This window comes from Cyrtonyx montezumae, unplaced genomic scaffold (genome assembly GCF_038088225.1).
Source record: "Cyrtonyx montezumae isolate F1298 unplaced genomic scaffold, pur_monq_1.0 scaffold_0, whole genome shotgun sequence".
NCBI lineage: Eukaryota > Metazoa > Chordata > Aves > Galliformes > Odontophoridae > Cyrtonyx > Cyrtonyx montezumae.
The window spans coordinates 47,768,102-47,912,280 of record NW_027071824.1 but is presented as its reverse complement, the minus strand read 5'-3'; the positions used below and the strand labels follow the sequence as shown (position 1 = coordinate 47,912,280).

The window sequence follows — 144,179 nt, the reverse complement described above, 5'->3', positions numbered from 1 at the left end:
GTTTTATTTGTCTCAGCAAGAACACAAAACATGGAATCTCTGTCAGACTGATGTATTTTCAGCTGTGCACCCACATGGATGAGATGTCCCTTAGCACCCAGAGCAATTATTTAAAAGAAACGTAGTCTACCATTTCCGTATCTGTTTATCTGGACCTGATGCAGCCTATGTGAGCTCAAAATCCATTAATTTCAAACTTGTCTTACTCAGAAACTGAAGAGGAAGGGTTACACTTTTGGTTTGCTCTTCACAGACAATCTGTTAAGGTCATTGTTTTCACTGACAATGTAATGTGTTTTTTTTTTTATTATTATTAATTTCTTGAGGACTGTAAAGATTGCACTCTGTAGAGAAGGAACTCTAGACCCTGCTGTACATTATTCCCATTGAAAAAAATCTTTAACTTGACCCTGTTTGCTTGCAATTTACATAATCCAGTTTAATCCATAGCATGCCACAGGTTTCTTTTGAGAATAAATTCATTTGAAAGACAGTTTTATTAGTTATAGATCGTTTGTAAAAACCCAGTTAAAATACAGATACCAAATTAATCTTACAAGTCTGGGAGGCCAACCTTGCTCTTCTTTCAAGTAAACATAGAGTAGCTGATTCACTACAAGGAACTCCTTTCTAACAGGAGGAAAATGTACAACTCAAATTTTAAAAGTTTTTCAAAGAAGAAATATGTTTTGAACAGTATACTTTAATTCACGAGTAATTTTATTTTATTTTTAAGATGAGACTCTTCAAAGGCTTTTAAGGTAGTATTGCACTGATTTAGTAAATGTAACATCAGGCGCTGACATAAAATCTGTTTCATGATGCATATATATCCACTTTAGTTAATGATAAAATACTTTCTGTAACATATTCAGATGCTGAAAGTCCTTCACACAGCAGGACACCCCATGAGAATCTAATATATATATGAACAATTATTTCTGGGAAATGCAAAATCTAACATGTAATTTGAATTTCATGTGAAAAATTTAGCCTCACATTAAATCACCTCTCAACCCACTTCTTTTGTCAGAATTTAGATCACTGAAGGGACATGACATATCAGGAACAGTTACAGGTATAGATAGTCTAAACACCAAGGCTTATTTCAAAATGCAGTTCACATTTCTAAGTACAAGGATTCTGTAATTCATATTATACGGCCTCTGTGGTAGCAGGATTTGAGATACCAGTGTCAGTCACTGATACTTCCCTTTAATGAAATTCCAGTTGCAGGCCAAACCTCCTCCTACTGAAGTAACTAAGAATTTTTCATTTAGTGGGACGAGAAGTTACTTTCTCAAGAAAATGACTTCAGAATACATTCAGAAACTGTTTATGCATGAAGAGTTCACTCGTGACCTTTAAAGGGGTTTTCTTAGACAATGACTGCTCTCAGGGTACATGAATCATGCCCAGATTGTTCTGACTAAATGATACAATTGAAAACTATTATGTTTCTCTTTTTATCTTTAGTCCCAGCTTCTCAGCCACCATCTTTCAATCACAAGTTCTTGAGCTTCTGCTGGGTAAGGTATTTTGAGTACTATCAAGTGATCACACCATGTATTTAAAGCACATATCACTGGAATGTTGGCATTAATGGCCTGCCTCCCCCATCCACTAACATTTAGCTAGTCTCTTTTCTGATTTTTAAAGGTACACTTTACATTTCAGACTCGTTAACATACGCTTTCAATGTCGTGAAAATTATTCATTAAAATGACAAAAACGTTTATTAGTAACCAGCACAAAGTAACTGCATAAATTGCTATGCATATGCATGATCCTGCAATGACAAATGAAGCAATTAACTTAAAATGCAAACCTGCAGCAGGATGAGGCACTTCCTCACTGCCAGCACCTCAGCATATGGCACACTAGTACTGCTCACTGTGTTACCTTTGCATAAATACGAGACTGATTTTGAAATACTGACTTCCCTGGTATAAATACAAATGAATATAGAAACACGTACCCAGGCCAACTCATTTGGACCTGCCTGTTGATGTTTCCAGGCAGAAGTTACTCATTAAGAAATACGTTGTTTAGACATCTACCAACAACTCCTATTAATAACACTTTGCTGTAGGTTCTTTATGTAACTGGTGTGAAAGGATTCAGGCTAGAACTGCATAAACTTCCCACTGTTTCAGAGCCAATGTGTATTTTTATTTTTATCATCTCTAAACCACTGATTAAGTGAATAAACAGAATTACAATAATTGACTGTTTAAGTTAAAATGTCATTCCCAAGCTTTTATTTACGGAGAAGTCCCTGTAGGAAGTAAAATCAATTCCTAAGCAATGGGCCATGAAAAGAAAACAGAGTGCAGAATATGAAAACACTAAGAAATGTATACGTACAACAGCTAGACACCAAATATTCTGAAATCAGACAAAATAAATACAGGAAAATTAACAACTCCTGGTAATATTAAATGGGCACTTATTCTTCATTTTTGTTAGTCACATTGCTACAGTATATTCACCTTGGCCAAGGAAAAATGTGAAACCAAAGTGCAAATTCCTAAAGAGACACTTTTCACATTTGTCATTGGAGTTAATAGCCAGAGGACAAAAAGCCCGTCCTTATTAGCTGTAAAAGCATACTTACTGCTTAATGAATTTAATGCATTCAAAGATAATAAAAATTTACTAGCAGTGTAACAAGCAAAACAGCGGCATTTGGGAAGTCTTGTTCTACACTGACCAAAATTTGGTGTGGAAAGAGCTGTAGAACAACTTTCCTGAGGTAATTCAGCATGGCAGTGATAAAAACAGTGACAGCAATCAAATCTGACAGTCCCTTTCCTTGTCTGTTTCCTAGAGAACGTAAACAGAAAGACTTATTACCAGAGACATTCACAGGTAGCACAATTATTACTACTTCAGAAACTAGTGAATGAATGTTTACAAATTCCTCTTTAAATGATCTCTTTTTATTAACATACTCCTTATTCAATATTAGAATTTTGCACAACAACTGGTAGCTTAAACTTCATAGAATGGACAGAGCTCATCAAGTCTATCAGCTGTTTAAAATGTGCTAACTCCGTGCTATAGAAAACAGTTAAATCTGCACGACACAAAATAGAGCAGACGAACATCTCCAGAGGCTACAGTATCAGTTGCTCTGTTCTGCTCTCGTGGTCTGTCCACGTGCACTCTACAGCATGGCAGGGCTCTGCAGTAAGTGCTTGCTGTCCTGGGGATTTCAGAGTAGGACACTGCTGCTCTCAGTTACAGATGAGCACGTTGACCTTGCTGCAATTATAGGCAGACTGTAAGTCAGAATTTAGTTTCTGCAGTAAAATGGAGTTAATTGTGGAGTACCAGAGTGACTTTACCTAAGCACTATGAGCAGATGCCTGGCTAAAATCAAATACGTTCTAAAGAGAATAACAGAGAGGAAGAGAGTGAGGAAGGAAGAAAAATGAAGGAAGGAAGACGACACACATCAATGAAAATTGGTCAGTGTAACCCGTAGAAAACACAGGAGTAAGACAAGACAACATCCAAAAGAGAAACCAGAGGCCAAATGCTCAGTACATAGAAAGGCTCAAAATACCAAAGCAGAGCTCCTGTGTCAGGGCCTTGCTGCTGCCAGACCCACAGATTATGGGCCCACTACCCCATGGCAGAGCACGTGGCAGCAGCTGCTGCGCCGGACCCAGCAGAGGCTCTCACACTGCCATGTTCTGTACTTCTGCAGATCAAAGGCTGCATTTCATTTCCACTTAAATACTGAGCGAGGGGTTTCACTGGAATCCTTACAACTACTTACAGGCATGAGGATAGCAGGATTCATTGTGAACAGCCTGGAAGGACCAAAACAACATTTGTTTTGTTTCATTTAAAAAGCTGTTAGTTTTTTCAGCTCCAAGGAAATTAAAGAGATGGCAAGAAATTAGATTGTACAGATTGCCCAAACTGGTGTTAATTACATTTGAATCACTGAAAATTAAATTAGGCTTGAAATATACATTATTTATTTTTTGTCTGTGTTGTTCAAAGATGGCGTATATTGAATTATAATTACAAGAATATGTAATTATATCCTTATTAGAAACTATAAGGAGGATATTCCAGCTGATAAACACAGAACTCATTAAATTTAGAGCACAACATATTTAATTAAAACAGTAAAATAGAAAATGGTGTAAATACCATCCTTCATCTTAACTTGTTTTTCTTACTGCTTTTCATTTTTAAACACCCTGAAGGGGTTGTTTAAATGTTTCCAAACACAGCAAAGACTTATTTTCCTGCTATCTAATGAGCTGAAAAACTTGTCTTTGGTGATGACCATCAGGAGTCATTCTTAGATCTCCAGGTACTGATGACTGGGACCTAGGAAGCTCCAGGTAGTAGAAACTGTAGGGATTCTGTTCTGCTCTGTAGCACTTCAATGGCCACAGATCTTTCAGGAATACACAGATTCTTGGAATTCAGAAAATTGATTTCATTTTAATTAACGTAATACCTTTCCCTTTAATGGCATTACATTTATTGCATTTTGAGGGAGCCAAGCAGCAGCCTGGACCTGCTTACACAGAAGTCAGTGTCAGTATAAATACTAGGTAGAGGATGGCTCAGACCTAAATATTTCTTAAACTTTTCCTTATAGTAGAGTCCAAAGCTCAGAACAAAGGACACATTCAGAAGATTCATTTCTCAGTGTGACACGTTCTTCCTCAGAGACTGCTCCCAAGGGCAGTACTCTCTGACATTGCTTTTCATCCAGGCTAAACAAGAAGTCAGTCCCACTCTGTCCTACCATACACAAACACACTGCACAACATGCCTTTCTTGAACCTCCCCTGTCATTTCATTGAGTTACAATAAAAACATCAATCATCCTACTTGGAATTTAAACCTCAAAATCTTAGGAAGAGATTTTGATTAACTATGGATGTTTACTAGAGTTTTATTCACAATTCCAGGGCTGCATGAGGTATTGAAATGAGTCTGATCTTTTGACTTGAGAGCTTGGCCTTTCTGTCAGTTGCTTTGCATCTTCTGTTTAATAGCACTGGTTTAATAGGAATAGTTAGGTCCATCCTGCATCAAAAAGAATGGATTTTCCCTTAAAAGCATCGGACTGATTGGCCAGTTACATCTCTTGGCTGGCCAGCTACACAGGCAGATGTCCTACAGCTGTCCCACAGCCATCCCTGAGCCCTTTGAGGGTTCATCCTGAAACACGAGTGAGGAGGAGCAGGAAAAAAGCACCTGAACAAGTGGGTGAATGCTGAAGGATGGGAAGAGTTAGGAAAAAGATGGGCGTTATTATAGGAGAAGATGGTGACCTTATTGCTCTGCTCCCTCCTGAGAGTAAGGCAGCCCTGGGCTACATGGAGGAAGAGCAGCTATTAAGATGGGAAGAAGAGAGGCTACCTGGAGGGCAGCACAGGCTCCTGTAACCCAACTGATATGGTGCTGTGAGCAGTGTTCAGCAAATAGGGATGAGATGTGATAAAGGACTTAGGATAACTAAGAAACACTGCTTGGGATTTCCTTTCTTCCTTAATAGCAACATCTTCATTTCTTAACTATGCTGATACTTCTAGGGCTGCAAGCAACACTAATTAAAGGTTCACAGGAATGTTTTGAATGGTAACAGAAAAAAACCTGATCATGATGGAGTTGAGAGCATTTGTTAATTTCAATTAAACATATCCAACTCAAACTTCCTGCTGCTGAAAATGCATAGAAAAATTAAAGCATCCATATAATTAGCAACGACATACTTTCAAAAAACAACCACTTGTATCAAGCTACACAAAAAAGCCAGAGGAAACACTGTTTCCTCTGTCTTCCTCAGGAAAGCAATCTCTTTTATGAACTGTAACCAAACTTCTAACCTACAGACATAATAATAAAAATTTAGTTACCTGTCCTCTTCCATTCAGTCCACACAACATAGCTGTCATTGCTCTACAAGGACTGATTTATACCTCAACCTAAATAGTTCAGGAAAACTGCATGCAAAAAAGATCGCTCAGAGAACCTGAAGATTGGCCACCTTGGTGAGCCTTGCATCAGCTGGCAGTCATCAAGAAGGGTGGTGCTGAAGACCACACCTGAATCTCAGGTTAAAGTAATAGTAAATAGTTGGTGGTTCTCCATAGCAAGTCTGGGATGCTTTTTCCAATTAAGTGCTAGTTTGTTATCCCCACCATTCCTTCCTGTACTCCTGGACAGAGTCTCCATGAGTTTCCTTCTCTGTCCAGCAAGACTACAGATGACAAAAAGGAGCTATCTAGATCTCTCTAGACTACTTTCTATACTCCAGTATATCAATAATGACACAAAAACTGTGATTCAAAGTACTTTGGAACTGCTGACAAATCAGAGAAGCGTTTGATCAGGAAGGGACCATAAAAGGTCAACTAGCATAATTCCTCTGCAATGAGCTTGGACACCTACAGTAAGATCAGGCTGCTCAGAGCCCCATCCAGTCTGGCCTTGAATGTCTCCAGAGATGGGTCTTCTACCACCACTCTGGGCAGTCTGAATCTCTCCTCTTTTAGTTTGAAACCATTTCCCCTTGTCCTACTCCAAAAGATGCTACTAAAGGATCTGAACCTTTCCTTTTTATAGCCCCAGATCTAGGTGGATATTCTGCATACTCCTATAGTGGTCCAGACAATATGTAAACGAAGGGAAAATTCAAATTGTTGACCACCTTCAATGCCTGATAAACAAACAAACAAACAAATAAAGGTACAATAAACAGAATTTTGTGGAACAGGGCTTGATCCACAATGGAGAAAAAACGTCCATCCTTCTCTGGACCACCAAAATGTCAGAGGTGTTAAATACGAGGTACTAAAACACAAATGTACTCTGACACTCTGCAATTGTTGCAAAGCCAAGAAGAGGCTGGATGAATATCCTGAACAAATCTCTTGGATTTCTACGTATTTTCTGGGCTAACAAATAGGAATTTAATTATTTATCTAATGACTTTGAAGATGCAAGGGCTTTTGAATGTCTCAGTGAAAGGCACATGTGAATTCTTGGAAAAGATGAATGGGTAACACTGGTACATAAGGGAGCTAATAATGAAATAAATCTAGCATTAAACCATATATGAATAAAAATAATACATTCCCACAAACATTTCCCAGACATTAACTGGGAAAAAACATTATTCTTTTCTTTTTTTTTTTAAGTCTCTAACTGCTGCCCTTGACCTTCACTGAAGATGAATGAAAGACGAGAGAAGAAACTTCCACTAAACAGACAGAAGAGTGATTTGCAACTCTTTTGCTGTCAGCCACCTAACACTGTTTGGCAAACAGCTACCAGTCTGTGTAAGAAATCTGTTCACTTAGAGTGGAAAGATGGCTACAGATGGAAGTGGTTGGATGGGGGGAGCCCAGCCAGGAGGTGTCAGAGTGGCTTCCTCAGGAGTTCCAAGACCTGAAAGAAAACGATGCACCAAAGTCTTGTTTTCCATAAAAGCATGACAGGATTTTCAGCCATCTGCACCCCACGGTTCTCTTGAGAGATTGCAACCTTTGACACACCAGCTTTCACTAAAAGAGGAGGAGTGGCTAATTTGATTCCTAAGGCTCTAGTACTAATCTTTCCACAGAGCTGATGGTAAGTGTGACCTGTCATCTTTGCTTCCCCTGCTGCTTTGTATGCTGAGAAAAACTGGAGCACGGAATTGGATGCTGCTGCTCACACTTCACTGGAGTTATCTCCGAAAGGCTCTGATCAACCAGAAATAATAAGAGGAGAGATTTCTAAATCTCAGGCCAAATGAGTCCTACAAGGGTAGTGTTTATCCTATAGGAAAACAGACAAATCCAGCACATGGTACTTTGGAAGGAGTCATGCATATTTAAATGGGAACTGAATTTGATGTTAGCTAAAAAGTTCCATCACAAGAGTTGTGTATTGAAATCTACAGAAATCAAAAGTTAGCTGTTTGATGTTTTTTTGTTTGTTTGTTTGTTTTCCTACGTGGGGATAAGCAGACTTTGCAAATAAGGCTGTACAAATAGGCTCTGTTCCTCACATAAAAGGATGCAAGTAATGTCAACTCCAGTGCAACTTAAAATCTTTAATGATTCTACCACATATTGATAACTTTATTTCAAAATTCCATTTTTTCTTCAGTTCAGTGGGACAGGGCAAGAAATGCTACAGTGAAAGCATCTCTGAGCCCATATTATTCTCTAAGTAATACAAAACTTTAACCATGTCTTACTTACTGCTCTTTCGTTTTCTTCTCCAGCTCACCATTCAAGTATAGATCAGAGTTAGCTATCGTCCTAAACATAATTTTTGAAGTCTTGGAGAGGAGGAAGTATACTGTAACAATACAAGATCTACTGGTAAAATGCAGGAAACTGAGTTCAGTGTTTTAATAATCCGCACATGTTTATTAGGGAACTCCCAGACGGGTCTCACTGGAACAAGCATTTTGCAACAAAACTTCCCAGCACTTGGATTGGATTTCTTAGAGTGTACAAACTCAGAAAGATTTTTTGTTGTTGTTGTTTTTTTCAGATAAATAATCACTGCTAATAACTGCCATATCTGAAAACCACTCTGTGCAGATTGTTACTGTGCTGGCATTCCTGAAGCAAACAGAAAAATATGAGCAAAAGAGGAAGAAAGAAGAATAGAACCAAGCTACCAGAGGAACTATACGGCAGTGATGCAATTTAGTGCTATTCTTCAGATCCATTACTGGGGGTTGTGGTAAAAGCACTGACTAATTGCCTTGGAGCATAGTTAGATGAGCACGTATTTAAAATGTCACCAATGTCTGCTCTCTGTCTCTGCTGAGGTTCCCACTGTGGCTATGTCTTGAGTTGTAACAGTTGACAGTAACCGTGAGGCAATATCAGAGGACAACTGTAGAGGTTTCTCAAACAAGCCTCCAAAAACAATTTGAGAAGTCATGAGGTTCAACAAAGCCAAGTGCACTTGGGTTGTAGCAACCTTCACTATCAGAATGGAACAAAAGTTTAGAGCAGAGTCCTGCTGAAAAGGACTTGGGGGTACTGGTAGATGGCAATGGCAAGCTGGACACGAGCCAGCTATGCGCATTCACAGCCCAGAAAGCCAACCATATCCTGAGCTGAATCTGAAGAAGAGTGGGCAGCAGGATGAGGGAGGTGGTCCTGCCCCTCTACTCTGCACTGGTGAGCCCTCACCTGGAGTACTGCATCCAGACGTGGAGTTCTCAGTACAGGAGAGAAACATGGACCTACTGGAGTGCATCCAGAGGAGGACCACAAAGAAGCTCTGGGCAACCTGTTCCAGTGCCTCACCACCCTCACTGTTAAAAAACTTATTCCTTACATTCAACATAAACCTTGAGTTTAAAACCATTTCCCCTTGTCCTATCACGACAGACTCTACTAAAGAGTCCATCTCCTTTACTGTAGCTCCCCTTTAGGTATTGAAAGGCTGCTATCAGGTCATCTCAGAGCCTTCTCTTCTCCAGGCTGAACAGCCCCAGCTCTCTCAGCCTGTCCTCACAGGGGAAGTGTTCCATCCCTCAAATCATTTTTGTGGCCCTCCTCAGGTCCATTTATCTCCTGTACTGAGAACTCCACATCTGAAGTCCTCTGTTTACTTAATCAGAACCTAAAAGTCCTGTTACCCTTTACAGAGAGTATCAGGAATCAGAGTAACACTAGATATCCTCATCAGCCAACTTTGATGACATATCCCAACTCATACGCATTTAAACTTAGCTACACACCCGGGGCATTCAGTTACTAATAAGAGCTTGATTGCTTCTAATATTTGTCTCTTAAGCCCACCAGCCTCAGCTACAACTTAGCTATTTCCCCAGTTGAACAATGCTAATGACTTTGAAAAGCAGTTAAGTGGAAGACAAATTCCAATTAGTAGGTAAAAACCTTGATCTAAAATGTGGTAAGGCATATCTTTTTAAAGTTTGAACTACTTATACAACTGGCAGCTGTATCTGTTCAGAGTACGGGGAAGGTGACCCCCCACACAACCAATACCAGCATTCCACAGCACGCGTTGTTTACCGATACCCTGAGAGATAATTCCAAGACCAGCTGAGAAGCACTTTATGAGAAGTTGGTGCAGGTCAGCAAGAGTATTAATTAAATCTGATAGGAGGTTCCAGCAGCAGAAATTCCACTTGACAGGCACAAATCATTGCCACTTTCCCAGCAAACTGCTGAAATGCCCTCTGCCACTACAGGTGGACCTTAAATCATCTAACATGCTAACAATTCTAGGATACAATCTTGGACTCTCCATACTTAAAAAATATCCCAACCAACAGTTCATTCTCTATGTTTCCAAGGCTGAGAGAACTCCCAGGCAAAATTTCTTTATAGATCAGCATTAGTTTAGCTTTTTGTTGTTGGTCACTGGATTTTTCAGTCTTGTTTTTCTTATGCTGGCCACAGAGTTGATTGCTGATTAGATTTAAGATATTGGTTCCCATTTTCTGGCTTAAAGTCATATTCCAACCAAAGACAGAAATCAGTGTTTGTGTCAGGGGAGGGTGAAGCAGTCATAATGTTTGCAAAGAGAGGACCAAAATGAATCAAGGGGCATACCAAAAATTCCACCTGTGAAGGAGGTAACACCATGAAGGACTCCTTGGAGGAAACCTTCAGTGTACTGAAGAGGCCGAAGTCACAGTGCAGGAGTTGTTTCTCCTCCTTTTTCTCCACTCAAATAAATGAGTTGCCAGGAGTGCAGGAGCCAGGCAGTATCTGTATGAACAGTTCTGTTGCCCTGGCTCAAGGAATGATCGGAAAAGTGACAGGAGCTCTAAAAAGAGCATATTCTTAGAAATCACGTCATCTGAACAGATGCAGTGCTGTTAAAGTTCATTGGATAAACTAGGCTTTATTTTCTACAGCATCTCTTTAAATACAGTAACAAGAAGTCAGCAGGTTCATGAGTACGTACCCATTGGAATGTTTTGCTGACCATTAATAACTGCACAGCTCGAGGTTCCAGCTATGTGGGCCAAAACAAACATAAAGCAGTTTTTTGTTTCAGTCTTGCACATAACCTCTGGGAATTACGTTGAAACTTCCTGTTTTCCTTGCTATCTACCATGCTTTTCACAGCCTACAAATGCAAGCTAGGAAAGAGCTTCGAGGGAATTACAATTGGAAGGAAACCAAGAAACAAGAAATCAACTTCAGAGTAACGCAAATGTGAAATATGTGCAGGCAAAGAGTCCTGTGAGAAGAAAATTGTTCATCCCAGATCCCATTCCAAGGTGAATGTACCAAGCAGTGAGGTCCTCTTGCTGAACCTCAGCACAAAGCTCCGCTCCAGCAGCTCATGGATCTTCACAATGTCCACCACTCTCTGGGGCTGTGTGCGTGGAGAGGAATAGAAATGTTGTCTCTGCTCTGGGATTTCAAACAGAGCTGCGAACAGACTGTCATTCTGCAGAAGTGTGGTACTTCTCCATGTACAAATACTGTGACTGGGGATTGGCTGCTGTTACTTTGCTTCCTCTCTCTTCCTGCATGTTCCCTGTTATCTTCTCTGCCCCCACATCAGCACAGGGTTATCTTTTCTGCCCCCACATCAGCACAGGGGCAGGAGTGCTCCCAGTGATGGGAATGCCCATTAATGATTTTGAAAAGATTAGATTTCCACACTGTCAAAAAATTATGATGTTGAACAAAACCCTTGGTCTATTTCACAGTGATCCAGGGTGGATAGTAGGGGACGGCAAAGTCCTGAATGATTAAATGTTTCTTCATGTACAAAGATCCAACCTGACTGCTCTCCAGAGGCTGCTGCTTTGCTGTGTGACAGGTCCTGATGTCTGCAAAATAACTTAAATCCCACTGACAGCCTGCTGAATATATCCGTTCAATCAGCATAAAAGTTGAACCACTCTTTGCTTTATTTCCTCATTAACCAGGAGGAAATGCAATTTTTCACCAGCAGTGAAAACATAATCACATGCTCATGGGCAGTTTAAGAGGGATTTGGTCTAAAACATAATAATTGCCATCTTTCCCTACAGTACGTAAACCTCACGAGTATCTATAAATCTGCTCCACTTTTTGGGACCCCAATTCAGCACAAATCTAGGGCACTCATTTACGACCCATTTTCTATTATTAGGAATAAACCATTTTTGCACTGCTAACAGATACCAGAGACTGATGCTGTGATAACAGGAAAGACAACATATTGACGTTCATTGCAATAAAAACAGGTGCACAGAAAGCTTTTTTTTTCCAGGTTCTGGGAAGCAGATGGTCATTATACCATTACAAATAAATGCCAGAAAATGTTAGGTAGATTTTTTTTCCAACACATCATGTTTTTTTTTTATCCATGTGTCAAGGCTCCTTTTAATCGTGAATGCAATTATATATTTTGCTGAAATTTCTAATGCAAGGGATTTCTAAAAAGCATTGATTAACAAGGCCAGCACTGAGCCTGTGTTAATAAACACTTCCAAAACATATTATTGTAGAAAACATGCCTATGGTTTTATGATGAATTGTAGCTAATTATTAATTCCTACCATTACCAAGTGCAGAGGGCCAGAAGTTCTGAATCCTACATTGCCTGCCCCCCTCTAAATCATTCTCACATTACTATGCATGAGCAAATAAACAAAAAGCAGTAAAGTGCTATTTCACTTCTACTGCTGTCTGGCTTTTCATTGTCTATGTGAGTCAGGCCCGCGCCTCCAGAACAATGAGGTAAGCACCAAGTGATGGCATTTAATACTGAACAAGCTGATGTGCTTGGAGTGCTGCTGTTCAGTGTTGGACTTTATCCACCCACCCACACATCATGGCGGAGCACGAGTGCAAGACAATTAGAGCACCTCCTTTTAAATGAATGTGCATCTCTCTCAAGGGCCCTCCCTGGAAGGTCTGCCAGCACAAGATGTGTTTCATGTGTTGCTGCTGGTGACAAGGGCTCCCAGCTATTCAAATCTCACAGTGTTAGTCATTCTTATACCCTGCTGCTGTGACCATCCCTAGCTCCTTATTCCACCAATTCCACATTAGAGCTGTGCATTCTTCCCTCTTTTTACATCCACATGTGGTCAAGAATGGGTTAATGGGCAGGATTTTTTGTTCCCGTGTTGCCACATTTTCTCCTCCTGTTTTTTCCAGCTCCCTGCAGCACTTACTCATTCTGTAATAGCCTTGTTCAGCATGGTGATACCAAAACCTGGTCCTCTGTCATCTATACACATCACACTATTTTTAGGTATATTTGTCCTGACCATTTGATGTCTCTTCATTTCCCCCAGAACCTTTATACTCAGCAGTTAAAGGATTAAAAGAAGGCGCACAGAAATTTTGGTCTTCATTTTCATCTGTGTCTCCCAGCACTTCTGTTAACAGCTGCTCCTCCCTTTGATGCTCCAGCTCCTGCTGGAAGCAGTGCTTCTGTGGGGCATCCAGTTGGCCGCTCATCCCCAGGAAGCAGGGTGCGTGCCAAGGAGCACGGCTGAGCAAGGCTGAAAAGCTCTGTCTCAAACCTCTCTTCTCACTGCAACAATGGCCATGTGACAGACAGCACTGAATGTATGAGCACTGCAGGAGGTGGAGGCCAGAAGAGAGCAGGAAATCTCTGTCACACAGAACCCCTTGGACATCTCTCTTCCAGAGAGTAAACCACCAGCCGACAATCTTGGAGACTTACGCCCTGCTCATGTATTTTCAAAATGTATTTTTTTTTTCAGCCTAGCTATGGAGAGGCCAGAGATCACAAAGCCAAAATTTGGCTGATGTGACTGTGCTCATCTCTGGGGCTGCTCAGTTGGGAAAGACAGGTGAGTAGATAATGGTGTTGTACTAGCATAAATGATTTAACAGATTACTCTAACTTTTGGTAAAGCTGCAGTAGGGAAGACAAACCAACCAAATATGGACAGAACAAAAGGTGAGTCTACATTGTTTTCTGCAGACTTGCTGATTCTGCCTGGAGAATATCTTTGCCAGCTTGACTAAATTAAAATACAGCACTACCAAGGAACTCAGAGCCCCAAGGAAGCTTATGTCCTTGGCTCACACGGAGTTACTTTTCTTTGCAGAGGCTCATATGCTGCCATGTTTTGGATTTGTGCTGAAAACAGTGGTGATAACACACTGATGTTTTAGTTGCTGCTGAGCAGTGCTTACACTATGCCAAGGACTATTCAGCTTCTCATGCTGCCCTGCCAGCAAGGAGCTGGGGGTGCATGCACAAGGAGCTGGTAAGGGGCACAGCCAGGATGCTGCTTATAATCGGGAAGACAAATGTCTGTGGTTTGTTGTGCTATAAGGTGTAAAAAGATTCACAAACCAAATTTAAAAACAAAAAACAAAACCAAAAACCCAACAAACAAACAAACAAAAACCCCTGAATTTTCACCTTTCTGTGTTTCTCCGGATCAGAAATAAATATGAGTAAATCTCACTTTTCTTATTCCTCTGTTTTTTTTCTGCTGACATAGGAATTACATTCTGGATCCAACACGCTCATCAAATCTTAAGGGAGCTTCATTACAAAGAAAACCACCACAGAGTCCCATTGATATGCACACTTTGGGAACTTCATCTATGTAACTTCGAGCTTCTTTGACTTAGTGCTTAAAACCAGAGAGAACAGTACTAGAACAGCGATGTGTCAGATTGCATTTATTCAGGATCGGCTTGGTTTTAAACCTGCTTTTTTCATTTCTGTTTGAAAGAGCTGCACAATTCAATTAGGATTTGACCATACCACCACTGATGCCACAGGCATAGCTTGCATTCCCTCAGGAAGTGCAACCACTCTTCTGCTGAGAAGCCTGCTGTACATTAGCGCATTGTTTTGTGGGTTGCAGAAAGCCTTTAAATCACACAGGTTCAAAGTAAGTTTGTGTGTGTGAGGAAAAAGAAAAAAAGAAACGTTACTCCCCCCAAACCATAAAAGTCTTCATCTGAAGTACACAGCATAACTCATCACTCACCCACTCAGAGCTTCCTCAGCCATCCCCTGCACTTGGCCTCCTCCTCCTCTCTCTCCTGCCATGTAATGTTTAACCTGCTCCCCGCAGCCCGCATCCCACCTCCCTCCAGCTGACGGCCAGTACTCTGCACAGGCTGCTGTGCAGGGATACAGCGGCCACCATTGTGGGAAGGAGACGTGGGGGCGGTCATTTTGTGGCTGCTGGCACGATGTGGCGGCCATCTTGGCTCATGGGAAACGGGCAAGCAGGTCACTCTTCTGCTGTCCTCAGCGGTCAAAACAACCAGAGGACCTTCTCTACTGGGAAAGGATGCTTTGTTTCTCCCTCAGAACTCATGTCCAGAGGGCAAGCTCATTGGATAAAGCCTTACTAGAGTATTTCAGACAGAGTGTGCTGGAGAGTAATAACATTGGTAGTCACACAGCTACAAATCAAGAGAAGGCATCAGGTGTGATGCGGAACAAGAGAAGAAGAAAAAATACCTAACACAGAGAACAAATTTACCTTCTTAACATTCCTCTATGACTGCCACTATGCTACTCCTGTAGAAACAGGAGAGAGAGAAATGGTTCAGAAAAAGACGTGATTTAACAGAGCTTTAGTTCTGAGGGATGTTACTCAAGATCCATGAAATTAGCCTCACTGAGGAGTACGCAAAGAGGAAAACTGTGGTTTAAAGGCATGAGGAATTTCAGAGCAATCAGATTAATCTCCCAGCTCTACTTGGCACGAGGTCAGGAGAGGAGCTGGGAGGTGAGCAGGTCACAGGCGGATGGCACAGGATGGAGGTTTTGCTTTTCCATCCTTTGTGAGATGTCACAATACTTTGTGACAACACTTCAGCACATTTAAAATGCACAAATAAATATGAACCAGTTTAGTAACTTTTTTTTTTTCAGTATGACAGTGTTTCAGTGTTTTAAAATTTGTATACAGTAAATCTCTCCAAAAATAAGAAATGGCCTAAAGCATTGTTTTTGCAACTAAACTAGTGGCTGGCTTTTCAGACATCCAGAGTGCCCAGCCAGCATCACTGGCTCCAAAAGACGCTCTTGGAAGCAGATCAAAAATAGGAGGGGAAAAGTGGAACAAAACAGATTGTGGAACCAGATTCTGATTTCTGATTATTTGAGCCCAACACAGCCACAACACACCCAGAAGTTGGTGATGGGAAGCTCCGAATGGCACAAATAGCTCCCAACTCTCTTCTATCCACAGAGCAACATACACAAACTAAGCAGCTGGCAACAACAAGCAAACAGTTACTGCTTTCTTGTTTCCAAAATGAACGGTGTTTTCCTCTGCATCTGGAGGCTGCTGGTTTGGGAAAGAGTACATCATGACATTAATTCTTTGGCAGAACAAGGAGTCACATCAAGGGCAATGCCACACAGTGTTTCAGATGGGCATCCATCCCACACACAACAGCAGCTGCTGCAGGACTGTGCAGCTACTCCTCTGAAGCTTGCTCCCATTACATCTCTCTGGCTCCACTAAGCCAGAGAAAGTCAAAAAGCCCCCAGAACTGGAAATTTTAGTGGTGTGACATGACAAGAAGTTAAATGCTGTGTGTTTTCTACCTGTATTATAAGAACGAGAGCAGCAAGCATGGTTTCTTACAGGCTCCTGAGGTTTTTGAGATTCAGGAAAGTTTAAACACGAAAAATGAGGCCAAAAAGGGAGAGATAGCATGGTTTTGCTTCCTATACTCCACTTGCTCAGTACTTCTGCCACTGGGTCTGTGAAAGCTGCAAAGACAAAGTTTTAAGTACTGTGAACAAGAGACGGGCAAGGATTTTATATTTTTTTCCAAAATAGATAAAATAAAGCATACTTACTAGATGTTATTTATTTGTCTATGTTTATATAACATTTATTGACTAGGTGCTATATTAAATAAGGACATTTGGAGGTTACCCTTTATACTTCAGATTGGATGAAGTAGTTTGGAATGATGAATCTGAACAGCGAGGGAAGAGCTGCTGGCAGAGAAAGATGAGGGTTTAAAACTCACAGTGTTTGCCATCCATCTGCCTCATCTCAGACTAGATGATTTGATCGTGAGAATGCATATTGGCGTTCAAATATAGATGTTTCACATAAAGGAAATATTTTTGCTTATTTACTGAGCAAAGATTGTTTTCAGTAATTTCTATTCTATGTTTTTTGTTTGTTTGTTTGTTTTTACAGCAAAGCTGAACAGAAGTATTTTAAATAAATGCTATGATAAAATGCTATGCTATCTGCTTTAAAATTAAGTTCAAATTAATTTAAATGTATAAAAATTGCTTCAGAATGTGAGGATAGATGTAAAAATATTTCTATGCATAGAAAAATTCTGCTATCGTTTTAGCGTTGAGGATTGTGAGACATGAAAGACAGGAACTCCTAACAGAAGGGAATGAAGATCACCGAAGGATTTATCCGTTCACAACCGGCGTTCTACCAGAGATGTCTGTTTCTGAGCTTTGCCGCGTGTCACTCCCACGAGCAAATGAGATTTTGGAGCTCCCTCTGCTGGACGCTTTTACTTTCCCTACATGAATCTACCGAAGAAGAGAAACCCGCAGTCTTGTCAGTAACAAAGTGCACATTACACATGTTGTTGCAAGGGATAAAAAGAGCATTTTTTTTTCCTCTGCAAATGAAGAGTGAATGCGTGTCAGCCAGTACTCCTTGATCTGGAAAATATCACAAGTGGGAGTTGAGGATTGCTTGTATTAATGGGATTGCTTTTGCTAATTGTCCTCTCTCTCTTTTTCTTTTTTTTTAAGGAGATAAGAATCCATATCTATAGAAGAGCTTTTGTTTTACCTTGTTTCCCTTTTTTATACTCTACAAAATCAAATAAATAAATTCAATAAATCAATAAATTACTGTTTAAAAGCGAAAAAGGGCATTCTCTATAATACAGCTGCAGAAACAGGCCTTAAGAGTAGTGTCAAATACTGTACTCGCAACACGTGCAGCAAAGCCAACTCAGTTGCAACGAATTTGCATCTAGTAATGTATCTGTAAGTGTAATTGGGCAGTGCCCCAAATGCCTGGTTTAGCTCTTGGTGCACTGCAAGGCTGACGTTGTGAAGAGAGCTTGGGGTACATCAGAAGGGTCACAGTGACACAGAGCTGTTTCAAACAGCTACCCAAAGATGGGATGAAACATGCTGGAGAAGGAAATCTATTTCTCTAACCATCATAAAATACCTTTTAAACATCTTCTTCAAGCACGTTTTCTGTCACTTTTTATCACCTCTGCTCCCTTACTCTTCAAGATTTTCTCTTTTAAACAGGCAAGGCTGCTGCCCTTGGCTTCTCCAGTGTATCTGCTGTCCTGCTGATAGCACAGCATGCTACAGTTACTGCCCAGCCAGGCAAGTGAGGAACATACTTGGCACAGCTTACTTGGCAAGCTTTCATACACGCGCCTTCACTAAGATGTTTAAAAAAGATGTGTTCCAGATCCAGCATTTGCAAGTTGCACATAAAGACGTCTATATACATATATTTGTATGTGTTCTATTCATCCATAATGGCTGTAAGCTCATAGTAGAAGAGGCAAAAAGTGAAAGAGCATTAGAGCACTCTTTGGGATGTTTGTGGGGGTGTTTTCATGCTTTCAGGAAGCTGAGCTACTCCAGTGAAAAGAGCTCTATAAAAATAAGAGATTGAGGTTGTGAGGTCAGCACTGAAGAAGGTGAAAAATGAGGAGGAATGGGGCCACTGAGAAGGAATAAGGGACAGAAGAGAAAAGGATGTGAGACAGCCCAGCATCACAGGCTGTGGAGAAGAAGGGCACCTCTGCAGGGACGAAGGAAGAGTGAAACCTCATCTGATAATTTTTTTTTTTTTTCTGAGAGCTTCCCCTCAGCATCAGCCTACACAGAAAGGAACATTAGAAGTCATCTTTTAAACATTTTTCTAAACAGGCAAAAGAAGCGCCTGGTGCTTTTCAGCTTCTTGTTACTTATCATCTTTCAGTTCCAAAAGTGCAAGTTCTCCTTTTTGTTAGGTTTAAATACTTACCGAAAATTTTAAGATCTATACAATCAATCTTGGTCATTAAAATTATTCACTGCTATCTTGTAAAGATTGTCCACATCAGCAGGACTAACCTGCCAGCAGCTGCAAATAAAGATTGTGGCTTAAGTCAGTACAGTACTAAACAGACCACATTCCACTTTAATTATTACATTAGACTGTTGGATTTAGAATGTTATTTTAGTGACATCAGTTCTTTCAATATGAGATCATGTCTGATAAATTGATTTGACTTTATTTAGTTTACTCTGTTCAAAAAGAATAGTAATGGGGTTGTAGCGTCCAGGACAGCTGTTAAGAAACTAGCATTTATTTCCTGGGTACTATTACTTGATGGAAGATAAACAGAATGGTAATAGCATCATTTGAGGTTAGGGGTCAACACCCACCAATTCTAGGAATTTCATCCTCTCATTCTCTCTCCCTCTTTGAGTATAAGAGGCAAGTGAAATACATGGGTATGAAATACACCATGTTACAGGAGAGATCTGATAGGGAGAGCAGAACAGATAAACTGGGTCAGAAGAAAAAAGGCTGCTCTTCCTTTTATTCAGTACCTTTTCTCCCTGGAGTTTGATGGCTCAGTGACCAACAATTGCTTCATGTCTTCAGGGTATTGTTTCCAGGCTGCTGAGCTGGTTTGTGTGGGACTGTGTTATCCTACTTTTGGCTTTATGTTATCCTGCTTTTGACTTTTTTTTCTCATTCTTTTTTTAATAATGTTGAGTGAGGAGGGAGATTTTTGACAGCTGCTTTCTCATCAGAACTGCCACGTTATGGGAAGAGTGCCTCATTGTCAAGTTTCACTGATGCTGTTAACTATGCAAATTCCTAACAGATAAATTGAGGCAAATGGAGATCACACAGTTCAGTGGTAGATTCTGTTGCTGCTATATCTCAGAGGTATGTTCCTGGTTGCCATATTAGATAAAAACAAAGTCATTTTCCTTCTTAGCACCAGTTCCCTTCCTGATTTGCAGGCACCTGGAATAAAGGAGTGCCTGCTTGGACAGCAGTTATTGACTAACAGAAATAAGCATTATACAGATGAGTGTGACACTGTGTATGACAACAGTTAATTTAGAAAGCTGATGGTGGTTGTTGATATTTCAGCAGCTTCTGTTGATTGCAAGTCTTGAGCTACTACACAGTCTGGAGCACGTTTGGAAGAACATAAAACAGAGCTTACCTTGGGCAGGTTATTAACTCACACGGAACAGAGACAGCCCTTGTCCTCTTTGTTTTGACAGTGTTTACTCTCACACCGATGCTTTAAGAAACATACAGTTCCAAGAAGCTGTGAGAATATAGAGCAAAACATCTATTTTTACTCTAGCCGTATTTTTACATCAAGTCCCCAGTGCTTATTGTTTCAGTGAGCCACACAATGCCATCTAAAAATAAGCACATACGCAGTTTTTAATACCAGAAAATAAATTGACTCACTTCAAGCAGGAAAAGCATATCATTCTGTCAAGCTTTAAAACTAAACATAGCTGCCTTGAGACACTTTTCCTTTCTAGGGCTTTTAGCACAAGCTCTCCTCACTTCTCCCCAGATCTCTCCCCAAAACACCAGCTTTGTCACCACAGCATTCTGCAGCTGGAGTCAACAGTGAAGGCATGAGCTTTCTCAGATCCCAGGACGTTTGTAAACCCACTAATGACAATTTTATGAGCCAAACGTTTCCTACTGGAGTCACTTGTATCTCAATGAGCTCACCAAACTTCAGCCTTACCAGGTTGGGAAAGCGCGTTACTGTTGAACGCCAAACTTCCATCTCCCCAAAGTAATAAATGGCAAGGCTTTGTCAGTGATTATATAAGAATAAGTTCAGGACAAATATCATTAACCAAGATCTCACTTTGTGAGGAAGTGCTTTAATCCCTATGCTGCAAAAAGAGCATACAGCTCTTCTTCTGTCTGTCTTTGGGAAGAAAGGTGAGCTGGTGCCCTGTGCGCATACTGATAACCTAAAAACCTACAATCCCCAGTGTATCTAGGCTCTGGGCCTGGTATGCTCTGCAGCAAACCTGCTCTCCTGATTTCACAGATGAGTTCCTGCCAGAATCTTGCAGTGCTGCCTTCTGGGGTGAGCATCCAGATTCCTTCCATGGAAGTAAGCCCATGGCCTAATGAGAAGGATGGTGCATGCTAAAGCCTAATCAGGGCAGAGATGAAATGCCTTTGGGGCAAGCACGCAGACCCAGGGCCTAGAAGTGCTCCCACATCCCATAATTCATCACAGTTGCAAGTACCTAACTCAGATCTGCAAATCTGTATTGTGTGCTCTTCATCGTGTTCCTGCCCACACCTTTTTTTTTTGACAATTTATCTAGGCAGTTGCACCAAACCGCAGACAGAGTAAGTGATCCAAATGCTCCCAAAATACCCTTTCTAACAGCTATCTCTATCTGCAGCTTTGGCTTGCCCTTATAATTCAGATAATGCAATAATTACTGTAAGTCTGACTGCCACTTCATTTTCTGCATGCATCTCACTAAACTGGTTTTGATTAATTTAAAGCCCAATGTCACTGCTCCTGCTCCATCCCAGAAAACAGACGCTCCAGTTCCAAAAACAGACAGCTAAATTTAGTAAACATTTAATGCTCATCTCCTGCACAATTTAAACTGACACACTGACCTAATTAACATTTTGGCATCACAAACACTGAGTCTAGGGAGTGTGGCTGTTCTGTGGCAGTAATGGGAACCAGATAGTTCTTGTACCGTTTGCCTGCTTTAGTAACCTCGAACACAGCAGTTAAGAGGCTCCAACAGTGATAGTTTGGATGAAGAGGTAAAATGGGAACAGTCTAAGAGTCCAACAGTTTGGGAACCCTTGGGTTTTCTGAGAACATAAACTAGATAAGTTGTCTCTAGTATTCATCTTTTACAATTAGAGTCCGCAAGAACGAAGCAGGGGAGCTGTGGACAGTTCATCATTAAGCAGGAGCAAAGAAATGCAAATGTGGCCATTTCTGTAAGAATCACCTTTGTTTTAAGTTGGAAGTAAACGCATAGGATGCAGGGAAGCTGGCAATGTCATTCTGAAGATCAGGGAAACCAAAGAGAATGAAATCTCCAAAAGGTCTTTTTAGTAGCTACTGCTGATCATTGGTGTTGTGGGATTGGTCAAAGCTGTTTGCTTGTACTTTTGAAACATTTGTGCAGTGCCAACACTAAGAGAGAAAGAGAATAAAATATTATGCTCCTTTTCACAGAGAGAGTCTCAACAATACTGAAGAAGCAAGAGTTTTCAGGAGCATTCAGCTCAAACCTGGTTTTCTACCAGTTAAGGTAATGTCAATCAGCTTAATGCTTACACTAAAGCATAAGCATGTTATTGAGGAAAGGTTGAGAGGTCCCATAGCTGTCCTGAGTTGCACACTGCTGACAATAATCTTGCACTTGTGCAGCTGTCTCTGATTATACATTGTGCTAGCCTCCCTGCAGCTCCTTTTGTAAAAGACAGAATTAAAGGCAGAAGCAGTCCATGACTACTTTTAGTAAAGAGATCTGGAGGGACACCAGCAGGCTCATTCCACGACCATGTTGTGGTTTGCAGCCTGGGATTTTGGCAGTGATTTCCATTAACATTTCTCTTTGCCAGGACAAATTCTTCCCCTGAGCTGAGGACATTGCAACACCAAAAGGGTCTGAGTCTGAGTCCATGCCCTCTCAGGCAGGTGCAGAGCATGATAAAATCACCCCTCAGCCTCTTCTCTGGACTAAACAACCCCCATTCCCTCAGTCACTCTTTGTAACACCTATTTTCTAGTCTTTTCACCAGCTTCACTGCTCTTCTCTGCACATGCTTGAGCAACTCAACACCCTCCTGCTAGTGAAGCTGAACACAGTAATTGAGGTGCAGCCTAATCAAATTAGAATTAATTCTAAAGCTAACAGAGCACGTGCTGACACAAGCTAAGACACCTTACTGAGATATCATGTCTCAGTTTGAAAAAGACCATTCAATATTGCATTATGGCTCTTCATTGCATCTTTCTGTTAAGTGCAATGGATGTAGGTCAACAGGGCAACAGTGCAGATGCACGATGTAATACGAACAGCTTAGCATATTATCTTCTAAGTAGAAGACTTTACACTTACACCAGGATTAGTTCTTCAGTAACCAGAAATATCACAAAGACATTTTAAATTATACGGTGAGCATGTCAGGGAAGTACTCCTACCCCAAGAAATGCTGTGATTCCTGGAGCCAGAGGAGAAGCAGTGCAGGCAGCCGCGGTGTACAGCGGCCGAGCAGGTGCCAGCAGCAGCTTCCCAAAGGCATCGCGCTCTGCGAAGCAAAGGATTCAGACTATGGAGCTCCCTCTGCCGGTTCAGCATCTACTTTCACTCCAAAGCGCTCTCCCTTCTCCCCAACCGCTGATGACCACTTAATTATTTCTTGTATCTTATTAAAAAGGAGAAGTACTAAGGCATTGTTTATGAGACCATCTAGCTGCGATAATTGATATTACACTGGAAAAAAAATCTGCCATTCTCTGAAACAGGGGAGAAAAGGCTTCTGCTGATCTAGTTTACTGGACTTGCAAATGCAGAGCGCGTGCAGAGGAACGCCCACATACCCCCGTACTGCCCCATGCTTCCATCAATCGCTCGGCTCGTGTCTCTGCTATTTATTTGAACAAGGAAATACTTTTCAGCAACACTAATCGCTAGCTATAGAGTGGAGCTGTCAATCATAAATATTCAGAAATTGTAAAGCAGACACCATGCAAATTATTTTTTACTCTTAAATAGGTGACCTTGCCAAAGTTTAGGCGTAGTTTCTCCTACCCCTGGCTAAAGAAGTAGACTAGATGACTCTCAGCATTTCCTCCAGTGCAAAGCTTTTAAAAAAACATTTTATTTACCTTGTAGCTTTTAGCTTTCTTGTTTAATACTTCTGAGTTTTCTCACTGGCACTGTTATGTGTAGGTACTGCTCAGAATGAAAGCAGGCTGCTTGCATCAGTACAGCACTTAAGATCTGAGAGAGGAGTGGCACTGACACTGTACCACTGCGATCCACAGTGCAGAGGATCTGTGCACAGATCTGGGCAGTGCAGTGCTGATCCAGACCCAGCAGCTCTGCTGAACACATCACTCAGTACTTACACCGGTGTATGAATGCCTACTGCCCTAATTCTTTGCACAACTGAGCACTCTCCCTGTTGAATTTTGGAGCACTTGGTGGGGTGCAGCCCTCCTAGCAGCTGAGGTCCATCTATGCCCTGAAAGAGTGCCTTAAAACATCACCCTAGTGCACGGACACCATTTACACCTCCACACACACAGCCAGGCCTTCTTACCTCTGCCCGGGAGAGGAATAAAGCAGCCATCCTTTTAGTACATGGTGTGTGTGAAGCTGCTTGTTTCCCTGGTCTAGATCCTTACTTCCAGATCACCAAGATGGGCTAGAACCAGAACTGCAGGTGCAGCTGCTTCAAGAGTATAATGATAGGTATAAGTTATGACTATATAATCGTATTCATTCTGTAATTGTTCACAGTTGTAATCATACACATTTTTTTTTAGAAGAATCAAACATGCTAGACATACTTTCCTGGTCTTTCCTAAAATTGTCACACTCCTTACTTGGTAAAGGACAATGTTAGTCCTTGCAACTACTAACCATCTTCTGCCTAGCAGGAAGGAAAGTATTGACAAGCCAGGGAATATCGGGTATCAGAGGCAGATGACATAATTAGCATTCATTATTAATGAAGCTATTGCCTCATTCGTGTGAAGTACTGAACACTTAATACCCCATTTACCTCATCTTCCTGTCAATGAATACATCCCCATGTGATGGTACATGTCTTCACTTGGGAGATGTGAGCATTTGGAATCCATTAATTAGAAGTTTCAGTTCTGCTTGCACTGACTTTGCCTTGCCTTTGGCTTTAGTTCACGTCACCGTATAACTCTGGTGCACATCACATCACGATATTTAACACAGTAATGTACGTGTTTGATGGCAACCATGACATTCAAACAACTCTCCTGAGATGAGCAACATGTAAACTCAGCCTCACAGGGTATCTTTTCTGCTTACTGGTTATCTAGAACTAAAAGCAGCACATAAACAGGAATAAAACTAGCAGGCAGAGGAGGAATGTGTTAGCAGGGTAGCTGATACACACAGCGCATACAATCTTTTTTGTTTGTCTTCGGCCACATGATTTGCATCGTATCTAATATTTTCATGTTGCTGGGAAGGAGTTCAAGGCTGTTTTTAAAGATGTTTACATGGTAAGTGATTCCTATTGCTGGTTGTTTTACGAGCTTAAGAACTGAGTACCAGCGCCAGAATCACTTTAAATAACATGGGTAATAATTCCCACAGGACTCCACTGGCATTGCTGGATCAGGCCGTGACAGCAGCCCTGAGCTGCAGAAAAAGGTGGGAGTGAGGGCCTGGAAGGAAAGGGGTGAGGTGAGGAGGCAGCTATGAGTGACAAGTGTCCAGGGGACAGGGAAAAGGAAGCAGCAGCAGCCACAGACTCCGTCTGGTACAGCATTACCATCTCCGGCAAAATCGGGCTGGTCACCAACCGCTGCTTTACTTTACCTCTAAGGACTGCTAAGATCCCGAATGTTAAGTACACACACACCCTGCTGCCTGCAGGAGGAATTGCAGGAATGCTGAAGGATTGAAACTGATCATTAACTATAACTTAATAGTGAAACAGTTTGAGAAGTCAAAATCGTTATAAGGAAATTGGATTGAAAAACAGATGCTTTCTCTTGTACTGCCTTCACATAAACATCTGTGGGCAGAAATGTTTGCCTTAAGGCAACACCTTTTCAATGATGCTCTCAATAGCTAGGTGACAAAGAATGGATTGCTGCATGCATAGCATGCTGAGACTCCTCTGCAAGTGATCAGTTAGTGAAAACAGAGCGAAGGTGAAATTAAAAACATCATTAAAAAGATTAAAAAAAAATGACATGGAAAGACAAAAAAAGACAGGGATCTCCTGGAAAGAGTCCAGCAGAGGGCTACAAAGATGATAAAGGGTGTGGAGCACCTCCCTTGTGAGGAGAGGTTGAGAGACCTGGGTCTGTTCAGTCTTGAGAAAAGAAGACTCAGAGGGGATCTGACCCACATCTATAAGTACCTAAGGAGTGGGAGGCAAAGGGACGAGGCCGGACTCTTCTCAGCAGTGTGTGGTGATAGGATGAGAGGAAACGGCCACAAACTGAAGCATAGGAAGGTCCGTGCAGATGTGCATGGGAACTCCTTCCCAGTGCAGTGACGGAGCAGTGGCACAGCTGCACAGAGAGGTGGTGCAGTCTCCTTCTCTGGAGACGTCCCAGACCCGCCTGGACGCCTACCTGTGCAACCTGGGCTAGGGAGCTGCTGTGCCAGGGGGCTGGACTCCATGATCTCTAAAGGTCCCTTCCAACCCCTACAGTTATGCTGTGAAAAGCCAGTTAAACACCGCATCAGAGGTCTGAAAATAAAGGCAAGGCAGACCTGTCTGAAAGCTGACTAGGATGTCCCTGAACCTCCTCTTTGCTTCTAACCAGAAAGCACAGCTGTCAAAGTGGTTTCAAGAAACAATGACCTCAGAGCCACTGGAGTTTGCACCACCCTTTCTTGATTCATTTTGGCTTGCTTTTCCAATTTCTCATGTCACACTAAGGGAGAAGCCAAACCTCTGCCAAACAGTTCTATTTTATGAAGTAATACACTCATTACTTCAAGAGACAATTCACTCTTCACTGATTTAACAAAGGATTGTCCCTCAGTAATGACTAACCGCTAAAATACTGCAAAAGATTATGGGATTCAGTATGCCTAAATTCTGCAGTATGTTTGGATTTAGATACCTAAAACATCTGAATGGTAGATAGCTCAGTCATGCTCCTTCCAGCCTGCCAAACTTTGCTGACAATTAAAACGTCTTCACTGATCTAGAATTCTCTCGGGCATTATCAGATTTGTTCTGATATGCTCAAAGGTGTTGTGACTTTTTATCTACTGAAGAGAGGTGCTAAAATCCAGAAGGTCTTAGGTGCTCACATATCCTCAACAAGAATGGGAGTGAACCAGTATTACCTTCTTGCTTTCTCTACCTCTAGAACACAGTGTGTTTCATTAGTAAGGAAGGTAGCTGTCCGCATTACAAAGCATCTCAGTTTTTCCTGCCCTAATTCGCTATGTAGTTATCCTGGCCCTCAGGCAGACCTTACAGTGCAACAGATTTGGTGTTAGCAGGCTGTAAAAATCAGAACCTTCTCCAACACAACACGAGCACGGAGAGCGTGAAGAAAATTCTAACCTTGACCATAAGCACAATTTTGTGCTGTTTTGATTCAACAGGGTTCTGGTTTCCAGAGCACAGAGAGAAGGAAGTCAACCGGCCTCCCACAGAAATATGCATGCAGTTCTTCGGAGCAACTCGTAGCATAATGTTATGGATCAAATTATGCTAGATGAGAAAACTGTCATTAATGTTAACAGCATGAGAATTCTGATTTCCAATTCAGGATTTCTGATGCTGGATTCTTGATCAAGTTTCAGTGTAGACACAGTATCCTGTAGGAAACATTTTGTTTTCAAGGGCAATACAGCCATGTGTGCAGACCACCCTCACCCTGCCCCTGTGGGAAGGAGCAGGACTGGGTGGCTCTGAGCTCTGGGAGTGAGGTGGATAAAGTCCACTCCTTTTGATTCCAGCAGAGTACTACAATCACTATGGACAATAATGTTTCTGTTATTTTCCCAAACTCTTAGCAGTTATTCCTTAATTACTGTTTTCATGATTTCACTGCATCACACTGAAATACCTGGACCCTATCACTCTCCCTCATTTCCTAAGATTTTACACTGTTTTAATTCACCTAGTTTCAAGGGAGCTACTTCCAATCTTAAACAAACCAAGAAAAACGAGGCCTTCTTTGTGCTAGCAAGCCTCTCAAAGGATTTACTGTGCCATAAGCAACCATTTCATTCTCCATTTACCCTGTAGGTAAAAACAAGAATATCCTGTGGAGAATTCAAACACAGAAGAAACATACCTGACAAGTCACTCTAGGAAATTCAAGGCTTGCCTCTGTCTGTAAATATGTAATACACAAGCAGATTCATTTCCCATCAGACAAATGAATGACACAGGATGCAGCATGCCACAGATGAACTCCGTATCAGATGTAGTAAAACACTGATCTTAATTTAAATAGTCAATTAAATGTTTTCTGAGGCACAATCAAGCTGTGCTAGGGTAGCTGTTCACCATGAAGTTAGATCTGAAGTGCTGTTTATATGCCAGTGCTTAATGCCTGCATTAAAGTTACTCTGATCACTGAGGAGTCCCACTTCACTGAAATTTGTTCTCTCTGCCATGAAGAACTGTCTGTTTATTACAGAACTGGGTTTTGATAATATGACCCAGAACACAAACACCTGAACCAATATATCTAAAATCTGAATCTAATTATCTGAAATAATAATAAACAACACCCAGAATCACAAATAAAAAGCCCTAGGTATGTATTCACCATCAGACGTGTGATAAGGAGCACAATAGCCAGACATGCAGCAAAGTTGTCATGATACCGATAACATGGGAATACCACAGCATGATGATAAATCACAATATTGCTAGCTATACTGAAAACAAACATATATGGGGAAACAAAACATAATGACATAGCTTTAGCATCATCATTTTTTCCAAGTGGCATAGTCATTCAGAAGGACAATCTGTATCACACATAGTTCCAAATGTTACATGAAATAAAGGACAGCAGTCAATTAAACATGCTCTTCTGCTAATGTAGCTGTATTCTGGATATATGAAATGTATGAGTCTTTGGGCTACATCAGATCAATCAGAACAGTCAATTGACATTACCATCCTTGGGAAGAGTTCAGAAAATGAAAAGGCACATAAGGCCTGTAGTATACGCAGTCTGCAGCTGATATAAAGTAAACAGCCCTTAAAGTATGTTCATTGGTATCAAGACCTCCAGGATGACTGCTTTTAAAAGCTTTGTAACCTATGGATACTGTTGATACAATAAACAGAAGGATGGAGACTCAGAAAATCAATGCATTAAGTAATCTGAAGGATATACGTGTTACAAACTTGGATTTTTCCTAACCTCTTCATTCCAATCAAAATCCAACGTAGCATCATCCAGCTCTGCTATTGAGAAGAGAGATTTTCGGGTGACCACACTGTCTTCACTTGCATTTCCCAATGCAAAACTCTTCCTTTTGCTAGGATTGCTCACAGGCACGTTCAGCAACAGGCTATGGCTTTCTCTGTTGTTAGTGCCACTCTTGACTGTGGGTGGAGCTTCTGATTTTGAGTCAGGATGTGATGCAAAGCAGAACCTGGAGAGGTTTTCTAATGTGCTGGAGCACACCCTGACTGCACTCGGGCCACCAAGCTTCTCCTCTCCCTCCCTTCTCTTTTCAGCGGGTGGAGGTGACACAACATCACGCGTGACATCAGAACATGTCACTGCATTTCCTCCAATCTCTTTCCCTAAGGCCTGACTCAGCTGCTTTTCATTCCCTTTATTACCGACGGATTGCTTTTCCAAACTCTTTTTTCCTAAGCGAGTCAGTGTCATCTTGTGTTTCTCAGGGGGACAGCAATCTTTTTGCAGCTGCTGTTCCTGGAGTTGTTCTCCAGGCTTAACAGTATTTTCACTTGAAAAAAGGGAGAATTCTAGATTTTTCTTCTCAGAAGAATGATCAAGTTTTGACCTCGGTCTGAAAGAAAATTTAGCTAGCTTAGCCGCTGGAGGACTTTCACCATCAGTAATATCTGGTTCATGAGAACTTACTGCCTTTGCTTCCTTCTCTGCTTGACCTTTACTTCGTTTTCTTGTGGAAATTACCACATGTTTTGCTGCTGCAGATGCACTGCTATTTTCATCTCCTACCACTGAGTCTGTATCACTTGAAAGATCCAGCAGCCCGGATGCAGGTAACACTGAGGGAAGGGCCTTTGCTTCAGAGTTCTGTGTACTTGTAAAGAATCCATGTGATTTCTCTGCGTGCAGCCTTTGTAGGCTTTTAGAAACCCGTTGTGTAACGACTGAACCCTGCATGGTGGAACCTGGTGATGCTGGCTCTTGAACGTCTGCTTCTGAAAAAGAACATTTGTGTTCCACAGTCCTTTTGCTGCTTATCTCAGAAACTCTGTCTTGCTCCAAAGGAGCACGCAGAGTAACAGTTGTTCTTGACCCTCTCATTCCGTTTTCCTTTGTAGGGATTGAAGAACTTCCCTGTTCTGAACAGGAGGACTTGGACATGGTTTTTGAAGCCACATTATCTGAAGACGTCTTGGGCACTGGAGATGTCTTCCAAAAGGTTTCCTCAGCACCAGTGTCTCTGTCTTCTAGGCTGTCAAACCATCCCAGGCTGCCATCATCACCTCTCTTATTATGTTTAATCAAGTGTTTTTTACCAGGTGTTGGGCTGTGTAAGGTTTCTGGGCGTTTATCCCCTTCACAATTGCCTTTGGGCAGAGAAGGCTGTGGACAGGAGGTAATCTGTTGATCTGACGGTTCTGACTGAGATTTTTGCTTTGACTCAAACCTATTTTTGTTCAAGCACTCTGCAGTAGTACTGAAACTTGTCTCTTCAGACTGCAGCTGGCAAGAATTTTCCTTCTGTAATCTGCAGAATGAAAAAAAAAAAGAATCAGTAGTCAGTTATTTTGCAAGTTTCCTTCCTTTATTGTCCTAGTGATGTTTAGTACGTATGCATGGTGAGAAGCTACAAATAATGTTGTTCAAGTAACTGAATAATTCAGTTTCATGCATAGCTCTCTAGAAGCTGGTGTTGCAGTCTCAGCTCATTTTGATCTCTCAGCACCTTCTGCATTAAGTGGCAGAATTTAGAGTTCTTCTATTACAAGACAGGAAACACCATATTTGAGAGAAAATGCTATACTGACATATACTTTTAAAAATAATTCTTTCAATTATTTACTAATAGATTTGCTTCAAAAGAACTCAATATTTTCATGTACAGTTACAGAAATTATCTGATTCATCAAGATGTGCTGAAAGATGGATGCCCGTTTTATCAAAATATGGTTTAGGGAAATGCAAGGGGCAGGTCTTCTAATACAGAATGGATTGTTTTAGTGAGAACGTTCATTAAGTACTCTCCAAGTTGCTTAAGAAGGTGGAAGAAGAAATCATCTTTATTTGCAATACAAGGGATTCAGTGAGATGTGGAGAAAACCCTTATGAGTATTAGGATGGAGCAATAATAATGATTACAGACTACCCAATGGCAAGGGGAAATCCCCCTCCTCAGGGGGCCTGAGAAGTAGATAAAGAAGTCCCTGCCAGAAAGGTCAACTGCAGACCCGATCGCGTCTCTGTGTCTGATCTTCCATCCAACACTATATTTCATTAATCCTCATTATATATTTATATTTTTTTATATATTTCATTAATCCTCATTATATATTTCATTAATCATCATTACCCCAGTAAATACAGTCGAAATTTACCTGAGTATAGAACTGAGATGTACGTTGGGAACCCAGATGGTAAAATTACTGCTGCATTCCATAACCCAGAGAAACGATGCTGTGATGATCTCAGAGGGCTACTTGAATACAATGCCTACTCACTACTTAAAGATCAAGTCCTTTCCCAAGGTCAGATTCTATTTTTAGGCTTTCCCTAGAAATTACCATCAGACAATCCTTTTTCCTCAGTTGGATGATTTTGTTACTCTGCAAATACCTGTCAAGCCTTTGTAGCTCCTTGTGCAGAAGGTCTTGCAGCTCTAGTCGCTCCAATATGAGCTCACACTGTGTTCGGTACTGAGCCATTGGGTTTTCTGGGAATGAGGTGTGTAAGGCATTGATGGCCCCAAGAAGAGCACCTCCCTATGGCACCAGAGGAGATTTAAAAAAAAAGGAAGTTATCTTTTATTATTTAGTATCAGATAAAAGCAGCAGAGACCACTTACTACAAAACTCTCCCTCAGACGTTTTAAAGCTTAAGGTGGTAAATATTTACTGAGGAACTCTAGTGACACAAACAATACTTTTAGGTGTGCTCACACAGGCAAGGCTGCTCGTACACACAGAACAATTTTATGCTCAAGCTTGCCATTTACTCTTCCCGAGTGTTGACTTCATTTGCTTTATACAAAAATAGTGTCCATCTAAGGCTTAAGAACATCATTACTAAAAGCGGACATTAGGATTAAAAAGTAGGCTTCCAAATACCTTGTAAAAATTCTGCTTGTGTGAGCAACTTTCATAATAGATGTTCTGACTGCTCATTTTTTTCACTAACTTTTCCTATTTATTTAAAGGGAACTTAAAGGGTATTAAGTCTTGTCAACATTACAGAAATCAAACTGCAACTGCACCTACTGTATGTATGTAGTGATGTAACTAGGAGTAATTTCACACTTCTGATCTTATGAGAAATTAAGTAGCTTTTATTTGGAACAGAGCATCTGCATGAAGAGGCTTGTTCCACACAACATATTCTATTATAGCTCTTACACAGAAAAAGCACATTAAAAAAAATTAGAATTCTAGATTTAGAATAGCATTTGGATAGTAAATAAGAAAATACTGAGCCAAATATTGACAAGGAGCAGTTGCTATTGGCTTGAGTATTGCCAACCTGAGATATAAGAATCCAGTGGGGAAAAAAAAAAAAAAGGAACATATGATTCTGTACTTCAAAGCAGATGCCCAATGAGCATAGCTACGTCTTGGTCTCCCTGACCTTTTTTCTACTTAAGAAAAACAAAGGTAAATCAGAGAGTAAAACAAACTAACAAAAAAAAAAAAAGCCCTCAGCAAACTCGGCTAGTGATGAAAACAGGACAGTACTCCTTCCCAAGTAGGCTCATATGAAATATCCAAATACTTCCCTGAGAATGGTGAACTTTGATTTTACACTGGTAAGAATATGTTGGGGTTTTTTTTTATTTTTTGTAGAAGTTGGAAAGACATTTAAGATAAAATTTGTTAAGCTCAAAGCTGAGCTGAAAGGTGGCAGCCAGTCCTTCAAGAATGACACTGGTGCAACCCCATTCTACAACTAGGCAAGAAACATAGAATGTATCTACACATAAAGAGTTTTATTTTCTAGATAAGGAAGCACTTTCTGAAAATAAACTTCTGCATGCTGCTTTGCTTTAGTTTTTAATAAATCAAATAAATCACTTCCTTAAAAAGGAATTTCAGTGACTTATTTATAACTTCCAAGTGGAAAGTAAAATTTGGTCTTAAATAGCAGATCCCAAGTTGGCTGATTCTTCACATGCCTACTTCCTCCTAAAAATCGACGAATACAGCAAATACAATGAACACACAAACTGCTCCCAGGTAGCCTTATGCAGTCATAATTTAGGCTAATTTCTCAATAGCACTCATTAGATATATGCTTGTTATGCAAACTGCAGCCCTCAAGGGACAGAGAAATATGACAACGTGATCCATTGTTAAAATAATACTACTTTTTTCTACCTCTATTGGTGTTGATGATATACAGATATACAGATGACAGCATACCATTAGTCTCCACTTTTTGATCTGTCACGAAAAAAAATTCTGAATATTTGTTTTTTTATGTCTCAAAATCACACTGATGTGAAAGCAGTGTCCTATCCAATTCCCACCTAGGTAATTACAGTTTTAATTACAATTAATGAACGCACAGTATCTTCTGCTCTTTCATTGGATACAGCATTACAGATTACTTTGACTTAGATGCAGTAGTGACACTGAAAAGCTGAGCTCCTCAAAAGAGTACAAGACGAACTGCAGCAGGCAGAGAAATAATCTTTTGCTACTTAGCAAGGTCAGACCTTGCAGTCCTTTTTAAAGACAAATTCCAGGTACAACATTGCACAGTAGATTATTTGTGGCACAATCTGCAGTTAATCTCTCAACCTTGATTGAAAGGGAGATCACAAATGCCTACTTGCCATTTGTGACTTTGTACATAAATCTGGACGTGATTTCAAAAAAAGGTCCATATCCACTTCTGCAAAACTCTTCACCATCCTTTGAGCTCACAGATGCCATATTAAATTGCTTTGATTTTGACCTATTCGTATCAGTCTATACAGGAATACAGGATGCCATTTCGGACCAGACAGTGATTGGTGTAGCAGAGTACACTATCTCTGACAGAGCCCAAACCAAATAATTCAGAAGTGTAAAACATCTCCACATGAAAAACACTGGGTAATCTGTTTATGGTAACTTTTTTTCTTACTCCAAAGCATTAAGCTTTATTTCTCTTTAAAATTTTCTATCTGAAGTAATACTATCTATTTTAAATATATTTTAAAGTAAAAATATTTTCTACATTTCCACTTAGAAAAGCTTCTACCAGATTCACAGTTCTTTTTTCTGCTCCAAATCTGCCTCCTTTCTTCACTTTCAATATCCCAATAATGCTCCAGTAAACTATAATGTAACTTCCTGCATTTTTTTCAATGCCTGTTTTTCCTTTTTTTTTTTTTTTACTTCGAAATATTACACAAATCCACGCGATAACTAGAAAACATGATTTTCAGAGTATGGCAACCAAGGTTCTGATCTTTTAAGGTTTCTTGGAGTAAAATGATTGTCCTAAAAGCTCTGTGAGTTTCAGTATCACCAACAGCATGTTTTAAAATGCAGTAATAGCAATGCAAAGTGTTGATTTTGGCAACTATTTGAAACTCAGAAGTAACTGTTTCTGTCACAGCTAGTTAATGAGCAACAAGGTAATGACACAGAAGAAGACTTCATCAGAAACTATTAAAGACAGCGATCTAACAGTAATTTCTGGTTCAAAAGGTCTTTAAAATGTAAATTATTAATTTTGTTAATAATTATTAATTTTGTTAATTATTAAGTTTGTTAATAGCATAACAAACTGCTTAGACTGCAAAGTCTATGAGGAAATGCTATCCCTTTATGATCAATCCAGACTTCCTATTATAGGATCTTCATCATCAAGATGGACTAGAAATTAACTGTCAAGGTCTCTGATGATCTATTTTCCAAGATACCATGACATCTTCTCCAAAGAGATCAAAGGAGTTAGCATATATCTACATGATAAATCCATTATCGTGGTACTATAGCAATTGCAGTGTCTGCTAGAAATCTTACCTGCATAGAAGATTCCATCACTGATACCACAGTAACAGCATCTTCCAAAGTCACAGTATCCCTAAACATCAAACGGGCATGAGCTAACAAAAATAAATGGGCACTGAAAGTGAGTATAGCAAAGTAAGTTAAAAGTTAAAAAGCAATTTCTTGTACTGCGAGGAAGATGATATTTCCTCAAACTTCTTTAGCTTTTCGAACACTTGCACATGGATCTAACTTCAACATTAATATGGCCTTTTGATTTTAGTGTCAATTTCAGTAGGAACTGGAAGACTTAGTTTTACAGAAAAAGAATGTAATATGTCTTCTGGATTACAGTAATAGGATAGTTTGAATAACAATGCTCAAAATGCTGTAGTTAATGTAAAGTACAACAGAGAAAAATATGATACAATTCATCACAGGTCAGAAAAAATGTGAAGATGTGATTTCTTCTAACTGTTCTAAAACATGCTTTTCCCTACATACCTTTATTTTTTCTTCCTTTCATAAGACAGCGAAACAAAATTGCTTTTCGTAAGTGGACATAATGCAAATGCAAATAATTTTCTACATGAAGCTATTCTAATTGGCTGTGGAAACACAGTGCTTATTGAGAATGACAAAGTTTAATTAATACCCTCCATATAATATTTTAAAAGAACAAAGTGCTACTGGAAGTCCCAAATATGTGGCATGTAAGAATGAAAGAAACCTTAAACACTAACTAACCTTAAACCTTAACTAACACATGAATCTTAAAGGTTAAGAACTTATTTCAATTAAATAATTTCCCTGAAATTGGAGACCAAAGTGTAAACATCTGATGCAGAAAGTATTACACTGCTGACTGGCATATAAAAGCATGAAGACTATTTACGATTCTTTTCACAAAAATACAGTACATTCTTTTAAATTCACCTTGAAAATACAAAGATAAAATCTTGCTAAAATAGAGACCCATGCTTCCTTAGGTTTTGTTCTTGTAAATGAAATACAACTTGAATTTAAAGCTGGAAAATATGGACTTGATTACTGATATTAAAGGAAACAAAAATTTGTTCTATTAAGTTTAGGACAGAACCAAACACTTGACACCTTTCCTCAGGCCGAGTAGAAAGGCAACCCAGGGCTCAAATTAAGTAAAATGAACCCTGAGATTCGCTTTTCATAAAGACACACATCTTTGGAGGCTTTTCTCTCAGATACAGTTTCTTCCAGGGGGGTTAGTTTTTATTATGGCTGTGAGAAAAACAGAATTAAAACTGATTTTGACCGTCCAAATACAACACTCTTTACAACATTCAAAACCTCCAACCCCAAACCTCTGTAGACTGTGAAGTAATTCAAGGTTCATCTATCTGTATCTCTATAGAAAAGCTGCTACTCCGCTCACTGTCTATAATTAATGTTCCAATGTAATTCAGTTTATAAAGGTTAATTGGTAGCCTAAAAATAAAAGTGCCCCATCTTTACCTTCTGCAAGGCGTATCAAACTCTCCAGCAAGCGGATGGTAGTTCGGGCAGCGTTCCTGCAGTCACTCTGACGCTGCATTTGATAATAGCGCATGAGGATCAGGTTGCTCTCATCAGACAATTTTGGCTGTATCCTCTTAATGAGGCAGAAGTAGGTTTTCATCTTTTCCATGCTCCAGAGCTTTTCTGATTTGCTGGGGCAACCTGTGTAACAACTAGCTAGTCAGTAAACACGTAACAGACACGAAGCCCCTTCTTAAGAGTTGCTGCTAATTAGGTGGGTGAGTATAAAAGACATCTTACTGTATTTCCAGGGAGTACTGGAGTGCCTGCACATTAGTTCTTGATGACTGAATTAAAACTGCAGCGTGAAATATTACACACCACCCAATTCCTTCCCTAACACAATTCACAGCAAAGCCTGCACTAATTGCAACAGAAGTGCTGTCAGGCTCACTGCCCACCAGACGGGGATGGCTGGTACCAAGCTCTCCACTACCATGGAAAATGTAAAGTGCCACCTGATGGTTGTACTTCCTGAGGCTGTTTTGCCTACTTCATGGAAGCCAAAGACTACCTGCCGTATTCCAAACATTTTCTGCAAGGAGAAAGAAAGGGAAGAAAACAAAGGAAGCTAGCTGAAGAAGTTTCCCCTAACCACCTAGTCTCTAATGGAGATCAAAGTGATGCTCCTAAAGCAGATGAAGAAAGAGCTGGTTAAAATCAAAGCACACTGCCTTTCCTAATTCCAGAGCACACAGCTCAGGCACACTGTTTAAGCACTCCATGAGTCCTGTGGCATGCACTGCTCAGACCTGTTCTGTCTGAATTAAATTTCCCACTCACAGCACGCAAAACAGTATAACGTGTAGGATCTGTGCATCAATATGAAGGCCAAGATGGAAACCACCCACTTACTGAGCACGATGGCATGATCACAGAGGAAAGGCAACAGTATGATGTTCACAGATCACCTCTATTAATTAATCAGTGATCTCTAATTACTACTAGGACGACCACCATCACAGGCAACTACCACAGTAAAACACGCCAACGCTGATTCATGTGAGAGGCTGAAAAATAAAAACTAAACTGAAGGGCAGGGGAAATTAAAACAACAACAAAAATTCAATTTAGAAAAGACCGCTCTTACCTTTGTTTTGCAGGATGAAAGATGAAATGATGCGGTCCCACTCCTCATTCTTTGTGTCTAACAACACTAAGACCAGGTCAAATCTGCTCAGAAGGGGACTGCCAAGAGCTATGTTGACAGAGACAGACTCAGTAGGGTCATAATGGCCTTTGGGGTTTGTTGCTGCCAGTATGGTTGTCCTCGTGTTAAGCTTACACACCAAGCTAGAGAGAAGTATGATGAACAGCTGAATTAAGCTGGGGAGGGTAAATTATTCCAAAGTGTTAAGCACAATTAACATATTTTTACGTTATGAAGAGCACATCTTAGCTTGAAAGAGCATAAGAGCGGAATAATACACATAATTACTGTATTAATAAATATTACATACAAAGCTTTTCTCAGTTAGAGAATAGCAAAAAGAGAGAAAGACAGTACTCAGCACACCAAAGGTAACCAGACAACATTCCAACAAGTCATCTCTATACACAGCTAGGTCCTTAGGTGATTAAAGCTAATATGAACATTATCAAAAATGTTACTATGCTGATTTCTACAGTATATATATTTTTTTCACATTTAAAGGTAGATTTTTCCTTAATTCACATTTCAAGAAAGCAAAATAAAATGTAATGTATGTTTTACTCCTGTCTGTAATCATATTGTGGTCATTAACCCAGTCCAACAGTGACAGCAGCTATATCAACTGTATTTCCAGGGTAAATGAGATTTTTCTCTCTTACAACAATGTTATCTTACTCTGCATTACTTTGTGTGGGACTTGTTTTTATTCTACTAGTCCAAATGTAATTGCTTCAGTTAAGGCAGCAGTTACTCTAACTTTGATTTTTCACCAAGCTAGAATTTCAAAGGTAAAAGGTAAAGGTAAAATTGTGTTTGAGGTCTTTAAAACCCATATAACTGCAAGGAACCCAACTAAAATACATCACTATCTTATCATGTAGATGGATCGCATCGATTCCAACCATTTGTCCCCATCTGCTCTGCTGGCAAAAGGGCTCACACTTCCCCAGATGAGAGGAACACCATCTATCTGCTTTCTGCTTAGTGTATTAGCAGGGGCTGCGTCACAATTGATTTGGGTGAAAAAGTAACACTGAGTGAATTTTTAAACTGAGCAAATTCATGCACACTTTCAATATACAGCACAGTATAACATAGTGTATACCATATGGAAAATATGCATTAAATGTCATACAGGCAACAGAAAATGCTCAGCAAAAGCCCAGAAGAGAATGCAGCAGAAAGGAGGGGAAGAGGTGAGTTATAAAGTGAAAAAAATGGCATAAGCCCAAGAGGCTGGAGAAACATTGAGAAAAAGAAAGGAAATGATCAACTAGAGGAGATGAGAAGATATGATGGGAGCAAGAGCAGAGTGGAAGGAAACGAGGATGGATGCGGAAAGGATGTTGCCTTCTGAGTAGCAGAGACTTGAGTAATAGCAGCCAGAGGATGGTCTGGGCCTGGACATGAGCTGCTTATGGCTGAGAGAAAGAGGTTTGAGCTCAGAGATCAAACTGGTACAGTGAGAAGCACCACATTTGAATACATACTGGTTTAAAAAGAAAGTGAGGACATAAAGGTAAGAAGGAATTTATATTCACGCCTTGCCCAACATACAAGATGGAGCTGCCAGGAAATACAGCATTACTAGATTTTGGAGAAATGAAGTTCTGCTTTCTGAGTCCCAATACTAATTTCACTAGGCTCCTCATTTCACATAGGATTATTGTGACAGCTCCCACAAGAACACAGTCTTTTTAGGAATGGGTCCTTGCCTAAAGCAGCAGTAGACTGAAAACCCAGAAGTGAATGAGTTATGTCTATGAAATGTTGGTTCACCTTGTTGACCAGTATCACTGAGAATAAAACTATGTAGCACAACAAAGAAAACAGCTGTAATTTAGGAGCATGAGAAGTGTCTCTCCAACTTTTGAGTTAAACATTATTTTGTCACATATGTTAACACACCACTTACCCTGCTTTTGCTACACTGATGGTTTGTTGCTCCATTGCTTCATGGATACTGGTTCTGTCATGTTCTTTGATGCTATTGAACTCATCAATGCAACAAAGGCCTCCATCTGCAAGCACCAGTGCTCCAGCTTCCAAGTTCCATTCCCCAAAGTCCTTCACAGCAGTCACTGTCAAACCTGAAGAATCAATTACTCCAGTCAGCCTTTTTCTCAGATTTCAGGAGCTCACTTGAGTAAAAGAATGGGACTCGTCAGGCTGGCTTGTGCCACAGACAGAAGGAGAAACAGCAGGTTAACTCCACCACGTACCTCTACTGTGCATCTCACGCATGCTTGCTGGTAAGAAAAACCATCAGTGTTACGTGGGTTAGCCCTGATCTGTGGAGCAGATTCCACTAAGCTTTCCAAATTCAGTTATTACTTATTAACAAAGGTGAGAAAATAAAATCTGCTGGATTAAATTGAATACTGGGGTGACTGCAAAGACCACACATTTATAGGATGGAAGCATTCAGCTCTCCCTCCCCACCTGAAAAAGACAAATATTCCGGAGCTGGAAAATAAAACCTAGGAAAACAAAACAAATCAAAAATCCAAAATGAAATGAACAGAATAAGTTCCCAGCAGGCATTAGTGAATCTACACGTGACACAATACTAGGAGCATGGTAGGCCAAGAACATTTCAAAGCTGTGATAATGGCCGCTCACTACCACCTCTTTTCCATTTTCCTAGTCCCCATTTCCCAGCCTTTTCTCTATCTTTAGCCCTTCTTTTTCACTCCAAAGTGTTCTGCTCAAAATATCCGGGTAGCTGTCAAGCCGTTGCCAGCCTGAAACCTCCTGGAATGCTACAGCAAAGCTTGCCCAAGGATCTCCCCACCCAGCACTTCCCACGGCCCAGGGAAGACAGGCTTCTGCTTTCTTATCTCTGTGCAGATCAGTCAAACGTTATAAATGTTTCTTTTAGCTTGCTGTGAGGAATCTCTTATATTCTGCCCAATCAGGCCTTAAGCTGACATGAGGAATGCTAAAAATGTACAGCGAGAAACAGACTGGGCCACTGTCACTCGATGACATTTCTCTGTAAATACTCAAGTGTAATCGCCCTTCCAAACGTGGCACTGGGTTGGAGGACCGCTACAAGCCGACGGCCTCAGCGTTGCTCTCACTTCAGCACTGTGGCTCAGGCAAGATGTCTGCTCCACAGCTCCCTGCTGCGCGCAGGGGTTCCGAGCAGGCACGATGACAGCCTGACCACGTCTTTATTCCCTCAGGGAATCGCCCCAGGTCGGGGATAAACACCTCCCAGCCCCATGCCCGGGCACGGCCCTCCGCCGCTCAGCGCGGCGCCCAAGATGGCGTCCTCCTTGGGCCGGCCGGCTCGGGGCGCGCTGCCGGGGGCCTTCATCACAGCGCAGCCACGGGATGACGGCTTCGCGGAGGCCGCTCGCACAGCGGGGGCTGCACGGGCTGGCTCTCCGCGCTCGGCCCCGCCCTTCCCGTGCCTCGCCGTGCGCGCGGCGGAGCCCGTGTTGCCGCCGCTTGGCGGTCGGCTCGGGGAGGAGGGCCCTAACCCAGCGCGCGGCCAATCCGTGCGGGCGCCGGCGGCGAGCAGGGCAGAATGGGCCGTAGTTGAGTGAAATAGGAAAGCTGCGAACAGTGTGGAGTGCTCCCGGTGTAAATAAAAGGGGGGAGGGGTGGGGGGGTGGAAAGAAAAGTTTCCCCAAGTCGCGGCTGTGCAGCCTCGCTCCGCCGGGGGCACCGGGCTGAGTGCGCGGCCGAGACCGCCGCTCGGGACTTTGCCGCGCGGCGCTGACGCGCTCTTCCTATTGTGGGTTTTTTTTTTTTTTTTTTTTGCGAAATATGGCAAAGGTTCAGGTGAACAATGTAGTGGTGTTGGACAACCCTTCTCCTTTCTACAACCCTTTCCAGTTCGAGATCACGTTCGAGTGCATAGAGGACCTGTCGGAAGGTGAGTAGCGCTCTCCCGACGCGGGTTCCTCGGCCCCGGGGCTGCTGCATGCGGGGCCGGGCGGGCTCCCCTGGGCCCGGGCCTGCTCCCGCCGCCGCGCTGCTCTCCTTCCCGCAGCGCCGTGGGGATGCGGGGCCGCCCGGCCCGAGCCCGGCGGGGAAAGTTGGCGGCGGAGCCGCTCGCTCCGGGGCCGCCGCTCCGCGCCCCGCGGCGCCATGGTTGAGGCCGCCTTCAAGTTGCGAGGAACTTGTTAGAGTGGTGGTAGCCATGTTGCCAGCTTTGTGTGTGTGTGCGTGGGGGGGCAGAGCGGCGGCGGGCTGGCGGCCCCGCCACGCGGGAGCGGAACTGTTGCGCGGCCGCAGCGCTGCGCCCGGGCGGAACCCGCAGCGCGGACAGCGGTCCGGAGCGGGCGGTGCGGGGCCTCGCGCTGCGTTTTAGTACTTAAAAAAGAAGGGGAAAAAAATAATTAAAAAAGTAGCGGGAGGCGGGGCGGGCAGGCGGGCGGCTCTCCGTGGGCACCGCGCTCGGGGGCCGCGCTCGTGGGAAGGGGTTGGCGGCAGCCACTATTTTTGGAAGTCGCTCCAAAGTTACCGGCTGCCGCCGGGGGAGGCGGCCCGGCGCCGCCCTGCACGCCGCCCCGCGGGGACCCCGCGCCGGGGAACGCGGCCGGAAGCCCCTTCCCCGCCGGGCTCGCGTCTTCCCTTCTGCCCGGCGGGCCGCGAGCAGCCGCTGGCCCTCTCTGGCCCGGCCCGCATCGCGGCGGTGTTCCCGCGCCGCCGGCAGGCCGCGCCGCGCCTCTCCGCGGGAGGCGCCCCGACAGTCCGCGCGGGAACCCACGAGCGGGAGATTCAAACGCGGCGGCGCACGGAGAAGGAAGCGGCGGGATGCCGGCTGCGCGACGGGACGGAGCGGGAGGCGGCCCCGGCGGAGCTGCTGGGCAGCAGGTGCTGCCGCCGCCGGCCCGGTCTCGCCTGCTCGCCGGGGAACCCGGGCAGGCGGCGGGACGTGGGGAAGGAAACTCGTGACAATGGCAGCTTGCCTCACTCGGCACTCGGTACGGGTTTCTGACATTGCGCGGAGGGTTGGAGGTGCTGGTGGGAATTTTGACAAAGTCCTGTCTGCGTTTGGAGTTCCTTCCAGGCCTTTGCCACCCGTCCTAAAACTGATTGACATCTCAGCTCGAGCAGCCCGCACCGTGGAGCTCTGTGCCCATCCCGAGGCTGCTGGCTGTGTTCCCTGCACCGGGCAGTCAGGGCTCACTCAGGGTGGCAGCACCTGACCCCTCACCCCCGAGTGGCACGCAGCAGTGCCCTCGACAGACGGGGAACAAGGCATCACTGTGCCTTCAGTTGTGTGACTGCTCCTCACTGTGAGTGTTAACCCTGAGGTTAATCTGGACAGTCAGGCTGAGAACTAGAGGTGGCCCACTTCAGAATTCTCAGTACCCTTCCCCTGTCTGATGCAGGTTAGGCTACAGGGTATGTTTAGGGTAAGCACTGCTATCTTTCACCTTAAAAACGAGGTTAAACAGCTTTTCTAACAGAACAAATTGCTATCATTTCCTCAGCATTCATGTGCTGATGTCTGTTCTGCTGTTTATAGCTAGTCCTGTGCACCACTGGTTTTACTTCACTTCCCCCCCATCTTTAAATTATCCCATGTTAGAGTTCCTCTGCAGTACCAGAACAGCCTTTTAAAGGTGTAAGTAACCTTTCAAAGGCCTGTTTTTCAGCACTAAGTATTACTGATTTAGAATGAATTTACTTTCCTGTAATAACAGCAGGTGATGGTGGGATAACTAACCTTAAGTGATGCAGCCTATATGTCCTAGATCCTTGTACATAGCAACTTGCATGGACTCTGACAAGAGGTCAGCAGCTGACCCAGAGAGTGCCTGCAGTACCCAGGTAGCTAATACCAGGTGCTTCTGGGGTGTGCAGAACCTGGCCAGCTGTGCTGTGCTGTACGAAGGGTTAAGATTTCATCAATGAAGAAGATTTTCTTATTCAATTAATGTGGTCTGTGTAACTTGGCTGTGGGAAGTGGAAACTTCCTGAGGAGGGGATTCAAGGAATACTGCTGTAATGGGTTATATAGGCATCCTCTGTATGCTGGAGACATTCCTACAGACTGAGGGAGTTCTGATTTCCACTCCCAATAAGTAAATGGGTCCTATCTGCTGTAGGAGAATCGGAACTTAACCTGTCTGTGTAAATAGATGGACTCCTGCAGTACTGACTGACTAGGGAAAGATGTGGCATGGTCTAGTTCATGAGGACTGGGATGAGCATTAGGAAATTTCCCTGATGAAGACAAATCCTTATTTATTCCAGTTGCAAGAGAAGCAATTTTAAGCTAATAACATCATAAGAAGTCGAGTGGAAGACCTTAATTATAATGATAAATAATGCTTGTTATTTAATTTTTGTTCTGCAGATTTGGAATGGAAGATTATTTATGTAGGTTCAGCTGAAAGTGAAGAGTATGACCAAGTGTTAGACTCTGTATTAGTAGGACCTGTTCCTGCGGGCAGACACATGTTTGTATTTCAGGTAAGTTTGAATTAACTGTTTCTAGAAGAGTTAGATTATTTTAATCTTTGAAGACGACTATATTGCACTAAGAGGCACTTGAAAAATAATAATAGTAAGCTTGAAAAATTTTCAGTCAGATCTTCAAGTATGATACACCTTACTTGAAGGTTTGGTCATTAGCTGATATTTTTGTCCCTGATATTTCTGTAGTAATGTTTTCACTTGTAGTGTCAAAATAAGATATACTAACAAAAGCATGGTTCCTGTAGCTGATGATAATTTTATTATGTAGAATGACAGAATGTCTTGGGTTGCAAAAGGGGCTGAAGCCCACCAAGTTTCAACCACGTGCTCTGAGCAGAGTTGCCACTCACTAGATCAGGCTGCCCAGGGATTTTGACTAGTCCAGTTTACAGATATATTCTATGCCACTCAGTAACTGGAAGTGTCAGTTACCTGGTGTATAGCAGCAGCGTTGGGATTAACTGCAAGGTATTAAGTGGTGATTTCAGACAATCAGGAGCACTGTAGGTTAACATACAGTATCTTCAGGAGAAGGCAAGAGAATGCACAGTGAAACTTGTCCAGAACAGTTGAGTTCATTCATCTGTCAGGGTAGATGATGGACCATGATGTTTGAACATGATGGCTAAGCATGCTAAGTCACAACATAATATAGCAATTTGTAAAATAAGACAAAATTCCAGTGGTAGGTAGAGACTATTTCCCAAACTCTGATGTATGGGATGATCCTATAAAATACTGCTGTTGAAGCCAGGCATAACTAAGAAGGAATGATTGATAGAGGGAAAACAGAGGAGCCGTAAGGTGGCTAAATGTCCTATTCTGGTTAAATCAGTGAAGGGGAAAAGTAAAGCCAACTTGCCTAAACTATTGTCAATCTTCATGATAAGAACTCTGATTTAGCTCATTTTTTCCCTCTCTTTATTAAATAAATACCTGTGTTTGTCTTGTGAACTGAGAGCAAAATCCATCCACAGAAAAATCAGACTGAGAGTGCCTCTTGTTTAAGAACCTTGCTATTTTCTTAAATACTACAGTCACCAAAGCGTTTTTTGGCAAATAGGTGCTGCATTACAAGCACTTTTTGAGAAGAACTCTAATGAATACACTTCCTTACTTATTGGATACTGTTACCTCACAAACTTTTCTATGGTTTTAAAAGTATCTCCATTCACAGTGTAAGTCCTAATTACTTGAGAATTTCAGATTCTGAAGCCTTATCAAATAAAGAATTGCTGTTTTTTTCCCCCTACTGTCCGGAACACACTAAAGGAATATGGGTGGGTTGGAGGCTATGTTTATTAACCACATATATGTGTATGACCCGAAACATTTCTCTTTCATTTTGGAGCTGGGCCCTGATTTTTTTGCACGCTAACAATGAAGATGCTCTGTAACAAATGCATCATTTATTAATAGTTCTCCCATTATCAAGGTGCTTTATCTTATGGCGTTAATTGGTCACAATTAGGTGATCCTCCCTTACTGTCAAAAGGGGTTCTCTTGTAGCACTACATCCAGAGTTATCAGCTAGCACTTGCATTTCTGATTTAAATAATGCACTGTTTTCAGTCAAGTTACGAAGAGTCATCACTGACAGCAATGGGAAGGAGCAGGAGGCAGGTGCCTTAAAAGCCTTATTTTGGTTGTGTTGTATAAGAGGGCCTTGAAAATTGCATGTACAGGTCTTGTGGTTCCTGTAGCATGGACTCCTTTCCATTTTTAAATGGATAGCTTTATAAATGACACTAAAGCTAAACTAGGAATGGGCACACAAACATCTTGCTTACATTCAGATAGATCTGGTCAGAGTCGGAGTTGATGTGTGTTCTTATAAAGTGTCCTTTTTATTTCTAATTGAATTATTATTGGTCTAAGTATGTTAGACTTCACAACCACTGGATTTCAGGGGAAGGTAGGACTTGGTTAATGTTAATGTAAGAGACTACCAAGAACCACAGTGCTGTAACAGGCCTTTGCTGATGATTAAAGCTACTTTATTCACCAAACTAAAACTGCCTGGGAGATGGAGAGAACAAGGGAAGGGCAGAATAGGGTGCAATGCAGAGTTGCAGGAGGTATATAATATAAACCAGAGGTGGTATTTGTCAGGGATAACACAGGAAAAGGACCTTCGCAGAAATGTGTAAAGTTTTTTGCTAACAGTGTGCTGTAGGCTTTTCTAAATACAGAACTTGCTGAAATAGCAAATAAAATGGAGTGTTACGTGTATAACACTGAAGATCATAAAGCTACCTTTGTAAAAAAAGGAGCTGGGTATCTACGTTAGTCTTCCAGAAAGATGGAAAATTATTGTGCCTCTCAAACTTGGATGATCAAGTATTTAAAACACTTTAAAAGTCTTCAGTATTAAAGGCATACCGCATGGTCTGTTTAGATTGAAACACCAAGACAGATGTCATGAACCCTAATGCCTTTTCTCCATGTGTATGAGGATTTGCAGTAAATTCTTTTGGAGAATATAAATAATTTATGATCTTATGGAGAGAGATGACTGTACACTAATTTAACTCCTCTCTAGTAATAGCTAAATGCATATCTGTCTTACATGGAAAAGCAAGATAATTCAAGGCAACAAATGCATTGAATGATTTCATAAAATCCTTAAATAATTATTAGCATGAGAATGGCATATAAAGACTGATTTTTATGCAGAAGGTAATCTTGCTACATCTTTTTGCCTAACACAGCATCTGTTTGAACCACTCTTGCATCCCTGTGTATGGTTACCTGTTTCCTAGGGAATCGGGTTTTTATATCCAAGGCAGGGAATTAAACATTTGAGGAAAGATTACAACTTTTTAAACCATGTTCAATCTCTTTGCCACTCAACAAAACAGTGAGCAATAACTAAGTAGGATTAGAACTCTTCAGTCCTAATTTCTTCATGTTTGCAGCTGTATTATAGCATATTACGGGACATGAAATGCCAAAAGGAGTCAGGAAGAACCAAAATCCCACATTGTGAGCTGTGTTTTTCATAGGAAGTTACATGCAGGGGTGTACTTTTGTAATGTATTATTCTGTAATTGCTCACTGTGGAATTTCAGGTAATCACTTGGCCCTGGGCATTGAGAAGGTTAACTGTATGTAGTAGGTTCATGTGTTGGCAGTCTTGTGTTTTATTGTAGCCTCTACACTTCTTTTCCTTGGTAGTTCCTCTAGACAAGCTGTAAACCCATTTGGTCACTGTGCTCCCTTCAGGGCTGGCAAGTCTACCCAATTCCCTGGCTGCATTCCTCTCGTGTATTTATGCCCAAGAGGTCCAATTCATTTAATTGTTCTGTAAAGTGCCTGCAGCTTTTTACAAAAAGCCAGACTGGTTTGAAGGCTCAGAATTGAAGTAGCAAAGAGCAGAAGTCAATGATGCATGATTACTAGCTCCTGAATTTCACAGTGCTAGAGCATATAAATACTAGAGAAAAACAAGGATAAGAGGGATAGCTAAAATTAATCCCATTCATCCTCTGTCCTAAGGCAGGATTCAGTGCACCTGAACTATTCTAACATAATGATTAATACTAATTTATACTCAGAACAAGTGTTCTTTATTGGCTCTGGACTTGTCACACAAAGTTACAAGCATGAGTCTTTTTCACTTAAATTGTTGTTACTCTAAATTTTTGAGAAGAAGGTACCACACTTTTATCAACAAATGTTTAGTTATATTGGTCTCTTAAAATGCTTTCTAAGCTGCATTTTATGAAGTGATCTTTAATGATTATTAATAATTACAGTGCTACAGAAAGTAAAGATGCAAAAGAAGATTGTGCAAGTTGCCTATTAGTACTGTCCACCTAAAATGTGTAGCTGAAAATGTCTAATGTCCCATGGTGGTCAGTGCATTTAACTGCATGCATTTTAAGGCACGTGGAAGCAGATGAAAGATAGTTTACTCCTTTTCTAGACATTTTTGGGACAGCCCAGACCTCACTGTAGCCTGTCACTGCTCTTGTTGAAATACAAACCACAGCCTGTATTTTTAAGGGTTTAGCTGTGTTAAGAATGCGTACAGATCAATTCAGCCTAAGAGGTATAAAAGAAATACTTTTACTGAATACTAAGGTGGGCTAGAGAATAATGGCAGTATAGAATTAGAGAGGTATTGCCATGCTTGTTCAAACAACAGCTCAGCTAATTATGTATTTAAAAGCAGTTTTGGATCAAAGCTGTCTAATCACCCTGGAGAAATGTCAGCACACAATATTACTCTGCTGTAAGTAATTCTGTCTCTAGAGGATACTGCCCTAAATTCACGGTTGATGTTTTTATAAAAGCAAGTATGCTTTCTGGTTAACTTGAAAGAAACGTTTTAAATTTGCATACAGTCTCTACTCAGCTGCTGGTACATACTAGTTGAGACTGTCCTGATAGGCATATGGTGTTGATTTTATTCTAATAAATGTTTCTCTTTCACATCTAGGCTGATGCACCTAACCCAGGGCTTATTCCAGATGCAGATGCAGTAGGTGTAACAGTTGTGCTTATTACGTGCACCTATCGAGGTCAAGAATTTATTAGAGTAGGCTACTATGTAAACAACGAATATACTGAAACAGAACTGAGAGAGAATCCACCAGTAAAACCAGACTTTTCTAAGGTAAGGCACATTCTGTCTAGTCTATCAATTGGATGCTTACAAAAGATCTTCTTAAAGAGCAAACTCCAAGTGATTCCATATGTGACACTGAATAACACAAGAAGACTTTATGGACAAACTAGAAATTGCCATAAATTTGGAGAGCATTCAGAAATCCATAACAGTTTCTGCTAATTTGAAGCTTCATTTGGATGTCAGTATGTGTTTAAATGAAACAGACTGAGTTCCCTCTACCTGTACCACTGTTGACAGAGTGGCTCTGTTCATCAGAAAAATAGAAGAATGTTTTTTATAGGACAGGCAATTGGGAACTGAAATTCAAGTGTTTAACACAGTCCCTATACAACTAATCTGATTTTCTGCAAAACAGAAACCAAACAACAACTTCTCTATTAAAAGAAGATGGGTAACCTGGTAAGAGCAGGTTGGATGGCTACTCAGTAAATGGATAATGTGGTCAAGAAGTTAAAACTTGGCTTTTAAAAATGTAGTTGCTTTCATGCTAAAATCTGAACCAGGTATAGAATTAAAATGAGATGTGAAACAGTTATTGGGAAGAGAAAGGCCAGTTGAACATCAAAAACTAGTCAGTCCAACTCCTGTGGAACAGCAGCTCTCCTGCATAGACAAACACACAAGGTTCAGTACCATATCCTGGCTTGCTGTAGTGGAAGATCTCATGGGATTAGGGTTTTCTGTTTACTAAAGCTGATGTGTGAACTCATGAAAGCTCATGTCCACAGTGGTCCTTTTAAAAATGCGTCTATTTCTCAAGTTTGCATGAATTATACAACTAGATATATGAAGAACTGAGTAGAATAATGTATGTGTGTACTGTAATGATTAATAGATATGATTCCCATAGTTTGAAATGGATCTTCAAAGGTAACTAAACTGGTATGTAAACTGGTTTTTAGAAGTTACTAATGATTTTATGTGCTTAACTTAATAAGGATCAGATGCTTAGAATGTTCTCCAAAACTACATTTACTGTTAATTTTTGATTCTTAAGACTTACAAATGGTTCCTTTTTTAAGTTGTTTTGTTGAAATCATACTTTTGTTATTTTTTGTGTGAACATTAGAATAACTGTAAGCAACTGAATTCAGAAATGCTTAGAACTACGTGTTGTAATTCTTTTTTTCCTAATGTCAAAACTCCTTGTATGAAAAAGAACTGCAAAAGCTATCATGTATTGGTACAAAAAGGTCTTAATATGACTTTAGGAAAGAACTAAAAATGCAAGAAGAACACACAAGGTCATTAAATGCATTTAACTGCTGTTGATGGGAGGCAGACCTTCAGGGTCATCTTTGTTTGCATAAGGGGTGGGGAAATATTTAAAAAGCACACTTTCATTAGGAATGCTGGTTTTATTCTCTGAGAGGCAGGCTTTTTCTGTGACCAGTTTTAACTTTAATGAGATGAGAGGTCAGTTGTGATAACTTGCCATCCTTCAGAGTTAACCGTATTATTTGGAAAATGGTGAAAGGTTCAGAGAAAGTGAATTTTTTCTTTTGCTGCATATACATAAACAAATGTATCGCTTCCTCAAAGACAAATGAGGGCCAGCCATAAGGATAAAATGTGACCAGTGTCTAGGCATGTCTACTGCCAAATCAGAGTAATGTTTTTTCACATTAAGATGAATTTGAAGCATAGCCATCTAATATAAGGAAAAGCTTTCTTCTTAGCTGAGGAGGAACAGTTGATGGAAGCAGTAAAATTACAGCAAGCACCATGAAATAGGTGCAGAATTTTACCAAGTCACATGGCCCATAGAATTTTTGTGGGGGTAGTTATTTGCTTTAATAAGTACTGTCTAACGTAAAACCCTTCCACTTTACTTGTAAAGTTATGTAGTCTTGAATTCACAGAACACTTAACTGCTTTTTTGAGAGGGTGCTTTTATTTTGCTGGATAGGATATTGAAGTAAATGGACTAGTGGTGTATTTCTGTAAGCATGTTTTTATCCATACATAGTAGCTATACATTTGCAGTTACATTAACAAATGATTTTGTGCATGCATGGCTACAGGAATAAAAAGAAAAAACCTATATGCTTGTGAACTCTGATTAGAGATGTAAACACTATATAATCCCTGTGTTTTCTTCCCACCCAGCTTCAAAGGAATATTTTGGCATCCAATCCCAGAGTCACAAGATTCCACATTAACTGGGAGGACAACACTGAAAAACTGGAAGATGCAGAGAGCAGTAACCCAAATCTACAGTCCCTGCTTTCTACAGATGCATTACCTTCAGCATCAAAGGGCTGGTCAACATCAGAAAACTCATTAAATGTTATGTTAGAATCTCATATGGACTGCATGTGACTAACCACCATCATTTTGGTACTGTACAGGTATTCAACTGTAAAAACAAACAGAACTATTTCCCTCAATTTCCCTAAGTATACAGTCAACAAACAATGTGAAGAACTTGTTATAAAACATCCTGTAGAAAGTTTATAAAAAAAACAACTTAAAAAAACCCAAAAAACAGTATTTGAACAAATTGTGGAATATAAATACAACTATTTTTAAGTAATTGCTTTTTTTTCTCTCTAACTTGTTACTTTGTTGGTCTAAACCAAACCTTATTAAAGTATGTGTATTCCTCTCCCCTCCCCCTTTACTTTGTATGCACTGATGAAAGCAACAAAAACTGAAACATTCAAGCAAAATGAAGCAATAATGCTATGCTGTGTCCTTATCTCTGATATCTGGATTGCCAAATATAAAGTGCCCTTTAGCAGCACCTGAAGAGCAAAGCTGTTATTAGAGGAAACGCAAAGACAAGTGTTTGCTGCTTAAAAAAAATAGCTCCAAATGTCCTCTTTCTGTGGACAGCACAGTATAATTTTAGGTGCAAGCTTCTTTTCATTTCAAGGCACATACTTGTTAGTTAAAGCACGCAATTTCAGATCTACCATCTGCTATCTTCAATTTAGTCCTTTTTTTTCCTTTCTTAATCTCCTGTTGCTAGTTAAACAGTGGTTTGTTGAGGACAGTATGGATTTAGGGTTGGTATTTCATGGAAAAACCCTTTTGCAGCCACTGAATGGTATGTGTGGTTGGAAAGATTCAAGCAATGATTAGAAAAATTAAGTGTCAAAAGGAACAGCATGAGCATCCCCAAAAAACTGCTCTTCTGCAAGATCACTATGCACAGTTGCTGGTTCATACACTGATTTTTTCTTTCCAAGTGTGCTGTGCTCTTGTATTTTTAACTTGCAAGGAGGTTAGATGTCTTCTTTCAGTTTTTTGAAACATCTAGAATGTAAATATTTCAGTTTTTTGTTACCCTTTAAGGCAACACAGTGCACTGGTATAAATTAGGATTGAAATCCTTTTGTGGCAGGCACTATGCACACAGGAATGCCCTATCCTGAAGGTCTTGCAGTGAGACATTCCCTATTACCTGAGGCACTCTTGAAGATTAAAAAAGAATGAGGCAGTGAATTGTAAGACTTATGACACTGTTATAACACTAACAATTTAGTTATTCCTTCCAATCCTTGGCAGCCTGATAGCTTTCCTGTGAGTATATATGCATTTTAAACTGTAATCTGTCGTGTCATATTACAGAAACAGTGTTCTGCTGGTTACTAGTAACCACATAAACTGTGAACCTTTGTAGGTTCCAGGCCCTCAAAACATAAATTTCATGATGACTTGACAGAATAGCTCTGAATAAAAATAGGATGTTCTTTCTCCTTTTTCTGCCTTCTCCAATAGGGATGAAGATGGCCCAATCAGTTAGCATTTCTGTCTTTTTCACATCGTTAGTGCAGTTGTCTTTAATTTACAATGTATAATTTCAAATTGCAAAGGAAAAACCCGATGTGAATGTTGCATGCATGTGTTTTTCTTGCATCACAACTGAGCAGAATGTATGGCAGCTGAATAACCAAATTGTACTGAGAGCTGTTAATATTTGGAACCCAAATTCTAATGTGTTATTGTAAAAGTAAGTATGTGTCTTAAATGTAAACATTTAAGTCACCTGCAAGAAAGGCTGTAAAGCCAGTGATATCTGACTTGAGCTAAAGCAAGTGTCAGGCACAAGCTACAACCAGGAGCCATCCACCAGTAGCACAAAGGCTTTTTAGAAGCATGTGCTACAGAGAGAGAGAGAATAAAGCTGTTACTGCCATCACAGAATTAACTATAAAACATGGTGAGCAAAACTACATTGAGAGGAATTCAGAAAGTGAAGATACACTGTTTAGAAGAAAAAAAGGTCAATTATACTTGTGAATTTGGGTGCAATAAGCTTCAAACTATACCAGATGGCATGATGCTGCAACAGAATGTGGCAGCACTTAGTGATACAAACACTACATATAGCTGACCCAACATCTATGGAAAAAAGAATTGTGCTGTGCTTGGTCACAGCTGTAAAAGAACCACTGTACCCACTACGAGAGCACCTCACAGTCTTTGTGGGGTCTTTCTATGCTTTCTAAAAGGTATGAGGGCTCTCAGGTCTTCTTCCAGCCTGTCCAGATCTTAGCAGTCCATACACAATTCCAGAGATAAGGAATGTATACAAGTATTCCAGATGGTTTAGGACAAATGATCAGGTGACATCAAAGCACAAGCTTAGTGGTATTAAAAGATACAGTGAATATACAGTACCTCTATGAAGACTTATCTGAGTTTTTCAGAACAGCAGAGCTGCTTACCAAACATGGGCAGGTAGTGCTGATGGCAGAACGTTACAACTTCAGTGCTGAAGACAAGTTCACTAACCAAGAAACTTCAGTTTGCATAAACCATCAGCGGGCAGGAGAAAGCTACAGATTCTATTGACAGGACTAGCAGTGCATCTCACTGTACTTGTACCTCAGCTAGAGAGACTCAGTTCCTTTAGAAGATTGTCAGAATATTCATCAGAGATCTTTCACATATAAAGAAACAGAGATCACACACAGACCTATTACTGATGAAAAATGTGGCTGTTTTTCTATGTCTAGCTTGAAAAAAAAATGTCCCTTCATCTTACTGTAATTCATGCATTATTCCAGTCTGAATTATTGTGACTTACAGTTTGAAGGGGGCAAATTACTCTAGCTCCGTCATAAGGGAGACTGGTGAAATGTAACCTCCCCAATGGCTCTGCAAAACACCACTGACTAATGTCAGACAAAGCTGATGATGTGACAATCTAGTATTTTTCTTTAGAGGGTCTCAACTGCTGATTTTCCTGAAGTCAGTTGACTGAAAGTTAGCCCAGTAGCATCTATACAAAGATTGCTCACTGCCATCCAAAATTGGTGGTAGAGAAGTAAAAAGAAAAAAACACAAAAAACCTTACGCATGTACACTCCAAGCAAAACCTCATTTACAAGAGACAGAATAACTAAACCTTGTGACTCCTGTATGGGCAACTGCGGGTGATCTTTCACTTAATTACCCTACTACTTATCTGTAACAAGTGGTCTGCAAGTTTAGTGGGCCAGAGTCACTTGTTCTGTTGAAAGTCACAAAAAAACTTGGGGCTGGAGATTGTGTGCTACATTTGTTGCTAGCTGGAGGGTTCTGCTCAGGGTCAGCAGGGAGCACAAAACGAAATTGTCAACTACATATTATGGCGGTGAATGGGACTGCTCATGCTAGGCCTTCTATTTGTATTTATGTTCTGAGTTAAAGTTCTGCTTCTTTAGAGCTGGTCTTAAGGTGCATGAGATTAAGACATGGGCTGCAGAACACAGGTGGAGGTATTTCTGCTTGATCTTTAATCTTAGCAAAGAAAATTTCTAACAGGGAGGAACCATGTGGAGTCACTATGGAGGCTACGTTCAAGTTCAACAGGGTTTGTATCGAGAGCATTAAGGCCCCTTGGAAGCAAAGGGTGGGGTGGAGGGAGGACACCCTTCCGCTTTTCTGACTTCTGGTAATGCTGGCTTGGAAGCGTGGTGGGCAGTCACTATTCCTGGTACAGGGGATGTGACTGGCCTCCAGCAGACAACCAGAGGAAGCAGTTTGTGATGCAGAACAACAATAGCTGCTGTCTCCTACATCTGGTAAGTGTTAACAGCAACAGTAAGAACTGGCTGAAATGTCAGGAGTTCATGGGTTTCCCTCTCAAAGTCTGCTGGACCATAAGATGATAATGAGGCTTACTTCTCCAAATTAGGGCTCCCCTAGCTTGTCCCATCTCACTAGAAAGGTATGGCAAACCAACACTGGTACAGATTGGGAAGAAGCAATAGACTTTATGGTACAGCAAAGGGAATCCTAAAGTTACAGAACAGAAATCAACTGAATGAAATTCCTGACGCTTCAATAGTGGAAGAAAACCTCATGAAAGCCTGCCCAATGTATTCTGCCAAGACTGTGACTTCTGGCCAACACTGTTGATAAAGATGTTCCTCTTGCAGTATTTCTTGTCCCTCCTTCCTTATATAGAGGTGTAAACATACTGAAATTCTTGAAGACAGACTTTGCTCAGTAATCATCTGTTACATGCAGGTAGTGATGACAAACACTGTGGAACAGCATTAGGGGAAGGACACTAAGGGACTCTGCAGATCTCCAAGAGGTACTGCTAGAGTGATACTGCATTTCTCCCAGGAGCTTTGATCCAAATTTCAAAATTCACTCCTTAAAAACTGTAGCAAGTCTGCTAAACAGTTAACACCTCCTTGACTTGAGGCCTAACTGCTGAGGGAACAGCCAGTGAAGTCATACTATAAGAAAAATATTTTAAAGGTACATGCTGACAGAAACTGCTATGAGTTCACATACATTCTGAATATTCACAAAAACAAGGAGTAAAGATGGAAAAAGACAAACCTAAAGGCTACATCTCAATAACTTAATCAGGGCCATAGCACGGATCCAGGCACTGCCATGCTATTATCCCCAGTGGTAAAATGTTAGCTAATGTGCTCCCTGCCACTGCCTAGGCTTGTATCAACTAGTGAGTGCCCAGAAGCAGTTTGGGGATCTACAGATGGGGAAAAATGTCACCAGTTGCAGTGCCTTGTGTATCTCAGATTACTGACATGTACTCTATTTGTAACTGTAACTCGCATCAAGCACTTGGAAGTGGTTTCTACTGGATGAAAAAAAGAGACAATGGTTCTCACTTGAAGACCATGTAAAAGGGTAAGGCTTAGTATGAGAAAGAAAAATGGCTGTTTACCCTTGAGTTTGTTACCCTCAATGAGGAGCACTGAAGGAACATACAGTAACAAAATGCTGTTGGCATCAATATGGACAATGACTTCAAAATGTCAACAAAACATGGCACTCTCTAGAGGCTCTAAGAGGAGAGACCAGAAGGCTGTATTTCATACAGCTCAGGAGGGCAGATTGTACAGAATTGGAGAGTAGGAGAAACATCTGATAATCTCCCACGTTTTAAACAAGCTGTTCTGAACACAGCTCACAAAATTCTTTATGCAGTCCATCTGTGAACTGAACAAAACTCTCCAGAAATTTCAACAGCCAAGTATGCACCAGAAAATGTCAGGATGGCTGTGGCCTGAATGCCCGTGAGCTCCAGACCCACCGGCAGCAGGTATGCGTGAGATGCAATGCCTATGGAGTCAAACACTCAAATGATTGCTGCAAATCTCAGGTTCCAGGGAAAAGGGGAATATCTTCTTATTAGTGATTATCTCATCCAAATATGCACAAGCAGCCATGAGAATTGAGTTAAATTAAGTTAAACTCAGCAGTAAGGTGGAAAGACAGATTTTGTTAAACTTCATTAAGTCTCCTAGAAAACTGTATCAGTATTGAAAAGTTAAGGGCACATGAATGACTACCTGTCATTCTCAGATGGGAAGCAGAAAGAATAAACCAGGCCTTCACAAAATATATACACTGTGTAGGCAGAAAATGTGAGATAGGTGGTTCTTTTACTTACAAATCAGAAAGTCCTCTACTATCCAAGGAAATTTTTGCCACTGTGTTGCTGTATGTGGGTTGACCTTGTGGCTGACAAACGTAATGGAAGAGATGACAAAGGATTAAAGCTTGGCTCCTTGTGGAAGCTTGGAGAGAATTATCCATGGAAAACCTCTGTTACATGATAGCAAGAAAGGCAGCCTAATAAAACAAGTAAACTCAGCATGCTGTCTAGAGACTGAAAGTAAGATTCTGGTTGTACCCACAAATAGAATACATTACCTATCCCTCGGAAAAAGTTATTTTGCAGCAAGCTGTCAACTTAAACCTATCAGCAAGATAAGAAAGATGAAGATTGTCAATAATGATTCAAAATATATATATTTTTAAAAAGGATAAAATAAAATAGGGTATTAGCCTGGATCACACTTTCTGAATCAGCAAAATACATCTGATGAAGTACAGGCTTTGTTTAAAAAGCCTTGGGGGACGCAGAAACATGTTTGAAAGAGTGGGGAACTTGTCAGCAAATGAAGCTAGAGTTAGACTGCTTTTTCAGCAATTCCGCAAAGTTAATTCTATTTAGGTCTAGACAGGTCAACAAGTTTGCAGCAGGCAGATGACACTGTAGAGCCCCAGAGGATCACAACAGATCTAAAAAGAAATGTTTCCTAAGGTAGAGCAGAAAAGAGAAGGAGTTTTGGAGCAACAAGAGCATTGATTATCTACTACCATGTCCACGTACCAATAAAAGCTTGTATGGAAAAATGGAAAATTGATAAGACAGTTTTGGAAGAAGAATCCCAATGTCCCCGAACAGTTACCAGATGGGCAATGGATACAAGATATGTTAATGTAGAAGATCTTAGCAGAATTTTGTGAGTTATTGGCAGATTTCTCTGAAAAACAAATCCAAATATAAGACAACTTTACTTTTAGCTTATCCAGGGTCTTACCAATTCATGAGCGTGTCTTTTGGATGTGTAGACTGTAATCAGAGTCAGTAATTAAACTGCAGTCCAGAATCATTTTATATTATGTAACGAACTAGGAGGAAGTGGAACTTACAGATTCAGTCTTTTACTATGGATGAAACAATATCCATTAGGAGTCTCCTCTAATGAGAAAGAAGAAATTGGTAATTTGAAGAGTGCAGTTATAACAGGAAATTTAAAATAATCTTATAGTACTCAAGACTCATCATTTGGAGCTTCTGCATGAACAGCAAGTTGACAAAATGAATGATAGGTACAGCGCCAAAAATATTCATTAATAAGACACTCCTTGAACAAGGAAGGCAAAGAAAATAATTCAAGCTGCATCCCAACATCCTAACTCAAAGCATCCCAACAATGCTTTAGTCCAGCAGTTCAAATGATGAAAATGTTCTCCACACTTAATCTATCGTTCGAGGTTCTGGTGAGGTACTCAAGTTTCTCTTATGATAAGGGTTCTTCAGAATTTCAAGGTGGAAATTTGACACACCTGCAGTAAGAGTTCAGAAAAGTGAAGGAGATAAGAGTGCTTTTTTAAAATTTTGAAGAATAATGAAATGGAGATGATCTGAAGACCCAGAAAGATCCCTTCACAAGATGAAACTCTATCTCCATACATAATTACAATTGATTCTACAGCACATGTATCACTGTAAGCTTGTAAACTGCCATTTTGATCTTCAGGGAAATGTTTTTGAACACAGCTGTCATGGCTGACCTGAAAACCAGAACACGCAGAAAATGAAGGTGAAGTGAGAAATGTGATGAAGAAGGCAACAGCAGCATGAGAGGCCAAGAGTAGCTGATACAGGGAGATTACTCCCAGTAAAAGCGGGCAAGATCACACTGAAATTCATAACAAAACTTTACTCTGGGTCAGTGCCAGTCCCTGGACAAAATTTTAATCATCCTGCCTGTTCCTAGTTCTTAACACAGAACAAAATGTAGATATAGGATTATGCTGAGCCAAAGTGTTCTCTTTAGTTTCTCTCCAGACATATCTGTCAATTGTTTGAGTCGAAAATCAGAGGCATGTGCATTTCCAACAAGAGCGTATGTACTCATTTCACTACCACTGAAGTAATTGTTGCACTTCCAAGGCTACAGAAGACACAGCACACACATAGCACAGCTTCAGAACTGGCAAAGATTTATTACCTAGCTTTCCTACATATGAAAAATGCTGTTTCCAAACATAAAGCGAACAGCAGTATCTGAGAAACATTTAAGATATATATGCCAGCTGACACTCTTTTGTTTTTGTCCTTAATTATTTCACAATTTGAAATGTACCAGTGATATAGTAATTTGATCAAATGAAGTCATCTGCAGAAGTGATCTGAGCCACCATATTGTCCACTAAAGAGTTTGTAGAGATATCTAGCATTCAGAGCCACCTAGGACATACTTAAATGTTGTTGGAGGGTTCTTTTTTGTTATTTTCTTAAATAAACCTTGCTCGTTGCAGCCATCTTTATGAATCAGAAATAATTCCTCATCACAGGGGTCTACTTACAGAAAAAAAACAGAAATCAGTGGCACTCAGCCAAAAAACAAATAAAACAACAGAACATATATTCCCCTGAATACATATGTTCACGGGAAACCACGTGATTCTAGCACATCACACGTTGCTAGCTCTGGAAAGATGTCAGATTTGTCATAGCTGGGAAGAACACTAAAAATACAGGTACATATCATCCCCTGCGAGCAAACCAGTGAGAGATTTTCTTCTGGATGGGGCTTTTAAGGTTCCCTTTCAGAAGCTCATCACATTGCTCAATTGATACAGAACGAGCAGGACTGCCCTTCTGCAGAGACACAGCACACCCCCACCAGCAGTGTTGGTTACACTGTACTCATACAACCTGAAATCCAGTTCTCTTATATGTAAAACGCCTCCCTACATTCTTTGCTGTGGAGTACATTACAAATACTTAGAACTGAAGAATCACATACCTGCACTTGTAGATCCAATTCCTGCCGTAAGCACAGACCGTGGTGTAATCTTTACTGCATACTTGAGAAACTGAGATTTCCCCGTTCCTGGGTCTCCAACTAACAGAAGATGTGATTCACCTTGGAGGAAAATATTGACACAGAAGTAGATGGTACACAAACAAAGAAAAATATATGCAAAATGTTCTGAGTTAAATAATACTTCTAATTCTTCATCCCACATTTAGCACTACATAAACATTACAGCATAGAATTCTGACTGTGCTATTTACATGGTGTGATCAGTGTATTGTTTAATAAAGTCATATTGCTGTACCCAAACCAAACACTTGTAATGAACTATTTTAAAAATATTACCAAGTGTTTGACAAAATTCCCATTATGTGAATTCTTACATTTTAGAATAATCCTTTCTCAGACTCAGCTCACACTTTAACATGAAACAAAAGGATGCCAGGGCTCAGTTATGTTTCCACTGTTCAGTTACTTAAATCCCTGCAAAATGACCTAATGAAATCATCAGGTTGTTTTTCTTAACTAATGTTGGTATATCACCAACAGTTATACAATTCAGTGATTCCAAAGCAATGTAATTACATAAGCAAATTATTTGGATACTACAACCTCAGTGAAGTGAGATCATCACCTACAAAACACCGATACAACTTCAAGTCTAACAATAATCTAATTTAGCTGCTGGAGCACTAAGAAGATCCTGTATCTGTGTACACACACGTATGACCTTAAAATTATTATGACCTACATAGATTATGGCCTGCATACCACCTGGCACATAGCATATTTCCCATCTAATAACAACAGAAGGAGAATCAGCAGGTGGACAACTTACAGTAACAGATCTAAAGTGAGAAGTGCTGACAGTCACAGATGGAAAAGTCTAGCTTTAAAAAGTTACACTGAACCCTTTAAATTTTTCTTGCAGTACACACTACAGTAATCCATATTCAGAAAATAATAATATTCCATCCTTTGATCCAAATAGCAGCAATAGGAATATTCTACTAGAAATAATTTCAAAACGTCACTTACACAATAAAAAGTGAAGTTCATGTTTGATCTAAAAGAATTGCTGTTAATATTCCACCTCTTTATTTTCTGTTTCTGTAATGGCAACTAAGTCATAGTTTGCCAGCCACACAATGGCTTCCAGCTCCTCCTGATTCTTGCCCGTACTGCATGCATTGGTGTAGACGCTCCTCATCTGAGCTCCTCACCTCACCCTAATCCCATTATCAGTCCCCTAGGCTCATCTCTAGCATACCTGGTTTTATTCCCTTCCCCCTCCACATCTAGTTTAAAGCCCTCCCACAAGCCCTGCCAGCTTCTGGGCAAGCATCTCTTTCCTCCTCTGAGACAGGTGAGACCCATCAGCAGAGCTCAGGCCAGGTGCTGAGTAAACCACCCCATGACTGAAGAACCCAAAACGCTTGTGTTTGCACCAGCCTCTCAGCCATGCATTTATGAGTTTTCCTGCTCCTCTCAGTGTCCTTCCCTGCCACTGAAGTAGAGGAACATACTACCAGAACACCTGCTCCATCAATGAAGTGCCTCAGTCCCTTCAAGTCATTTCAGATAATCCTTAGGCTTCTGCCAGCGACCTCATCGCTGCTGGCATGAACGATTAATAAAAGGTAGTAATCAGAGGGGCAGATCAGACTGAGGAGTTCTTCAGAAATATCCCTGACCCAGGCCCCAAGGAGGCAGCACACCTCCCTGTGGTTAGAGTCAGGCTGATGCTACAGGGCCCTCCATTCCTCTCAGAAGGGAGTCACCTGTGACAACCACTCTTTCTTCCTTCCTGGTGGAGGAGGTGTTGAGGTGTGGAGTCAACCACTTCACCCTAACAACCTTGCAGGTACAACTCCCACTGCATCCTCACTCACCTCTCCCCCAGGTTCCAGGGCCTCAAACCTATTTATGCAGTGGCATCTGGGGAACTGAGGTAGGCTGGGGTGGGAACTGACTTCAGCAAAGACTTCAACGCTATCTCCCACACTGCAGAAGCTGGCAGCCCAAGCCTTGAATGGGTACACTCTTTGCTGGGTAAAGAACTGGATGGAGGGCCAGGCTCAGAGTGTGGTGGTGAATGGAGTTAATTAAATCCAATTGGAGAACAGACACAGGCAGTGCTCTTCAGGGGTCAGACCTCTTCAGTATCTCTATTGATGATCTGGATGAGGGCATTGAGTGCATCCTCAATACATCTGCAGATGACATCAAGTTGTCTGGAAGCGTCAATTGTTTCTAACTTCCTTCTCCACCTGCCATCCTCCTCCCTTCCCCTGCCTTGCCCTATCCTGGATTCCCGACCTCCCTAAAGAGACAGTCATCGGACACTGGCATGCAATGGATTGGGGTAGTTAGGCCCTACAGAGGGATCCGGACAGGCTGGATAGCTGGGCATAGCCAATGGGATGAGGTCCAACAACACCATGTGCCAGGTCCTGTGATTTGGCCACAACAACTCCATGCGATGCTACAGGCTTGAGGCAGAGCGGCTGGAAGACTGTGTAGAGGAAACAGATCCGGGGGTATTGGTTGATGCTCGGCTGAACATGAGCCAGCAGTGTGCCCAGGTGGACAAAAATGCCAATGGTATCCTGGCTTGTGTCAGAAATAGTGTTGCTAGCAGGAGCAGGGAGGTAATCATCCCCTTGTACACACCTCAAGTACTGTGTTCAGTTTTGGGTTTTTCACTGCAAGAACATCAAGGCCCTAGAGTGTGTCCAGAGAAGGACAATGAAACTGATGAGGGGTCCGGAGCACAGGTTGTATGAGGAGTGGCTGAGGGAGCTGGGACTGTTGAGTCTGGAGAAGAAGAGGCTCAGAAGAGACCTTATTGCTTTCTGTAACTATCTGAAGGGAGGTTGTAGTGAGCTGGGGGATGGTCACTTCTCTCTTGTAAATAGTGACAGGACTAGAGGGAATGGCCTCATGTTGCACCAGGGGAGATTCAGGTTGGAAGTGAGGAAATACTACTCTGAAAAATGGTCAGGTGCTGGAATGGGCTGCCCAGGGTGGTGGTGGAGTCACCAACCATGGAGGTGTTCAAGGAACTTTTAGGTGTCATGTTGAAGGATGTGGTTTAATGAGAACTGTTGGTGATAGGTAGAAGGTCGGATGATCCTGTAGGTCTTTCTCAACCTTGGTGAGTCCAAGATTAGTCTGAGATTCTGGAAGAATGTTCAGCATTAATGAAAAATAGCTTTCAGTCACAGAAATGGGATTTTCATGCTTTTAAAACCTTACTAATTACTAGAAAGAATGGGGAATATGGGTGAAGACAGCAATGAAAATGATTGTTAGTACACAAGACACTATCAGAGACAGTACAAACCTCTGATTCGAGTTCCGGTAGCATCAATCCTCTGGACACCACCAGCAAGCACCATGGCTACAGCCAACTTCACCAGGTACAATCCAAACACTTGAGGACATAAGCTAGCCAAAATTTCATTCCTCCCTAGAAAATGAGCAGAAAGGGTCACTCAGCACTGCCCTAAGAATAAAACGTGGTTTCTCGTGGATATGTGTGTCCCTGCAACGAAAAAAGTTTGGACCTGCTTTTTTTTCTTTCCTTCTTTCTTCTTCATTTTTAAAGGAGACTCAAATGATTGTTCAATCCTAATGTTCTTAATTTTAAAGAAGTTAAATCTTCCACTGTCAAAGGCAGTAATGCCAATCCTATCACGGTTTAAAGAATGGATGGATGATCTAAAAGCACTAACAAAATGCCATCGCACTACTGCTTTTGTTTCAAATAGAAGTGTAGAGGCTGCGGAGAAGTAACCTTCATTTTTTCCACACTTCAAAATATCCTCTTGAAAACTGGTGTGTTGTACATTTATCCATGTCTCCATGCAGGTATAGCACAGCTCACAGTGAGGATGACAGAGCACTGGCACAGGCTACCCAGGGTGCAGTCTCCTTCTCTGGAGATATTTAAGACCTATCTGGATGCCTTCCTGTGCAACCTACTGTAGGGAACTGCTTTTGGCAGGGGGGTTAGACTCAATGATCTCTAAAGGTCTCTTCCCTCCCTTAAAATTCTGTGATTTTCTCACCATCTTGACTCCACTTCTCCTTTGACCCTTCTGTGTGTTCTTCCTTTTCTCCTCCCTCCCATAGTCTCTTTCTAGCAAAAGAATACTTTAATCTGCTATGGTAAATCTGTTGGCTTGCCCTTTGAAATTGTGGTACCCAACAGCATGCAAGGGATTGCAGAGTTAATGTCATATGTTAATTCCACTGCTAGGGCGTAAAACAGAGCAACCAATATTGAGTTCCTAACATCATGTTTTAAATTTGGATGTAAGTACATGGTACTGGCAAAATATGTAGGCACCCCATAATGACTTGAGGCATATGTGTCTCCTGTGGAGATCTTCTGAGGGAATTAACACATTTTTGTCCAAAAATGAAAAGAATCTAACTTTGGTCAGCCACAGCATAACTCAAGATTTAATTACATAGATGCCTCTGTTTAACTTAAGATTCATTTGCCTTGTCAGTGATTAACAGCTTGGCAATTCTGCTTCCTCTTAGACAGCATCCAGAAGAAGTAAAGTCACCTGTCCAAGTTCTCATATTGGCCTGCCATAGTAGACTTTCTCAGGAGATACGTAGGAATTGACTTAACAGGAAATGTAGTACTGGGTACCATTATCTCTTGAAAAGTAGTAAATATACACACACAACTTGTTGTGAAATGGCATACACAGTACACTCATCAGATTTGATGTCTGCCCTCACCGGAGTGGACACATTCACAAAAACAGCCTGAAAATAACATATTGGGACAGTCACAGTTCTTCTAATTTCCTTCCCAATTTTCTTGTAGCCACTTGACATCTATTTAATTCTGAATGGGTAATACCACATAAAACCACACTGCTCCTTAAAGACCTCCAAGAAACATCTTGAGAATGAAAGATTACCTGGGACCTTCAAAGTGGATCCTGAATTACATTCCAAACAGTTTCATAAAAGTGGTAACAACTGTACTCATTCCAAACAGCGGGAGGCAGCAATTAAACTGCTTTCTAGGAAATGCTGTTCTGAAGAATGTTTGCCACTGATGTAATTTCTGACTTCACATGCAAGCAATCTGATTTTTAAGGGAGACACTGTCACCTGCTCTCCTCCCATTTGTCTTTCAGGGAGAGAGACTAAGGTTTTTTTCAAAGTTTTAAAAGATAGTGCTATTCAGAGAAAGTTCAGCAGCAAAGATCCCACCGTCACTGAAGAATGGAGTTCCAGACACAACTCCTGGTAACTGCTAGGTGGCAGACTGCAGACTAGTGTAAAATGAGGAGCCAGCATGCTAAACACTTTGGCTGTTGGAAGCCACTGTCAATTGAGTGAGTCTCTCCATGCGTAAATATGAGGCTCCACAGCACTCAAATCATGGAGCTATGCATTTCAAAGTAAGGTTAAAGACAGTACCCCCTAAGCTGCATGGCAATTATTCAGAGCTTAACTTGGGACACAGATCTAGCCCCAGAGTCAACAGCTAAGTATATCTGGTTCATGTTACTTCTAATGGGTATGCTTTTTCTTTCATGTTTATAAAGCACCTTTCTTTTTCTTCCTTTATTCATTTCTTGTTAATAAACATTCCACAAAACATTTGATAAGAAATCTCAAAAGAGGGAAGGTCAATGAAAGATGTTTGGTACTATTTCAAAATAAGTATTTTATATTCTTCTACTGGAAAAAAATGTGTTTTTGGAGGAACTGGTGGTGGGAATATATGGGGAAATATATGCTCAGTTGTACTGTCACTCCCGATTTCATCTATTTCAGATCACGTTCTCTACTTTAAAGCTTTCAAGTACTAACCTGCTAAGGGATTACTCCTATGTTTTTCCCAGAAGTCTTCGAATTCCTTGCGGACTTCTTCGTCAATTGTAACACCTGCTAATTGCTCATTATTTACTTTAATGTAGTTGGCTTTCAAAACAAGCTCCAAGTCACAGCGTGCATCCTGATGGAAAGGTTTCCATCTCTGCATTACCACTCCATACACTGTGATGTCATCTCCTGTGGGTAACAACAAAAATAGGTTAAAAAAAAATAAAAATACTAAAGTCCATTACAACTAACAAATGTGTGGATGTATCAGCTGTAATGCATAACAGTTATTTAGATCCCATGTTACAGTTACTAAGTTAAAAAGAAAACCAACAAGAAAAAAAACCCCAAACAAACAAAGAATAAAAATGCAGAAAAACAAAACAGCAATAAAAACCAATCCTGCAGTTTTTGAAGATTGAAACAAAAATTAACTAGACTCCTCATGTCTGTAGTAGGAAGCTGATTCTACTTCTGAAGTCTTTCAGTCATACCCACCTGTGTGCCCTCCTTTCAAAAAGAGCCAACATTGGAATTTTGGTAACTTTTGTGAGGAACTTCAGTATCACACATGAACCTTCTGACCACAGCGTTCTCAGACAGTACAACCAGTAACAAGCACTGAATTTCTTGTAGAGATATGAGAATTTTTAGTCCATTCTTATTAATCCTCACACCAATTAGCTGCCTTTTTGGGAGACAAGCAGCCTTTTTCATATGCAGCATTCTTTATGTTAGTTTGTGCAGTGTTCCAAACCTACAGAGGGACATCATACTGAATGTATGGCCCAATTCATTTCCTCAAGAGGCCTGGGGTTCTCAACACTAACAAGCTCAACATACTCTCAGTACATCACAACAAAAACCAATCTGCCAAATAATCAAGATGCAGTATGTGGGCATGCAATGCTTTCTAGACTAGTTTTCAACTGCCATGCTAACTTCTGAGCTGAAACAGCAACATGACAGACAAATGCATCACATTAAACATACTCTCAGTGCTGACAGACTGGCAGAGAACTCAAATGGAAGAGTAAAAACACTCATGGTACAATTATGTGTAATGTACACTATATCCTCACCAGACTTGCAACTGTCCACTAAGTCATCTTCCAGAACGACCACCATGCAACGAGGGATGCTTCCAACAGACAGTCTTTGAACCTAGGGGACAGGAAGGAATAGCACTTCTTCAGAATAGCACCTTTCAAAAGCCATTTACTGCTGCTCTGTCTTAAGGATCTTTCATCCCTACTGAGGTCAATCCTTGCTTATTCTGTTAAGTTCTGTGGGAGAAAACATGCTACTGCTATCAAGAGTTTAAGAACATGGAAATTTAATATTGACAGTAATGAAAACAGACCTGCGTATTAAATTAGCTGAAGGTGCTTAATCCTGGAAGGTGCTGAGTAATTTCAATATGTGCTGAAAAAACCTCACTTAAGAGATGTCATTTGAAATAACTCATTCCTGTTGTTATAATTTGAGATATTTCTCAGGCACTTATTCAATAAATAAAACTTCCTTTGAGTACTGAAGCATGTCCATGGGTTAGATAACCCTTCACTGAACTAGAACTCCAGATTTACGCACTGTCTTGTGCCTAGAAAGTGTAATTCACCTAAATTCATCTAAATGGCCACAGGCAGTTCACATCACTGTCAGCACTGGTGGAACATGCACGGTTACTCGCAGCACTAAGTAGGAAACGAGCGAAACTCATTCTTGGTTTAACTCTACTGCATTTAATAAGCTCACATTCCCTTCCCATCAGAAAGATCTTTGTGTCACACTGTAGAACAAGCAAGAATGTCAACAACTATGTCAGAAATAAACATGCAAGGTGGGGTTTACTTCCAATAAATAGTTAGATTCCCTTTTGTTTTGTTTTTTCTATTCTGAACTTTGAGATGTATGATTTCTCTTTCAGACATTCCTGTTTTCGTACATGTAACACATACATTATATGGATCAACACCACTATAAAACCAGAAGTCAGAAATAACTGAAGAGAACTTAAAAAGGATTTATGAACATATAAACAAACATAGAAACACTGGCTACAATGTACTCATTCTCAATTTTCATACATGGTAGCTTTTCCTGTGCTTGTTTTTTCTTACTTGCTACTGTAAAGACAGTTCTGATTGTTTGTCATTCCTTCAGCTAAACTGTCCTTGAGGCCATTCACTCAGGGCAAGCTTCAGAAAACAAATGCCAATTCTGTGAGGAGCAAATTTTCAGTAACTGCTGATACAATTGTTGATAGAAGGAAGATAACATTTGCAGATACCATGCACTGATCGTACTGCACCCCTACAGCTGACCTTGGCTACCTCTGGGCTAGCTTTATTCCTTGGAAATAGCATACAACATCAACACCATGTTCAGTCAGCATTTAGAGGAACAACATGCGTGGTGATAGGAGGTTTCAGCTCTGGAGTTCAATCTATATAGTAACCTTCAGCTTTTCATATGATCTTCAATAAAAGCACCTAATAATGGAAGTCTAGTTAACATGTGCCTACAGTTCTTTTAACTCTGACTGAAAATCTCTGAGAGGTGGGTTCTCTGGCTTCTTGTAAGCTGATCAGACATCTCTTTGAAACAACAACCTGTAAAACTTTTCCACTTATCTTAGCACGTACAAGTTTTACATGAAAAAAAGATAAACTTAGAAGCACAGCCTCACTAAAATTAGTAAGTTGTCTTATTCCAGCATGAAACATCCACATCATGACACCCTCCCCCTTTCTCAATCTTTTTATTACCTGCTCCTGAATTTTGATTTCTTGATAGTCTCTGCAGCTGGTAGGGGAAGAGGCTGTTCCAGAGAGGCAAGTGAACTTGGTTGAGTTGCAGCCCTCTTCATTCAGGCAGGCTGACGGACGGCAGAAAGCATAGTACTGCTCAAAGTCAGCCTTTGCCACAAAAACATGTTTGCACTTATTGCAGATGTAGCTCCGCTCAAATTCCAGCACTTTCACCAAACTGGTACGGATGACAGTCCCAGTGACAGACAAGAAGTGTCCCACATCCCTAGTCTTAGGAATGTGCTCTCGAGTCAGCTCTGGGCAAACAGGCAAACCTGTTAAATGAAAGTATGTGCAGTGTGAGACCATGTGAAACATGCTCACAGTGCAGTTAAACAGCAAGAGTAGGAAACGCATCTGGCCTATTAACACTAGATACAGCTACTGCTGTTTGTAAGTGTAATTCAACAATTCATCTGTTGCAACATACTTGTGATTAATTTGTTTCTGCCAGCAAAATGCATCAGATGCTGATCACACTCAGAAAATACGGCCGTTTTACCCTCCAAATTTTGCTGACAGTTTAGTAGTCACAAGCAGTTTCCATTCATGAAAAAAGATCCCGATGCTCTCAGATCTATCTAGTAATTCAAATGATCTTTTGGCAGATGTCTTTGATTCTCAACGCGTTTATCTGAAATACAAACCTTTAACTATGCTTTAACTGCAGTTCAGAGTTATTCCCAAGCTTACAAAAAGCACAGTTCTGCATCTTGTGGGATTTCTCAAGTCTAAGCAAATTCTAAAGTCACAGCCTGAGCATTTGACCTTAAATCCCTTATCTGTGCGCCAGTTAAGCCTGAAGCACAAGGAAGATGTCAGAAAAGGAATAGAGAAGGGTTAACAACACAACCAGAGTGAAGTCACTCCTTTGTTCATATAAGTGGTGACAAAACTTTCATGGCACTTCTCTCCTTTAACTCCATGCCAACAGCCAGCTCCGGTGCTGGATCCCACTGCTGTGCTCATCAGTACGGGCACCACAGCAGCACAGCTGCTGAAAGCTTCAGGCAGATCAGTGTAACTCAACTGCCTGCAGAGTTTTAATAAAAATGAATGCTCTCTAGGATGCAACGCTGAGGACAGCATCAAAATATCGCCTCTTCAGAAGTTATCTTACTAGAAACTGCAGAATTTAGTAATTATCAATTCAAACACATTCTCTTAAAATTATTTATAACAGTTTTACTTCTGAAATAAAGACAGAAAATGGAGATGCAAATAATAAATCTGCTGGAAAATGATTTTCTAAGGGGAGCAACACTATTTGTGTGTTTTGGACAAATCTGCTCAGTAGCTTTAGCTGGTAAGGAAGATGCAGAATGTCCTTGTATCAGTACTTCCAAAATCAAACCTCTTGTTTCAGACACGTTGAAGCATTCTGCTTTGATGCATTTAAGCAAAGTTTTTGACTATTTGCTTCTTTTTAAAGAAAACATTAAACATTAAGCTCACTGCAGGTGAATTAAGGAAGTAATTTGGAAAAGAAATAAACTGTCATGTAGAACTAGAAACAAAGTAATTTTCTGTTTGACTGTAACAAAGGCATTTATAGCTTCTATCAAACCCCACAAAAATTCTTATTCTCCTGCAGGTTTGTGTATTTATTCAGTTTAGCCAAAATAAAATAAAAATCCATTTTTTCTCAGCTTACACTCGAAAGAGATATGGTCCTGTTGGCAGGATACATGCTATGATCATCCCTGTGAATATCAAAATGACAGGAAGCTAGACAGGGAAAAAGGGAGCCTTCGCTCTGATTATATCAGACTGCTTGACAAACGATTTGAGTGCATGCCTCTTTGAATAAGCTTCCGTGTATTAGTAATTACGTGTAAAACTGAACTACCAGCAGCAGCACGGCCACCAACAAGTGACATGAGTGCTCAGGCTAAAGGTAAGGAGAAATACTTCAATGGATTTGCATCAAGAAGAGAAATGGCACAATTAAATTTGTACAGTGCTAGAATTCAGATAACTGCAACTTCTTCCTTCCTCAGGGAAGGAGAGGTAACCACTCATTGCCAACCACTGCCTATTCACACTGCCTGCATCCTTCTCTAAGCTCCTTAGGTATCCTGTCTGTATTAACATTCTTATCCCTAACATAAACCAAACCACTTTCCCTCACATCAGCTCAAGCCTGCAAAGGCATCCTAGAACACTGCATATAAAAGTTTTCACTTACTCAGGCTGCCCAAGGAGGTTGTAGAGTCTCCTTCTCTGGGGATATTCAAGACCCTACCTGTGGAGCCTGCTGTAGGGATCCTGCTTTGGCAGGGGGATTGGACTCAATGATCTCTAGAGGTCCCTTCCAAAACCTGCCGTTCTATGATTCCATGAGATGAACTCGTAGTGAAAAAACAATTAAATCCATTATAATGACCGTTCTTTCCAACAACCCATTCCAATAAGTGATTTTATATCTATTAGTTAAGCACAGTTTTAACTAATTCAGATAAAACTACAAGACAACTCAAAATGTGGACTCTGCGTCTCATGGAATGTGGTTGGAGCCACAAGCTAGCTCACAGCATGAGGAAGTCACAGGGCAAGAATGGTTAGGAATTACAAAGACTCTTCTAGAACTTTTAGCTAGACTTTCTGTCTACCAGGACAAACAGCTTGAGACCAAGCGATGGCACGAGGAGCAATTTCCCATGTGAAGACTGTGTTTTGAGTCCTGAGTCTGTAACAAAACCTCTAAGCACTATCTGTGCACCATAGATCCATATGGCCCACATCTACGTCACACGACCTCTTGATTAAGCATCACGGCACAGGGAGAGTCAGAAAGAGCAACGAGAAGCCGCTGCTCACCTGAAATCCTGGTGTGCAGGTTGTGCTTCATGCGGAGCTGTTGGGTCGGCGTGGCCGCCTGCAGCACTGCCATGGCAGCCCGGCGCAGCGCGCCGTCAAAGATGGGCAGCACGTGGCTGGGGAAGGCGTTGAAGTACTCCCCGATCTCCATGTTGGTCTCGAACAGTGTCAGGGCGTCGACGAGGACCGGGTAGTGCACGTCGTCGTCGTCTTGGCGTAGGATGGCGAGGATGTGGTCGCGGTGGTGCCGCAGCAGGTAGGACTCGAACACCTGCCCGATGAGGTTCACCTGCTCGGCGCGCAGCGCCATGCCGAACCGGAGCAAGGCGCAGCAGTTCAAAAGCGAGAAGCGGGAATCGAAAAACTTCGGGCAAAGCTCGCGGAGGAAGGAGGGCCCGGCAGGCCCAACGCGAGGGGCGGTACCGCGCTACTCACTTCCTCACTCCCGCTCTTCCCGCCCTCGGTGCACAAATGACAGCAGCCACTGGTCCGGCCCGCCGCTGGGCAGCGCGGCAACGTTCGAACGCGGCGCGGCAGCGCGCTGTGTGGGCCGCGGAGCCGTACCTGCAGCGCGGCCGCCGCCACCTCTGTGCCCGCGTACCCCGCTCCGTCCGGCGGCGGCGGGAGGAGCGGCCTCGTCCCCGCCCCTCCGAGCCGGGCCTGGTAGATCCGCCCGCCCGCCCGCCGGAGGCCGCCGGGACGTGAAGGGTGCGGGAGTTACCGCTTTGTAAGGAAGTTTGGCGCCGGTGAGAAGATGAGGGGAAACGGCCACAAACTGAGGCATAGGAAGGTCCGTGCAAATGTGCACGGGAATTTCTTCCCAGTGCAGTGACGGAGCAGTGGCACAGCTGCACAGAGAGGTGGTGGAGTCTCCTTCTCTGGAGACGTTCCAGACCCGCCTGGACGCCTACCTGTGCAGCCTGGGCTAGGGAGCTGCTGTGGCAGGGGGCTGGACTCCATGATCTCTGGAGGTCCCTTCCAACCAAGCCTGAGCTGTATATGTTTTAAAAGGATAAGCATTACCACGCTGAAGGAGTGCAGTAAAAGATCCCAAAGGAAAGCCAGGCAACAAGTTAACGTGCCAACAGTCAGGCTGAGCAGTCAGTTTGGAGAAGTTCTGCTTCAGCTGTGCTGCCAGGTTTTGTTACACGACCCAGTGCTACCTACAGGCATTTCCAATTAGTGTAGAGTGTATAAAGAATATTTATAAAGAATAATAATAATTTTAAAAAGTACACTGCAAAGTAATTAAGCTTTAAACTGCAAAGTGATTTTGCTACACAGTTACACTTGGAAATTTTGCCAGCGTATAGAAAAAATTGAAACCAATACAATCAATGCTCAATTCCAGGAAGTATCCAGGCCAAAATACTAGAAAATATAGATTCACTAAAGTACAAAATGGCTTATCTCTTGCTTAGGAAGAGTAGTAACAGTACTGTTACTAAATTATGCTGAACATACCAGGAGAAGAGCAACATAACTCCTGAGTCAGTTTGCATCTTTCAAAGCTGCTGTTTTTCCAAATGATATCTAAAAAATACGAATAAAAAAGACAGACTAGGGTTCCTCACACCTACTTTTAGGCTACTAAGGCAATTAAATGGATTGTTGCCCTACAGCCTTTGTACAATCAAAGGAGGTAAGGGTGCTGATTCATTTCTGAAGCTGCCTGTTCACTGCAGAAAAGGTTGAGTGCAGAACAGTCACTCTTTAGCTGAGTGACTCGGTCACCTTATAAGCAAGAAAGACTTAGTGACATTTATCTGTGACTAGCACTGGAGTCATGCAACAATACTCATGGGTCCTAAAATAAGCGTTTGCTCTGACATCCTGAACAACCCTGATTTCTAATGGTATGAGTGTATTCTGTATGCAATTTATTGCTAGTACAGTAAGTGTACTGAAGTAACTAAAAAACTATTAGGGAGGAGTCAGTCGGATAAAGCAATACTAATTGTAGCTTGATTTTTCAGTTGTGTCCTTGTATTTCTTGTGGGTTTATTTTTTGTTCCCCTTAAGTATACTGTCCAGGCACAATTCCTGCTGCAGAACAAAGCCATGCAATTCTTTGTGACACAATTTTTCCCTGTGGTATTAGGGTTTGTACGTAAAATGGAACATTTTTTTCTGCTAACCTGGAAGATTCACTGGCTTTCACTCTCATCACAGAAGTAAATTAAGCAATCCAGACTGAAAGGCCAAACTTCTGCCTGAAGGCAGATTATTCTGACACTGATTAAATGCAGTGTTCTTCTGCATTTTGTGCTGGTGTCAAGTATCGTTTGTTACTTCCTTCCTCCATAAGAAAGCACAGTAAGGATTAAACTACATTATTTTGCATTTGCACTTTGACTTCTCATTGTTAATTTCCTTCTGCATGAAACTGTTAAAGGTCAGAGGGATACAAAGTCCTGATAATCAGATTTAATGTATCAGATAACCAAGAGAGCTTTTGAGAGCCAAAACATTTATCCACCATTTTAAATAATATAATGTGATTTCTGTCTAATTCTGCCCCTCTTCATCTCAGAGGTGCCTGCTGAACTAATAAGAGGGCAAGAAAACACCCAAGAGTTATGACTATGGACTGCAGAACTGAACACCACATACTGCAAACAATGGTACTGTGATAATTCAAGTTCCTGCATTAATCCAAACTGTTAACTTCTTTTAAGAATGCATACTCCACTACTTGATTTCTCAATGCCATTTGATAGAAACTTATTTTTTTTCCTAGTTTCTTCAGGTTGTTTTTTAGGAGACTGACTTGATAGTGAAACAGCTACTGACTTTGGCAGATGTGGTACCTTCTTAATTTTCTTCTTCTTGTGAAGATAAATGCTTGCTAGCAAAAAAACAAACAAAGAAACAAACAAAAAAAACCCCAAAACCAAAAATAACAACAAAAAAACCTAGTTATTCCTTTTACTGAAGTCTAAAAATACAGGCAGGTAAAGTGAATGCACATATTATCATCTTACAAATATTGCTCACTATTCAGTATGCAAAAATACAGTGAAATGGAGGATGGGAGAAAAAGACAGAAGAGCCCTTTATATACTTTGCCAAGTGTGCAAGAAAAAAAATACGCAACACTCACTTCAGAACATTATAGCAAAATGAGCTAGTGTATTTTATTTCGGTAACAGCCAAGAATTCTGACATTTTGCCCAATATGGCTTTCTTCTAAAATTAAAAAGTTGCATATACCTCCAGTTGAGTGCGCCAGCTACAGAAAGTCCTGTATACATCTTCAGTTCACAGCAGCATCACCAGAGTACAGCTTCCAGTGGAGTTTTCAAGCAGAATTATAAGATAGAAGTTTTAAAATGTTCATTTAGAATATTTTATATCGTTTATATGAAAACATACAAATTTTTCATTTATACATATACTACATATAAAACTCATTGTAATTAGCAAGTATATTCATCTGGGTATTTACCTTTGTGCATACAGGGGAAAAAAAGTATGTAGTTAGGGCTTCAGGTGAAATATTAAAGATCGAGACCTTTGTATATGCTAACTAAAACCTTATTTAAACAACTCAAACAATTGTTCCTGCTTTTAAAAGATAAGAGATTTAGCTTAAAAATACATTCATAAAACAAAGAGACAATTTTCTCCCTGAGACTACCGGTGTGAGTTACTTTGTGGTAATCATTGAATGAAAAAATATAAAAGAGACAACAGGCTTTTATCTATATGCCGCAGCAAATTTCTGGAGCAACACCAGCATCAAAAAAGGTGGAGACTGGAGAATCATGCTCACTAGCTGAAAAAAAACCAAACATGTTTGTATATTAGACAATACAACTCTTAATACAGACAACTAAAGGTAATTAATTCTTAAAGATCTGTACCTCTAGTATGTATAAATGGCAAAATGTTTTGAATTTGATTATTTATCATTTCAGACGTGAATTTTATCTACAGCAAGACTTTATGCCCCAGCTGTAGACTCGGATGAATGCAGAGATGCTCAGGATGGTGTTGTACAGGTTTCAAGCACGTCTTCCTTCATTTCCATAACATAAACGCACAGTTTGTGACAACAGTTGCTGTTTAAATTCAACAACAAAATGTTAGATGATGACTAGAAGGTAAAGTCTCATGGGCATTGGTTAAGATGTCAAAACCCTGTCCCAATGAAAACATTCTCGTTTGTTTTTTATGGCCTTCTCAAAATCACTCTGAGCATCTGCACTGACTTCCACAGAATTTACATTCTTCCTTTTAGCAGCTGGAAAGGGGACGGTTTTTCAGATGTGACAAAGTAACAGAATAGAATTGGGATGGATCAGACGGACCCTGCCCAAATTGGGGAGAGAGAGAATTTTTCCCTTCACAAATTACATTGTATTTATAACAACCATGCAATTCTTGGGGGAGGAAGCCTTACCTAAAGCAAAAGAAAACACATTTATAGGAAAAAGGGGGAAAGCATTATGTTTGTTCTACCAAAATTTATTATGTAGTAATTACAAAGTTTAAAGATCTTTCCATCTTAAGTAAAAATAATAATTACACACGTTATATAATACCATGTCAAGTGATTCCAACAAATATCACATGAAATACAGTGCATTTTCAAATCAGAAGGACAGATATTTTCTCATTCACAGTGTTTGACGAATTACAGGGAAGCTTGTTCACATGAGGGTTTACTTAAGGTCATGCTCTTATAAACAGTCCACATCACGCTGTGCCACAAAAACAAATCATCTCTCAGAATGTGAAGTATCGGGCAAGCCACTCCTGGCGTTGTGGATCTGGTGAAGCCACTGGTGAAGCGTCAGTCTGAGGAGGGCTAAATTCACAGAAAGAAAAAAATATTAACCCGGAACTGAACGCAGTACCCAAGTTAGGAGGAAAAGATTCATCACAGAGAACATCAAGTACAGAACAATCTTGCTTTTCCTTGGGGTCGTTATCTGCGTGCCTCTGGATACGATTCAATGTCTCCCTATAGAACCTGTGATCATCCACTCCATTGGAGAGCATCAGCAGCACAGACATGTTAATTCAGAAGCCATATTACAGGGTGGGCAAATAACATTTTGGAAAATATAATTTAAGATCTCCTGAATAGCTGTGTACAATCAGAAGAATAAAAAGGGCTTTCTTGGAAAAGTGTGTCTCTAGAAGGTCCTCTTTTAGCATCCTTTTCCTGTGGTAAAGTTAATTTTCAGAAATATGATGCAAGCATCATATTTGTAGGCATGTGCTCACAGAGACTGGTTGGTAACACACTGTTTTCATACTTCACACTGACCACGAATATTACTTGCACTGTTGTTCATGCATACGTTTTAAATATTCTAATAACCTAGAAAAAATAAATTGCTGCACCGCAAACAAGAGTTGATTCTCCTCTGAACCACTTAAAATTTTCACTGAATGAGCAAGAAAACGTAATTTCATAATATAATTGAGTTTCTTCATCAATAAAAATCCATAATAAAATGATCCCTACTCTATTACCGGGTAATACAAAACACAAAACAATTTGGGAATGGAAACTTCAGGATCACAGTCCATGAGTTCATGCACATGCACGTTATAGGTATCTGAGCACAGTCATGCACATCACATGCACAGGAAAAAATAAGAAAGACAGTATTTTTTAAGAATGATTGTTTCGTTGAAATAGACTGTTCTTTACTTATCTATTTTGCATTCTGCTTATTTGCTTCCTTTGATTACAAGTGGTGGATGGGTCTGTGGCCTTCCACATTAAAGCAAAAGAAAGGGTTAACGGTCCAGTGTGGAACTGGTAATCATACACTGCTTTAAATTGCCAACTTGGAGGTAAGAGATTGGTACCTACTAAATACAGCATACAGCACTTTTCAGTGCTGTTAATACGTAGCCACATAAAGCAGAAAGATTAAAGGCCTACATCTAAGAAACCACTTTAAGCTAATAATTCAATTCATTGGTTCAATTCATTAGAGAATGACTTGAGTCTTCAATGCTGATTTTAGTTACCAGAAGCTCAGCATTAAGCATTCAAGCATAGACCCTTCCTGTTTCTGAAGTAAAGTTCGCCTATGAAACAGTTCGTTACCGGTGTGGAAAGGGGAAACACAAAACATTCATGTAGCACAGAAAATCGTTTTCTCACATAAAAACCATTATCACACAATACTGAATAAAAGAAATTCTGTGCTAGTAACAATTTCTAAATGACAATCAGCAAGTAACACAAACATCTGAAACAATTGTTCATATATGTAAACAATTGAAGCACATGAATTCTGTAAAGGTATCTAGAGAGGTTTTCAAAGTTCAAGACTTATGAAAAAGTGAGACTATACTTCAATAAGGTCTACAATAAAAAGGAATACTATAAAGAGGTTACAAATATAATGTAAAAATTGAAAATTCCGTAATATTACTTGTACCTCTGAAAGGTGAAGCAAGTGGGATTCAGCTCAATACAAAGGCAAAATTTTCCTGAGTTAAGAAGGAAAAAAAGAGAAAAAAAAGATTGGTGAGGCAATGCTCACCTCAAAAACGTCTTGGGCTCTTTGGGTGGTATTGGCTGTGGCAGTGGTTTGCTGCTGTTGAACTCAATATCGTGGATGGGTGAATTAGGAATGGGGTCCAGGCGGTTAGGATGTCCATTGCCCACTCCGCTAGATTCCAGAGCACTTAGATTGGGGACACTCACAAACCTGTTTGTTGATTTATCGTTCTTCTTCTTTTGCTGCATTAAAAATAACAAATATAAGGAAGGCTTCTTGTACCATGACAGCTGAGGAAATCTGCAAATTTAGGAATTATTTTTTGTGTCTTTTTGGGGGAAGGGGGAGAAGTTGTATAGGAAGGAGAGCAACCAGGACAGAGTGGACGTTTATTTTCCCTAATTGTAGTTCTACTGTTAGTTTTTACCAGAACTGAACAACGCCATTCTTTTCAAATTTCTAATCTAGTATAAGCATATTATTTTTAAAGCTCTTCCAGTATAACATTTTGCTCTATTCTAAGACATCAAAGACAGTAAGCTTTCCTCAAATTTGCCATTTGCCTTGTTAAACCTTTCACCTTTACGTAAGTCTTTTCTTGGTGTTAGAGGCATAGCTTTACTGACAAATACAATCACAGCAGATTTCAAAGATGAAAAAAAAGTACACCTCTCCACCAGGTTTCACCTCATTGCTGATGCACATTTTGGTCAATAAAACATGGAACTTAGAGAAGAAGCTGCCTTTCTTTTAAAGTAATTGTGCCCTTGTAGTTAGCAAGCATTGTAACAATACAGTTGAAGATGAAAATAATACTGTGAGAGAGTTCCGTTTCTTGCTCAAAGAGAAGGCCAGACTTCTAATGCCACTCCAGCTAACACTTCTGAGCACCAGGTGGCACAACTGAACACCTTTCCTTCCTTAATACTCTTTATACTACAGATAATATTCAAGGGACTCAAAAAACTGACAGTTTTTATTTTGATATAACTGTTTTACTTTCCATAACCCACATGCAGAGGAATCAGTATTTATCTGCTTTTATGGATATTTTCATGTATAAATATGCTTCAAACAATTATCTAGGTCTTCAAAAATAAGTGACAGAATGCCACATGTGTTTCCTGAATTCCACTGAATATTCCATGTCAATGATAACATCATGAAATACACCCTATTTTAAAAAAAGATTCATTTATTCTCATGAAATATCTATTAAGTGAGTATATAATCAATGCTGTCAGCAGAGGAGCTACTCTATTCATGAGCATCAAGAGTTCAAATGGAGACAGTCCTACTGCTTGTTTGCTTATACTTTTCTGTTTAGTTCTCTGCTAGCTTTGATTTCAGTCCTTGCCATCTCTGAAGCTGAGAGGCGCTGCAAGTGCTGCTAGTATAATGCAGTGGTGCATACGTTTGTAAAATAAAACTAAATATAAATTTAATGAGCAGAAAGCTGTACTAGAAAAATGGCCTTTTTAAATCACCACAGTAGAAACTGCAAGAGGTTAAACTAATTCTTCAGGTTGAAGAAGCAAGAAATAACAGCATGGTTTGGTAAAACTGTAAGTAGCCAAACGTATGGTAAACAACTGCAAGGTATTCTACAATGCAATTTAACCTGTGTGTAAACCACACTGTGGTGAAATCTGTGCACTTCAAAGGTGGCTCATTTCTGGAAAATGTATTTATCTCTGTAAGTGCTTTGAGAAACAGTTCAGATTGCATCTTATTTTCTATAAGACACTCTACACTTCTGAAGCAGTTAGATCTGGAGAAAAACCGTGTGTATTGTTTCCATGAAATTCATGCAAAGTATTACAAAACATCAGATTCAACAACATAATACCAAACAGATCCATTGCATAAATGTGAGAAACTAATACATTCTGCAATGGTTGCAATTTTGCATTAATGTGCAAAGTCTGCATTAATTAGTAACTTCTGGTTTTGTTTTTTTTTAATTACAAAGAGAATGAAGTTTTCAGTTTCTTTGTAATTCATTCTCTAATAAAACACAGTATGTGCTTTGATAAAGTAACACGTTCCACAGTTCATGAAATGAAAAACTAAAATGTTCTGGCATTCAAGACTTTTTTAAGGTCTTAATTTTAAGTGATAGAAGCATATGGTAAAAATATATGAATTATCACTATGGAAATCTGATGTTGAAGTCCTTCTTCCAAACACGTCAGATTTCACACAAAACGCAAGCTTACATACTCAGTGATTAAATTTCACATCTTTATAAAGGAGTGGTTCAGACAAACTTCTGAATAACTTTTCACACAACAACAAAGAATTCAAACTAGTTTCGACCTAGCAAAGACAATACCAGGACTACTAAATTATTTTATGCAGGAACTCATAGAAGTTCTATATCAGCAGGTAAACTTGCCAGGACTGCTGGACTCCTGAAAAGCATTGGAGAACACTGACAATTTATGGCAGAGTTTGTGCGGGTGTCAAAATACTCTGATCTGAAGTGAAATTGTGAGGCTTAACTAAATAACAGCCTGATCTCTTACATGGCAGGGACCAATCATCCTATTTGTTCAGGTCAACCCACTTAAATGATAACAAAAAAAAAACGGACCTAAGATAAAATTATTCCTATGTCAAAGAACCCTGAACTGTGCAAGACTGCATTGCTTTAATTTCTATATCTTGATTTATTTTTTTTAACTCATCCCATATGTGCCTGTATTTGTGGCAATAATCTTCATAACTGATACAACTGGGAACAATATAGCCTAGAGAAATCAAGACAGAAATCCTGCTCACCCTAAACTGGGCATCTATTCCAAGCTGAAGACCACTGCACATCAAGCTTCATTGACTATTAATCAATTATCCCTTAACTGTAAAAGGAATTTAGACATAGTGCACATGTAGACACTGATTGCAGACTTATTAATGGAGGCATCAATACTGAATTTAACCTTGATCAGACTTTTTGTGCTACCCACTTCTCAAATGCAAAAAGGACGTTTAGAGTCCAGCTGTTCTCTGACACATGAACTATTTATTCCCAGCGTGGACTTTGCAGCCACTGTTAGTTAACCTTGACTGCTGCACATCTCAGTCACTTACACCATGACCCTTGGGCTACGCTCTACTTCAGAGCCATCCCAAGATTCTATCTCTACAGCTGGGGAAAGTACCTTCTCTTTCCATGCAAGTGAAATAACCTATGGATTATTGCAAGAAAGAAATGTCACAGAACTCATTCTGACTGCTTAAGTTGTGAAAAGAAACAGAATGAAGGTACTCAAACTATGGACTACTTATGTTCCTCATATAGGAATGCTTTTGGCTTTTTAAGTGACGGCGATGCTACTATGGCTGTTTGTACAGTAGCCTCTCTGTGCTGCTGTGCACCAGGACAGAGAGAACTGGAACAGGCTGTTACTGAAGTGTTTTCACTCATATAAGTCGTGACAGTAACCAAGATGGTTGAAAGCTGACTTCTGTCTTCTGCTGTCCTTACCGTCCATACCTCGTTTATCTCTCCAATTCATTATCCTTTCCACTCAGTCTCATTCCATGTCCTTCTCATACTCTTTATCATATGCTACATTCTGCTCTCTATAGCCTTTCTAACTCTTTTCTATTTTGATTTTAGAGATTTGTGAAGAGAAACTGTGTTTTATGTCATACACACATACACAAAAGAAATAAATACCTGCACAAAAATCAGGAAAGACAAATGGAGAATGATGTTCCTTGTTTTGAGCTTGTCTTTAAAGAAAAGCTGATATACATGCACACACACACACTTCTTTTTAGTATATGCTAACTTTAGATTTCTTTTTTTTTTTTACTTTAGCAATGAAGTCCATGGAACATACCTTCACCAATGGATTAATAACACCAACATTAGGGCTTGCATTAAACACTTTGTTGTAGTTAGTCTCCCTGTTAACTAGCTCCAGCTGATAGAACTTTTTGTCCTCCTAAAAAGAAGAACAAATAGAAACTTCTTTTTATGCATTCTCAATCACTTAGTGGCCAAATCTGCCTATGAAGTGATCTCAAACAAATTTATGCTTATATTTTTTAAAGAAACGGATACTTTTAAAACTACATTTAAAATTTAATGTTTTATATATTATTATATGTAAATATTAAATGATTTCTATTTATGCAGTTCTGTTGTATATGCTCTAATTGTGCATTGATAAAGATTGAGTATATTTAATTTGAACTTCCCTCATTCCTTCTTGTTTCTGAGTTAGAATCTAATCAGATTGATCTGAGCCAGGCTGCCAAGGTCTGACCTGGGGAAACTCAGTGCATCAGGAAATTGGACCTCTTGTTATATATCTCTTATAACCCTCTCAGATAACTCATAGAAGACACTGTTTCTTATATGGCTTACATGGCTGGCATCTTATTTCAGGACTGCAGAAAGGATATGGCTGACCAAAGTCATATGTCTGACCACAAAATTCATTTGTTTGTAAGAATGTACTGTGCTTCATTGTGTAAAACTCTGTATTTAATAGGTTTACTGTTATGAGACACTGGAACCACAGGGACAATGTGTTAAAGAATACAAACACAAGGTATCAGGATTGGTTCATTAGATGCATTTTGAACACTTTGAATTAGATTAACATCTGTATTAAGATATTGAACCAAGAGAGCATAAAAGTCTTACAATCAATTTCTTTATGAGTTGGTCCCGTTCTGCAATTAGGTCTTTCAGTTCTGAGATAAGCTGCAAGTCTTCTGGTCTTGATTCTCTGTTTTTATATTTTTCTTCCATTTCTTCTAAACTTTATAGGAAAGAAAAATACCCTTTTAGCTTGATCAAACGCTACATGATAGGTGAATAAAGTAATATCTTTGATTTGTGCAAAAGAGAGTTCAGCCAATAAAAACAGAATATAACTTTTTTCCTTAAAGTAAATTAATTTCTATGTTACCATTAACTTTGGCTAGTTAAAAAATAACAAAACCCAAAATCTTTGCTATAGTAACTAAAATTTTGGGCACAATTCTATAAACTTCACAACCTTTTTTTGCATGCAGCACTAGTTGTTGGGAAAAAAAAGCCTCTTGGAAGCCAGACTGAGAAGAATGCACTCATAAAGAGTAAAAAAATGTGTACAGTACAATTACAGAACACATAGCTGAGACTGGTTATTATGCATAATACAGGAACTACATTGCACTATATTTAATATTAATGTAAATTTTAAAAGCTGGCAAGTGATTTGGTGAGGAAAAAGCAAACAGTGTGATTTTCTCTTATTCAGAATAGTCATCTATTAAAGTTGCATGCTTGTGATACTGGAGAAACAGACAGATAAAGCTGGCACCATCTTCCTCAGTTCATGTGGAACATACTGGGATAAAGATATCCAAGAACAGTGAAGACTAACAGGTAACTAATTCCTCTCCGCAAAAACAACTTATTACCATTAGAGTTGAAATAAAGGAATAAGCTGCAAGAGAAAAACAATAAAACCTGGATATTAGGATATCTGAATTAAAAGAAATGCCATGATTCTTGGTAAAAAAAAAAAAAAAAAAAGGAAACTTGAAATGCTTAGAGGGAAAGCATTAAAGGAGAGAAGTGAAATAAGCCAACTGAGAGATGAACTGCACAACTAACTGCATAGATCTCCTTGTTTCTTCTTAAAGAATACGTTTTGAAGGCACCTGATGTTTTCAAATATCTGCATGCATTTCTAAAACAATGTTCATAATGCTAAACATTGCTCTAAGGGAAACTACTAAAATACTAGTCCCACATATTCTGCATTCATGTAGTTCAGCATACCAAATTTCAGAAGAGATTCAGGTGAAAAACAAAAAAATTCCTAAGAAAAACCTATGAATTTAAGGTGTCCAGTCAGCTGCATTTTATGAAGGAAGGCTAAGTGAACTGGGTCTCTTTAGCCTTAAGAAAAGAAGACTGAGAGGGGAGGTGTGGGGGACAAAGTGGTGAGGCCAGACTCATTTCAGCAGTGCGTGCTGACAGGACAAGGGGGAATGGACAGAAACTGCAGCACAGGAGGTTCTGCACGAATGTGCGCAAGAACTTCTTTACGGTGAGAGTGAGGAGCAGTGGCACAGCTGCACAGGGGGGCTGTGGAGTCTCCTTCTCTGGAGATATTCAAGACCTGCCTGGACGCCTACCTGTGCGACCTGGTGTAGGGAACCTGCTTTGGCAGGGGGGTTGGACTTGATGATCTCCTAAGGTCCCGTCCAACCCCCATGATTCTGTGATTCTACCTTAATTCCACAAGACACCAAAGGGACCGTTTTTCACTTTAGGTGACTACTTTTCTCCTCAGAAACTACTACATAATTTTAACTCTGAGTTGCTTCTGAAAGCACACGTTAAATTATATTTATAACCTTCAAATAACCTGTACATAATTTGACAGGGTTATGTAATCTATTTATATAATAAATTACAGATATGAAAAAAAAAGTTTAATTTGCAGAAAATGCATCTGACTCAGCATAACAGAAATATGCTCAGATGGCTTAACTTTTGGGCATACATTTTATGCTAGGTTAAGCCATTGTATACAGAACCCCAGAGTATGACGCATAGCTATGCACAATTCACAGAACTGTGCATACACGTGCAAAGGAATAAGAAGCAGAACTTTCTACAGTTTCTCAGTGCTCACATTAAGACATAATCTGATTAATTTAGGCTTTACTGTCCATTATTAGTTGATATTTACGTAGAAAAGTTGTCTATCATATACTCAGAACCAGTTTCTCTGCCATATATGTTGTGATGCAAACCCAAAATCCCTCACTGACCACTTTTTTCAGAAAGCTCTCAATGTCTTTTGGAGCCCTAGCCAAATGGGTTACATCACAAACAGGGAAAAAGAATTAAGTACATGGAAGACAAGAAGACTCTGTCTAGACGACATATAACTACACCACTTCTCCCCAGATGCAGTCCAACCACTAGTGGCATTTGTTTCAGAGGCACTCTTAAGTATTCTGTTAAGCCCATATAATCCATTTCAGTGATTATTTTTCCCTATGTTAGCAAACATGAAAATCTTTGTATTGCTCACTTTGCATAATCACACTTAAGTAATTACTACTGTACTAGTTTGTAAGCTTGTTGAATAAACTTCTGTATTCTCAAAAGCGACATATTAATGTTTGAAAGAAACCCAAAACACTTGAAATCATACTTCACCCAATATTCTAAGGAACTGCACAGATTTAATATTTTTCCTACTTCAATTTTTTTTTTTGGTCTCAAATCATTAATAATTATCTCTAAACTATTCTAAAGCTTACAAGAATTGCGCCAACAAATGCAATGTTAGACCCCATGTTTGAGTGAGTAGTTTGCACCTCTGTACCTCTGCAATATCTTCAGTAACTTATGGACATCAGAATGAACTACACGCAAACTTTTTTAATGCAACAAAACTTACGAAACTTGTAAAGCTGAATTAATTTCCTTGAGCAGCTCTTGGGTCTTATTAAAATCTGCCAGCATGCTTTCTTTCTCTCTGATGTGATCTGCTGTCAAGACATCCAGCTCTTTCTCATGTTTCTTGCTTAAATCTTGCTCATGCATCCTGTTCAATTTATTTTTTTGTTAAAAAAAGAGTTATTCTAAAATCAGACTGGTTTATTCATCACGATTTTCTGCACTCTTTTAATGGCTTTTACACAATACCAGACAACACAGAAAGGACTTAGTGATCCGTCAAAACCTACTACTTACTGTCCTCCAATCTCCTAGCTTATTTCATTGAAAATGCATCTCCTTTAATGCTTTTTAAAATAAACAAATATAATGAATTAAAAAACAAACAAACATAACAACAACAAAAATACTTGAGTAGACTGATACTAAAGTACACCAAAATGTGTTACTGAAATGCAGCTTAAATGTATGGTAATATTCGCTAACTGTACCAGTATTGGGCACAGCTGTTCTGAATGAAAAACAACAATAAATATCATCACTTGATGAAAATGATACATTAAAAGCTGCAAATGGTGAGGTATCTTAAGTAAAATAATACATTAGACAATACGCATTTGAGTTTAGAGTGAAAAAAATCATACCTGATCTGTTGGTTAGATTCACTGCGTATTCTAAGGACTTCTTTCCCTTTAAACTCTAGTTCCTTGGTCAATGCACTTATATTGTCATGAAGGTGCAGAATCTCTTTGTCCAGTTCAGCTATATGATGGTCTCGATGTCTCAGTTCATCTTGTAGATCTGATATTCGGCATAAAAATTCTTTCTCCTGTAAGTAGCAGCAGCAAAAAGTATTTTAATAGAGTTGCCTCTCAGAAGCATGACACTTGTTTGTGGAAGATAATATCTGACCAGAATTTTCCATACAGCACTTAAGAGAATTGTTTTCTGTTGCATGCAAGTACAAATAATGAAGAAATCAAATTAGACAGCAAGAAAACTCCATCTGTGAGAGAATTTAAGACACTGAAATTACCACTAAACTCCATGTAGTTCATTACATTTTCCTTTTGCCCATACACACAACAACAAAAACAAATACAACTAAGAAATACAGGGCTGGCATTTAGCAGTTTCTAGCTCTACAATATATGATATGGGGAAGCTGAAGCCATACCTGTTTTTCTCTTTACAACACCATACAGTGGAACAAAATAGCACGAGATGCATGCTCTGTGTCCATGAAGACAATGATTCAGAAATTTACTATCTAATGTATATATAAATACAAGAGGCATAAATATCTCACAGCTCCATACACGCCAAATAGCCCATCTAGGTAAGATACTTGCCTACACCTGTGTGTTGGTACATTTGTTTTTTTTCTCCTTTCTTAGTTCAAAACACCACTTCTACACTATGTAATATTTACATTCTGTCCAATAAATCAATAAAAGTCATTATTTTTATGTAACAAATTCTTATGCAGCTAACATCTGAGAATCTTATTTGGATCCTATCCCAATGGTTTTGATAATGATGCTCCTCAGTTTAGAAACGACCTGTAATAAAATTAATCTTTTTTAGGGTTTCCTATTTCCATTCATTCCATTTCTTAGTTTCACAATAATTAGTCATCACATAGTTTGTAAAGACAGAAAAACTGAGGAGATTTCATAGCAGTTTTACATATAATTGTGTTTTGTGTCTTCTCACATCCAGGAAATAGAAATATATCCTAACACACAAATGTTACTGTAGAGCCTTAAAGATAAAGCTTTAAAGATAACTCTCTTCCTCCCTACAAAAGGACTATATGAAAGTTACAAGAAAAAACAGTGGAAAAGCTACATCCACATATTTAAGTATTTGAAAAATTAAGAAATCTAACCACCATGTTTTGACTTCTAAGTATCTAGTTCAGCTCTGCTCCTGTAAACTGATGGGCACCGCCACATATGAAAATACAACTGATCGCTTTGACCTCAGTACAACTAAATCAAGTGCTCAGCAGCTTGCTGTGCTGAGGTCAAAAGTACTAGGCATTTGGTTGGACCAATCACATGCTCTTGATGTCTACTTTGTTTCTTACATGTTTAGGTGACTCAAGGATTACACACAGTACACTGAAATTACATCCTACTGAACTCTGTTTTCTTTCATGGCCGACAACACCACCCTTTTGCCTGTGGTGCTCATGCTGTAAAACCCATGGGGAAGAAGTGAAAAATAAAAGGCTCATCCCTGAGCATCTCTGTCTGTCTATGCAACTAAAACTGCTTCCTCAAGCAACATACCTCTAAAAGCATGACACCTCTCTGGTACTGAGCTATTGGGAAATCCTGAAATGCCTATTCTATATTCAAATTAAGAAGTTGCATTTTTGTTTTGTTATTTTCAGAAATCTGGCTTCCTTTCTATAGAGATGAAGCTTTGAATTTTAATTACTAGTGGAAAAATTGATTCTGTGTGAAGTAAAAAAAAAAAAAAAAAGATAGATAAAAGTGCACGAATCAGTTTGCTGCTGAAAACAATGGTAGCCCATAATGGATTTGGGGTTTTAGTTTTTACATGAGAAACAAATTTGAAGTTATTAGGTTTGTTTAAAAGCTAATTTATCTTTTCCAGGTTGGCTCCTGAAAATAAAAGGTATTTTAAGTTTGAATCAATCAATTTGCTTTAAGCAACCACATCTTAGCCATATCTTAGCCGTAAGAGAGAAATAGCTTTTTCCTTTTTAAGTCCTGCTGGCTGCTGAGGACGAGTAGAATTTTGTGAGAATCAGTAGTTCCTCCCAAGGAAAGTCAGTGTGATATGAGATGGCTGCACAACTCTAGAAGGAAACTGTCCTGATATGATAGCTTTTATAAAGCTTCTAACAAAGTGTGCTGAAGTATGAAAAAGCTAAGCAAGAAGAGCTCAGGTGAACTAGTGAGGATGCACTAATTGCTGGTTGGTGCTTTGAAAGATTAAGTTCCTCCTTACATTTCACAAGTTACTGCCTCCAGCTTTTTGAAAACAAACAGTGATTAAACAACTTCACAGTAAACTGCCAGAAGCAACTCCTACCTGTCGTCTGCCAAGTTCTATGCTTCTTTCAAGTTCCATTTTGGCAGCTACCAGTTCCTGCTGATGGTTGTGCCTTAGCTGGTCAATTGCTGCCGCGTGCTGATGATTTAGCTCCGATCGCAAGGAAGCTAGTCACCATAACAAAAAGAAATGTTTATTTTGTAAATGTTATTTGTCGGTTAACAATAACAGTCAAGCTCCTTCAAGTACTGCTACTAACTAAACAAACACTGCTAGTATTAGCCACCCAAAATTTCTGTTGAACAGGCTGAACTCATTTGAGCTCTGCTACCACAAAGTTTTAGACAGATTTATTTGGTATTAAAATACAAGCTATTAGAAGATATCTTAGAATGATGAGTTCCCCATCTCTCAAAAGCATGGCCTATTATGTAAAATATTTATGGCCAGAACTAAAAATGGGATCTACTTTTCCAAATGTAAATATTTATACATTGGCTGTTACTCAGGCACGGCTAACAGAACAATCATTCATTTTTGTGTATGGGTTTTATATGTACATACTCAACCCTCTCTACCTACAGATATAGAAAGCTTCTGTAAAGGGAAACTTGTGAGAACTTCTTAAAGAGCAAGGTCTCCAAATGAGATCTGTCATGAAATCTTACTTGTAAACATTTGCTTTGTTCAGTATTTTAATACAGGTTTGTCAGGATTAAGAAGAAAGAACTTCTATCCAGTTAGATTTTATTTGCCATCACTGACATTCCGTACATCCAATTATTATTTCTGCATTAAACTTTTCCAAATGTCATTTACTCTCACATTACATATTCCTTGCTATTAATATATATTTTTCACATATTTTGTGATGATACGTTTTTTTTTTTTTTATATATACCTTAGTAATTATTCTCCACTTCTTTTTTTACCCCCAGTGTTCTTGTTTATCAGACTTTGTTATCTGGATTTTTCACTGACACAGATTAAACCAGATGAAGAGAGAGATTTAGGATTTTTCTGGATTTTAAGAGAATTATTTTCTTTACCCTAGTGACATCCTTGGCAAGATACATGCTAAGCTTTTACTGTCAATCAGAGGCAAGGATGAAATGCTCTTTTTCAGCAGCATCTCTTGCCTTTCTAATTATTCATTGTTCTGTTTTAGAAAAAATCTCTTTGCATCAGCTTCCTCTGCAATATGCAGAATTTGGATATAATCCTCAACTCAAATCTTCTCCTTCAATTCACATATTTTTTGAAATTCCTATGTTTATAAAATCCCCATTTATTAAATTTGTATTTTGCTGGTAAGATACGTACCAACTGCCTTTTAAAACGTATTGAGACTCTTTGCTTACTTAACAGATGACCCAATAAACTCAAGAGCTTGTTACAGCTCTTTTTCAGATCAGTTGCTATGATAATATTAACACATATCTATTACATATATGAACCAAGTTCAGTTAGGACCTGTTATTTTGTTAATCACAATCCACCTGCTGAAATAAATTTCACCAGTTTCTGTGGGCTTTGAAATAAGCCCCCAAATAATAAATGGTTACTAACACAGCACTGAAGTCAGATTCAGGAAGAATTTAGACTGAAGTTTCCTTTATTTAGTTTATATTCTATTCTCAATTGTAAAATTCCACCTATACAAACTCAGCCAAATGGGAAGCACAATTTGCAGACACGCAGATGCCCCATCCCTGGACATGTTCAAGGCTAGGATGGATGGGGGCCTGGGCAACCTAGAGCACTTCATCTAGCACTTGGTAACTGAAGCATAAAAGATGCTGACCTAGTACAAGAATAGATCTCTGGCAATGGAGACAAGCTCTCCTCGCAGGAATGCAATTTTATTCTGATGTACATTGTACAAGATAAGATATTCATTTCTCAGAGGATAAAGCATTCCCAGTGATAACTGATTAGCACATAACACTGACAGAAAGCTGGGGTTAGACAGAAAACATCGGTGAATTGTCATAGTCCTTAGAAAAAGTTATTTTTCTACAAATATGTAACTAGTTACTTTACAGCTTACATATCCTGTTTTTTGGCTACTGTTGACAATAAAAAAAAATCTATGCTAAAAAAATTATGCTGTTACTTTTTCTCTGTGGCATTTCTAATATTTTCCTTTTCCCTCCTTTGTGAAAATGAAAATAATTTCTATACACTCATCTCCTCTTTGCAGTGATGCAGTTTTGTGGGTTTTTTTGTCATTTCTTTTCTCTACCTTTGTCATTTCTACATTGCAGACTACTAAAACACCATAGCAGATATCCTCCTTGTCGTCTTTTCCGTGTTTCCTGCTTCTTTACTGCCTCACACAGCAGTCTTTTTGTCTTTCATATCGATGCTCAGTATCAGACCATCTTTTCCACTTTCATGAAATTTCTTCCTGCATTTTTCCACCCTCACCATTTTTTGGTACTCTTTAATCTTCACCTCTCACAGACATCTATTTTCCTCCATCAAACCCTCTTCACATTTGAAACCTTTCAAGTATGTCTACACAACACATCTTCCTTGTCTCATTCTAATTCCTTTCCAAAACTGACTTGTGCTGCTTTGTGAGCAGAAAAAGTGTGTGTGCATGTATGAGTGGCGGGGAGACTCTGTAAATTATACATCTAGCAAAAATGCAAAACTGCAGAAGTATTCAAGTGCTGTAGAGTAAAACGCATGGCACTGTTACCTCTGCTTTTCATTATCTTATTACATTATAAACTATGTACATCAATATTGCATACATTGAGATTGTGTGTTCAAAAATAACTTGCTTGTGAAAGCCCTGTTTCACTTTTGGAATGAAAAACAGCATTTCATCTACATTATTGAGAAAATACACCAGGAACAAACACTGTTTTCCTATGTTTTTGTCTTATTTATTGCTTCATAATCCTCAAACTGGCTAAAGCATTGCATCCTTCCAAGCACAGTTCTATTTTTTTTCTGTAGTACAAAATACAATTAATTTTGAATTCGATTTATCAATGAAATCAGTCATCAATGTACTGGCCAAATATTTCTTTACTACAGAGATGGAGCGTTAGGATTCATACTCTTAAAGCACACAGAAATCCAAGCAACTACCCCATTTATTTATTCCTTTTATTTTCCAAGACATACCTCATGAAATTCATTTGCTCAAATGGCAAGATATTAAAAAGTGAACAAGTTTGACTTACCTGTTAAACCTTATACTGATTTTAAGAGGAACAATTACATCAAAACTGATTGACACTATGGTACACTACAGGGACATTACATACACATTTACAGGTATGTGTTTGCGTGCATGTGCAAGAGTGAATATTTGTATGAGTAGAAATAATATTTTCAGATCCAACTCCTACCTAACATAGCTTTTCCTTCATCCTCCAGCTCAAATCGTAGAGTCTGAAGTTCCTGTTCCATCTCCAATTTGAAACCTTCCATGGCTTGTTTGTGTGTTTCTTTCAGTGCCTGAAGTTCTTCTGAATGCTTCTGTTGTAAACGCTCTTCTAATTCCTACAAAATCCAAGCAGGCAAGATTAATTCTATAGTAGCCTTGGGAATTATGAAATATTAGACAATAAATTAACAAGTACTGTCATATTCTAGTAGCTATTAAAAAAAGGCACTGATATTTCTCATGGTTTCTTCTCTCACTAAGTTATCCAGCACTGGGTGCAGACAGCTAAGAAATTCAGTGTAAAGGTACTCTTCAGATCCAAACTAAAAAATAAAAAAGATAAACACCCTACTACGTACTATGCTCCGTACTATGTATTTTCACCGTATTAAAAATTGTATAAACTGTTTTGCAACCCGCAATATAATTTTCATATCCAGAACAATGTCACACCTAAAATATTCTGTTTAAGCTAAGGTTAAATTAAAATAAGCCTCTTCCAAATCAAACCCAGTAAGATGTGAAATAATGCCAGTATTAGAGATGACTTTCTGTATGTCCTAATCTGATTTAACTGGACAGTAATGTTACTGTAAGACTCACCACTAGAAAAGGAAATTTAGTAATTATGAAAATACTTTTCTTTACTGATTTTCCACATCTATCTAAGTTGCTAATTTTGCAACAAAATTTTCCACAAAATAAGGGATATCCATATTAACATGCCTTTTGTTCTTGCTCTTTTGTTTCTTCCATATTTTGAAAGGCAAGGATATGGGCTTCCTGAAGCGACTTATGCCTTTGCTGATGCTCCTCTTCTAATTCCTGGATCTCCTGAGTCAGCCTCTGTCGCTCCTGACTGAACTGGGCTTGCAGCTGTTGTAAAGAGCTCTGTGACTGGGAAAGCTGCATCTCCAGATTCTGCTTCAGCAAGGAGATCTAATCCACAGAACAGCAAATACCAGTTAGTCATTAAAACTAAACTGGACTAAACTAAACAAACAAAAAAGAAAACAAAAGAAAACACCTGAAAGTTAATTAAAAAAATATTAACTGCAAGGCACAAGCAGTCATCCACTGGATTTGTTATTTAACTTATATCTCAGGGATATAATCATTACACACAAGTAGCTCCGTAAGTGTCATCACACTGATATATTCGTACTTTTGTACAACCTATAACACAACTGTTCATGGCCAAATTATTGAAATTTAATTCTAAGTTTTGTATAAAGATAATAAAAATGACACTATCAAGGTCTAAAAATCAAATGTCTGATTGATAGAATAAGCTACTTTTCATATCAAGACTACATCAATTCTGTATGGAAAATCCTGCAGCCCATAGGGGAGTACAGTTTAAGAAATGTTTATCAAAAGATTAAAAATAATGATGATATGGTACGGTCTTATCTTACCAGTGTGTTTTTGATTTTAAGAGACACAATGGCTTAGGACTCTACATGACAAGTAAAATACTGCACTAGATGTTGTTAGCTCAGTAGTACAATAAGACTGATTTTTCTGCTGCTTTTTAACTAACACCAAAGCAGCTTGAGTCACAAATACTCATCTTCTTACGTGAGTATTACAAACAATTATTACAAACAATGCTTTTCACTGAACAAGAATTTTAATTCATTATAGCACACTGCACTCTTTGGAAAAGTCCCATTTCATTTTTTTAATATTGTTACACTGTTCTTCACATCAGTGAGCATCCTCTCAGTCTGAAAATAGTAAAACTACCTTCTTCAGAGGCAAACAATAAAGACACATCCTCAAATTATGAAAACAAGATTTTTACTAAAAATGAATTTTGTTGCAGCGGCTCAAAGAAAGGAAAAATAAAGCTGTCACAGGATAAAGAATTTGAACTAGTAAGAATTTTTTTCAAGCCTCAGAGAATTATGTCAAATTTATTGCAAATGAAAAGTCTGATAGCGTCATTTGATTCAGTGCATCTTACAATTAATTTTGACAAATTAGTAAAGAAAATTCAAATCAATTTATTGATTTACAGAACATTAAAATTCATCAATTAACATAAACTAATAGCGTATCAGGGACAACTTGCAGCATGAGCATTATTACTGAACATGTTTTTTTTCAGAAGGCAACAGCTTAAGCAGATTTGGAAGCCAGAAGCTACATTTAAAGTAAAATCAGTACTAAAGCAAAACACACAAATTAATTTGAATAAAATGATCACAGCTACTTGCACTTCAAATTCCTCAGGTCTTTGTATCTGAATATATATGTACACTAGCTTCCATGTATACCATATCCACAGTATTTTACTTCAGATAACTTTGAGGGAAATTAGCTATAATTGAAGAAATACAGTGAAGGCCATCATCTGTAATCTGAACTATGCATGCAAAGCCTTTTACTGATATGATGATCTCTAACTCTTGTAATAGAAGTCAAAAGAAATTCCCTTTTCATTTGTTCTATTCTACCCATGTTTCTGTAGATCTCTATTATATTCCTCCTTATTGTATTTTTTGAACTGAACAGTTTTCCACTTATTTAGTCACTTCTTGTATGAACCTTTTTGTAGTTATCATCACACTTTAGCCTCTTTTCTACTATTTCTTTTTAATATTAGGGAGCTAGTTATTTAAGAAGAGGGTAAACTCTGCTTTTGTACTGTAACATGATTTCACACACTATGTACTCTGTTCCACTTATATTCCTAATATTTCATTGCTTCTGTGCCTGATAATGAGAACTGAGGTAATATTTTCATGGAAAGATGTATTGGAACCCCCAGATCTACTCTTTTTGGTTCTAACAGTCAAGCTGAGGTTTATCAGTTTACATAAAAAACTAGATTATTTTTTTTGCTTGTGTATATCACCTTACATTATCTACACTGAACTTCATCTGTCACTTGATTGCCAAGTCCCTTGGCTTTTTACAGTTCTCCTGGCCAATCTTTATCCTTCCTACCCTAAAAAACTTTGTAGAAGCTGCAAACATACCACCTTACTTTACATAAATCTACAAAAGAAAGCATCACTGTTACAACTTGGTCCTAGCTCATCTGCTTCTCATCTTCAATCCATTCAATATACCAGTATCTCTACTCTACCCTGCTTCTTTCCTTCCTTTGCTCTTCTCTTCTTCCTAACTCCATTTTCAGAATCATAGGAATGAGCAGTAAGGATACCCTTAAGAGATTATTCAGCACTAGGTGGGATCTTTATATACAAATTACAGCTCAAAAACCTTATACAAAGAAAATCCCACCATTTCCACTCAGACAATCTTTCTCTGAGTGCCTGTGATGGAAACACTGAGATACTAGATAGATGTTATGTCCACTCTTACTAGTTGCTTTCACCACACATCTATTCCTTGAGTTTCTCACCACTGCTTCCCCTTTCACAGTCACAAAATCACAAAATTTTAGGGATGGGAAGGATCTTCTAGAGATCATTGAGTCCAACTCCCCTGCCAAAGCAGGCTCCCTACAGCAGGCTGCACAGGAAAGCATCCAGACAGGTCTTGAACATCTCCAGAGTAGACTCCACAACTTCCCTGGGCAGCCTGTGCCAGTGCTCCATCACCCTTACAGTGAAGAAGTTATTTTGCATATTGGTGTGGAACTTACTATGCTCCAGTTTATAGCCATAGGATGGCTACGAGGAGGCACAATTCTAGGAGAAGTCCTGCTCAGTCCTGCAGAACCTCAGGTAATATAAAAATGGAACTCTAAAATACCTTTCATTTTAACATTCAAATGGAATGGACTAGAATTTGATATTTTAGTCAAATCAGTATGGGTTCTTATGAAGAAGACAAGACTATACACTGTTTTCAATTGAAGTTAAATCTCTCTCTTACATAGTTCCTGATCCATAGTTCTTACTGCAACATATATAAAACTTTTAAGCAAGGAAAGTAAAAACAATTTTCTTTTCTTTCTTGGAAATGTATGAAACAGTTTAAATGAGACGCCTGATACAAGTCTGACAACTGGCTGAGAAGGCATTTTAGAAGAACATCCTTCCCAAGAACAGTCTGGACTTTCTTCAGATTAAAGTGACTGCAAAACCACAGCCTGAAATGAATTAATCTCTGAAGGAGCCCATCTGCATCAATAGACTATAAAATAGATTCAGGAAAACAAGCTTTAAATGACTAAAAACCAAGTCGTATAAGCCTACCATTCCAATACATCAAGTATTTTTTTAAGTATTATTTTAAGAAGAATACATAATTTTACATGTTATTTTGGTTACATATAATAATACATATAATAATACATTTATTATATTATATTTGGATACATATAATAATACATTTAATATTTTTAAATATTAATGTGTTTCTTAGCACGTCTGAATACTCTTGTATAGAAGAGTCAAAAGTCAATGGAACACTATTCTCTGTACTTTCCATACTTTTATCTAAGATTTTCAGTATATTAAAAATATTGTTAAAATTAATAATAATAATAATAATAAAAGAATATTCTGGCTGCAATTATAACTTGCACTGCAAAACTGCAAATTATAATACACTGAGCTCATGCTTTGCAGAAAGCTCCACTATGCACATTTGCACTGCCCACAAGCTTACTTGCTTTAATGACGACACAAAAATGTTGCTTATGTTATGAGCACGTATATATTTGATGTCCAGTGATACATACATTTACACAGATGGCATAGATGAGAGGATGCAGAACACAAGCTTTTGATATCTAGCAGCAAACATGTTCTCCTCTCCAAAATTACTAAATATTCCATTTCACAAGCTAAAAGCTTTAAAGCAATAATACAGGATATGCAAATTAATTAGTGCAAACATGCCCTATTTACAAGTTGTAAGTGCACATCACTTACATTGCTGATAGATTTATGCAAAGCTTCACCGAGACAGTGCCGCTATGAAGAAAAGATCACAGGAATAAAGGGAAATATTCAGAAATCAACTAAGTAAAAGAAAAAGGGATAAGGAAGGGAGAGTGAAACATAGAATATTAATTATAGTATGACCAGGGAAAAAGAAATTGAAAGCTATCTGGAAAAAATTTAAATGAATAAGTTGCCTTGACTTCACATATAAAGTACAGAATACCTAATGGGATGAAGTACTTTCTCTGTTATGATATGAACATGCAGGACAGTATTAACTCTTCAACATAATCTTATACTATACTCTTGTATGATTCAACTGAACATTTTGGAAATAGTCTGATATGTTTTGTCCTTTAGAGCAAATAATTCTGGGAAGAAACCATTAAGTACATCAATTTGCATTACTATTATAAAAGATATTATATAAGGACTCAATCAACATTCAGCCGTGTCTCTGAAATCATAAGCATATTAAATGTAATACTAAAGATCAGATTTCACTGCTAAAAGGCAGAAAACAATTTCAGTCTGTAATGAAGGCATATTAATACTTAAAAAAAATTCCGAATGAGATGGGTAAATAAATGATTTTTTTTTGAAAGTGACTTATTGTCCACCACCTATGACCAACTTACACCGGTGTTGATTACTAAGGAAAAATAAAAATAGATCACCAATTAGATACTCTGTATGTAGTGTCACTGATGATATGAAACATACACACCCTCCATATGTAAATATATATATAATTGCCTGTGTGTTTATACATAAACATGAATTATGTAGATAGGCATGCATGCACACAAAACAGAGTCATCAGAAATGAAGTGAGAGCACTTTAAAATTCAGCATGACCAATTTCCATTTCAGCACAGATCAGTCAAGATGACTGCCTTCTTATGGAGACAGCAGGTATTTTTACATCAGCTTGGAATACTTGACTTGAGAACATTCAGGTAACTGTTCAGATACAAAAAAAAGAAAATATTTTCCCTTTTTTGAATCTACAAATTGGAATAACAAAAAAGTACATTATAGTGTAAAATCCACAATTACATTTTTAAAATTGTAAGAGACTTACAGGCAATAATTTTCTAATTCAAGACTAGTCTGTTATCTTGTCCACTAGGAGGCACTACACTCCAGTAGACGAGAACACATAACAGCTCTTCCCTAATTAAACGTGCAGTCTCCAAAACATTTAAGACAATTTTGACTGACATATCTAAGCACTACTGTAGAAAGGTTAGTAGTGTACTACATTAAAAATAAATTGTAAGTAAAAATATCTTTTTGAATATCTATTCTGAGTTTTACGAATAAGAACACTGAAGAAAGTGGGAATAACCCCCTGTTGCTCACAAAACAGCAGATTTCTCCCATCAAGAAAGAACCTAGTTTTGCTCTGCTGACAAAATGGCCTTACAACTGCCAGAACTTCTTGGGCTAACTATTTGCATACACGTGATTTCATCAAGTTTCTAAGGCTTAAGTCTGAAAACAGACAGAAGTGAATGTTTGGTTAAAATTTTGGAGTAAAACTCTCCAGCTAAATTCAATACTTAGATTTGTCACATACTTGCTTACTGAAATGAACAGTTGCTGATCTTCCAAGATGATTGTCCCAGGGCAATTATACTGTAGGACTTCCTTCAAGAAGGGAACTTTATTGCACCACTGACATTTTCACTTTTAATTCAGTTGTACTATTTCTTGCAAGACATTAGTTTACTGGATGAGTAGAAATTCTCCCATTCCATTTCTTCTCTTGGCTAAAAATTACCTTCAACCATATAACAGAGGCTTAACACTAATGTTCAAAATTGGTCTTCATGACATTCAAAGATGACTTATGTAACTGTTTTTCTCACTGTACTTACTATATGTATTTTGATGTTAAACCATGTCAAGATCTGACTTTGGTACATGGTTAACAGAGTTTTCAACAGTTGCTGTACAAATGTCTGAAAGCTGGTGAAGAAGATCTGATCTGTTTTACCAAAGTAGATCAGGATTACCACATCTATGCACTATTTTAACAATGATTCCTGATAAATGCTGCTGAATTTTCTCAAGAGGAAAACCTATGTAGATCCACCTGGTGCTAGTAAAAGAAACTAGTTTAAGAGTCTACTGAAGAAGACGAATGGACTTCTGGCACGAATCCATTTTATCCAACTATAAATGATAATGGTAATAAACACTGCTCCTAGTCTCTTCTATTTTCACCATTTCTGAGACTAAAGAAAAGTTATTTCGGCAGTTACTGGACTTAAAAGGAATTGTGCTTAACAATATTCTGCAAATACTTGATCATTTATTTTCTAGAGCAAACAGTAAGGCTAAGAGTAATACTTTAAAACTAGACTCTTGCCAGAGTCTTGGCTGTACATTGAGGAAAAATCCTATATATTTATGAAGATTTTATGTGGGAAATGGTACTATTGTTGGATTTGGTTTAGATTTCTGTTTATCAATTTTTGAAGTTTAAATGGCAAACATCAAACTACATTATTTTCTTACACATGCATCACTGATTGTGTACTGTACTAAGAATTCAATGTTCTTTTCATCCACTGATGGTAGAATTAAAGTCTTTTAAAAAGTCTCCTCCAGATTTACTAACCCAAATACCTCTGAACAAAACCTGGTAATGTTAAATTCCAATTAAAAGTCTATGATAAGACAAATTTATTTGGAAATGATGGCATCACTGTTTCAAACATTAAACTGGGTGTCTTTTTTAATTTAACTAAACACAACATCATGGGAGGCAAAATTAAATGAAGACCAAAAGAGAGATGAAATGAATTCCACTGACAGATTTGCTCTAAAACACAGAAACAAAGCTAACATCTATTAGTATTCCTATTGTATCCCAGTGAAAATACTTTGAAAACTCTTGATTTGTTCTGGGATTTTTTGGTCTGTATCATAGCTCTTAATTTTACATTATCTTTAATGAATTTCCTATGTTAAATTCGTAATCTTTTAAACAAAGAATAAAACAAACACCACAGCTAAAAGCTCAGAAAAGGAGATAGTACAGCTGGCTGCATCTCATGCATTTGTTTTATTATTCAAGCTTCAGAAAAAAAACAAAAACAAAAAAACCCACCTATCTCCAGAATCATCTCTGTACTGAATATGGAGCCTGGAATAAGGGGGCTGCCTTATTAAGAAGTGCAGACAGTCACGATACAGAGAAATACAGATGGACCTCTGAAGTCTGCAGTGACTCTGAATTACAAGATTATTCACATTCTCAATAAATTCCAAAGGAACTGCAGCACAGTCCCATTAAGACCATCATATTTAGGGCTCAAGTCATGTGGGACAAGTTTGCAAGAGCTGCAGAAAGTGTTGTCCCTTTGAACAAAAATATCTACAGAGAAAAGAAGAGGTGAATAACTTTACCCTACATCTCAAGTCCCCTCTTTAGCATAACTTCCCTTATTTCTCTTTTGGATTTTCACAGCTCATATTTGTAAGTACATTTTAAATCTTGCCCAGAAATTCTATGGGAAGACACTTAGCATCCACTAGATGTCATATGTGCCTTACCAGTACTACCAAAAACAAGAATGACCACCACTAGTACGGAGAAGTTTCTTGAAATCTACATCCTATTTCATTCTGACAGACATGCCTTTACACATTGTGCTCATGACAAGATCAAGTACACGGAAGCAGGGTAAATGATCCTGTGCTGAAAGTTAATCTCCCTTCCTTCAGGAAATGGATACATAGTACGTGCAGGTTTTCACTAGTAGAAATTTTCAGCATCCATTTGACAGCAAATCTTCTAAACCAAAGATTACCCAGACTGTAGAACAAGCCATTAATCCTTGTCCTGAGGAAAGAAATAAGTATTTCGTGATTTTGCTGATGTGGGCACATGGTCTGTGAACACAGGCAAATAAAGACCTAGGAATAAATGTCCTCAGGTAGAAGACTGGTCATGTATAGATGTCCATAGGAACTTTATGACTTTTCAACAGCATTATATTTTCTGAACAAGAATATATTCAGTGGTTTGTTTTTAAGACTGTGAATGAGCTTGACGTTTTCTGAAAATTCTAATTGGAATAATATCTAAATCAAAAAACAATATTTGTACTTTTATATAAATAATTTTATGCTTACTTAGAGATTGCTTAAAGAGGAAAACTCAACATAATAAAAACAAACTCTGAATGGAAAATTCCCACCATCTTTTTCAAAACAGTTTTCAAAATCTTTTTCAACTTTGTAGCAGGAAAAATAAATAAAAAAGGGCTACCAGACCAAAGTGTATGTAGTATAGTTTTGTCCATTCTCATTCTTATTTCCATTTTAAAAAGGTGGTATCTTCATGTGCAAAAAGATGACGAAGTTAGAAATAAGAATTTCACATTAATATATGACAGGTAATAATATGAAAATATGGAAGAACTGAAAAAAAAAAGCTGACAGTTTCTTTTATCTTACTGAACAGGTGTTTTACTGAAAAGTAAGGGAAGGAGAAGAACCATTATTTGCTCAACTGCAGAAAAGTTACAATCAAAATACTCAATTTAGTTTACAGAAGGATACACTTATCACAAGACACATATGAGAATATGAATGTCTTAACCTATGCGTTTAAGTTCTCCTCTAAATTGACAGCTGCAGAACATGAAGCAGCAGAACAGAGAACATACTCATGCTTTAAAGAAGAAAATTCCTTCCATTTCATTCACTGTGAAGCCTTCTCAGCAGTAAAATTTCTTAAGAAATAGAACATTAAAAGTGGATTCCACAGCTAAGAAAAATGGAAAAGAACTAGCACAACTGAATTCGTTACATATTTCATGAAGAAATTCCTATGTGGATTGATATAGAAGTACTTAGTAAAATTTACAGAGGAAAAAATAAAAAGCACTTTCTTTCTATGCCTTTATCACTATTTCAAGTATTGAAGATAAGAGCTACACACAGGAGAGACGCTGATCCAGTTAACCTATCAACCACAAATCTAACTGTAGATGGTAAGTGAGGTTATACAGCTGGCAAAAATGCATTTAAGCATTTGATCAGCTGAAAAGCATTTTCTCTCAAGGGAATTATTTTACTTCGTAACAAGTCTCTACTGTTACAAAACCAATAAACCTACATGCATTCTAGGAAAGATTACTTAGGCAGTAATGGCATAAAAGCAAAAATATCATCTTGCTTGATGTGAAAGCTAGATTTCATCTACCAAATAGGCATCAACTAGTAGAAAGCAGAAATTTGGCAATTAGTATAGCATAATAAAAGAAAATCTACTACATTTTATGGCCATTTTCAGATGGGTTTTAAATACATCTTCCAACTAATGAAGACTGGGACTACACGTAACAAATTTACAGTATCTTAGGCTGTTCTACCTAGCATGTCTGAAAGGAAACAATTGGAAAAAAAAAACATTCTTTTGACAAAATTAAACTGAAAATTGGGATTCTTCCTAATACTACTGACTTATACACACATATATGTAATAGAAAAATCTCATTTTAGTACTGCCTCCAGTCTGTTTAAACTAGACTATAAACTCTCTGGGGCTCTCTAAGGTGAGCTTATTGCATAAGTTTTTGTAGTGTTGAAGTGGGTCCAGTGCAGGACAATATAATTTTAGAGTCGACTATAGACTCTGACTGCATTTTACTAAAAATCCCCCACTCCTTTCCACACTGAAAACACTACCTTTCATTTTCTCTGTAATGACATGATGCCTACAACCTTGACCTCATCAAGATTTTTAACATTCTTGAGTCCAGCTGTAGCACAGCTCAGATGGGTGGATTGCCGGATGGATGAGAACTGACTGGCTTACCAAGTTCAGAGGGCAATAGTTGATGGTACTCTACATGAAACTTTTTTACAAGTGGAGTTTGTAGGGTTTTTGTTTGTTTGTTTGTTTTAAGTGTCTCAGTGCTCTGGAGGAGGAGGCAGACAGGAAGTATCATAATTGAATTTGTGGATGACACCAAACTGGGGGGTGCTCAGAGGAAGAAGCATGTCTTGTCATTAGGGATGGGAGAAGATGCATTGAAAGAAAAGGCCACCCAGAGTGTTTTACATGGGTTAGTGTTATGAGCCAATAGGGAGCTCATGAAATTCAACAAAGACAAATGCAAAGACATTCCTCTAGGATGGACTAAACTTCTGCATTGGTACATAGTGTTTTACAGCTCTGCCGCACATAGTCCAATTAATGGTAGGCTAAACATGAATCAGCAGTTGATTATGGCAGCAATGAATGCCAGCGACATATTGGGCTGTAGCAACAAGCAGTTGTTTCAGGTAAACTTAAATGGCACTTGATGCTTTTACTTAGAGGGAGCACACTATCTATTTCTCCAGTTCATTCAGCTTTTTTTGCCCAAGTAATGCTGATAAACTTGAAGATGTTCAGAAGGAACGCACCACAAAGATGGCTAGTACTGGAGCACACACACTGCAAGAACAGGTCAAGGGAACCAGGTTTGTTCAGTCTGAAGAAGAAAAGGCATAAAGGAGATTTAGTAGCTTTCTGGTACCTATGAGAAGGTTAGTGAGAAGATCGATCCAACCTCTTTGTAGCAGCAAGGCACAACAGGAAAATGAAGGCAACAATCATGAACTGTAACAGAGGAGGCTCTGATTAAATATAAGGAAAAAAATCACTATGAAGATAATAAAGCACTAGACCAGAATATTCAGAGGAAATACAGAATTTTCATGCTTGGTAGTGATCAAGATCTGGCTGGATAAAGCCCTGGGTTCAAATTCACTGTTAATTCTGATTTGAGAAGATAGGACAACATGACTTCCTGAGGTGAATTCCAACCTCATTAAGTCTAAGACTCCATGATTCAACTCAGTGCAACTATCCTTTGTGTATGGCAATCATGAGATATTTGCTACAAATCCATCTCTGAGTTAATTTATCCCATCTTAGACACTACAGTCTGAAACTCTCTCCCTCCTAGATGTAATGGATAAAGTGTAGAAACTGATAAAAATGTAAACTCTCACAGATGTGAAGTTTAATTCCCTACCACCATAAAAAAAAAGTCTTTCAGTCTTCACAAAATAACAGTCCAACTCAAACACTGACTTAGAAAAGCAGCAGTTGGATTAAGAATAGAATTAAAGTCTCCTCTTTTGTTTCTTGTTAGTCCTCCAAACGCACATGCTATTCAAAAATGGTGCAAGCCTTTGTATAGTAGAAGGAATTAAAAAACAAACAACACAATCACTTTACATACGCAGTTCATTTCTTCACTCAAATTCTCCAGTATAATTCTTGTTACATTTAGTTTCCTGAGATTTCTGATTTGAAAACTTCTTCCACATGCAGAAAAACTTGTTCATTTGTAACATTTCCCATTTTAAAGATGTAAATGAGATTTATTATGGTATTTTTCAAAGGAAGATATAAGTATTTAAAAAGTACGTGAAAACCACTACAAGTTTACCATTTCACTTTCAGTTTGTACCCTCATGGAGAAAATACAGCTGTAATAAATATATCATAGTAGCTGAGGGATGTTTTGACTTTTCAGTGGCCTGTATATTGTCTTTATTGTAAAGATACTGGATAACATCATGTCCAAATTATTTGCTTACATAAATACAGGTGAACAGAGAATAAAATAAAAACAAATCATACAGTGAAGAGGTGGGACTCCTACTAACTCAAAAAAATCTGCAAAAGTTTTATTCACATTCAGCATGAAGAAGGACATGAGTATCATTTTAAGATACCTTCATAAATTACTCAGAGTTCAATAATTATTAGGGCTTAAAATCGTTATGGTAAGAAACTACTTTTCAAAGACAGATGTCATTGTTAAAGAACTTCACATTCTCAGAGAGACCATAATTACCTGGTCTAAAAGATCTTCAACTTTTTTTTGCCATCCATCTCTGGCTGCATTTTTTTCACGTTCTTTAAGCTGCAATAGTTGAGTCATAGCTGCCTTCTTATCCTCTTCATGCTGAAGCCTCAGCTCTTCACGCAGCTTATTACATTCCTGTCTAAAAGTAAAGGTCAAATAACTAAAATGCGAGAAGTGAAAAAGAAATGAGCTCAGCAATAACTGGATAAAGCTTAGATAATAACAAAAAGCCTTTTTTTGCTTTTCATTTGCTATTACATTTACATATAATGCATCCTTTTGTTCCTTAAATAAGAAGTAAAAAAAAAAAAAAAAAAATCAATACTTGCCGAAGATTTTCTGTCCATTTAATTTCCAAGTCACGAGCCATTCTGTCAACTTTGAACTTCTCTTCTTCTCTCATGGCAGCAATCATTACCTCATGCTGTTGCCTCTCCTGATCTAGTTCTCCCTGCAAACACAAACTTCACAATAGAGACTGATCAGCAGCAAAAAAGTATTTCACACCTTACATTTATATATTTCTAAAAGACTAGAGTTACAATTGGCTTACAAACCTTGGACTATTACTTTTTCAGTAAGTACCTTCTGATTAATTCCTATGCTTTCATTGCATACTTTTGCAACATATTTCCTCTAAAAAAGCTATAAAAAGGAATTTCCTAATAAGTCATTTTTGAAGTAATATTTTCCAGTAAAGTCATAATAGATCACAGAACAACTTGTTAGAAAGAATCTCAAGACATCTTCCAGTTCTAATCAATGCAAGACCACCATCAAAATTATAGCAGGTCAATCGAGTTTCTTGTCAGTTTTTTTTGTTTTAATTTTAATTTTTATTTTAAATCAGCAATTAGTACCTATACTACAAACTTTAATAATCTGAATTAGATATTCAGTTTATTAGTCTTTTTATTTATTGACTAGGAGAAAAACAGTCTGAATACAGCAAAAACAACAAACCTCTTTCAAATTTGTATCAATTTCTGTTCAAGTTTTACCATTTTAAATAGTATTACATACTACCAAGATACATCCTTACAAGAACATCTCTCAGCAATGTTTACTTCATTCATGAAAAGCAAACATGGCCATCTACATGTTAAACATTTTTTTTTCAAGATAATTTTTCCATAGTATTTTTTCATTTACAGATTAAAAGATCTCTTAAGAAAAATGTTTTGACAATAAATGTTTATGTTTACTAAGAATATATGGATATTTAAATGTTCTGATAAGTGAAAAGAATTTAGAGAAATTATGAAAAATGGAGGAAGTAATAAACTTTTAAGACGATGAACATCCAATGACCACAGCTGAAAAAAACAAAACCAAAACCAAAATATACACAAACAACAACAACAAAAAAAACCAACAAATCCCAAAAGAACAATATCGTGCTTCAAGCAGGATAATAACAACAGTTATGAAATCAGATTTAAGAAAAAAAAATCTTGAATATTTGCTGCTTTACTTTAAATACTTGCTGTGATCTCATAAATGTTCTTCGCTTATTGAGAAAAAAATTATACCTGGTTTTAAAGTTGATGAGCTACTGACAGATGAACATATCTTCACAATGTTACATTCATATCACAGATTTTCCTTCTTAGAATGTAATAACAATCCTCACGGTGTAATCTTACATCTCATTTTATTGCGATTTTAAGAGAAATAGAGTAGGTGAAGGTAGCCATACCACTTGGAGTTCAGTTTAGAGTCTTGTTCATTTTAAAAGACTTGTTCAAGGATGCTAAGTCATGTTTGTTTTTACTATTTTCTGAGAGTGTCTTATGTGTAGAAACTCTGTACCTTATTCAGATAGTGCCTAAGGCATGGAAAAATACATATGCAGTTCAAGTTCTGCTAAAAAAATAAAAATCACAACAATATGCTCTCCTCTTTCCTCATTTTCTCACTGGAAATATACATGGAACTAATTTATAATTATTACATAGCAGAAGAAATATTGATAAAGATTTAAACGTATAAAGTATATATATTATACTTTTATTTAAACGTATAAAGTATCAAATATATAAGATACTTCAATGAGCTGAAAAACAGTGGGACTCGCAAGACCTTTTCATTTCTGGAACAAAGGTCAGAGGCCAGACAAACTAAATCAACAAAATTGACAATATATTTATGCTCAGACAAATGAGCTGCTTTGTGTGAAGAGGTCACGCCTTCTGGATGTCTGTCAGCCATCTTCTAAAGTATCAAAGCACATATCTTTACGCTATTCTTAAGAATCTTCTGAAATCTGAGCCCAAAATAAAGACTGGCCATTATTTGGCGGAAACATGGTGTAAAGTAAGACCTCTAGGGAAAGAGGAAACCAACCAAACAAACAAACAAAAAACAATGAAAGTCTTTTAAACGAATTCTATAACTAGCGTCTTGTTCTGAATCTTGTTTAACATCAACTATCCGCAACAGCAGTATTTTAACACATAATCCTTTTTACATTCTTATGAAATTCTTATGTTCAGTTAAACCTCTGAAAGATAAAACTCTTAGTATATTTTGTACAGGCAGACTCTGGCAGCTGAAGTTTATATTAACTACAAAAAAAGCGCTAAAGCTATATTACATAACAAAAACGTGTATGCAGTAATGTGCATCAAACATGAGAAGTATTATTTTGGAAAGAAAAAGATTTTCAGAGTTTTCAACTCAAATTGGAATTTAATGAGAAAACTGTCTGTTAAAGAAACCATATAAATCTCCTTCAATAATGTATACATTATCATATGTCCTGCCATTTTCATAAAAGACTGAAATCACTGTGATGGTATTTCACACAATCTATTCTCCAACTGCAATATTATGGTTACCTCAACATTATACAGCGAATCTGTGGTTTCTCGTAGTCTTGCTCTAGTTAACTCTAATTCTTTCTGGAGTATTTCCTGAGCTTCCTGAAGACTGGAGATATGTCCTTCTGCAGTACCAAGGCCTTGTTCACTTTTTCGTACAAGATCTTGCAGACGACACACCTATAACAATTTTTTTAAAAAGCTAAATTACATAATTATTATTAATAACAGTCAAATCAGCATGCTTTCATTTTATTCCATCAATTTTCAATTTAAATCATTTTTTCTTTGCACAGCCTGTTCTGTTCTCTTTTATTACCACTTAATCTTTGTGTATTAAAAATTAAATTACTGTAATATTGTAAAGTTAAACAAACAAGGATAAAAGGATTTGAAACATTTTACAAGGAGTGAGGTTACACAGAAATTCTAAAATTACCAGTGGTTTTACTGTGAGAAAGCACATTTTATACAAATTAAAATCACAAGAAACACTATTTCAAAATATATAAATTTTAACGATAAATCCTGTGCCAGGATTTATGTTCCTATGTCTTCAGATTGCCCACAAGTTAGCCCATTTAAAGCTCAACCTAGTATCTGTAATGTGATCATTACAATCATTACAATTACTACATTAGGATCAAGTCGGAAGGGATCCACAAGGATCGTGGAGCTCAACTCCCGACTTCACACAAGACCACCCAAAATTCAAACTCTATGTCTGAAAGTACTGTTCAACTCCTTCATGAACTCCAGCAGGTTTGAGGCTGCGACAACTGCCCTGGGGAGTCTGGGCCACTGCCAAAACTAATTCTGGGGAAGAACCTTTCCCCAGGGGAAACCCATCCTAAGACGTGAATAAGTTGGTATCTTGACTTAATAAGAACTCTCAAAGAAATCTCAGGCAAGCATTTAAGATAATATTTTTCTTAAGTAGCTTGATTTTAGGCATACTTTGGCTAAGAAAGCTACTGCTAAAAAAGTCTGTCAAAAAATAGAATGGGATGGCAAAGGTTCAAAATGTGCCTTTTTAGCAGAGATGCCAGAACCAAGGTAACATCTGTAGAAAGTGGTAAATATATGTTTACTCTTAAATGTAGTCTTTAACTTAAAAACAAACAACAACAAAAGTGGCAGAAGCAGCAGAAGCATAAGAGCTGAGTTAAAGGCATGCTAGACATTTCACTGAGAAGTTTCTTTCAGGTCAGTGAAGCCACTTTCAGTTGTCAACAGAGAACTAAAACTGTGAAGTACTTGGCTCATGTGCTTAAGATAAATACAGTACAACAATAAAACACATTGCCTCTGTACTACAGAGCGGATTTACAGACCACCCTGAATTTAATTTCTTCACACTTTCTCTCATTCTCCTAACATTCAAAATACGCTGTTACATTTATGCTAGCATAAGACATCTGCTCAACTACTGAATAGCAGCTGGCACTAATTTCCCATTTTGGTTCATGCCAGAGCTGCCTATTCCTCAGCTATGCTTCCACGTTGTGCTTTTTTTTTTAAACTCTGATCGATTTTCCGAGATGAAACTTTTGAAATGACGACTGTTTAGATTACACATAACAAATGCATCATATTTTCATCAGTTTAGATGTAGGCAAGCATACTGCCAAAGGGAGCCAGCGCCGTTCCAGCTTCAATCAGCACGTATTCCAAACTCTGAAGTACTGGTAAAGGGAATCGTAGCTACCAGGGGAAATAGAATCTACTGTTTAACAAGGAGGACACACAGTGGACTCACCATCACTACTGCTGAACTCTAAAGATAATGACTTAAAAAATGTATTGTACATACACTTTCTCTTTAGAAGAAAGCTTTTGAGTTTAATATTTGTACAAGTTGCAAGCCAGAAGAATTAGAAAAACACCTGCAACATTCTGAACTAGTATTGTACAGAAAATGTACTACTGTAAAACAGTACTAAAATTCAAGCTTAAATTCAAGCCGGCTTTAGAGCACACATGAAAATCATGAATAGTATTGAATAATGAAATGAAAATAAGGCAAAAGTTCTAAAGAACAGACTGATGTTTTTATACTGATTGGATATATTTCAATTAATCATTAAAAAAAAAGAACCATTACTTAAGAGCTTAAAGATTGAAATGAGCAGGATTCAATGTATTTTAAACTCAAAACTAAAAGCATTTTGAGAATATTTTAACCTAGACTGCATGTATTAGTATATCAGTACATTGCAAATAATTTGTTTCCTTATAAGCAAAAACTGCATATAATCTTTTGTTGGAAAAATAGGAGAGGCTGCTCCAAAAGTAACTGGCCTAGCTAGTGGTGGTGACTATGCTGAAAAATAGAGCTGTGTAATTTGCTCTATCAAACAATATTGTTGTGCTCTTTGCAGCTGCTGTAGTTTCCATGGGAATAAATAAGAGGCAGTATTTTTGAAGAAACCTACATATGAAGTTAGGGAGTTTACTAACATTTACTGTGTGCTAATTATGAACCAATATGGCTTTAAACAAAATATTTCCCCCTCCCTCCTTCCCTTGACATGCTTTGCGTAGTGATCTAAACATCTAATGAGAAGAAAAGCAGAGGTAAGACAAGCAAAGCTGCTCTTGTCATTTTTTTTTTGTACTTTCTTTGCTTTGATGCTTTTGGAGAAGAAAATAAATTCATTGCTCAGAAGCAGTGAAGTAACTTATGCCTGAAGAACATTCTACTTTTAATAGAACTAAAACACTACACACACTGAACAGTGTAGTCCTGGCTTTGTACTGGGCTCTAAGCATGACTTGAGAACGAGATCATTATTGATTAAATGCAATCTCATGTGCAAAAACGTTAGCTGATACAATTAAGTTGACTCTTGCCTCCTGATTGGCAGAAGTCAGTTTCGTTGTCAGTTCTTCCCTCAGGTTTTCCAGCTGCTGTCGAAGTTGATTCTTATCGTCCTCCAAATGCAGTTTCTCCTTCTCAAACTGCTGCTCTAACTCCTTCAGAAATAAGGGTGAAAGAAATATTAAAGACACCTGCAGTATGATTAACAAAAAGTACAAGTATACCACATGACAATAATTCTTCCTGGCATAAATAATATTCCTTATCTCAAGCAGGAATTGTAATAACCTTTAAGTGTTAATACATGAACATTTATGTCCAATTAAAATGGAGGTGTCAACTTTTCAGTTTGTCATCTAACATCCTTGATTAATCACAAAATAAAGTTACATGGGACTTCCTTCTCAATCACTTGTTTCACCTTGCATTTGATTAGAAAAATCATTAAAACCACAGCTACTTACTTTCACAGTTCTGCCTTGTGTCAATTCTGCAATTAAAATGAATTTTATATAGAATCAAAAGAAATCAACAATCTTGTTTTCAATTTCAGCTATATGCAAATAATCAGACAACTCTACAAAAACTGAATGAAGAAAAAGTGTAAACAGCAGAGTTCTGAAAACAACTCTATTGGACGATTTCTCTTACGTGAGCTTACATGGTCCATGTCTTTGTTGCAAGTTTTTTTGCTGAAGGAAAAATAAAAGTTTATTCTTCAGATTTACTTTACAGATAATCAGAATAATTTTTCCATCATGAGACATTTAGACTGAAGTGTGTTAAAATTAAAACCTTTATTATACATTTCAATACAGAGTCATTCTATAGAAGATTAAGGTTGCCAAGTAAGGTGCTCCAGAGCCAGGTAATACAAGATGCTAAGGTAAGAACCTATGTCACTACTGGCTCCCTTATTAACTTCCTACTAGTAATTATACTGTAATGCAAAGCTCAGCATCAATTCACAGCAATGTGAATACCTTGGCTCAGACTTTTAAGAAGTCAGTAATATCTCAGAAACAGTTATGAGAAAATACATAGAACAGAGCCAAGCATGATACAGAAAGTACAACTGAGGCATCAGTAAGATCCTGGAGAAAGGGAGATTCATAGCTCAAAAATTCAAGAGAAAAAGATTGTCACAAAATGGTATAAAATTCTAAGGAAAAACAGGGAGCTGGAAGACAGCAAAGTATTTTCATCCAGCTCATTCCAAGAAGAAATAGATGCCAACACTTCCTTACCTGATTGTTGGAGCTGGTGGTGAGCACATTAAGCCTAGTAGTTTATTAGCTCAAGCACTCTATTGCAATATGCAATAATAATTTATTTATAACTTATACACAGCTTGAAAGAAAACTCATTGTTTATGGTAGAAGCTGTACTAAGTGGCAGAAAAGAGGGTGTACTTTGAATAATACACTGCTATACAACATAACAGATACATGCTTTCTTCACCAGGCCCACATAACTCACCATGTGACAAACAATACTTGTTAAGTTAGGCTTGTTCCATCTTTGCTGTTTGCATCATGAAATCTGCTGTTTGCTAAATTTCACTGGTGCTATTCAGACTCTGTACTGATAAATGAGTAATTAACTTCTTTATGACACCTCTAAGTGCAGCTGTGCAGTGCTGAAAAATTATTAGCATCGCTACTTTCATCTTTATCTTCTTATAAGCTACAAAAATGGCAGCAGACCATTCTATAGATGGAAAAAAGGATGCAAAGAAATTTAAGTATTTTCTTCAGGGTTCTCATCTCATTCTTCAGAATTCTCTTCACGCCCCACTCTTTCCAAAGAGTGCCAGAAGACTTTCCTAGTCTTTCAGTACCAAAGAAATCTTCAAGTCCTCTATCCAAAGTTTTCTTGTATTGTGCTTCTTCCACAGATTAGATTCAACACCTCTCACCATCTGAGACCATCTGTTTCTTTCTTGAATTACTCAAAACCCCCAACATGTGATTCAGGACGTACATTTCAAAGAGGAGACAGTACAGTGATTTAGATTTACTGAGATCTAGACCCTGATATCCCTATATAAGTTAACTTCCCCTGACTGGAATCAGGTTTCACAATTCTCACAGAGATGTTCTTTATTTTAACTAATTTAATGACTTAAGAACAACTATCTTATGATGCTTAAAAGTTAAAGAGCTAATGCTCTTGGGCTAGTGGTTAGGAGCTGGCATTCTCATCATAGCAGGCTGGGTTCGATTCCCTACGGGAATACCCAGAATGCAGCTGGAGCATTAACTCTTTAACTCCCAATACACCACATGATGTTATGGTGTGGAATATCAATAATACAACAAAAATCATAAAACCATAACACTTCTGTTTTATTCTCTACATTAATTTTAGTCACTAATTCTTCAAAGCAATGTTTTGTGACGTAGCCAAGACATAGTGAAGTAAATTAATAAAAACACAACTTATGCAAGCATTCCACAATAATATGAAATGTTCAAATATTTTAATCAGCCACATGGAAAGAATATTACATACTGAAAGTTAATTTAATTAGTTACAAAAGGCAAGGGTGTTATAGTGTCCCTCAGTAAATTACCTTCCCTAAGAATCAGTGATTGACTACAGCAAAAATATCTTGCTCTCATCCCAAAAGGCCAATTCTTTGACACCAAAAAGCCTTCCAGTTTCAAGATTCTGAAAAACTGATCTCAAGTGATAGATCAACCATTCACGGGCCAGAACTGGAAAAACACACTAACAAAATTTAGAGTAGCAGTCTTCAATACAAAGCAAACTGTGTTGAGTTGAGAATTCTTCTCTATAAGGAAAAGAGCATGAGTTTTCTGTTGTTGTTTTGTAAAATATATGTCACTTTAAAAAAGGCTGAGCAGTTTCTTCAAAATGGCTCAGCAAATCTGCAAATAAAATTTGCCATACAACAAAGTGATGCACTACAGGATTCAAATTATACCATCTGCATTTTTGGAATTTGTTTGATTATTCAAAGAAAAGTAACCTACCATCTGCAGTTTTTTCTTGTCTTTATTAGCACTGCTGTGTGCAGCTTCAATTGCAGTATGGTGCTTCCATGCCAATTCTTCTAACGTTTTTGAATGAGCCTCTTTCAACTGTGCAGCCTCTCCTTCTAATCTTGCTTGCAGTTTTACCAGCTCCTTCTCATAATATTCACGTTGCGTCTCCCTTGCTTCATTTACTTTCTATAAAGGAAAAAAAAAAAAACTATTTGTATTCTCAGGTAACAAAATCCTATCACAATTCGAAGAGGAACATTAAGGGGAAACTAAGAGGAAAATACACAAAACTTGACTGATAACATTAATCTACAAAAATTAACTTTCATGTGAAGAAAACTGAACAAACACTAAACACTTACTAATTCAGTAAGTAAGCAAAGAAGCAGTTTATACATACGTATGTCTCCAGGCAAAATAATATATCCATAATAAAATTTGTGTTTTTACTATTTAAACTGAGGAAAGAGCAATCAGGTATCAAGTCTGCAGAAAATGTCAGCTCACTGTTTTCAAACGCATACAGAAGATCTTCAGATAATCTTTTTTTAAGTTATTTAACCACTTCACCTTTCTCCCTAAAAAGATACTTTTGATGTTAGGTATCTGTGCTTACCATAGTAAGTAATTTGATGCTGTTTTTAAGATGTCTAAAGGAATATGAACCTTTAAGATGTCGAAAGGAATATCTAACCTAACTTCCCTCAGTTCTCATTTCACAATCTACATAAGTTATATGTTGCAACATGAGGTAGACTTGGAACAAACTAATACTGGTCCAAAACAGGTCAAACTTAAAATTAAAACATATCTTTTTTTTTTTTTCCCCTTATGAATCTAAGTCTTCTGCTTTTATGCAGCTGAAGCCAATAAGTTGTCTAACCTTCTCCAAGGCCAGAATCTGCTGCCTTTGTCGCTCATCCAGACTCTGTGTTTTGCTTTGTAGTAAGTTTCTTTCCTCTTCCAGTTGGGATAGTTTTTCTTTTAATCTAGACTTTTCTGATTCCAGATCTCTGATTGTAACTTCTTGTGTCATTTGGGTAGCTTGAAGCATTCCAATGTGACCTAGAAACAAAACTCTTTAAAGCCTCATGTCATTGGTCTTGTAACTGAAGTACACATTCATATCCTAATGATTTCTAGAAAAAAATCAGTGGAAATTGTCATGCACATCTCCACGATCTTCACTGCAATGTTTACCCTCCCCCCTTTATTTTACTCTTTTTTAGTTTTACTGCATAACATCCAACATCTGCAGCGGTTTTGGTGCTGGGGCTCCTTTAGTTTCAAACTCTCTGCTTCAAAGTTGCATATTGATTCCAGGAGAACACAGAAGTAGGCAAGACTAAGAATGCTCACAATCAGTCCCAAAGAATTAACCTCACCTAAAAACACATTTTTACCTCACAGTAAATGAAAGCAGAACACTAAAGTCTAGTGATAAAAATGTGCTATCAAACTCATAATTTAATCAGCATGCTAGGTGTAGCAACTAAAGCTAAGTAGAACTTACAGAATTCCACTTTGTTCATATTACTGTGAGACTATGACTACAAGATTCAATAGAACTCATTTTTGCTATAGTAAAGTATGACCTAAATCTTTTCAGGTCAGAGGATTGCTTTGGATATCTTTTTTTTTTTTTTTTGGAGGATTGGAGTACCATTTGAAAGCTATGATTTGAAATTACCTTAACAGGAAACATATTCCTTTTAGCTGTTTACATCCAAAAGGAACTTGCAGTTTTGTGTCAAAGAAGGCCTCTATATTGTCAAAACATAAAATCCAGCAAATTCCAAGCCCTTACGTGCATATCGTGTACATCCTAGGCATGAAGCTCTCCAGATGGCATAAACAATCAGTCTCATCTGTAGAACTGCCTCATTATTTGAGGAACAGAAATAAAGCCTTGATACAGGCTATATTAATAAATACCATTCAAGGGCTAGACCACATGTAGCCATCTGTAACCTTACAGTATTTGCAAGTTAATGCTGGGAAGTTATTTCCTATCTCTATGACAGACTGGACCAGTCTGGCAACATCTCAGCCCTCAAAAGGAGGTGATATCATCCAAATAGACACTTGCGAAGGGCCCCTGAGCTTTTGCTACCTTCTGGAAAATAATCGGATGTTTCTATAATTATTCTAGTTGAATAAGGCCAAAGATAAGCCAGGGACATATTTTTAGTCTGCCTACACTATAGACAATCAAGTTCAAGACCATGTCCAGTCACTAAAAAGCTTGTTACAAATATAATACTAATGAGGTAAAATCCACACATGTACAGTCAAGTCTTAAACCATTTTATATGTCTTTCCACATGCCAATAACCACAGAGGAGTCAAGAAAACCTTAACAAATTTATTAACCAATAAGCTGCACATCTTCTAAAAGCAGGGGTAAAGCAAAGTACCACAGCCTCAGCAAAAGCACAAAGCAAATGAAAAAGGATGGAGAAACAAGAAAAACGTTTTGGTGATTATATGGAGAACACACAGATGCAAGACAGAAGTATATTGTACAAGTATAGCATCACAAAACCATGACATACAGTTAATGCAAGTCATTTCAAGGCCTAGAAGTTACATACATAGCACACAAAGTAAAACATTGTATTTGTGTAAACAAAAAAAAAATCTTAAGTGCAAATTATGCAATATCCAAACAGTTTATAAAAGAATGCTTGTCAGAAACTTCTATGAAGGATGTTAAATGGCCCTTAGGCATGCTAAATCTCCACAAGATTGAAAGAAAAAAGAAATGCTAGAATTAGTAGATGAAGATCATTTTTTAGACTACATTACTAACATACATACTGGCTTTGAGAACAAGATCGGTGGCCTGCTGCTGTAAGCGTTCTCTGGCAGCTGCTAGCTCACTTTCCACTTCTTTATGTTTGCTTAGCAATGACATCTCCTCCTCCTTCACGTCATCTAGCTGTTTTTGAAGAACCTACAGGAAACATGGTATAATATTTAACTATATAGAATAACATTCAGATGAGCATTAGGTGAAAATGTACAGAAAAGCCCTGTCGACAAACGAATTTTACTTCGACACCAGCTGAAATCTTGTAATATTACCATCATATCCAAGATGTGCTTTTCCAAAAAAAAAAAAATCCGTGAAGATGGGCATGACAAGGATTCAAATATACAAAAAGAATATACGAAAAATAAACAGCACGCAAACTTTCAGGATCCATTTGAGAAATCTTGTTTCTGATATCTCAGAGTTCCTCAAAATGAGGAATATGTTGCATGTTTACAGCAGTTTTCAATTTCCTTAATTAGACAGCGTGGGGATGGACTTTCAGAAGACTCCCTGGGAGACTGACAAAAAGACTGTTTTGTATTCATCCGTTATAGGAAGAAGGGAGTCTTTTACTATACTCTGTAGCTGTCACACAAGAAGACAGCAAAATAGTCCAAAGGATTGATTGGAATTAGATTATAAATGTGAAAAATTGATGGTATCTCAGCTCTAACCAATGAAGTCCTGGATGCTTCCAGAATTACTATAATCATCATGTTTAAGATTACTTGGAAACTTGAGAGTTACTAAAACTGACAAACGTGAGATATTCATGCCTCTCCACAGATACCTTTATGCCTAGGCAAAGTTATAAAAAGCAAGCAGTATTTTAGAGAAACTTCTCCTTAAAGGACAATATACCTGCCCTTTCTCTCTGCTGACCAAAAGAGCTGTCTTTGTATGTCTGGGTTGTTGTGTCCTTCTTTATGGACAAGAAATATGAGTATTGAACAGCAACTTCAGAATCAAAATAACACTGAAAATGTATGCAACATTTCAGTTACTGGCTGTAAAACCATCACTTAAGACTTTTTATTATAAAGCTAACATCCAGAAAGTTTTTTTTTTTATTCCCAAAAACCTATTGTTCTTAACACTCTGGATGCTTATGCCAGATAATCACCAATGATCTCCACAATCACAACTGCACTGAATATAGAATATTCATCCTAGTTGAAGTTCCTCCTATTATATTTCTGTAAAATATATTAGGCTGTTTCTCAACTTTTTTTTTTTTTTTTTTTAAGGTTTTTTAGCAAGTGTTTCCATTTATTAGCATAACAACTCAAACATCAGCAGTCACCAGCACCCAGCACCCTCCTTCCCACTCTGAAACTTTTATTTTGTGAGGTATGGATAAATTTATACGGAGAACTAAGGAAAACATACTTGTTCAACACTTTTTTTTTCTGTTCCCTAAGTGGTAATAATTTTGAATATTCTATCCAGTATACTGCATTAGGGTAATATGACTGGAACAACCAAGTTCTGTTCATGTGTAGTGGAAAGCAAGACACTTTGCTAGTATAAGGAGAAAAAAACTTTCCCATGATTGGGATTTCTAGAGTCTACTGCAATATGAACAAATATGTATTAATTCTGTCTGGGAAAATTAAATAATATAAACAAAATACCTAGAGCGGATGAAAAACATTTATGAGTAGCAGAAAATTCAGTTCATATGTTTTAATCATGTCAGTCTAGCAGGCTGGCAAAAAAGAGCCTAAACTGGAAAAAGAAAGAAAAACTCATTTTTGGAACAATGTATTATTGTCCTCACCTGAACATTGTTTTCTGCTGTACTAAGAGCCACCTGAAGTTTTTGACATTTTTCTCGTAGACTGGCAGCTTCATCCTGGACCATTTGCAATTCAGTTTTCAGTTTTCCCAGATTTTTCCGTAAAATACTTTCTTGGTTTTGAAACTCTTTTCTTAGCTCCACCTCTTTTTCTTTGCAAGCATGCAGACTTTCAGCTGTAAAAAGCTGGGATCTTTTCAATGAATCGAGTTCATGTTCATAGAAGGACTGTGCTTTGCTGAGTTTACCTTCATAGTCCTCAATAAGTTTTTTTCTTTCCAGTCTCAATTCCTCAACTTTATTATTCAAGTCTTCCAGCTCTAGTCTGTGCAATTCCTCTAGCTTTTCTTGTCCCTTACTTAAGGTTGCATTCTGATTCTGTTGAGTCTTCAGGAGTTCTTGAATCTCAAGCCTATGCGCAGCTCTCAAGTCTTCTAGAGCTGAACGCTTGTCCTTTTCATACTGCACCTGCAACTGTATGAAACTTCGTAGCCTCTCCTCAAATTTCTTTCTAATCTCTTCTACTTCTCTTGACATGGTCACTACACGTTGGACATGCTGGGCTTCTGCACAAAGCTGCATGTCTTCAACTCTGTCCTTATATGCTTCAAATTCTGTCAAGGCCTGATGTTTCATTTTTTTATGATCTTCCAGTGACTCCTCCAAAACCTGGATCTTTCTCTTAAGATCCATTTCTTCTGCAACTTTACTTTTGTATTGCAAGATCTTCTCCCTTGTCTCTGCAAGAATTTGTTGGATTTCTTCTTCATGGGCATCCTTAAGAGCTTGGATAGCAGCTTCATGTTCATCATTTTTAGTGTTCAAAGCATATATTACCTACAAATATGAAACAATAATATACTAAGAAAAGGCATTCTGGTTAACTGCTAAATAAGAAATAAATAAATGAAAAACACTCTAGGCATTTTGCTACTTCAACAATCTGGCATGTTTTCCTGATACAAGTGAGACACCAAATGTTCTTACAATTTGGCTGTATAAACTCTATATTAGTCATTACAATCTTACACATTCTGTGGAACAGGCATTCTACATTTTTCAACCTATAATTTTGCTGATTAAAGGTTTGCCTTTATACACATGTTGTTGCTATAAATTCCAGTGAGGAATAAAAGCACATTATACATATTAAAAACAAAACATTAGATTTGAACAGAAATTTTCTGCCAGAAAACAAACACACACACAAAACAATATACGCTCCAAATTCTCTTCCAGTAGTAATAAAGTCCAGATCTTGATTTCCTCCTTTTCAACTACTAACTATTCTTAACTATTCAGTTTTAGACGCATCTAAAACAACATTGGTTGCTCTATTTCACAGACCTGTGGCTGCCCAGATACAAGTCACTTTTTGTCAGTTTAGCTATTAGACAGCCTGTGTATCCAACCTCCAAAAGTCTGAGGTTCGTAGCTACCTAAGCTTGCTAACCTTTTAGCTAATCAGTTAGCTGAACAGAAAAGGAGCTGGCAAGAGAAACAACAGTCTGGGGAGCCCAGGGATCTAAGCAGCTGATGTTGGTTGTGAAGCCAACAATACTACTCAACATTGGGTGAAAGTTTTAGAGTAATCACGTATATCAATTGCACAACTTTGTAATTTAAAATAAAAAAGTCAACATGAACATACAGACGTGTGCACGTTTATGAATATACCACTGAAGAAACTATTCATACTGTAAAAAATAGTATGACATTGTCAGCTAAAAGTCTTAATACCTCTTCTACAAAACAGCAGCATAATAAGAGCCTAATGAAATACTATGTGATTCAATCCACAAAACTACAGTAGCATTAGTAACAAAACCAGTAATGACCTTTTTATGGCAAGAATCAAGCACTGAACTATTTAATTATATTCCACGTGATAAAGCTAAGGAACTCTTTCTGCACTAGCATTGGTTTCTTGCACCAACATGGAATATAAACAACAGTGTTCAAAACTGTGGCTGAAGGACAACATTTGACTATTTGGCTGAGAAATATGTTCAGCTCCAAAACAGATATTATATTCTTACATTGCCTAATGCACTTGGGTCATCGGCTCCGCCAGAAACTTAGTTATGATAGAATGAATGTCTTTCTAATTAAAAATGCATAATTCACCTTAATACAAGTATTAGGTGCCAAATACATTTTGCAGCACAGAAAGCATCAAAACAAATGAGTGGTTTACTCTTTTTAAGTTAACACGGAAATAGGAACTGATACCTTTTAGGAAAACAACTAACATGTCCTGCACAAACAAATTCTATATCTCTGATAAACCTTCATTTCAGGCTAAACAAATGGACCCCTGAGATAGAACACTTTGTTTAGCCTCATCCAGCTGATGTGCATTGTTCTCAGTATACACTTCAAAGCTGCTGCCAGCGTGTGTTGATGCTTCAGCCACCAGCTTGAAACACCCCAAGACTGCACCTCTCTTTACTAAGCTGCAACAAAACTACACTGACAACAAATTGTTCATGCGTAACTTATTAATGACTTGGAACACACAAATCAACAAGCCTGACCTACTCTTTATATCAGTATGTAAATGAGAATTGAGCTGTTCAATGCAGAAAGTAGCACAATAACAAGACTTTTCTAAGGACTACTTATTTCCTACAGATGAAAGCAGGGATACAAATAGAAAAGTTTACAATATAGACAAGAAAATAATAAAAAAAATCTTCCAGGAATTATCATACTGCTACAAAAAATTAATTCATATAATCTGCTACAATCCAGAATAATCACCTTCTCCTTTACAATGAGTAAAGCATCCATTTTCCTCCTTTTTTCCCTGCCTGCTGACTAAATAATGGTAAGTTACATTTAAGTTTGTCCTTACTAGATAAATTTCTGCTCCTTATTATATTAAAAACATAGTAGCTTTTTTAGTATTTTCCTGTATGGTTAAAAAAAAACGGTTCAGAAAAGTTCTCCACAATTGCAATGACATTCTTATAAATGCATTACTAAAATATATATAAAGAAGACAGTTGATAGTAACATTTAATTCCTTCTCATGGATTACTACTAGTCGTACAGTGAACCCCACCAGATAATCTACGAAGCTTTTTCCATATAACAATTGAAGTTACATTTTTTAATGTGGCATTTTTCTCTTAAATTGTAATCAAGAGACAACTCCAGTCAAAACATTTAATGGGGAAACCCAAGTTACTGATAAAACTAACACACACACTGCTCTCCCCTTTTAAAAAATCATAATATGCATGCCCCTCCACACCAAAACCTATGCATGTCTGTAAAATTTCTATCTATACTTAAAAAAAAGAAAGAAAAATAAAATTATTTTAACCACAAAGAGTTTTTGTTCCCTAGGGAAAATACTGTAAACATAGATGCTTTGTTAGCTCAGGCATTTGTGTTTCTGGCAACATAACAAGACTCCTTAAGCCCAAAACTTCAGGCCAGCATTGCTTGGACATCAATGAAATAGTGGAATAAACAGCATTTGCTCTTTAGCCATCTGGTCTACTGCAAGTCTTCATAAATACTGGGCCAGCACATTAGGTGCACAATATGACAAACAGGGAAGTGACATACAGAGTCTGCAGCTGTAGCATCTCCCTCCAACAGCACCTCTCCAAAAAAGCTACTCCAGCTGAAAATGAAGTCCTAAGACTGAAAACAATCTAAAGCCTAAACAAAACAAAAACAAAAACAAAACAAAACAAAACAACAAAAAAAACAAACAAAGACATTTACTTCAAAGACCCAAGTTTATCATTCAGGCTTTCATTATTTCATTACTTTCAATATAAATCAAGGCTAAAATCTTATTATACTGTCTCACTTTCAAACCTAACTCTGTATTAACTCTTACCATCACGAGTTTAGTCTTCACTACATATTTATCATGACAAGCTGTCTGATATTTTTGGTTTGTTTTAATTACATATGGTCGAGCTGAAACCACATTTTTAAATAACTAAGCATGCAATAAACAAGCTTTGCTTTTTCATTTAAATAATTTTTATGGAAATGCTCACTGATTTTGGTTTCTGAAGATACAATTACCTTAAGAAGTCAGAATAACATTTATTTTCATTTTTTGTTTTGAGGTTGGGGGAGGGTAATCAGGGGTGGAAGAGACAGAAAAACTGGAGAAATATAAAGAACAAAATGATCTAAGAATATTTAAATTGTATCAGTTTGCTAAATTTGTGCTTTTACAGTATTTAATTTACATTAATTGTGAGTTGTTAACTCCTACTGTTCCAGATCTTAATTATACAAAGGTATGTAAGTAAATGTGTTCAGAGTTTCTCACCTAGGTCAGACAAAGAAGATTCAAGTTTTGGGCATCAAGAACTATCCTAAGCAGCAAAGAAAATCTCTAAGAGCGGATACAGTAAAGAACAATCAAAGGAAAATCAAGAAACCTTATTTCTTCAGCATACATTTTTTGTTTGTTTGTTTCAAATGTAGCAGTTGAGAAAATATGGGAGATCTTAAATCAAGGAACACGTTTAAGCATTGCAAGAATTTGCTTGCAAGAATTTGTTTCCCTTTTTTAAACAGAGCCATTTGCGTGCAACTTCCATGTTAAATAATTAGCTCAAGGCCTCTTTCCTTAAGGCACGCACAGGTCTGTATGATGTACACGTCAGTTTATATACACATTCAGTCTCTCAGACCAAATTGACTAGTTCTGACTGCTACTGTAAAAATCTGTTTTTATATGAAACAGGAAACAAAAAACACTAGAATGGTGGCATACTGACAAGTAATCCACCAGCTTACAGAAAGCTTGAGAATGATCCAAGTAAGATATATACAAAGAATACATTCATAGAACATTAAGAAATTATTCTGAAGATTTTTAAAGCCTATCCTATTTACAATGCAGATTCCAGAACATTTTTCTTCTGTAGAATTATGAATGTTATCTTAGCTTACTCATGTCTAATTACTTTTTCAAAGTTTCAAGCTTAGCCAGCAAATAAGTAAGCAACGTACTTGTATTTATTTTTAATTTCACTCTTTATACATATAAACACATGTTAAGCACAACTATCTCCAGCAATTAACACACTCTTCTTCCCCTACCACAGTCAGGAAAGGTTTTAAGAAAGCAGGAATGATTTTGATACCTAGCTTTCTGGTTTTGTTTAGTTTCAGCAAGTCCTTTCCCTAAACATAATGCATGTTTAAAGAGGATGCTTTCTATCTAAAGTCTAAGGGCAAGACTGTTTCTTCTTGAAAATGTATTAACATCTCTTCCATTAAAGTGTAAAGCTTATTTATGATAAGAAACATGAAATACAGGCAAGCTCAATGAATACTCTGCATTGGCTTAATATCGATGGTCAGCAAACTACCACACAGATGTTCTCTCCCCTTTCTCAACAGAAAAAAGCAAGAAAAACATGATGAAATAGCTTGTGGGTTGAGACAAGAACAGAGTGTCAATCAACTACTTCCAGGCTATATGAAAGGACTAGGTGCAGGAAAGTCTAATGCTGTTCACTTCCTACTGTTAAGATTAGAGTAGTAAGGAAAAAAAATGAGATAGAACCTTCCTCTCAACTATCTCTTCTACACTTTCTCCCACCTATCTTCTTCTATTTTCTCCTTGTGAGTAGGGCAAAGGAACAGGGGCTGTGGTCAGTCCATAACAATTCACCTATGCTGCTCCCCCATGGTCACTCTCTACCCCTGCTGTAGCATGGAGTCATAGCCATGGGATGCTGTTCCTCCCAAACAGATACCACATGAGCTTCCCATGTGCTGAAGCTCTTCCAGTACTGCTCCAATACAGCTCCATGTCATGGAGTCCATCCTTCAGGACCTCACTGCTCCCATGGAGTCTTCCTGCCCTACTGTGAGCTCCTCTCCATAGGCTGCAACTTTGGCCCAGGGCCTGCTCCCACAGGGACTCTCCCTGGGTTGTGGACTCCTTTGGGCCACATCCACTGTTGCACTGCGGGGTCCCTCCGTGGGCTGCATGTGGAGATTTGCTCCACACAGTGCCCATGGGCGACAGGTGGACAGCCTGCTCCACTATGGGCCTCTCCATGGGCTGCACACTTGGCGCACTTCCTTCCCTCCTTCTGCATGGTTCCGCTGACTTCAGGGCTGATACGCTCTCATGTTCTCATTCCTCTTTCCCATCTGCTATTGCACAGCAGTTCTTCCCCTTCCTTAAATCTGCTCATTGCTCACATTGGACCAGCATCCTGACACTTCTGGAGCCAGCTTTGATCTGACGTGGGGTAGCTGCTGGACTTTGCTCAGAGGCTACTCCTGATCCCCCCTCCCCACTACCAAAACCTTGCTGTATATATGTACCAACAAAGCAAAGTGTATTTCATAAATGTTTCTTTTTTTTTTGACAGGAAATCACAAAATATTTAAATCACAAATTTAAATATTTCCTGTTGTTAATTTGCCATGGGGTTTCCAACAAGTTCCTAATATACCTCTTATATTTTAGGTAGTCTTCAATTCCAGTATCAGAATATAACACACACTAGGATGCTACGAAGATATTTCAACAAATTAAATGCAGTGTCATTAAAATGAAACTTTAGTGATATTAGTGAACAATAACAGAAGAAAAAAATCCTTGAAGATAAACACTGCAAAAAAGAAGCAAAAAGGAATAATGGACTTGATACCAAAGTATTAAGTGCAAGGGAATTTGTGATTACTAAGAACTGAACTGACTTTCTACTCCAATAACAAACAAAACACAACAGAAAACTGGCCATGTTTTCAGTCCTTTCTCAACATCTGCAAGAAAAGCAATACAAGCTGCCTTATAAAACTCTTATGAAACTTCTTTCCAATGCAGCTTACCTGTTAATACTATACTGTACTCCAGATAGACATAAAATGAGCTGAAGCCCTCTAATCAATACCCCACTTTCCCATTCTATACATGACATACCGGGAACTGAAATATACAGTGAATGCAACTTCCTCTCTTTTCCAGTTGCCTAATTATTAAGCTAAAAATAGGCTAGGCAGTCACCTGTACTACACAGTTTCTGTTTGAAAGCAATGCAGTTTTCTTCAGAAAAGAAGCATGAGGAAGATATGAATTACATGAAGGTATAACTGACAGGAAATTCACCTGTTTCAGTATCAGTCCCAGCCTCCCGGGATTCTCAACAGGTAACTCACTATTTATGAAGACAAACACCGAAAAAAAAGACCAGCTATATATTAATTCTCAATTGGGTATGCAAAAAAATTAGATTCATGAATTAGATAGTCAAACTAATCAAGTGATTTCAAGCGTGCTTATTTTCACAGATAAGAACACAAAATTTGATCAAAAAGGACAGATAATTCCATTGTGACAAAAGGACAGACTTGCAAATGTAGTCTTTAACTGCCCTCTAACGAACAAGATTAATTTAGGTGTTCATTATGCATACAAGTAGAATAAACTATTTGTTCCTGTTATAGACTACTTAAGCATATATTTGTTACTTCAACTCTGTGTCCTTGGGCTGAGCAAGGCACAGAATTGTTGCCAACAACATCCAATTAAAGACCCTTTTTGGTTCTGAAATGTTAACCTCTGCCCATCAAGTTATGTCAGACACAACCATCACAAATCACAATTAGCTCTAGGCAATTTGCTAAGATAGTTAAGCCTTGAGAAGCATACTGCAGCACCAACAACAGTAAAAAAGATTCAGTGACAGATGCACAAATTCTGCAATCTGCCTCCTGGTGAGAAAGAAACACATTTACCCTCTAATCATCTAACGAGAATATGGCTGACACATCTGCTATATGATTAGACCACACTGCAAGGAAAACAAGACAGGCCAAAGGACTGCTCCGAGTTAAGCTTTAGTCACTGAGCTTCATTTTCTTATGGATTTTCTCTTTCATATTTGCATAATTGAACAAAACCTTTCAGGTATAGAAATCCCTAGGGGAATTTAAGCTAGTATGTCTGTTTTACATCTATTTGTGGCTTATTTGGACTCTGAAGCAAGGCACAGAAAAGTTCTCAGAGATGAGCAGCTGACTTTGCATTCAGTAAATAGCATTAGTTTGCCATTGGCAAAACAAACGAAAACACATGCAGAATGATATCAAGTTCAAAGCTTCCAAAAATAAAAAAGTAAATACCTTTTTTTTTGATTAATCATGAAAATAACTTTTTAAAGCATTATGCAACCTCAAGATGCAACTTCCTCATTTCTTTTGAGAGCTACAAGGTATTCTGAATCTAACAGACTTTGTGCAACTTTCAGAAACAGACAGTTTTCCTTTATTAAATCTGACAAGACACCTAACTTTCTAAATTCCTTATAGGGTAAGAATGCAATTCTTTCAGAAAACTTAGATGAAGTTTATATCCTGAAATAAATCAAAGTTTTGTATAGAATATTTCCTACATTAACTTTAGGAACTCAAAGCTGAACCCATCTTTTAGAATTTTGATAGTATGAATACTGCTGTTCACTTAAATATTCTCTAACATCTTTATCAATGACCCTGATGAGGGGATAGAGTCCACCTTCAGAAAGTTTGCTGATGATACAAAGCTGGAAGAAATGGCTGACATGCTGGAAGGCTGTGCTTCCATTCAGTGAGACCTGGACAGGCTGGAGAGCTGGGCAGAAAGGAACTAGATGAAGTTTAATGACAGCAAGTGTCGAGTAATGTGCCTAGGGAAGAATAACTGCATGCACTGGTACAGGTTGGGGGGTGACCTGATGGAAAGTGAGCTCTGATGAGAAGGCCCTTGGTGTCCTAGTAGATGGAAGGTTGGCCTGGTGCCCAGGAAAGCCAATAGTATCCCGTGATGCATTAAAAAGAGCACGGCAAGCAGGTCAAGGGAGGTGATCCTCCCCCTCTACTATGCCCTGGTGAGGCCTCACCTGGAGTACTGCGTCCAGTTCTGGGCTTCCCAGTACAAAAAAAGACAGGGATCTCCTCAAAAGAGTCCAGCAGAGGGCTACAAAGATGGTAAAGGGCATGGAACAGCTCCTTTATGAGGAAAGGTGAGCAACCTAGGTCTGTTCAGCCTTGAAAAAACAAGACTCAGAGGGGATCTGATCCAAATATCTAAGGTGCAGGAGGCCAAGGGATGAGGCTGGACTCTTTTCTGCAGTATGTGGCAATAGGACAATTGGCCACAAACTGAAGCATAGAAAGCTCCACACAAATGTGCGTGGTGACGAAGCACTGGCACAGGCTGCCCAAGGAGGTGATGGAGTCTTTTTCTGGAGATGTTTAAAACCTGCCTGGATGCCTACCTGTGCAACCTGAGCTAGGGAGCTGCTTTGATGGAGGCTGGACTAGATGGTCGCTGGAGGTCCCTAATCCCTACCGTTCTGTAATTCTGTGAACATACCTTATTTTGCTAATCAACAGAATTCATGGAAAAATATCAGTGTCAGTTTTCAGTTTCACTTTCTCATCTTTCTGTTATTCTTTTGGAGAAGCGACTGCCAAGCAATAAGGTTGAAGTAAATAATTCACTGCACTTTTTTTCATAGCAGTCAGTGTAATCAATGGTATAGCCCATGGCATAGACTACATAAAACGTTTGATAAGTCTAGTATTTTAAGTTTAGTCTCTACAGAGGTAACAGGGTAATTTAGCTGTCTGCGTAACAACAGATAAAAATGATTCACCCCTGAAGTCACTGGCAGCAAAGTTAAATTGATGACGCAGCCCAGTTCTCAGCACCACGGACAGCAACAGGCTGGCGACCCGAGCCGAGCCCTGTGTTCAGTACCGCGGACAGTACGAGGCTGGTTACGCACGCTCCCGCGGGAACAGACCGAAACAACGAGCAGAAGATGGTTCCGACACAACCGACAGGCTGAGTGTCACACGGGCTACCAAGTCTCCAAGAGAAGCGCATACAGCCTGACCTCACTAAAATACCTATATCGACATTCCGTGACTAATATTATTAAATAAAATCAGTTATTGTAGATAAGCTTGATACTACTCTGAATTATTTGCCAAGATACTGGGTTCTATGCTTTCCAGACAAGATAACATTCTTTCATTACACTTAAACAAGTATCCTTTTTCTGTAAAAGCCTGTAAGAATTCCTTTTCTATGCTTGAGAAGAGTTGAATTACTAGCAAATCTAGAGCCCAACATGGCACATCAGCCAGGACACCAACAAGATTTTAAGAGGCCATATTCACCAAAACTTGTTGTAGGCACGTTTATTTCACCTTTCCAAAATCGTCCTGTGAGAGGACGTGTTACTACTGCCTCCAACTTTGCCAAGCTACATTTTCTGAAAGCAAATAATTACATTTCTCACAGGATCAGGGAAGTTAGGCCCATTAAAAATACACACACAAATGTGTGCGTGTGTGTACTTGTGTATAAAATAAGTGACATTAAAGAAAAAGTTATATTAAGCAGGTAACCATAAAGTATAATCTGAAGTTTGGACTGTAGCAGCTGTGAGTTGATACTCAGGATGAAATGGTAATTTCTACTGCTTTGTATTGTTTAAGTTTGCTTCAGGCTCTGTGCTTACACAGAATACAGTAAGTGGCAAAGCCTGCACGAACATGAATACAGTTATGCTTTAGATATCCAGAGGTGAGGCAGAATATACTCAGTACACCAAATTATGAATGATGATATACACGTGACAAAGTATGAAACAGAGCATGAAACAAAATGCAAGACAAGAATCCAAGGATTAGAGTGAATGAAGACAGTGTTGTTTCCAGATCAGCTCAAAGAGCACAAATACAGATCTTATTGTCAGATTCCAGTCTGTTTTGGGCCCATTTTTGGCACTTAAATCTACGTAACATCTCTCAGCATAAAACAAAAAGTAATGTGCTTTTGAAAAGAAAAGAGGCTGACTGGTTTTTATGCCATAAGAACTAAATTTACTATAAGTAAACACTATACAGTTTGATACAGTTTGGCAAAACTAGTTAACAACTCAACCAAAATAATGTCTCAAAATTTTCAAATTAAGTTTCACTACTTAGTAGCACAATATGAATGTACATGTCTCTCTCTATATGATGTATATAACTTTAAAATAAGTAATATAAGTAGAATATATTGCTACACTGGCAATACAGGTTAACACTGGAAAGAAATACATGGGTAGCTTAGAAGCACGTCTTATTGCCATAAGATAAAATCAAAAAGGCTTTTTGGAAGGGAAGCCTACATTTACTAAAACAGAGCACAGAAAAATAAAAACAACAACTTATTTCAAGTTCTTTTATCTATTCCTTATTGCTAGAATATCACCAATTTCATTTCTCAAATTTTAAAATGACAAAAGACAGTCTTAAGAGATTACTGTAGTACATTTCAGTACAAGCTATCCAAACATATCAGCTTTCACACTGGAAAAACATTAGATCTGAGAAGGCAGTCCCAGCCATACCCTTTGCTAAAAGTTACAGCTTTCACTCACATCATGAGCAAAAACATCATTCAATTAACAAACCCTGGATTACAGCACACCTGCTTTCTTAACACATTATTTTCTAGAAACCTGAACTGTAAACTAAAGGAAACAGGCTGGAACCATTTCTTTCACCATATAAAAAGAAAACTAAAAAAATTTTTTACCTCCATCACCCCATACTTCTTATACTAGCTTAAAGGTTGTATTTCATTTAGCAAGAGCATTTTGAACAAAAAGGATTTTGTGAACTTTTTCAACAGTATTTATCTGTAAAGGTTGCCATTTTGAACCTGACCAAGTGACTACCTAAGTAAAAGGCTGTTCTGTACTGGCCTCTAAATGCAATTAAAAAAGCCCATGTAAAGAAACAAAGAAACAAAAACAGAAGAAGCATTAAATAGGGCAAGATGATTACCTGCTTCAGGCTACTTTTGTTTCTTCGCGTTATTTTTGGAATGTAGTGCCTTTGGTTACTGGTATGCCATTGATGATATCATAGAAGAGTACACAAGTCTTGCTTACCACTGCCAGCCTTGTATGAGCCAAGAAATGTGCACAGCTGATTTCACAGCACTATATAGAGATTCACTGATAAATAAGTCTGCCAACAGAATGAAAAAACTAGGCAACAAATCTCCCCATGCCTCCTCGCTCCATGTTGTTAACTCTAAGAGTGACGTTCTCCATGTAGGATCTTCACAAGAGACTTTGAGGCCTCCAAATCTCCCCCCCCGCCCCCCCAAAAAAAAAAAAAAACAACCAACCAGACAACAATGACACCAGTAAGGTTGCTTTAAAGCAATTCTTAAGTGCTTCAAAAATAAAGTATGATGATAAAGCTAATAACTTCTGCTTTTAAAGTCTGAGGAATTTCTACACAGTTACATCTTTGTCCTTAAACTATCATAGTTAAAGAAAAACTTATCCTAACATAACATCTCTTCCCACATTACTGACTGGAAACAAATGCAAACGTTGAAATTCAAATCTGTAGTCAAATCACACTCTATGAAATTTCAGTCTTTTTCATGCAATGCTAGAGCTGTAAGCAAACACTGGCCTACTGCCAGTGTTAACAAACATTGGAGAGATGACATAAGGTTGCTTAAAAAAATGAAAAACGAGTTTTTTGAAAACTGTTATTGGCATCAGCTACCACATGATGACAGCTAATGTCAAAACAGTTCTGGAGGCTCTTTTAGATTCTCATTACTTCTCTATTTTTAAGAGCTCTTTTAAATTCCCATATAAACCTACATATTATAAAGCTTCTGTGCGAGATTTAGTTATTTTGTTTATTGAAGTTGAATAATTTCAAATAAAAACTGACGAAGTTTCACTAGAAATACAATCTATCATCAATGAGCTAAATCCTACAGCTACTGTAATAGCACTGCATTCTGTGATAGCTGAGGGATGGAGATCTCTAACCTTTCAGGCCAAAAAGTTCACACAATAAGAAGCACAAACGTGAATTAAAGATTATAAATTCTGTTATTTACTCTTCAAAATAAACATTACGTTATGTTGGCCCACAATATCAGAGGTGTACATTGATGGCATGGCAGCAGAGGTTGAACATTCCCCCCAAGATTCCAGTATATTTTGCTGCTATGTGACAGATGGCAGCAGAGGGACAGTCTGACAGAACGGTGTCTGACACAGAAGTGAGTATAAAGGAAGGGCATTTCATTAAACTCCTCCACGCTGAAACAATTGCAAACACTGACATTCATCAGCACTTGCTGAAGGTTTATGGAGACCCAACAGCAGAGGTGAGCACAGTGAGGTGGTGGGTGGTACATTTCAGCAGTGACAAGAGCAACATGAAAGACAAGCCACATTCTGAATGACCAAGCACAGCTGTCACACCACCAATTGAAGAGTGTTGCAATGAGCTCACTTGCAAAAATCAGCAGATTACAACCAGAGAACTGCGTACAGAACCAAAGAGCTACTTCAATGCATTGAAAAATCATAGTAGCAAAATTGGAATATCACAAAGTTTGTGACAAGTAGATCCCACAAATTCACACACAGGAACAGAAAGAATAACATATGCATGTTTGTCTGGACCTACTGAGCCAGTGTGGCTGAAGGTGACAGCTTCCTGGATCACATAATTACCAGTGATAAGACTGGTGACACCACTACGAGTCCAAGTCAAAATGGCAATTCATGGAATGACAAGTGAATTCCCCACGAAAGAAAAAGTTGAAGATGCAGCTCCCAGTAGGAAAAGTGAGACGGAGTGTCTTCTGAGATAGGAACAAACCTTCCAGATTTCCTGGAGCCCAGACAAGTCATCAATCCTGACCTCTACATCACGATGCAGACTAAGCTGAAGGCTTGAACTCAGGCCAGAGGAGAAGACAACCTTTTTTCTCTTGGAACACAATAGCGTCAATCCACATACCAGTTTGAAGACGGTGATACACAGGGCCAATCTCTGCTGCACTATCATCCTACACTCACCATATAGTCTATATTTGGTGCCTCCTGACATCCACCTGTTTGAGTCAATAAAAGATGGAGTGTATGTGCAATGTTTTCCCAACAATTATGCTATCATAGCAGTTGTGAAAGAGTGGGTCACCACTGCTGGTGCAGATTTTTATGAGCATGGCACACAGACACTGTCTTCATTGCTGGTAAAAATGCATAGCTAATGACGGTGACTACACTGAAAAACACTGTTTTGTAGCTGAGAATTTGCTCTATCAGTGTTATTCTGCTCTTTGCATCTGTTGTAGTTTCCATGGAAACAAATGGTAGATATTCGGAAAAATCTACATACAGTTACATGACCAAGAAAAATGCTATGCTGAGTATTAGAATCTATTTGCTAGGAATGTCTCTTTAAACCAGGATGACAGAGTGGAAAACAAAGAAGAAAACTACTTCCCAAATATTATTCAAGAAGCTGACAGCAGAATTCAAAACAGAACTCTAGTCTCAAGAGTCCCAAAATCTAGTTTGTTTACTATTTTATCTTTTCTGGAATCATCCCAGAATTTAACTATCCTGCTCTAGGCATGTATCAAGGGAAAACATGAGTTTTGCTGATTTTTTTTCTTCTTATTATTAAACTGACCAGCTTAATAGGAACTATCACTGTAGTGCACCTGTATTGCACTTACAGACTTTTCAGTTCATCTAAAATTTCTGCAACCAACTCAACATTCAAGATTCTCATAACATAATGCAAGAGTGGATCATCTAAATTATTTCATTAATGTCCATAATTTGTGTTGGCATCACAAAGCTTGCAAAACAGATTGTGTATAAATTTAAGACGTGAACTTCTCAATTAGAAGCGTACAATCTGAAAATTGGAACATAAAAACTGAGGGGAAAAAAGCACCAAAACAAGCCAACAAGTCCCTTGAACTTGTATTCTTTAAGCAATTGTGAAAATGAATCCCCTCACCCATACTGACAGGACCAAAGCAGCAACTTAATTTTTGTTTCCTATTCCAGCTGTCTTATGCAAAGTAATAAAATATACATACACATATTTTCATCTGCTGCAAGCATAATACAACACTGCATTAGCACTTCAGCACATAGTAGTACAAACACATATATGCAATCTCATAATCACGGCTTACTTCTTTTTGGCTTTAATCTTCGGTGTCAGATGCTACTTTATCCCCATACTGGTACACAGATCTTTCAAAACATGTAAAATAAGGAGCTTATCCTAAAGAAGAGGTCCTAAAATTGCTTCAGTTACAATTTCCGCAGTTTTTAAACATGACATGGAGCATCATGTTATTTTTTTTAAAGCTGCATTTCTAACTACTGACTTGTTTTACCTTCCCCTGTGAGTTAAGCATATTAAAGTTACATCAAGTTATATTTATTTCAAGAGTAAAATTACAGTTAAGCATTTCAGAAGGATGCTCAGTGAAACAGAATTGCACTTCGCTTTGCCTCACCCCAAGTTACTGATTAAAACAAAACTCACCAATTTCTTTGTATTCTCATGTAGTTCTGACCAAAACATTAGATTCTCTATAAGTAATGTGAAAATATACCATAGGGAATCTAATTTTGAGATGTTATATTCACTTCATGAATGACCTCCATTTCCTATGGGGAAAGCATTTTCTTCTATTACTACTGACAGCTCATAGTAAAAGCTAAGCATGGATTGGAAAAAGTACTGAGTCACATTTCTTTTCTCAGAAGACACAAGCTGCCCAGTTAAGTTAACTATGCCCCTATGTATTTAAATTTCCTTTCACTATACTGTGTTGGTGGTTTTGTTTTGATCAGATAGAACATTTGATTCCAGTTCTGAATCCATTGGTAAGTATGAAAATCAAAAAAAAGGGCAGATGAGAGGGGAGAAACAGCTGGAGGGCACAGGAGTGTTATACAAAGATATTACAAAATTCGAGAAAAATATTAAGAAGTGCCTAGAGTACTTAAAAGTAATTATATACACATAAGCAAGTAAGCATCCGACAGAGCAAGAACAGCAGAATTTGGCCAAAAGACCTTCACAGAAGTACTCTTACGTCTCTTTTTGCATCATTCAATTTGGATAGCTTATTTCCACAAAGCTTCTGAGAAGTAAAATAACTCTTCTGACAGTTAAGTCTTATTTATGGAAATTATGGAAATTAAGTATCATGTTTATTTTTTACCCATGCAGCTGGGTTCCTTTCACAGGCTTCATGTCCCAGAGCAGGTTGGAAACTTCTTCAGGATAAATCTTCTCAGTAAAATACAATTCTGAACTTTTTTTTTTCCCTTCCTTTCTCCCTTCTAAGCCTCCATCTCTGAAAGGTCAAGTAATAAGCAGAAATACCAGGACCCTCTAACTACAAAAACATCAAAAATCACTACCTCTACCTCAGTGAAGTTAATGCTTTAGAATACTTTTAACTGTAATCTTTGAATTTGTTATTTTGCTGTTGCATTAGGTACAAGAGGAGTATTTTTATTACACATCCTATTTTAAGTCTAAAAATATGGTTCTTCAGTCGAGACCTTCAGTTCACAAGATCAGCAGAAGTCACAAGTTTCCCCCCTAAACCTTAAAAACAGAGTTGAAACACGCAAAGTAAAATCTCACTGGAATCTGCAAGTCAGGTAAACAAATGTGAGATTCCAATCCTACAAAAGCCTAACTCACCTAAAAGATCCTAGTACAATCACAACTAACTTACAGTTATTTAAATGCATAACCAGAAGGCCACTTGTAGCTTCTATTTGCAACATTCTGAAATCTTCACCAGGACAGGCATGCACAAAATCTTTAGAATGTTAAAAGAACTCTATTACAGATCACAAAAGATCTTATGAATGAGGCACAGTACTCAATTTCTAGCCTTTCAACACAAAAGTTCAAGGTACTCCAGCACCATGCATTTACATCCCCATTTAACTCACACTCTTCTCAGCCATGACATACAGTAACTCACAAAACAGCACACGTGTCCAGTGATGTGGAACTCATGGGTATACACACATGATTTCACATCAGAAATGGAACTCTGTTGCTGAAATCAGCTAAAAACTGCTGGGTAATTCCTAGAGAAAGAAAGGGAAAGATGTCAAAGGACACGTAGCAGTAAAAACTGCTATCTGAAAGAATTTGCATATGTAGCTGGTCTTATGGTGAATCTAAAATACATTAATCCTCTCCAGGTGCTTGTTTCACCTTTCAAGAAACACAAGTCTGTAGCAATACCTTTAATACTTCCATTCAAAACCCGTGTTGCATATGGACCAAAACCACAGTAATCCTTTAACTGATTTTAACTCCAGCTTTCTTCTTAAAAGATTAAAATTTTAATTTGACTGAAGTTTATATATTGAGACATTGGATTCCGAACGTAAAGCGAAGCCAGAATATCCCTCAGTCATCAGTTTTCCAATAATGTAAGGTGCACAGTGCTGCACAGTAAATGCTATTTCACTGATCACTTCAGCTGTGCATAAATATGAACGATGCCTCCACTGGGTGATTGCCAGCATTCTTCATTCTCTCTACTTGTAGTTCCAACGAAATGTCACCTTCATCCATTTTAGCGTACACTTGGAGAATGCCAGCATTCCCCCACAGAGCTTTTAAAGATACCTCCAGATGCTTTAACTACTGTTATTATTGACAGTTGCTTCTTCTGTATTCTCTTTAACAAACACAATAGGACTTTCATTTCCTAAGTAACAGCATTCAGTTATGCCTCGAACATCATACAAGAGAGATTACACCACAACAGTTTTCTTTCTTTCACTTTTTATGATTTTCTATCACATTTTAGATTTACATTTACATTGTAAATCAGGTCAGAATCATGAGGCCTACCAGCCTTAATAATACGTTTTTAGAACATTTTCCAGTTTTACTACAATCTTCAACAGATACACTGTACTTCCTATAGTGGAGATGCTATTAGGAAAACTGTTAAGTCAGCAATACAGGGTTCAAGGTATGGTCACATTTCATGCCACCTAAGGCATTTGAGACTTTTGTCAACACCTTAAATGCAAACGCCACTCTTCAGCGAAAGGACAGCAAGCACCACTCCTATTTAACAAGACACAGAGAATAGGTTATGAAAGACTAGAAAACAGACTCGCTTTCCCATAAGCAGCAAACATCAGCCTACCAATAATGGGCTGACCGCGATACCTGACCGCACCGAAGTGAGCCCGGACAGAGCTGATGGGAGGCGGCTCCGCAGGGCTGCGGTCAGCATCACCTCCCTTCCCCAGCTCCCCACGCCGGGATGGGGGCAGCCAGCAGGGCAAGGCAGTGCCGGGCAGTGCAGTGAAGCCGTGCTGTGCCAGGCCCGGCCGCATTATGCCGCCGAGGAGGGGGCATCGCTTCGCTGGAAGAACCAAGCCCAGGAGATGAGCTCCCCGCAGCGAGGCTGAGCCCAGGTGGCGAGGCGAAGCGAGGGGCAGCACCTCTCCCCTTCACAACGACCAAACGGGGGGGGTGGGGGGGGAAGAAAAACAAGAAGGGAAAAAAAAAAAAACTGAGGCGGCAGAGCGCGGCATCCCGCCGCTGCCCAGAGGCGAGGGCTCTCTCACCTTGGTGAGCTGGGCGATCTTCTTGCTCATTTTGAAGTGCAGGTCCGGGCTGTGCTCGGCGCCCAGTCCCGGCGGGGCAGAGCCGGAGCCGAATTTCCCCGCTCCGGGCGCGGAGCCGCCGCCGTAGCCGTGCTGCTGCTGCCAGCTCATCCCCGGGGTCGCCATCTTCACCGCCTGCCCCCGCCGACGCTCGGCATCCGCCGCTCCGGGAAGCCGCCACGAGGCCGCCAACAGCCGCCCGAACCCCCCCGGCCGCGGCCGCCGCGCGCAGTCCCTCAGTGGGCGGGGGGCTGCGGCATCACCACCGCGGGGGTCCGCCGCGACAAGCAGCACCGGCCCCCCCGCGCCGGCTCCTCCGCCCCTCCCACCCGGCACCAGGCAAGGAGACCGCCCAGCTCCGGGGCAGCCCGCCCTGCCGGCGGACGAGCGAGAGAGCCGGCGTCCGTACCCGGCCGCCGGGCCGCTCCCGAGCTGCCGCCGCGCTGTTTACGCCGCGCAGATCGCGTCACTCGGCAGCCCCGCCCGCAGCTGCGCGCCTCCCGACGAGCGCCCGCCCCCCCGCGGCTCCCGGCTCTCGGGCCGTGTTGTAAAGTCTGCGTCCAGCACTTGGAGTAGTTGGTTGGGAGGAGTAACGTCCAATTGAAGCCAGTTGGATAAGTACATGGCCGCACAATTACTTCAGGTTCCCACAGTGACCCAGCGGGGTGAGAGTGGAAGGCACTTTTCCTATGGACAATTGCAAACTGTGGATATAGACCCCTGAGCTAATGGGATGAGTGAGGAATTCACAGCCAAATTTAGGATAAGTTTTAGTGTGGAGATGACTGCTCTCTTCTTCCATTTCCATCCTATGCACCTCTGGAGAACAGCCACCGTGTTTAACAATTTAGTGCCTCTTTTCTAGGCTCTGGCCTTGGGAGAACATAAATACATTAATGTGGTTGGACATGTTGGATTTCTAGATTAGCAGCTTCTGCACTGATCTTTTTTTGCATGGATTCTCTATGGGCAGACAAGTATAAAAATGGTAAATGACTAAATCTCTCCTTCTCACCAAGGATGCAAAGAAAAAGTATTACCTACAATGTGAAAATGACAGAAATATGTCATCAGCTAGGTTGAATGGGGCCCTGGGCAATCTCATTTAGTGCCTGATTCAGTGAGTGGCAACACTGCCTAGAGCAGGAATTGTGACTACATGATCTTTGAGGTCCCTTCCAACACCAGCCATTGTATGTTTCTGTGGCTGTCTGGATAGTGGGGAATACAAGGAAGTCCAGATGACAGAGCAGAGTGTCTCAGTCATAGAGATTCACGCTAATGTATTATGATAAATAACCAATTCAACATGAATGGGCGATGCAAGCCAGAGGCTGTGGTGCAAATGTGATTCCTTGATGCAGAGACAGGAAACTAACAAGAATGTGCAACTAGGTGCTGCTACTTTTGCATACAAGGTATTTATGAGAGTGCAACTGAAATACTTGTGTTGATGTCTGGTGTCTGCAATTTCCACATGCTAGCAGTGAAAAAAATGTTTGAAAAATGAGAAAAGATTCATATACTGAAAGACTAAATAAACCCAACTGTTTTGAAATGTGAGGAGTCTCAAAAGTGATTCAGATAGCTCAGTCTTCTGATAGCTGTGTTGCGCTGAGCCCAGAATCTACATTGTTCATTACTATTGTTCATAGTTCTGACACTGATTTTTTTTAATTTTATTTTTTCATTCTGAAGTGGCCCATTCTGGCAACAGAGAACAAAGAACAGATGGTGCTTACCCAGGCAATGATTCATACAGATGAAATATAAGGGGTAGAAAGACTATTAGGAGCATCTGTATCAAATATGTGTCCATAGATGACATTCACGAATAGCACAGATTGTTAATTCAGTTTTATCAAATTAAAAAATAATTCAGTGACTAAGAATGATTTTCCATATGTAGGAAGGTCAAATTACTAATTAAAGCAGCAACTGATTCCAGAGACTTTCAGTTAGTGCATTTGTCTGCTTGAATGTGTAACCTTAAGCAAGCTACTTAACTCCTGTGCAGAAGGGTACTTCCTTTGCTGTACCTAATCATGACTCTGCTATTAAGGAATGGCTGGTAAAAATTGTTGCCCTTAGGAATCTGAAAAGTTACAGGAACTATTAGCATTTCCATTTTATCTGCACATTTTAAATTATTGTTTTTCAAATTCTGTGGTGTTTTTATCACAATTTCTTCTGAGACAATAAATATCACTGTTCAACTTTTCATTTTCTTCTGAGAAATAGAAGCAATTGCTGTGATTCACACTGGCCCCAAATTGTTTTGAACCATTTTCGAGTGTCTTATACCTGCTGTGTTGAAACAGTTAAATATGCTTAATTTTTGTTTGTCTCTTGTATTGGGTTGCCAAATATTAAATTTTGTCTAAGTAAGTGCTTTTAAATTTGAGAGGAGGTTAAATGTATTATGTCTTTATTTTGCGTGTCTTCTAGTAGGAGTTTTTGTATTTAAAATGTTTGCAAGCATTACTTTCCACATTTTATGCCTTTGGAGCTCAGATGCTAGCTGCTCAACCTCATCTCCACTGACTAATTTCCACTTGTAGCATGTAACCTCTTTTTTTCACAGTTACTGTTGAAAAGAGGGTTTGTGCAGCAAAGTAGCACAAACCTTAGTGCTTTTTTTCACTTGGTCGGATTTCATGCCTGTCAGTATATTGGGATATGCAGAGATCTCACAGGGTTTGGGATGAGACCATCCAGAGACAAACAAGGAGACAGTGCTCTGGGTCTGCTGACAGGTGCAGAAAGCAATGAAATGTGGCTGGAGTCTCTTAATGTGTATCACTGCCATGAAAGCTCTGAAGTGAAATCTTATGTGAGTGACAGACATTTCTATCCATTCTCTCTAAGAGAGTAAGCAGTATGAAGGAGTGGTCTTGGTATATATGTGTATGGAAGAATATTTTTTAAGAATTAAAAATATTGTTGGCAAAATTATGCTTTGAGATTGCACTTTTATATGTCTGCCATGTATATATGTGTGCATATATGGAAGACTTACCCTGACTTTATGGTTTTGCTTTTTCTGATGTAAAATCAGCAACTCCTCCTATGTGAAAATCTACCTATACTTTTTTTTTTTTTGTATTTTCCTGCATAACTGTTTGTCTCCATCTTTATATCTGATACTCCTATGTTTCACTATGTGTGTATTTTCTAAAATTTTGAAATATTTACCACATTCCCAGAGCTTGCAGACTAGGAAAGAATTTCATTTAAATTTTAACTGCTTAGGTTAATGTGGATTACAATTTCCATGAGTACAAAATGCTTTGTTTATCTCATCACAGCTTTGACTAAGATAAATGTGTGCAATCACTGTATGCCCAAGTTTCAAGCCAAAGGCACAAAACCCCCTCTCTCCTTTGTAGATAGAAAGTGCTACAAAGACTAAGCTTGCTTTGTGATGATGTCTTTTGACAACTCTGAAGATGTCAGAACAGCTTTTACAGAAAGGACAATTAATAAGAAATTTGACCTAGTGGTATTTGCAAGTTTGTGCTGTTTATTTTGTTAACTTGCAGCAATAACTCTAAACAGTGGGTTTTCAATTATTTTGCAAATATGTATGATCATAAATGCTATCATCACAATTCTCATTTTCATTTAATGGTTGAATTATGCAACTAAATATTTAACTGTATTACTTTACTTGTAACTAAAGTTACTTTACTTTATAACTAAATACTTAAAACAAGGAGTTTTACCTGTTTATATCTGTTTATACCTGAAGGCTAAACCATCCATTGTTATAGACACAGTGTGAGTCTGTATGTTTATTTATTTGCATTAAATAATAATTTGCCATCAACAAACTAACACGAAGTCTTACTGTCATTCCTACTTTTTCTAGTACCCAATGGAATATAACTGACTAAATCCACCACGTCCTACTTTAACACAAAAACCTCATTGCCAAGGTTGAGGTTAATCTATCATGATGAGTTATCTGTGTAGGAAATAATATAAAATAGTTCCTTTTTTAAAGTCTGAAAGTAGCAGGGGACTCTTCTTTTAGTTGTATTAAATTATATAAAGAGGGGTAAATTTACTTTCCCATCTACAAAGGTCAAAAAATAGCCTAAATTGTTTGCTATGTTTGTTAACATAGTAGTGAATATTACTTCAAATAAGCAGATAAACGATGGGCACAAACTGCAATGCAGGAAATTCTATATGAACATGAGGAAAAAATTATTTATTTTGAAGGTGACAGAGAACTGGAACAGGCTGTCCAGAGAAGATGTTCTGTACTGGGCACCAGTGAAAGCAGCCTGGGCCCATCCTCTTGACACCTGCCCTTCAGGTATTTAAAAGCACTGATGAAATCCCCTTTTAGTCTTCTTTTTTCTGGGCTCAAAACAGTCCCAGATCTCTCAGCCTTTTTTCATAAGAGAGGTGCTCCATGACCATACAGTAGTCTTTATAGTCTTTCACATAACCTGCAAAGATAACAAATTTTAGCTATCCCTTCAAATTTCATTTTAATAACTATTCTCATTTTATGTTCTTTTTTCTTTTTTTTTAAATATTATGCATGTTTTCTCAAGCACAAAAAAAAAAAAAAAAAATCGAAACCAGGAAAATCAGCAGCTCTGTTGAGATAATTTGAGAGGAATGGTGAATGGACAGGAGGATGGAGACAAAAATGTCTAGTTGTATAAACCTGGGCCCTCTAGGGTTGGTTTGGCCTTTATGGTGAAGAACAGGAGGCCAAAGAACTTTCATTTTGAATGAAATCTGCTAAGGAGGGCCCACACAGGGCGTTTCAAGAAAGTTAAGGGAACAGCTGTTCCTTCCCGCAAAACCCATATAAATCAAGTTTGTTTTCCACTCCCTGAAACGCAGTAGCCAAATACTAATCTTAAGATTTCAAATCACTCTCTAGATTTGTACTACAGATAAACTTAGGGATACAAAGAATGCTTCATTTAATGTCTCTGATCAATTTATTTCAATCTAATTTCTGTTTTATACGTATTTCTGCACATGAAAGCACAATTATATTAATATATGTTATTGAATGAGTTACCCAGTAACTCATGTTATTAGATTTAGTATAGTTCTTATTTTGTTGACTTTTCTACTGCAGAAGAAGGATCCAATCTTGCTTTCTTCACTGGATTGTAAACTTAGCTGCCTATTACACTGTTATCCAAGGACGTTAGAAAGCTGATGCAGTTTTTGTTGTTGTTTTACATTTTTTTATAATTATTATGGATAAAATGGCAGATATGACAAAAATTGATGCATTACCTAAAAAATTAATTCAAAGGTCTGTATCATCGATGTTCAAACTTTTATATTCTGATGTTTCCCTGAAAATAACTCAGATAGAGACCACTCAGTCAAAAATAACATATTTCAGTTATTTCAATAAATACATTTATATTTATATTCACTTTGATGAAAGCACTTCTACTGAAAGGAGCAGTAACCTCTGGTATGTTTTCATAGCTTCTTCCAGGAATGCATATGTTTCTATCCATCCATTCAGTGGTTACTTCCACAAAATATTTTAAGCACATGGCATTTGCCATGATGAGCATGTGAGAGTGTGGTATAATCCACCTGCCATGTCTTCCCATATAATCTTTCTAACTTCTGTAATGCTTCTCTAAGGACTTAGAAGCAAGGGAGTGTTGCGGGTGAGGCTGAGTGGTGTTTAATGCAAGTGTTATGAAACACTCAAAAAGACGACAAGTTAAAGAAAATTTGCCATGTGCTTTTAGCACTAAGTGGTAAAGATAATTTTGTTATGCTAGTATGACTTGCTCAGTTCAGCCCTGATGTTATTTAAATATGCTGGACTTGCTTGTATGGACATATAATGCCCTTGTTTTCTACTTAGAGGGAAAGCAGCTTTATAGGCTAAAATACAAAAATAGTTCTGACTGATAAAAACAATATTCAGCACGTTAGAATATGATAAACAATACTAAACAATTGTGATTGAGAATAAGAATTATTCTCAATACAGCACTGACCTTCCTGGAAAAATCTGGCTGTCTGGTGATGTTTGTTGGTTTTAGCATAGTTATTGCCAGCTGGTGTTTATCACATCTGTTATGCATCTTCAGGGAAGAAATCATCAGTAGGGAAAAATGGCCACAGCAACAGCCCCCAGTTTAAAGTTGCTGCTCTCAGCAGTTTGATTTAACATTTAAATGCCTGCTCATTATAGGAACACTGGTGCATAGTTAAGCTAAACTAGGATTTAATTCACTGCTTTCTACGCTGGCTTCCATATGCGCTCATTTTGAATTTGGGATGCCTATAAAAGGCATCCACTTTCACAGCAGACATGAGGGAAATGCAGACGTTTTTGTCTTCTTGAGGTCATCTCTTGAAGGTCGGATGCAATAGTTAAAGCTGCACTGAGTGGCAAGTGTTATCTACAGCACAAGCATGGCAATGTAAGCTGCAGGACTACCCAGGTTTTCCTTCTCCATCATTGCCAATGGGGTCATTTGGAAGCAGATAGAGAAATGCTGGTGTAGCTCTGATCCTGCCCTCAGGGTTATTCTGCAAAGCAACATTGACAACATTTGCAAGCTGTATTTCTCATTATGATGGTATTGGAAATTGAAAGATTGGTTGCTTGGAGGGTTTTACTTTGAATGTGAATAATTAATCTCCAACATTGGTTCAAGGTTTTCTGGTCCACACAATTATCATAGGCCTATTTCCTGACACAGATGTATTCAAATCACTGCATCTTGCCAATGTATCTGGGAGGATTTGAACATACAGATTTGGACTCCAAAGAGGATTTTGGTTATGCTTCAAGAAGGAAGAAAGATAGGCTGGAATCATTCCAGAAAATTAAGAGTGATGGATTTATAGTTTTGTTAAAATTGGGTTGAGACCCCAGAGGTTTTGTACAAGTGTCAATTAAAAATAAAAATCCAAACAAAAATGTCTTTTGTAAAGTTTTCTATTCAAATAATTGAAATCTTTTGAAATAAAACATTTTGAAAACAGCAGTACTTTAAGATAAATTTGTACTTGCAGGCTCCTGACTGGAAGTTATATTTCACAGAAGTGTTCCATAAAAATTTTTGTTAAGGCAGGATAAAGAAGAGCTCTTAAATTATTACTGATCTCAAGTATCCAGCTATCAGAATGATGGTTGTACTTTGACACAACGTAGTCCACAGAAACTGAGATACTTTGAAGTTCTATTGACTGTACTGTTATTATTAGCAGAGGTAATGTTTTGAGGCCTGCTTTCCAGTCATCCAGATTTGATTTGAATAAACTTCCAGATGATCAGCTATATGGATTAAGTGCATCAGTCCTGAAAATATGTTGCTATATTCAAACTCAACAGAGTCGCAACACAGCCTGCATCCAGAAAAACATCAGGGCCCCAGGTCTCAACAGGATTCCAAACTGCTCACCAATATTTAAAAATTTGGAAGAGCTCAAAACTAGTGTTGCACAGGTTTGATTCTGGACAGAGGTAAGAAATCTGCTTTGAGAATGAGCTGAATACATCCTTCTCAAAGTCTGCACTGACACGAATTTCAGTATATTATGCATATAGTTTCATCAAGGGCTTAGCTAGCATACTGCTTGGTGCATAATTAGACATGTCTATAAGCACAGAAGTATATATATTTTTAATTATTATGGAAAATGTTTCTTACTCTGTTGAAAAACCTACTTGAGAGTAAGAGAAATTATACAAATCACTTCTATAAATTTATAAATTATTGCTTATGAAGTTTAGGAGCAGACATTTTAGACAAAAAAATGAAAGCTATGTTTTTCACATATACTATATAAAATACTCCTGAGCATCTTTTGAAATTTATGAAAGCTAGGGCAAGACTGTAAAAATTAAATATTAGCGATAGTCATTTCTACATCGGGGTTCATTCTTTATTCCTTAGTCATAAGTGCCCACAATTGCTGTAGTAAAATCTAATTTACTTGTTTTTTAAGCTTAGATTAACATGCTCTTTAGTTATAACGAGAATAATTTTGATATCACTAACATTCTTTATATGATAATTTTGTTACTGTAAATCCACATTTTCAACATTGAATATAACCTGATCAGTAAGATCAGAACTAAATGA

The 144,179-nt window shown here is 38.7% G+C and overlaps 3 protein-coding genes across 3 annotated transcripts; 1 reads left to right on the top strand and 2 right to left on the bottom strand.

Annotated features, from left to right (window-relative positions):
- Nucleotides 1-28,992: 28,992 nt before the first annotated feature.
- Nucleotides 28,993-71,507, bottom strand: MCM9 (minichromosome maintenance 9 homologous recombination repair factor). The gene is made up of 12 exons (XM_065734575.1): nucleotides 71,198-71,507; nucleotides 68,336-68,652; nucleotides 66,647-66,728; nucleotides 65,553-65,753; nucleotides 63,049-63,174; nucleotides 59,691-59,810; nucleotides 39,721-39,895; nucleotides 37,743-37,945; nucleotides 36,590-36,793; nucleotides 35,132-35,214; nucleotides 31,740-31,885; nucleotides 28,993-30,654 (listed from the first exon to the last, which is right to left on the bottom strand). The coding sequence occupies exons 1-12, from the start codon at nucleotides 71,505-71,507 to the stop codon at nucleotides 29,100-29,102; spliced, it is 3,522 nt and encodes a 1,173-aa protein (XP_065590647.1). The 3' UTR covers nucleotides 28,993-29,099.
- On the top strand, nucleotides 41,417-51,594 carry ASF1A (anti-silencing function 1A histone chaperone). The gene is made up of 4 exons (XM_065734769.1): nucleotides 41,417-41,691; nucleotides 44,128-44,243; nucleotides 48,694-48,870; nucleotides 50,995-51,594. The coding sequence occupies exons 1-4, from the start codon at nucleotides 41,583-41,585 to the stop codon at nucleotides 51,205-51,207; spliced, it is 615 nt and encodes a 204-aa protein (XP_065590841.1). The 5' UTR covers nucleotides 41,417-41,582; the 3' UTR covers nucleotides 51,208-51,594.
- Nucleotides 71,508-74,328: 2,821 nt separating the features above from the next.
- On the bottom strand, nucleotides 74,329-136,200 carry FAM184A (family with sequence similarity 184 member A). Its single transcript, XM_065734443.1, has 18 exons — nucleotides 136,036-136,200; nucleotides 117,545-118,399; nucleotides 115,767-115,902; nucleotides 113,830-114,011; nucleotides 112,935-113,132; nucleotides 109,968-110,090; nucleotides 107,133-107,294; nucleotides 104,618-104,743; nucleotides 104,281-104,427; nucleotides 92,262-92,474; nucleotides 91,498-91,651; nucleotides 88,169-88,296; nucleotides 85,744-85,928; nucleotides 85,101-85,247; nucleotides 82,334-82,451; nucleotides 81,522-81,626; nucleotides 77,713-77,912; nucleotides 74,329-76,010 (listed from the first exon to the last, which is right to left on the bottom strand). The coding sequence occupies exons 1-18, from the start codon at nucleotides 136,198-136,200 to the stop codon at nucleotides 75,929-75,931; spliced, it is 3,426 nt and encodes a 1,141-aa protein (XP_065590515.1). The 3' UTR covers nucleotides 74,329-75,928.
- Nucleotides 136,201-144,179: the final 7,979 nt, after the last annotated feature.

Excerpts from the sequence above, each read along its gene's own strand:
- FAM184A (XM_065734443.1), bottom strand. The coding sequence starts at position 136,200 with ATGGCGACCCCGGGGATGAGCTGGCAGCAGCAGCACGGCTACGGCGGC. Across the intron at positions 114,012-115,766 it reads CGATCTTGTTCTCAAAGCCA|GTCACATTGGAATGCTTCAA; the intron begins GTATGTATGTTA and ends TTTTGTTTCTAG. Across the intron at positions 81,627-82,333 it reads AACTCATAAAGAAATTGATT|GAGGACAAAAAGTTCTATCA; the intron begins GTAAGACTTTTA and ends TCTTCTTTTTAG.
- MCM9 (XM_065734575.1), bottom strand. The coding sequence starts at position 71,507 with ATGGCGCTGCGCGCCGAGCAGGTGAACCTCATCGGGCAGGTGTTCGAG. Across the intron at positions 59,811-63,048 it reads TACCGGAACTCGAATCAGAG|GTGAATCACATCTTCTGTTA; the intron begins GTTTGTACTGTC and ends TTTTCCTCCAAG. Across the intron at positions 31,886-35,131 it reads TGATGGAATCTTCTATGCAG|GGAGGTGCTCTTCTTGGGGC; the intron begins GTAAGATTTCTA and ends CTGGTGCCATAG.
- ASF1A (XM_065734769.1), top strand. The coding sequence starts at position 41,583 with ATGGCAAAGGTTCAGGTGAACAATGTAGTGGTGTTGGACAACCCTTCT. Across the intron at positions 41,692-44,127 it reads CATAGAGGACCTGTCGGAAG|ATTTGGAATGGAAGATTATT; the intron begins GTGAGTAGCGCT and ends TTTGTTCTGCAG. Across the intron at positions 48,871-50,994 it reads TAAAACCAGACTTTTCTAAG|CTTCAAAGGAATATTTTGGC; the intron begins GTAAGGCACATT and ends CTTCCCACCCAG.